This window comes from Moschus berezovskii, chromosome 18, assembly GCF_049115385.1.
Source record: "Moschus berezovskii isolate FMDL1 chromosome 18, NW_MosBer_1.0, whole genome shotgun sequence".
Lineage (NCBI taxonomy): Eukaryota > Metazoa > Chordata > Mammalia > Artiodactyla > Moschidae > Moschus > Moschus berezovskii.
The window spans coordinates 43,512,895-43,657,073 of NC_142477.1; the positions used below are offsets into that span (position 1 = coordinate 43,512,895).

General features: G+C 40.7%; 1 protein-coding gene across 2 annotated transcripts; it reads right to left on the bottom strand.

The window, feature by feature from the left end:
* Positions 1–18,698: 18,698 nt before the first annotated feature.
* Positions 18,699–105,486, bottom strand: MROH2B (maestro heat like repeat family member 2B). 2 transcript variants are annotated; one of them, XM_088827565.1, is made up of 43 exons: positions 105,459–105,486; positions 104,235–104,296; positions 94,522–94,632; positions 93,095–93,254; positions 91,906–92,004; positions 88,879–89,033; positions 85,203–85,343; positions 84,744–84,836; positions 84,583–84,652; positions 82,790–82,903; positions 81,543–81,616; positions 78,169–78,291; positions 77,340–77,453; positions 75,429–75,585; positions 75,242–75,282; positions 74,227–74,368; positions 73,634–73,677; positions 69,477–69,584; positions 66,115–66,231; positions 62,009–62,116; positions 61,308–61,460; positions 57,636–57,662; positions 56,023–56,142; positions 55,718–55,797; positions 49,190–49,325; positions 48,991–49,086; positions 43,278–43,367; positions 42,773–42,893; positions 37,395–37,492; positions 34,639–34,791; positions 32,350–32,507; positions 31,661–31,787; positions 30,647–30,834; positions 28,665–28,805; positions 28,032–28,146; positions 27,036–27,182; positions 26,343–26,525; positions 22,689–22,794; positions 22,408–22,502; positions 21,956–22,090; positions 21,204–21,306; positions 19,243–19,308; positions 18,699–18,805 (listed from the first exon to the last, which is right to left on the bottom strand). In XM_088827565.1, exons 1-43 carry the CDS (start codon positions 105,484–105,486, stop codon positions 18,699–18,701), a joined length of 4,806 nt encoding a protein of 1,601 aa, XP_088683691.1. The 2 variants fall into 2 exon arrangements, with proteins under 2 accessions (XP_088683691.1, XP_055277702.2); XM_055421727.2 differs by lacking the exon at positions 22,689–22,794 and having other exon boundaries at positions 22,408–22,563.
* Between the last annotated feature and the right edge of the window lie 38,693 nt (positions 105,487–144,179).

Consider the following 144,179-nt stretch of genomic DNA (forward strand, 5'->3'; position numbering starts at 1 on the left):
CTAATAAACCACCACCAACTGGAAGAGTTTGGGAAAGGTCAAACATGTCTGACCAACTCCCAGAATCCTTCTTGCTGGCATCCATCTTGGCTGAACCAAGCGTGCACCACCAGGAAGGACTCTGAGTCAGATGATTGGCTAAAGACAACCCAGAAACTAATCCCATCACCATAAAACCCAAGACTGTGAGCCATGTGGCAGAGTAGTTCTCCCAGGTTCCCTTACCCTACTGCTCTCTGCCTGGTTACCCTTTCCCCATGAAATCTCTTGCTTTGTCAGCACATGTGTCTTCTCAGACAATTCACTTCTGAGTGTTAGACAAGAGCCCAGTTTCAGGCCCTGGAAGGGGTCTCCCTTCCTGCAACAGGATCACAAAGAATGGAACACAACCGAGTGACTGAGCACACATGCACACGTGGATATATCTACCTAGAAATATGTCTATTGTGATTTTATCTTAAGGATATGAAACTTTAATAAACATTGACTTTTTGATTAAATAACATTAATTTTCTAAATATTTTGGAGATTTCAAAATATCTTTCTGTTATTGATTTCTAGTTCAATTCCACTGTGCTTATAGAACATACTTTGAATGATTTCAGTCCTTTTTAGTTTACGGAGATTTGTCTTATGGTTCAAAATATGATCTATTTTTGTGAATGCTCCATTTGCATTTGAAAGGAAGTTGCCTTCTGTTGAGGTTCAGTTGAGTGTTCCATAATGTCAATAAGGTCAAGTTGCTACTGCTGTTCAAGTCTTCTGTATCCTTATTGATCTTCAGCCTGCTTGTTATATCAGTTCTTGAGAGTGTTGAAATCTCTAACTATTGTGTGGATTTATCTAGTTCTTCTTTCAATTTCATCAGTTGCTTCATGTATTTTGAAGTCCCATTATTAGATGCATAAACTTTCAGGATTAGTCTGCCTTCTTGATAAACTGACCCGTTCGTTGCCATCAAACATCTCCTTGCATCTTATATATTCTTTGTTTTGAAGTCTACTTTGTCTGGTATTAACATAGCTACTTCAGTTTCCCTTTGACTATTGAAGTAGTATGTATAAACACTGTACATGTAAGTAGACTTTATTTGCTAGGGTTCTCCAAATAAACAGAAGTAACATATATATATGTACATATAAAATAAGTTTTGGGTAGACGTGAGAGATGCCCGGCTCCAGCGCAACCGACCACGTGCAGAATCGTGGCTGAGAGGAGCTGCCCTGTGCCCAGGGTTAGGGTGGTGGCCAAGAGGAGCTGTACCACGTTCAGGAGGCGGTGGCTGCTTGGGCACCGGAGGGCCGAGAGGAGCTGATCCACATTCAAAGCAGGAGGGGCGGCCTTGAGGAGATACCCCTCGTCCAAGGTAAGGTACAGCGGCTGAACCTTGCTGGAGCAGCTGGGAAGAGATACTCCACGACCAAGTGGAATATAAGAATCCAGTGTTCTGGGGAGGAAGGAACAAGATGGCGGAGGGATAAGATGGCGAGACCACTCTCTCCCCCACAAATTCATCAAAAGAACATTTGAACGCGGAGTAAAGTCCACAAAACAACTTCTGAATACTGGCAGAGGACATCAGGCTCCCAGAAAAGCAGCCCATTGTCTTCTAAAGGAGAGAGAAGAAATCCAGCTCCACCCACCAGAACACCGACACATGCTTCCCTAAACAGGGAACCTGGACAAGTCACCCGTCCAACCCCACACACAGCGAAGAAACTGCATAGTAAAGAGAACTCCACAAACTGCAAGAAGAGGGAAAGGCCACCCCAAGCAAAGCAATATAAGCAAGATGAAGAGGCAGAGAAATACCCAGCAAGTAAAGGAACAAGATAATTGCCCACCAACACAAACAAAAGAAGACGATATAGGGAATTTACCTGATAAAGAATTTCAAATTTTGATGGTGAAAATGATTCAAAATCTTGAAAGCAAAATGGAGTTACAGATAAATAACCTGGAGAAAAGGATTGAGAATATGGAAGAAAGTTTTAATAAGGACTTAGAAGAAATAAAAAAGAGTCAATATACAATGAATAATGCAATAGATGAGATCAGAAACACTCTGGAGGGAACAAATAGTAGAATAACAGAGGCAGAAGACAGGATAAGCGAACTAGAAGACAGACTTGTAGAAATAAATGAAACAGAGAGGAAAAAAGAAAAACGAATTAAAAGAAATGAGGACAATATTAGAGACCTCTGGGACAATGTTAAACGCTCCAACATTCGAATCATAGGAGTCCCAGAAGAAGAAGACAAAAAGAAAGACCATGAGAGAATACTTGAGGAGATAATAGTTGAAAACTTCCCTAAAATAGGGAAAGAAATAATCACCCAAGTCCAAGAAACCCAGAGAGTCCCCAACAGGATAAACCCAAGGCGAAATACTCCAAGACACATATTAATCAAATTAACAAAGATCAAACACAAAGAACAAATATTAAAAGCAGCAAGGGAAAAGCAGCAAATAACACATAAGGGGATTCCCATAAGGATAACAGCTGATCTTTCAACAGAAACTCTTCAGGCCAGAAGGGAGTGGCAAGACATACTTAACGTGATGAAAGAAAATACCCTACAGCCCAGATTACTATACCCAGCAAGGATCTCATTCAAATATGAAGGAGAAATCAAAAGCTTTACAGACAAGCAAAAGCTGAGGGAATTCAGCATCACCAAACCAGCTCTCCAACAAATGCTAAAGGATCTTCTATAGACAGGAAACACAGAAAGAGTGTATAAACTTGAACCCAAAGCAATAAAGAAAATGGCTACGGGATCGTACTTATCAATAATTACCTTAAACGTAAATGGGTTGAAATTTTCAAAAAGGCTAGGAAACAATTCTCATAGCCATCAATAGTTCAGTGTTGAGTTCATGAATAGTTTTTAAAGTTTGGGACAAACTGTAGTATTTGCTATTTGAAGTACTATTTGTAATTGGCATATTACGATGTAACATTGGTCTTCATTTCCAACTTAAAACGCCTAAAAATGCCTAACAGGTTTTTAGATTTGTGAATTTTAGTTGAAATGTATTTTACGATGTTACTGAACCTGCAGAAATATTGAAATATTTCAGAGAACTTATTCACTGTACATTTAATTTATTTTATTTGTAAAAGCTATGAACCGTAAAAAAAAAAAAAAAAAAAAAAAAAACCCATGACGCACCGGGCTTTCTCCCAAGGCCCAGAGTGACTCGGTTTCAGGTGTCAAATGTATTTTCCAATGCTGCCTATTAATTTTAATAAGTTAGACAAATGATGATGGACAGAGGAGTAATTTTCTAATCTATGAATTTGATTACCAGTGTAATAATCTAGACTATAATGTAGGTGTTTATCAAAAAGCTGCTGAAGTGAGCTGGGGTCACCGATGGTGTCCGATACAATGCTGGAGCAGACACATCTGGATTTGATACTTTATAGGCAGGCCTCATACCTATGTACACACCTGAGCAATTTTCTGAACCTCGATGTCTTTACCTATAAAATGGAAATAATATTACCTTCCTTTTAAGTGTGCTATAGAGATTAAATAAAGTTGACTGAGCAACTAAAAAAATAAAAATAAAAATAAAAATAAGTTTTGTTATTAGGTATTGGCTCATGTGATTATGAAAGCTAAGAAGTCCAATGATCTACCATTGCATGCTATAGACCCCAAAGCCCCTGGCGTAAATTTCAGTTTGACTCTGAAGACCTGAGACCCAGAAGTGCCAATGGTGTAATTCTCATTCCAATGCCAGGAGGAGCCCAATGTCTCAGCTCAATCATTCAAGTAAAGAGAGAAAGTTCAACATTTCTCTGCTTTTTGGGGTTCTATTTGGGCCCTCAATGGGTTGGGTGATCCTCATATACATTGAGGAGGCCAATCTGCTTCATTCTATCCACTTTCAAATAGTAATCTCTTCTGGAGATGCCCTCACAGACACTCCCAGAAAAAAATGTTTAACTAGATATTTTGCATTTTGTGGCCCAGTCAAGTTGACACAGAAAATTAACCATCACAAGTCCATCCCTTATTAACTTGGCACCCATGCACATCTCTAAACTATACTTAATCTCCAAATTAAGATAGTAATAAGGTCATAATTCCACCTAACTGTCTTACATACAACTGAAAACATACTCATCCTTTCCCCAGAAGAGGAGGTAGAGAACTTGAGCGATGTTTACTTTTCTCCTCAATATCCTGTAACATAAATACTATGATGTAAAGTGAACAATACTTACATACATGATGTAAAGTATGTGGCATAATAGGGAAATAAGGGATAAAAGAAAAAAAATTATATTTGCTTAATATACATGCAGACATTCATGACAAAGCAAAGAGAAAATATTCATGACAATTATAGCTCTCGTCTCTACTATACAACTGGTCATGTGGTTGTAGCTGGTATTTTTAGTTCTCTTCTTCAACTACCAAAACTGTATTCCCTTTGCCTTGAGCAAGCACCTCAGCTAGTTGTGGTTCTTAACCTAATGGAGTGACCCAAACCTTTGTTCCTAAATTGTCTGGGCCGTTAGTAGCCCTGCCTGGATTAGGTTGTTGACCTTTATCACAGGGCATGGTAGCACCAAGAGAATCCCTAAAGGATCTCCTGTATTCCAGACATGCTCTTCTTTCCTTCCATTGTGGAGTAGTAGTCCAGTTTCTCCTTGGTAAACAGGATCAATCACACCAGTCAATTACTTCCTTCCTTGTCTGTTGATTCAGCGGCATGAAGAGCCCAAAGTGGCCAGGTATTAGTCTTAACTTCCTGTTCAATGGAATCATTGTTATGTTTCCTGGTGGAAACATTTACCCTCCGGAACAAAGACTTCTAGGCCTGCAGGTCATAAGATCATGGGAGCAGAAAACAGAATTTACGAATGGATTACTTAAATAATAGTGAGTGACGCCAGTGAGTGAGTGATGCCACACCCATTTCCATCTCTTGGTTCTTGGATCTCTGAATAGCGGATGGGAGAAATAGAACCATATCCTGGATGTGGATTCAGAGCATGTACAACCTTCTGCAGATTTTTGACTAGGAGTATGTGCCTGTTGCAACACTTCTTTTGCTGTGAAGGGAGTTCCTAGATCAGAAGCAATCCTGTGTGGAATACCATGACTGTGGATAAGACATTCTGTAAGTCAACAGATGTTAGTTTTACTAGAAGTATTGGATGCAGAAAAGGCAAATCCATATCCATACTAGTGTCAATTTCAGTAAGAACGAAGCACTGCCTCTTCTGTAATGGAAACAGTTCAGTGTATTAATGCTCCATCAGGCCGACCACCCTGGGAAATGGCGCTATACTGAGGATTCAGTGTCAGTCTCTTCTGCTGGCAGATGGGTCACTCAGTGGTGGCTGTGGCCGGGTCAGCCGTGTTGCTGAGTCTATGCATGACCTTATCCTTGTCACCACGGCCACCCACTGAGTGATGATGGGACTGACTGGGGAAAGAGGCTGATTGGTACTGTGTGTGCATGCTAAGTCACTTCAGTTATGTCCAATTCTTTGTGACCCCAGGGACTGTAGCCCCTCCAGATTCCTCTGTCCATGGGATTCTCCAGGCAAGAATACTGGAGTGGATACATGCCCTCCTCCAGGGGATCTTCTCAACTCAGGGATCGAACTCTTATATCTCCGTCATTGGCAGGCAGATTCTTTACCACTGTGCCACCCGGGAAGCTCAACTTGTACCATAGAACAAGTCATTCTCTCTGCTTGATCATTAAAGACAGAAATATAGATTAATGGAACAAAATAGAGAGCCCAGAGATAAATCCACGCCCCTATGGACACCTTATCTTTGACAAAGGAGGCAAAAATATAAAATGGAGAAAAGACAGTCTCTTTAACAAGTGGTGCTGGGAAAACTGGTCAGCCACTTGTAAAAGAATGACACTAGAACACTTCCTAACACCATACGCAAAAATAAACTCAAAATGGATTAAAGATCTAAATGTAAGACCAGAAACTATAAAACTCCTAGAGGAGAATGTAGGCAAAACACTCTCTGACATAAATCACAGCAGAGTCCTCCATGACCCACCTCCCAGAATATTGAAAATAAAAGCGAAAATAAACAAATGGGACCTAATTAAAGTCAAAAGCTTCTGCACAGCAAAGGAAACTATAAGCAAGGTGAAAAGACAGCCTTCAGAATGGGAGAAAATAATAGCAAAGGAAGCAACTGATAAAGGATTAGTCTCCAAAATATACAAGTGGCTCCTGCAGCTCAATTCCAGAAAAATAAATGACCCAATCAAAAAATGGGCCTAAGAACTAAATAGACATTTCTCCAAAGAAGACATAAAGATGGCTAACAAACACATGAAAAAATGCTCAACATCCCTCATAATCAGAGAAATGCAAATCAAAACCACAATGAGATACCATTTCACACCAGTCAGAATGGCTGCTATCCAAAAGTCTACATGCAATAAATGCTGGAGAGGGTGTGGAGAGAAGGGAACCCTCTTACACTGTTGGTGGAAATGAAAAATAGTACAGCCACTATGGAGAACAGTGTGGAAATTCCTCAAAAAACTGGAAATAGAACTGCCATATGATCCAGCAATCGCACTCCTGGGCATACACACTGAGGAAACCAGAATTGAAAGAGACACATGTACTCCAATGTTCATCGCAGCACTGTTTATAGTAGCCAGGACATGGAAGCAACCTAGATGTCCATCTGCAGACGAATGGATAAGAAAGCTGTGGCACATATACACAATGGAGTATTCAGTTCAGTTCAGTTCAGTTCAGTCGCTCAGTCGTGTCCGACTCTCCGCGACCCCATGAATCACAGCACGCCAGGCCTCCCTGTCCATCACCAACCCCCGGAGTACACTCAAACTCATGTCCACAGAGTCGGTGATGCCATCCAGCCATCTCATTCTCTGTCGTCCCCTTCTCCTCCCGCCCCCAACCTCAGCCATTAAAAAGAATGCATTTGAATTGGTTCTAATGAGGTGGATGAAACTGGAGCCTATTATACAGAGTGAAGTAAGCCAGAAAGAAAAACACCAATACAGTATACTAACGCATATATATGGAATTTAGAAAGATGCAAATGATAACCCTGTATTCCGTTCCGTTCAGTCGCTCAGTCGTGTCCGACTCTGCGACCCCATGGACTGTAGCCTACCAGGCTTCTCCGTCCATGGGATTCTCCAGGCAAGAATACTGGAGTGGGTTACCATTTCTTTCTCCAGGGGATCTTCCCAACCCAGGGATTAAACCCGGGTCTCCCACATTGGAGGCAGACGCTTTAACCTCTGAGCCACCAGGGAAGCCCCTGATAACCCTGTATACGAGACAGCAAAAGAGACACAGATGTATAGAACAGTCTTTGGGACTCTGTGGGAGAGGGTGAGGGTGGGATGATTTGCGAGAATGGCATTGAAACATGTATATTATCATATGTGAAATGAATCGCCAGTGCAGGGTCGATGCATGTTACAGGATGCTCAGGGCTGGTGTGCGGGGATGACCCAGAGGGAGGATAAAGGGAGGAGGGAGGTGGGAGGGGGTTCAGGAAGGGGAACTCATGTACACCCGGGGCGGATTCATGTCAATGTATGGCAAAACCAACCAATATAATATTGTTAAATAATCACCCTCCAATAAAAAAAATAAACTAATAATAATTTTAAAAAAAGCCCTCAACTATTGAGATATACATTTTGGTGAGCATTTACATGGGACACAAACTTCTTCATATTTTTTTGAAAACTCAGAGAGGTTTATCCATGTTCCTCTTCCCCAAATTTCCTTGGCACCAATTTTCCCGTCATGTCTTTCCAAGTTCCTGACCATCTAGAAAATCATGGAACACAGCTTAAGAATCTGAGAATAATGCACACCTGACCATTGCTCCTTCCCAGCAAAGTGAAAAACCAGGTGACTTGCTCAAAGTTCTGTCCACCAGGAGGGTTTCCCCTCCTGCTGCTTTCAGAGGAAGGGCTGTGGTGTTGCAGCCATCTGCTCCTGAGTGGTGACGGCACACTGTGCAGACCCATCTGTAGACCAGGTCTGAGTAGTCCCTTCCTCTGTCAGCTGATCACGGTGCTCATCGTGCACCACGGGGTCATAGGTTCACACAGGAGAAAGAGGACAGGATAGCGGGAGGAGGGATTATGGGCATGTGGGTCACATCGTCACATGACTTACTTATGTTCTTCAGCCTGCTCAGGCCCAATCACACATACATCACTGCTATTTGATGATGGGGTGCTGCCATCTCATCAACTTTCTGGCTTGGTGGTCAGATAACACCTAGTTCAGAGTGTGCAGCTCAGTTCACATAGTAACTTGGTGACCCACAATTAAGTGTTCAAACTCTATTAAGGCCTGCTGCTGCTGCTGCTGCTAAGTCGTTTCAGTTGTGTCCAACTCTGTGCGACCCCATAGACGGCAGCCCACCAAGGTCCCTGTCCCTGGGATTCTCCAGGCAAGAACACTGGAGTGGGTTGCCATTTCCTTCTCCAAAGCATGAAAGTGAAAAGTGAAAGTGAAGTTGCTCAGTCGTGTCCGACTCTTAGAGACCCCATGGACTGCAGCCTACCAGGCTCCTCCGTCCATGGAATTTTCCAGGCAAGGGTACTGGAGTGGGGTGCCATTGCCTAGTAACAGGCAAAGGAGAGTAATTTGTTTCTTAAAAGAAGAGGAATTTGCAGAGGATGGCAGGGCTTTGCTCCAAAACACAAAAGCCTGTTGTAGCACTTCTTCTGCTGTGAAGTGAGAGGCACACTAGGCGCTGTGCCTTTCTTGGTTGTTGGAGCAGCAGGATGCAATAATTTACCCTTCACCATAGAGAGGATATCTCCACATGGTCCCTTACCACTGGACCCCTAGATGTGTCACTGAGGGAGATGCTCTCAGTTTAGGTAGATTTATTTCCCAACCTTGAACATGTTAAGGTCTTACCAATAAATCTAGAGTAGTTGCTATTTCTTGTTCACTAGATCCAATCAGCAATACGACTGCGTGATGTGATACTTTGTAAAAGAGAAAGGTGATCTATATTCCTATGAATTGTTATGCCATAAATCCCACTTGAGCATATTGTGTTGTATGATCCTTTAACTACCCTGTTGAACTTGACCTGCTAACATTTTACTGAGGACTTTTGCATCTATATTAATCAGGGATATTGGTCTGTAATTTTCTTGTCTTGTGGCATCCTTGTCTGGTTTTGGTATTGGGGTAATGCAGGCCTTGTAAAATGAGTTTGGAAGTGTTCCTTCCTCTTCTATTTTATGGATAAAATTTTTTTTTTTTTAGAACTATTGGTATTGATTCTCCTTTAAATGTTTGGTAGCATTCACTGGTAAAGCTGTCTAGTCCTAGACTTTTGTCTGTTGGAAGAATTTTGATTATTGATTTAATCTCTTTACTAGTAATTGACCCTATCATTTCTTTCTTCTTTATTTTTTAAAGTTTTTTTTTTTTTTTAATGTGGACCATTTTTAAAGTCTTTATTGGGTTTGTTACAATATTCTTTTGGTCTTTTGGCTGCAAGGCATATGGGATCCTAGCTTCCTGAGTAGGGATTGAACTTGCATCCCCTGCATTGGAAGGTGAAGTCTTAATCATTGGATGGCCAGGGAAGTCCCTGTCTTTTTTTTTAAATAATAGTCCTTAGTCCAAAAGGCTGTCACCTATGTCTAACTCGCCAGCTTATCCACTCTGTTAATAGTATGCTAAAATACTAGTTTTTTATTTCATTACCTTGATCAAGAACTTCTTTTGATAACCTGGTTTCTTCCAAATACATTGTAACTCAATTTGTCCTCCAACATTTGGCCCTTTGCTATTTAGCTGTCTTTATCTCTTAGCGACACCTTTTTGATACAGTTATGGGGCTCCATTCCACACTCTATCAAATATTACAGATTGCAAAATGGCTCCATAGACCTGTCTACCCTCATCCACAGGCCTGGCACATTCTTACCATCTCAACTCTAAGCAGAGCCATTGAGGGTTGGATGTGAGATAATTATAATTCCACTGGAATGAAAGTAAAGATAAATTTCAACTCCCCCATCTTTCTCAGAAAAATTTAAAAAGTCCTGGTGAATCTGTCCTGCAGACTAATAAGCAATTCTTCACGTTTCCCATTTTTAAGATAGAGTTTCTTTTTGACTGCTGTGCAATTGAGGTGTTAGGGCATTGGTCAATTTAATCCTCAAGAGCTACTTCAGAATATTAGGAGGAAGTGGTAAGTAAGGTAGAGGGAAGGATTTCTTATCTTGTGTTTTTCGGTGGCTCTCAAATTGAAAAAGAAACTATGAGTCATATATATTTAGAAAATTGTGTTCTCCAAATTTATCTTGCTTTCAGGATAAGCACCTAATTCTATAAATAAAATCCAGGACAGTGTGTCCAGAAGGAATACAAACAAGGAATATTGTTTTGTTGGATAAATAAAGTTTGGTAAAGCAGAGGGAAGAAGCAAATGCCATTTCTCAGGTCATGTTTCAGTGGTTTCTGTATGTGTACAAACACACTTATTTTTATGGTGAGCCCCACTGTCCTTCCCTCACGTTGCTCCTGACTTGTCCCATGTTTTATACTGTCCTGGTTTTAGGAATACTTAAAGTAAATTAAAAAGAAAGAGAAATTCTGAGGAATGATAATTCTCAGACTGTAGCTGTAGAAAATTTCTTGCCAGAGAGTTTCTGTCAGGACGTAGATCAAACATTCTGATTAGCTTACAGGTTGCTACCATGTCTGACTGACACGTGTTTTCTAGTTTTATACATAGATAATCTGAAGGATAATTATGGGGTTGGGGACTAAGTCAACTGAGAATATAATGCTGTTAGAAGATGTTTGCTATAACCTTGTTGGAGTCTCTTGAGGACTCCAGAGTAAGTGCTTGGTCTTGGATTTCATGTTTTAAAACTGTGGTGGTATGGGGAAAATCTCATTTAAGCAATCCCCCTGGCTTCTTTCTCTGGAAGCATGTCTCCTTCTTCCCATTTGCGGCTTTTTGTTTTCCTCTTTTCTGGTAAAACTGCCTTCTTAGCAAAGTCAGCCAAGCTAAACGTCTCTGATTTACCAGCAGAACACTGACTTTCACTGTTGGGTTAAAGGGCAGAGTGCTGAATTGCAAAATAATGTCATTCAGAGGGCTTCAAAGTAGTGCTGGCCCATTAAGCAGTCTGTGAACATCACCGAATCTCTATCCTAAAGTAAACACAAGTTGAAAAATGATTACATGTGCAAATAATAGTGAGGCAAGCAGCAGGAGTAAGACTGGAAAACAAATCTGTAATTTCTTCAAGAGCACTTGAATATATGTTTTCTCTATAACTCTATTTCCCTGAGATCTTCAAGAAGTCTCTCCCCGCTGAGTAACACGCCTGTGTCTGAACCATAGAGGTGAACCATGGAGGCCAGCGGAGGAGGATTAACCCAAAGAGAGGCATCAAGGGGTGTGGTGGTGGGCAACTCTGAGTGGATGGTAGTGTTTGGGAGGGGTTAATGGAAATAATTTCTGAGGTGAGCAAATAGATCTAAATTTCTCCTGTCACACAACCTGACTGTGACGTATGCTGTACGTTATGAGAGCAAGCAAGAAGGCTTCAGGGGGAAATTACATTCTGTAAGAGGCCACGAGAGCAGCTGAGCTGGGGTCCTCTGACTAGAGGGGCCACACTGTCTCCATCCTCCCAAGAAGAGCAGCAACATCCACTGAGCTAGGAATGTGCCACATGGGGTGGGATAATCAGCTGGCTTTATATTGTCAATCATGGAATTTATGTTAAGATTTGTGATTCTAATAATAAATTTGTTATTCATTAATATTTATATTGTATAGTTGACATTTAGTTAACAATGATTCTATGCCAGATTTCTACATTCTTTCAGTTCAGTTCAGTTCAGTCGCTCAGTCGTGTCCGACTCTCCGCGACCCTATGAATCACAGCATGCCAGGCCTCCCTGTCCATCACCAACTCCCCGAGTTCACTCAAACTCATGTCCACAGAGTCGGTGATGCCATCCAGCCATCTCATTCTCCGTCGTCCCCTTCTCCTCCCGCCCCCAACCTTTCCCAGCATCAGAGTCTTTTCCAGTGAGTCAACTCGCCGCATGAGGTGGCCAAAGTATTGCAGCTTCAGCTTTAGCATCAGTCCCTCCAATGAACATCCAGGATTGATCTCCTCTAGAATGGACTGGTTGGATCTCCTTGCAGTATAAGGGACTCTCAAGAGTCTTCTCCAACACCACAGTTCAAAAGCATCGATTCTTCGGCGATCAGCTGTCTTCACAGTCCAACTCTCACATCCATACATGACCACGGGAAAAACCATTGCCTTGACTAGACGGACCTTTGTTGTTTACATGTACACTAATATGTCTAATCTTCACAATAGCACCTTGAAGTAGATAAGTATGATCCCAGTTTCAGTTCAGTTCAGTCGCTCAGTCATGTCCAATTTTTGTGACTCCATGGACTGCAGCACGCCAGGCCTCCCTGTCCATCACCAGCTCCTGGAGTTTACTTTAACTCATGTCCATTGAGTCAGTGATACCATGCAACTGTCTCATCCTCTGTCGTCCCCTTCTCCTCTCGCCTTCGATCTTTCCCAGCATCAGGGTCCTTTCAAAGGAGTCAGTTCTTCGCATCAGGTGGCCAAAGTATTGGAGTTTCAGCTTCAACATCAGTCCTTCCAATGAATATTCAGGACTGATTTCCTTTAGGATGGACTGGTTGGATTTCCTTACAGTCCAAGGGACTCTCAAGCGTCTTCTCCAACACCACAGTTCAAAAGCATCAGTTCTTTGATGCTCAGCTTTCTTTATAGTCCAGCTCTCACTTATATACATGACTACCGGAAAAACCATACCTTGGGCTAGACGGACCTTTGTTGGCAAAGTAATGTCTCTGCTTTTTAATATGCTGTCTAGGTTGGTCATAACTTTTCTTCCAAGGAGCAAGAGTCTTTTAATTTCATGGCTGCAGTCACCATCTGCAGTCATTTTGGAGCCCCCCAAAATAAAGTCTGTCACTGTTTCTATTATTGCCCCATCTATTTGCCATGAAGTGATGGGACTAGATGCCATGATGTTAGTTTTCTGAACTTTGAATTTTAAGTTAACTTTTCCACTCTCCTCTTTCACTTTCATTAAGAGGCTCTTTAGTTCTTCTTTGTTTTCTGCCATAAGGGTGATGTCATCTGCATATCTGAGGTTATTGATATTTCCCGGCAATCTTGGTTCCAGCTTGTGCTTCTTCCAGCCCAGCGTTTCTCATGGTGTACTCTGCATATAAGTTAAATAAGCAGGGTGACAATATACAGCCTTGACGTACTCCTTTCCCTATTTGGAACCTGTCTGTTGTTCGATGTCCAGTTCTAACTGTTGCTTCCTGACCCGCATACAGATTTCTCAAAAGGCAGGTCAGGTGGTCTGGTATTCCTATCTCTTTAAGAATTTTCTACAGTTTGTCGTGATCCACACAGTCAAAAGCTTTGGCATAGTCAGTAAAACAGAAATAGATGCTTTTCTGGAACTCTCTTGCTTTTTCTATGATTCAACAGATGTTGGCAATTTGATCTCTGGTTCCTCTGCCTTTTCTAAATCCAGCTTGGATTTAGAAAATTCAACAGTATGTGAAGTTCACGGTTCATGTACTGTGGAAAAATGACCTGGAGTTTTGAGCATTACTTTGCCAGTGTGTGAGATAATCATGCAGTAGTTCAAGCATTCTTTGGCATTGCCTTTCTTTGGGATTGGAATGAAGACTGACCTTTTCCAGTCCTGTGGCCACTGCTGAGTTTTCCAAATTTGCTGACATATTGAGTGTACTTTCACAGCATCATCTTTTAGGATTTGAAATAGCTCAACTGGAATTCCGTCACCTCCACTAGCTTTGCTCATAGTAATGCCTCTTAAGGTCCACTTGACTTCCCATTCCAGGATGTCTGGCTCTAAGTGAGTGATCACACCATCATGATCATCTGGGTCATGAAGACTTTTTTGTACAGTTCTTCTGTGCATTCTTGCCACCTCTTCTTAATATCTTCTGCTTCTGTTAGGGCCCTACCGTCTCTGTCCTTTATCAAACCCATCTTTGTATGAAATGTTCCCTTGGTATCTCTAATTTTCTTCAAGAGATCTCTAGTCTTTCCCATTCTATTGTTTTACTCTATTTCTTTGCATCGATCGCTGAGGAAGCCTTTCTTATTTCTCCTTGCTATTCTTTGGATCTCTGCATTCAAATGGGTTTATCTTTCCTTTTCTCCTTTGTCTTTTGCTTCTCTTATATTCACAGCTATTTGTAAGGCCTCCCCAGACAGCCATTTTGCCTTTTTGCATTTCTTTTCCTTGGGGATGGTCTTGATCCCTGCTTCCTGTACAATGTCACAAACCTCTGTCCATAGTTTTTCAGCCACTCTGTCCATCAGATCTAATCCCTTGAATCTGTTTGTCACTTCCACTGTATAATCATAAGGAATGTGATTTAGGTCATACCTGAATGGTCTACTGGTTTCCCCTACTTTTTTCAATTTAAGTCTGAATTTGGCAATAAAGTGTTTATGATTTGAGCCACAGTCAGCTCCCGGTCTTGTTTTTGCTGACTGTATAGAGCTACTCCATCTTTGGCTGCAACAAATATAAGCAATCTGATTTCAGTATTGACCATCTGGTGATGTCCATGTGTAGAATCTTCTCTCGTGTTGTTGGAAGAGGGTGTTTGTTATGACCAGTGCGTTCTCTTGACAAAACTTTGTTAGCCTTTGCCCTGCTTTGTGTTATATTCCAAGGCCAAATTTGCCTGTTACTCCAGGTGTTTCTTGACTTCCTACTTTTGCATTCCAGTCCCCTGTCATGAAAAGGACATCCTTTTTGGGTGTTAGTTCTAATGGGTCTTCTAGGTCTTCATAGAACCGTTCAACTTCAGCTTCTTCAGCATCACTGGTTGGGGCATAGGCTTAGGTTACTGTGATATTGAATGGTTTGCCTTGGAAACAGAGATCATCCTGTCATTTTTGAGACTGCATCCAAGTACTGCATTTTGGACTCTTTTGTTGACTATAATGGCTACTCCATTTCTTCTAAGGGATTCTTTTGCCCACAGTAGTAGATATAATGGTCATCTGAGTTAAATTCACCCATTCTTATCCATTTTTCACTGATTCCTCTTGCCATCTCCTGTTTGACCACTTCCAATTTACCTTGATTCATGGACCTAACATTCCAGGTTCCTATGCAATATTGTTCTTTGCAGCATCAGACTTTACTTCCATCACCAGTCACATCCACAACTGGGTATTAGTTTTGCTTTGGCTCTATCTATTCACTCTTTCTGGAGTTATTTCTCCACTGGTCTCCAGTAACATATTGGGAACCTACTGACCGGGGGAGTTCATCTTTCAGATTCCTATCTCTTTGCCTTTTCATACTGTTCATGGGGTTCTCAAGGCAAGAATACTGAAGGGTCGTGCCTTTCCCTTCTCCAGTGGCCCATATTTTGTCAGAACTCTCCACCATGACCTGTCTGTCTTGGGTGGCCCTACACCACACGGCTCATAGTTTCATTGAGTTAGACAAGGCTGTGTTCCTTGTTCCCAGTTTACAAGGTCCATGATCCCAGTTTACAGATGTGGATATTGAAGTACAGGTAGGTAAAAAGATTTTTTCCAAGTCACACAGCCTGTAAAGGGTGAAGCTGGAATGTGATAAAAAGGGTCTTGGAAATTCATGTCAGGATGAATCCCTATAAGATTAGGGTTTAGATAAAAGTTCAGTTGTGGTATGTGTTTCATATGGCCATTCTACCTAATTTCCACCAATCAATGAATGATAAGGGAGGCTCTTTGCTGGTTGCCAGGATGGGTGAAGAGTAATAGTGGAGATGGATATGTGAAGAAGTATCAGATGAGATCTTGTGTGAGTGAATTTATACTTGTTGAGAATGTCCTATAGTTCTGAGTGGCTCAGCCCAAATTCTGTTACAACTCTTTGCCCCATATTCTGAAATTGTCTTGTGGGATACTGTAGCTATTAGGTACATACGGCTACTTAAAATTAAAAACTTAATTTCTCTGATTAGCTATATTTTAAGGCTAGTGGCTACCATATTGGCCAGTGCAGATATAGAGCATTTCCATCATTGCAGAAAGTTCTATTGGAAATGTCATTTGACTTAAAATAACCTGCCAAAGAGGTCAACGAAGACGTATTTCTTGCCTTCTTGTTTTGTTTCATGTGTGTTAATGCTTTGGAATAGCTCCTGATTCCATTAAGAATTTAATCAAAGCCATTATCCCAAAATACACCTACATAATTATACACAGAAACTTGCATACAACTTCAGGTGGGATCACAGACTCTCTGTGTAACAGCTACCCATCAGTGCATAGCAAACTGCCTTAAAGCTTAGTGGCTTAACAACACGGATTTATTATCTCATGCAGTTTTGTGGTTCAGGAATCCGGGAGTGGTTTAGCTTAGTGATTCTGACCCAGGACTCTGGTTAGATTGTACTGGAGTGACCAGATTTAGCAAATAAAAATACAAAATGTTCAGTTAATTTGGGATTTTAGAAAAACAATAAATAATTCTTTAGTAGAAGTGTGTCCCATGCAATAATCAGGACACACTTTTACTGAAACAAGTACTCATTGCTTGCCAGAAATTCAAATTTCATTGGGCATTCTGTATTTTATCTCATAATCCAGTCAATGTGTCAACTGAGGCTTCAATCATCTGAAGGCTTTGCCCAGGGCTCATGGATTCATTTCCAAGATGTTTCCTTAACGAACCTAGCAAGTTAGCTCTGGTTGTTTGTAGAAGGAATCAGTTCTTGGCCACATGGATCTCTTTATGGGCTGCTTGAGCATCCCTATGTTGGCAGCTGGCTTCCTCCACAATGGGTGATTCAAGAGAGGGCAGTACCATTTATGATCTTGCCTTGAAAGTCACACACTGTCATTTCTGAACTTTTGTATTGATTGCACAGGGCATTTCTATTCACTGTGGGAAAAGGGTTACAGGAACACCAAGAGGCAAGAATCATTTGGAGCCATCCTGGAGGCTGGCTCCATCCTCTGGAAATTATATACAGAAATCATAGAGTATAAGTTTCATGAGGGTAGAATTTTTCTACTTTTTTTCCTCATCGTCGTAGCCCCAGTGGCTGTAACAGTGCCTTATGCATTTATAGGCACTCAATAAATATTTGTTCAATGGATGAATAAGTGAGACTCTGGTCTAAAATCTCTGACCTAAGAGACTCCTCTGGTTCCTAAAATGTTTGGTGGAAATGAAAGATATTTTCTCAAGAACTTGAGGATGAAGGGATTAGAATATAGATTAGAGGAATTTATAAGGAGACATGTCAATTTAGTAAGTGTTGCAGTTGTTTGCAAAAATAATCCTAGAATTTACTGGAAAACTGGGGAGTTTTGAAGAAGGCACTAACATTCTGTTTCTAGACTGCTGTGCTAATCTATAGATTCTAGACTTGAACTGCAACACTTCCAGTCTCCAGCCAACCCTGCTTACTTCAGACTGGGCCCCACAATCCGAATTGGCAAGAGCCAGTTCCTTAATATCCTGTAACTGTTTGTCCTGAGTTCAGTGGTTTTTGTATACTGACAGACTCCTAGTTTTTCTCAAGTCTGGAGTCAAGAGGAGATTCTGCCAGCAACCAAGGACCTCTCTGTCAGTCCCGAACAGGTTTTTCCTCCAATTGCATGGCTTGTCCCTATACTTGTGCTACTAAATATAAAAGGTATATAGTTATGATAACCCCTAGATTTTCTCTAATTGTTTAATGCACAGTGTTAAATACATTGCACCCTTAAAGCTGTCTATCAGTATATCTTTATTTCAGAAATCTGAACAAAGGGCCAGATCATAATTGAGCTCAGTGTTTGAAATTTAAATATCCACAAGACAAAAATAATAGCAAAAAATAAGGCTGCTAATGAATGACTGTGATAGTGGTGGTGTTAAATGAGTCCTGGACTCTGTGTTAGAAGTTTCTTTGTCTAAACGTGACTTCCTGTACATAGCTTTTCAGGTGTGCATTGTGAAAAAGAGTGAAGAGTTATGATTCAGATGCCATGAAGCAGGTTAACACATATGCACTTGCACACACACAATTCAAAGGGAGGAATGCTCTAGGATAAAAATGGAAAGGAGACAGTGAGATTTAACACAATGTCAAGAAGGATCTTTTGTAGAAAAGTCCCTGGGGCACAATCTTGACATGTAAATTACAAAGTAAGAACAGACAGGTTAAAGTTTGTCATAAGAGTGTTTTTTAGAGAGAAACGAGCATGAGTAGCAAGTCAAAACTGGCAAAGATATGAAAAGGGGCTATGTGCGGAAAGTAGCAGCAGTTCCCTTCTCAGTGGCAGCAGAATTGCTTGACGTTCTGTCATTTTTTTGGTATCTGCTGGGATGTAAGCTTCCATAGAAGGCTGTCTTGTGCAAAGGCCATGTGGCTGTCACCACTCACATCACAGGTTATTCCTCATGCTAACTGGTGTGTGTGGTTTTTGCTAACAGAAACCACCAGGGAGTCTGGAGGGTAAGGGATATACCACTACCTCAAGATCCCCACCCTGGGTGCCACCTCTTTCTTCAAGATACTACAAGTTTGTGAGTTGTGAGGATGAAGACAGGAGTCAGTTATAGAAAAAGCCTAGCAGTTTATTTCCTGATGGTTTACAGATGGACACTTATCTCTTTACACCTTCTCAGGAGGGTCTGCATGGCAGCTTCGGCTGCTCTCTGGACACTGATACAGGGATCCTGTCGAAGTGCTTGGAGCCCTGAAATGGGAAGAATAGCAACGTCCACTGGGGGAAGAAAGCCAAGGTCCAAGCTTTGCAGTGCAGGGAAGCCTCCACTAAGGATCAGAGCTACGTGGGGCTCAGGTCCCTGGGCTCACATTTCACCCTAAGGGGTAGGATTTGGATCCACAAAATTAGAAACACTGAAATACGGGAAGGGAAGATGCTGACCTTGGGACCAGTAGGTTTATAAACACTCGAAAAATTGAAGTCTGTTGGGAATGGTGCCTGCAATGGGATGGAGCTGGGGGTCACCTTACACTCTGGAGAAAGTTCAGTATCTGGGGAGCATCAGGGACCACTGATGATGGGCTATACTGTGATTTTACAGCTGATGTGGAACTTGGAGTGGTGTTAGTTTCTCTTTCTGTAAGAATATAACAGGGCCCTGGACAGAAACTAGGGTTGATACTCACGTGTGGTCAGTTGTTCTCTGTCTACTAGCTCCACATATTGGAAGGTCAAATTGAGAACAATGGCATCTAAAATCAACAGGAAGAAAAGTTACTGATTTTGCTATAGAGGAATTGGCCACAAAAAGTCAGGGCAGAGTCTGCACCTGGTCAGAAGTTAAGTGGTCTGAATAGTGAATGAACAAGCTAGGCTTCCCTTGCACCTCCAGGATGATGTGAGGGTGACGTGTGTGGAGTCTTGAGTGCCGTGACGAAGCGGTTGCTCGTCTACCATGTTACTGGGAAAACTCACACTATGTCCTCCGGGGGGCGGGCAGTGTGAGTTGTCAGGGTTTTGAACATGTATGGCCCCTGTCTTCCAAAAGTTTACAACATAGTTAGGGGGCTATGGCTTTTCCAGTAGTCATGTACGAATGTGAGAGTTGGACCATAAAGAAGGCTGATCACCGAAGAATTGATGCTATTGAAATGTGGAGCTGGAGAAGACTCTTGAGAGTCTTTTGGATGGCAAGGAAATCAAACCAGTCAATCCTAAAGGAAAACAGCCCTGAATATTCATTGGAAGGACTGATGCTGAAGCTGAAACTCCAATACTTTGGCCACCTGATGCGAAGAGCTTACTCATTGGAAAAGACCCTGATGCTGGGAAAGACTGAGGGCAGGAGGAGAAGGGGACGACAGAGGATGAGATAGTTGGACGGCATCACCAACTCAAGGCACATGAGTTTGAGCAAACTCCAGGAGATAGTGAAGGACAGCGAAGCCTGGCATGCTGCAGTTCATGGGCTCACAAAGAGTTGGACATATTTTAGTGACTGAACAACAACAAAAAGGGTGTCCTCTATAGGATCCAATAAGGGATCCTTAGGATCCTGGCTTCCCTGGTGGCTCAGACAGTAAAGAGTCTGCCTGCAGTGTGGGAGATGCAGGTTCGATCCCTGGGTCGGTAATATCCCCTGGAGAAGGAAATGGCAACCCACCCTAGTATTCTTGCCTGGAAAATCCCATGGATGGAGTCCAGCAGGCTACTGTCCATGGAGTCGCAAAGAGTCAGACATGACTGAGTGACTTCACTTTCTTTCTTTCTTTCTTAAAGGTGGCCAACCCAGTGGGCCTATTCATTGTGGGCCTGATTAGATGGAATGGGTTTCATGATAAGACTTAATCCTCAGCAATTCACTTACTTTCCTCTTTTATTTTATAGATCAAACAAAGAGGCAACACAGTGAAATTAAGTGAATTGTCCAGAATCACCTAGCAGAGCCAAGGTCCGCTGGCCCCCATGCACCCATACACTTTTCACTAGTTATCACATTGCTGCTAAAGCTCTCAGCTTGAACTGAGTTTAGAAGGTTGACTATGGTTTATGTTAACAGGTGATACAAAGGAAAACAATTTGGCAGGGGCTACAGGCTTGGATCAAAGACCTGGGGAAACGAGGGAGCAGTGACTTGCAACCAGAAGAAGCAGGAAGGATCCAAATAGGGAGAATGGTCTGATGAAAAGAGAATGATTGTTGGGAATTCAGAAGCTGCTACTGTAAGTTTGCAAAGAGAACAGGTTCTTTTGAGGGAAGATGTTGTAATACATAAAATGAATTTTCTGGCTTATTATTATTATTATTTTTTTTTTGGTCATACCAATCATAGTGGTCTTCCCAGGTGGCACTTGTGGTAAAGAACCCACATGCCAATGCAGGAGACATAAGAGACAAGAGTTTGATCCCTGGGTTGGGAAGATCCCTTGGAGGAAGGTGTGGCAACCCACTCCAGTATTCTTGCCTGGAGAAGCCTATGGACAGAGGAGCCTGGCAGGCTACAGACCACAGGGTTGGAAAGAGTCAGATATGACTGAAGCAACAGCACACAGTCATACCAGCATTCATGCTGGGGTAGCTTCCAGGCAAAGCAGAACAGGGTGGCAAGGAGCAGACCTGTGAGTGGAGAGACTGGACATGGCCTCACCTGTGAGTTTGATGGCTGCACTCCTGATGGTCTCCCAGCTGCTGCTGAAGAACGTGAATGAGTGTGTGTGGAGGATCCATAGGATTTCTTGGTTTCTCTTCGACTGGAAGAGATGGGTGTTTCAAAGAGGGCAACTGAAAGTGGGAGGGGCGGGTGGGCAAGGGAAGGACTGGGAGTTAGGGATGAGCAGATGCAAATTAGTGTATACAGAATGGATAAACAAGGTCCTGCTGAATAGCACAGGGAACTATAGTCAATATCCTGTGATAAACCAGAATGAAAAGGAACACGAAAAAGAATATATAACTGAGTTATTTGGCTGTTGAGTGGAAATTAACACAACCCTGTAAATCAACTATACTTCAATAAATTAAAAAAAAAAAAAGAAGGCAACTGAAAAGTGACCCTTTAAGAAATTCAGCATCCTATAGGCCCCAAGAACAGACATCAAAAGACCAGTGAGCATGCATACAGCCGTTAACTATTCTATTGGAAAGTGTCTTATAGCTATTTCATTCTAAATTTAATCAGGGTGGTGCTGGACTAATCAAAAGATGTTTCAGCAATCAAGGGCAGATTCAAGCTGGAACTTGGGGACAGAGTAGAGGGTGATGTGGCAGGATATCCAGTATCACTGTTCTTCCCAGATGGTTCTGGCTCTAGCTGGGACTCTTTGCTATGTGCTTTGCCTTCTGGGATTTGCCTGGACTCTTGGCCTGAATTTTTGGAAGCAGCACCTATCGCACACTCACCAGCTTCATGCAGAACTGCCTGTAGAAATCCCTGGCTCTTGGTAGATCCTGACCATCCAGGAGATGGTCTAATACCCCATAGAGTTCCTGGAGGCCCAGAAAAGGGATGCAGATGATCAGGACATCACGGCAAGCCTGGAAAACAGAGTTTTCTGTGTCACAGCACATAATGCTAGTTCGCCTCCCAGAAGGAAAGGCAGGCTTATTGGTGTGTTGGGAAAAGAGCAGTAAAGAGTGATGCGAGGGCTACCACCTTCCCAGTTTCAAAGATGGAAGTGCAAACTCAGGAAGTGATGGCCAAAAAAGAACCCAGGATGGGATAACTGGTTTTCAGGTTCATTTGAGACTGGTGTCTTCAGATACGGCTTCTGGTCCAGCCAGACCAGGCTTCCTGGCACCTCTCGGCCACGGGCAGAGGAGGAGGTGCAGCTGTCTGTGCAAGGGCCACTTACAGTTCCAATCTTGGGATTGGGGTCCCAGAGGTGGAGAAGGAATGAAATCATGCTCTTTTTTATTTCTTCAGCAAAAAAAATCTTCCACCTTCTTCCTGTTAGGGATGCCAGATTCTCAAATAAGAGGATGGCAGTCAGCCTCACATCATCCTGCTCCTGTGGTGACAGATGCATGTTGTGGGTGAGTCCCCCACACGGCCATCCCCAGCTGGAAACCCCCCAGCCCACTCTACCCCTTCCCATTCAGTAAAGGAAGCTGCAGCCCAGGCACTAGAGCTCGCTTGTCACAGCCTTTGTGTCTTCCAAGAACGCCCTTCCTTTCCCAGTATCTTTCCACCCACATGACACGAGTTTAGAGCTGGAGACTTGGTTTTTGACTTTGAGGAACTAATGAGGAAATGTGACCACAGGAATAATAAACAGGGAATGCTGGCAGCAGAAGGCCAGGGAGGGTTCTTGTTTATTCTTATTTTATACATATTAATCTGATTGCATCATTAGCCTGGAGTTTTGGGGCCTCTGATCTAAACTGCTCAAGGTCTAGGATGCTTCTCCAAGATCCCATACACTTTCCAAAGGGATTATAGGAAGCTCAGAAATTTGGGCTTTGGGTCTCAGAGAGAGAGAGAGAGAGGATAAACAAAAAAGTGCTTAGCCCCACTCTTGTATATATGAAGTTATGGAGCACACTTGCCTACTGTCCAGGAGGGTTGGCAATGCTTTTTAAAAGGCAAAAGGTTTATGCGACCTCAAAAGGTGGTGGAGAAAGATGGCCTTCTATTATCTCAGACACTTTGTTGATATGGTTTAGAGTTCTAACAAACTCTGATGAATTTTCTGGAGGTTTTCTTTTTTCTTTATTTTTCTTGAGGGAGTTGGGTATCTAGAAAACTAGTCTAAAATACCTATAGGAAGGCAGAAGGATGAGGGGAAAGGTCATTCCAGGTAACAGAATATTATTTAGATTAGCAACAAACAAGGACCAATAAAAAAGCATTCCCATGGACACGATGGGGAGAAGATTTTGCTTTGAGAGCAAAATAAAATGTGTGTGAGAAGTGGGCATATAAACAAAAGTGTTATGAAAAAGGATGCTAATAAAGATCCACCATAAAAAAATAAAGATGGCTTGTTGGGAAAAGGCTAGAAAAGTTAAATGCATGAGATGTGACCTTGTAGAATGGAAATGGAAGTGGACATGTTCTTTAAACGTTCTAGAAGTAAGGTCAAGGTGTATTTTTAAAAGATCTCCTTTTAGAAAGAGAAGCAACCCAATGACAAAGTATCCAAAAGCTAGAGAGTTATTTACTTAAAAAAAAGAAGAAACCATTTGAATTTTCTAAAATCAAAGACCTAAGGAGATCCAACCAGTCCGTTCTAAAGGAGATCGATCCTGGGTGTTCACTGGAAGGACTGATGCTAAAGCTGAAGCTCCAATACTTTGGCCACCTCATGCGACGAGTTGACTAACTGGAAAAGACTCTAATTCTGGGAGGGATTGGGGGCGGGAGGAGAAGGGGACGACAGAGAATGAGATGGCTGGATGGCATCACCGACTCGATGGACATGAGTTTGAGTGAACTCCGGGAGTTGGTGATGGACAAGGAGGCCTGGCGTGCTGTGATTCATGGGGTTGCAAAGAGTCGGTCACGACTGAGCAACTGAAATGAACTGAACTGAACTGAAAGATAAGTCAAGGAGGAATTAACCAATTGGGACAATGAGAAAGCAGAAAAGAGAAGGGCAGACGTGTTTTGGGTGCTGGGAGAAGTATTAAAGTTTAATGTCCTGGTTATAGAGAGTGACGTGAGTGCTTGGGTGCTGGCGTGGGAAGTAGCAGTGAGAGGGTCCCGCAGCATGGGACAGCAGCTGTATTTTCTGTTCTACCATTTTTTCAAAGTGTTACCATATTTTTTGGATTTTCAAGAAAGTACTTGAATAGTGAAGAAAAGAAAGAGAGCATTTGGAGATTACAGAATTGTATGTTTTATCTATAGAAAAATATAGGGTCAAAGTATCATAATTTATTTGGAGAAACAGAGCATTGCATGCATGCAGTTGCTTTAGTTGTGTCCAACTCTTTACAGCTTATGGACAGTAGCCCACCAGGCTTTTCTGTATATGGGATTCTCCAGTCAACAATACTGGGGTGGGTTGCCATGCCCTCCTCTAGGGGATTTTCCCAGCCCAGGGATCCAACCTGCATCTCTTAAATCTACCACATTGGCAGGCAGATTCTTTACCACTAGCACCACCTGGAAAGCCCTAAAAAGAGCATTACAGGACTGTAAAGAACATGTCATTATTAAGACTCAATTTTTGTCATATTTTGTGCAAATTTGATGAGGTTGATACCTACTAGAAATGAAAAAGTTCTAACCTAACAACCAGAAAGACTTTAGATTTTTTTTCTTTTGCAGTAAGGGTGAGAAACATTCTTTTGACTATAAAACTTGTAGATAGACTTGTGAATATTGAAGGCTGAAATCCAAGAGTGTTACTATCATTGAATCAACAACAGTCCAGGAAACCTAATGGGTGGGGGGCTCTCTGGGGCTAGCTTCAGCCCTTTGTTGTTAAAAATTGTTTCAGTTATCTGTGTAGTGAAGAAAACAACATCTTTGTTATTTCACAGAAGATATTGGATTGAGTGAAAGCCCACAAAATATTTTTGAGTACAAAATGAGAACTAATACATTGGAGAAAGTAGTTGGAAACCAGCAGAAAGCTGCTTTCAAAGGTCAGGTTTAGATTCACACAAGAGAAACTAAAACACACAAAACTGGTGGACTATGGACTGAGGGCATGTATTACAAACTGAAATCTGGAGGTCAGGGTGGTTAATAAATTGCTAAAGAGTCAGGAAGAAAGGGTAAGATTAAAAAAAAAAAACACTGGAGTGAATAAATAGGAAAAAATTGGACTTGAGAGGTGATTTTTCTTCAGATTCTATTCAATACTTCTCAGGCCTCATTTAGAGATACAACACAGTCACTGGCTTGTAAAATATTAAGGAGCTGAAAAATTAGGTTTATGGTGAATAATGAAGGAAATAAAGACTCTTCATTCTGGAGACTATCAGGTGAACAGGTAATTTAATAAAGCCTTAATGTTTAAGAAGAATGCACTAGAGGAGACAGCCAAGAGTTTCCATCTCCTCCAATCATGCAACAGCAGCAGACAGGTTTAGATGATTAAAAAATAGGTTTATGTTAGATGTGAAATAGATTTCTATATTAATGACAGCGAATAAACCAAGAAGAAATAATAAAATCTAGTTTCCCAGGAGGTATAAAGAAAAATGACCTTCCTTTGCCTAGGATCATTGACTGATCTTTTCTGAAATGAGGGCTGTAAACTACATCAGGGGTTGACAAAATTTTTCCATAAAAGACCAAATGCTGAATAATTTAGACTTCGCGGGCCACATGGTTTCTGTAACAACTAATCAGTTCTACAGATGAAGTGTGAAGGCTGCCATAGATAATATATAAACAATGAGCATGGCTGTGTTCCAATAACACTACACTTGCAAAAAGATGTTCTGGGTCGAATTTGGCCCATGAGCCATGGGGCAGTTTAATGACTCCTGGATGAAATGAACTACACAAGAATTTTAAGTCTTTGAAATCCTGCACGTGAAAAAGATAGTGTTGGAGGCATCAACGTCTAGCCCTGTAATGAGTACTGTCATCATCTGTGTTCCCCCAACGGCAAACATTGAGGTAAGGATTTAAGTGTAAGGGATTTATGTGGGAGGTGAACCCACGTACATGCCTAGGAAGCAAGATGGACAAGAGAGGAAGGCTATGAAAAGGAATATAAGTGGGTATGGCAGATGGACACCAAACTGGTCTGCTGCAAGCACTGCCTGAACCTCTTTCTGTTCACTCACTTCTTCTGGGGAGGGAAGATTCCTGAACAGGTTCACTTACATCTTCAAAGAAGGTTCTTGTTTGCAGCACTATTTCTTTGAAGTAGAAGCTCACGTCTCTGTCTGTGAGCAGATCCAGGATCTTTTTTAGAGCCTTCAAGCTTTCACAGACGACCTCAGTGCGGGCCAGGTGATAGAGGCCTCTGATGACAGATTCTAACATTATCTGCTTGTGCTTCTTCACCTGTTTTGAAATAAGGTCTCTTAACCTCGAAAACTGTTCTATGTGTATCTGGAATAGGGTAGGAGACCCCAGAGAAGGGGACTGACATTCTGTTAGGGTCATGGATCCTTCAACACAAGAGCCATTACTTCAGCAACTTATTTGGATTTTCACTTAATTTCTGAAATTAACACACATGGTTACCCCATGTGTAACCATGGGGTGTGGGTTACTAAATAATTATTTAAAAACTCTGCTTGTGTCCATGCATGCTCAGTTGGGTCCAATTTCTTGCAACCCCATGGACTGTAGCCCACCAGGCTCCTCTCCATGGGATTTTCCAGGCAAGAATAATGGGGTGGGTTGCCATTTCCTTCTCCAGAGGATCTTCCCAACCCAGGGATGGAAACTGTCTCCTGTGTCTCTTGCATTGGCAGATGGATTCCTTTTTTTTTAACCACTGAGCCACTTGGGAAGCCCCTAACTCTACTTATATGAACAACTTTTTGTCCCTCCCTCAACCCCTTTTACCTTGTGAGGGGCTCCAGAAGCTGTGTTACCAAGACCCCGGATGGCCATTTGCCTCAGGATGGGGTTGGAGTCCCAAGCACTCTGATCCATCAGGACAAGCACATCCCGTAGATTCCCGTGCTTCCAAAGGATTGGCTCCTTCATGAGCTGAAAATGACACACTTCTCCCCTTTAGTTGAGGGAAGGGCCTCCCTTCAGGAGAGTTCTGAAGGCATCCCAGCTATGATGAAAGGGTAGGGCCCCAGCTGCTTGTGGAGCAGAGGAAGAAGCCTTGGGTGAATACTCAAATCTGGCAGGAACTGAGCTCCAGTGGTAAGCAACCCACAGGTCAAGGTTATGAGCTGATGAGAACCAAAACACCTAGTTAAGAATATTTGTGCAGTTGCTTAGTTGCTCAGTTGTGTCTGACTCTTTGCGACCTCATGGAATAAAACCCGCCAGGCTCCTCTGTCCATGGAGATTCTCTGGGCAAGAATACTAGAGTGGGTTGCCATGCCCTCCTCAAGGGGATCTTCCTAATCCACGAATCAAACTGGGGTCTCCTGCATTGCAGGCAGATTCTTTACCAGCTGAGCTACCAGGGAAGCCCAGTTAAGAAGATAATTCTCATCTAAATGGGAAAATGGACCATGGCAAACAGAAGTAACTGATGGTGGTATTTCTCTGGATTGGCTGGGCCAGCCTTTATCTCAGGGTGTGGAGGGACTGTAGTATTGATATATTTGTTGGTTATATTTTGTTTTGTCTTTTGCAGGTTAATTCTCTATCCTTCTCGGCTTTGGAAATGGATGTCTACAGACCAGAGGGCAGGAAGAGGACGAGGCTGGGTTCTTTTTCCACTCTCTCTCTCTGCTCAGGTACTGTATCTCTGGCAGTCGTTGGGCCTCTCCACTCCCAAAACTCCCAGTGAAGGTCCCTCTTCCGTGGCTCTGGTTCTCATTGAACTCCTGAGAGAGATACCCCATGGGACCCAACGAGCCTGCTGGGATGGCTTGCCTCAGAGAAGAAAGCTGTGCCCGTTATCCGGTAGTTCTCTGAGGAGGAGGTCAGGGAGGGGAGGAGTTGTTCTGTGATGTCCAGTATGATTCCATGTTGCCACACGGCCATGCTCCTAGAAAACCAAGGCTCCCATTGTAGCGGAGACTTTTTTCTTTCTAAACAATGGAAGACACTTTAGTCTATTTCTCTACCAGGAAAATCAATTATTTTTAAAAGGGATGTTAACAAGGAAAGAGCACCAAGCCTTAAACTTTATAGCACCCTATCTAACTGCCGGACTAAAGTGTTCAGTTCAGTTCAGTTGCTCAGTCATGTCTGACTCTTTGCGACCCCATGGACTGCAGCACGCCAGGCCTCCCTCTCCATCACCAACTCCTGGAGTTTACTCAAACTCTAAAGTATAGTTTGCCTAAAACTGTTCATTTGTATCGCTATTTTTTGAGGAATTGCTGAGTTTGGAGCTGATCCTACCATGTCTTCCCAACCCTCTTTGCTCTTTCCTCTTTTTTTTCCTCCTTGACTCTAAGTCCTTGGTGACTCAATGGTTTTCAGTGAAGTTGCCTGCACTGCATTTTCACTTTGTTTTCAGTTTTTTCTTTGGTATCTAGTTTTGGAGTATCTCAACATTACCTGGCCAGTGCACAGACTCCTATGTGGTGGGTATTGGGGCTGCTGAGGAGGGTCCACACATTGTCTCCCTCGTCAGATTCTTTGGTCAGCCCTTCTCTCATGGCCTGGGCCTGCACACACTTCAGAGTTGTAGTCGAGAGCCTGAAAGAGACAGTTGGCATCACAAAAGCAAGTCAACACCATGCAGGGAATTGTGAATCCCCTAAGTCCATAATCCATAATAAATAACATCAAGCTGTCTGTATTCTGTATTTTCACATATTATATCTTGGGGCTCTATATTGACATGTATGAATCTGGTTACTTATAACCACTCTATTCTACAGAATAAATATAGCACATTTTGTTTGTTAAAAAAATGTTCCCCACAATGCTCCCTTACTCCTGGATGAATGGAGGCTGTACAAGGAAAACACAGGCAGCCTTGATCTCACACTTTGGTGTGAAGTTTGTCCTGATTATTGTCCTGGAATCAGTCAATAATCCCACAGAATCTTAACCTCTCCTGAGAAAATCAAGCCCTGAGGATTGAAAGTGTGAAATACTGTACTTTAGTGGTTCAAACACAGCACCTTGGAAACCAGGTTGCATCTCTCAATGGATAGTGCATTGCAATTGTTGGCCAAACAGTAGTTTTGATGCAGTCTCTATTGATTGTGTATACAATTCGTGTACACAAACAGATTTAGGTACGGCTCTTCGAGCTGTCCCTGGAGGAGGACCTGGCCACCCACTCCAATATCCTTGCCTGGAGGATCGCATGGACAGAGGAACCTGGCAGGCTATAGTCCATAGGGTTGCAAAGAGAGGGACACGACTGATGTGACTTAGCATGCACACATGCATGCTTGGAGCTGTAGGTATTTTAGTAAAGTTACATGTATGTATGTACATGTGCTGAGCCTAACTGCTTCCCTGGTGGCTCAGATGGTAAAGAATCTGCCTACAGTGCAGGAGACCCACGTTCAGTCCCTGAGTCGTGAAGATCTCCTGGAGAAAGGAATGGCAAACTACTGTAGTATTCTTGCCTGGAGAATTCCATGGACAGAGGAAACTGGTGGGCTACACAGTCCATGGGGTCACAAAGAGTCAGATGGGACTGTGTGACTGAGTGCATGGACCTGCACGGGCAAGCAAGTGGACCCAACCCCCTGCCCCCCTACCCGCCATGCACGCTCACTAAGTCTAACTGCTCTTTAAAATGCCTTTTAATAGGTTGATTTGACTTTGGAATAAAAAGTTAGGCAAGAGAACAGGGAAGCAGAGCAAAGCGTTACAGGATAAAAATCTATACTTAATAATCCTCAAAGAGCTCTATAGAGCAATAAAAAATATGAATTTAATAGTTTAAGAAAGCACTAATTTATGACTTAATTGGGATTTTTTTCCCCCTTTTTCAATGGTTCATGAGATAATATGACTTCTTTCAATTGGTGAAGTCTTAGATTTGAGGAAATATGATATTTATTTTTATTTTTCTTCTTTCCTTGTATGGTGTGTATGTGTATACTCAGTCGTGTTGGACTCTTTGTGATTCCATGGACTAGGGTCCCCCAGGACCCTCAGTCCATAGAATTTTCCAAGCAAGAATACTGGAGCGGGTACCATTTCCTTCTCCAGGGGATCTTCACGACCTAGGGATTGAACCTGCATCTCTTGCATTGGTAGTCTCCTTGGATGGGAGACAGATTCTCTATCACTAGTGCCACCTGCCTTGAATATTACAGAATTCCAACTTTCCTTGAAAGGTTTCAAGGAAAGAAGACAAAGGAAGTGGTTGGGGCACTCTAGAGAAGAGGATGTTGTTGCTTATAAGACTATTCTGGACAACAGCACCTGGGTACCAGTTCCAGGAAGAAAGGCTATGAGGCTCAGGGATGGAGGGACCTTGTTTCTTCATGGGTAGTTGAGGCCATGTCAGGCCCTTTTCTGGAGTCTTGGGTCAGGATGTCTCCAGAAGGCCCACATGCCTGGACGTTTACCTGCAGGGGTCAGCTATCTGTTGCCGCTCCCCCTGTGGCATCACCCGCCGGCGGCGGCTGAGGGCGGAGGTGGGCATCTTCTGACCGAGTGTGCAGCTGACCAGTTTTAGGAGAAGCGCGAACAGCTCTGGGTACAGGTTCGCGACAGGGGTGCCCGTCGACACCACTTCATACATGGCACAGGCCACCTGCAGGGAGGAAGAGTCTCTTGTCAGGTGGGGCTGACCTTCCAGGCTGTTTTCCCTCCATAGGATTGCTTCCCAGATGGACCACACTCGTGGTAAAAGCACACAGAAAAAGGAGAAAATGGAGGGTTTATTTTTCTGGAAACTTCTCAACTCAGACTGTGTTTTTCTCTCAGGGCTCCCATGTGGGGTGACTCCAAAGTCTAGTTGGCACCATCAGGTTAGGCTTAGGGTCTTTTGACAACAATTAGATGTCTTGAAGGATAATTTGGAAACACAGAGACACAGATTTTCCTTGGGCTAGTGAGAAATTGGCTTATAAACATGATCAGCCACAGGCAAAGTCATTGCCATAACGCTGCCATGATTGTCCAGTATAAACTGGAGTCGATTTAAAACCAGAGTAGTATAAGAGGGGAAGAAGTGTGATTAATGATGCACTACCCAGTGCAAGGAGATACAACCAATCCATTCTAAAGGAGATCAATCCTGGGTGTTCACTGGAAGGACTGATGCTAAAGCTGAAACTGCAATACTTTGGCCACCTCATGTGACGAGTTGACCCACTGGAAAAGACTCTGATGCTGGGAAAGGTTGGGGGTGGGAGGAGAAGGGGACGACAGAGAATGAGATGGCTGGATGGCATCACCGACTCTGTGGACATGAGTTTGAGTGAACTCCGGGAGTTGGTGATGGGCAGGGAGGCCTGGTGTGCTGCGATTCATGGGGTTGCAAAGAGGTGGACACGACTGAGCGACTGAACTGAACTGAACTGAACCCAGTGCCAGGTGGGAACAAGCTCAGATGTGTGACGGGTTGTCCAACTCACAGATATTGCCTCTCTCCTGGCTAGGTCATCTTCTAACTCGTTATCCAGTTTGTCGACTAAGGCTCGCAAGAGTTTGCCACTGGAGGCTGGGTTCTCAGCCAGAGATTTCCACAGTGTCTTTGTGTCCCTAGGGAAGGAAGGCAGGAAGCTGATGAGGCTCAACTCCTTGGGAGATGCGCTTTTCCGTTGGATCCACTCTAAAACCACATTATGACTAATCACAATTGCAGGGATGAGCGGACATAACAACATGCCTGGGGATAATAAGGATGCTTTATTTAACAATCTAGGATTTGGGCCTTGGGTTGCTGAGGTTTGCTAACATCCATCAAGATAGAAACCTCTCATATAGATGCATTCTCAGCAACCAGAAAGGGGGGGAAATAATCACTTTCTAAAACTCACTTACTATTTTAAATGTATATATATATATATATATATACACATACACACAAACACACACATATATACATATATACATACCTAAAATTCTCATCATCCAATGAAGACATATATTTGAAAAATACTTGGAAAACCATTACCTGTGATTCAAGCACTGTTTCTGAAATTAATCAGGTGAGATGTTTTCAACTTTTGTTTGCTATCTTTCTCTCAAACCAGAGATTCTTCCCCAGTGTCTTACAGAGGGGTCTTCCCTGGGAAAAGGGACCACCTGAGTTTGAATCTACCTGTCAAAGGGCAGAGGCTTCTGTAAAAGGTTGGCAACAACTGCATCCATGTGAAAGCTGGCTATCTGAGAGATGGCTTCTAGAATAAACTGAAAACTTTCCTCCTTTTGTCTGAGGACCGGCATGTGATGGTAAATTATGCCCAAGATCTCCAACAGCTAAAAAGAAAAAGCCAATTCAATCACTGAGTCACCATTTTTCCTTGACATGGCTGGCTTAGGTCATGTACAGTCAGCAAGTTGTGGGTGGTGATTGATGAAATAGAAATAATGTTACGGAAGTGATTGATTCTACAAATGGCCTATTGCTTGCTCAGGACAATTATTGATAAATTAGGCATTTATTCTTAAATCAGTTTAGCAAACATTTAGTAAAAGGCAGCATTATGCCAGGTGCTGAGTTAGGCATTGTGGGGAATTTACCAGGGTTGCATAAGATGTAGCCTTTTCTCAAAAGGAATGAGTCATCTCATAAAGGACTTCAACTGTACACCCAAAGGCTTGTGCACAAAACTGTGTACGACAAATGGTGTACAAGAGATTCACGGGACTGATGGGGAATCCAGAAGTAACTGAGGTGGAGGGACATCTGGTCTGGGTCTCAAAGGATATATACCAATTCCAAAAGGCAAGGTGGAGATGGTGAGGAAAGGAATCCTTGTCAGAAGGAACAAGACAGGTAAAAATGCAAATAGAACACAGAGGGTTCAGAGAGCAGTGAAACTAATCAATCCTCCACTATTGGATACATGTCATTATACATCTGTCAACACCAAAACTAAAAGCTCTAATGGTGGACTTTGGGTAATTATATGATGGGTCAATGTAGGTTCATCAGTTGTAGCAAACGAAACCGGAGGTGTGGGATGTTGGAAGTGTGGAGATAGGAGGTGTACTGAAACTCTGTAACTTCTGCTCAGTTTTGCTGTGAACCCAATGACTTTAAAAAGTAAAATCTACATAAAAACTACAGGAAAGGCTGGTAGAAGCAGATGTGGAAAAGCTTTATGGAATAGGAGAATGGTTCAGTTTGGAGCACAGAAAGAATGAAGGTGAGAAAAAAGAGGAGGATAACTTGATAGAAAAGACAAAGCCGAATCTGAAAGGGCATTGAGGGCCACCTTTCTGAGTTTGGGTGTTAGTCTGTGAGCAGTAGGGAATGATATCATGCATTTGGATTTTTGACATGGATTAGGACATGACTCTATGCTAAAGCAACTTGGCGTCCAATAGATATTTCTCTTGCTTACTTTGGATAGACATTTTTAGGTGAAATATAACATTTTTCATGGAATTGTAATTCCTTAATCATAAATATCCTGCAAGCCTGATTATCACACAGTTCCATACTAGTGATTCTTGGAAAACATTTAGGTCCCTAGCCTTTACCTAGCGTGTGAACAACTTCCCTTTTTATGTTTAACACACAAACACATGGATATTCTAAATTTATTAACCTTTCATTCTCCCATGACTGGCCTAGGGCCTGCCACAGAGTATATACTCAATAAATGTTTCTGAAAACAAACGATTGAACAGTAATTAGAACAGAGGTCATTTGTAAAAGTCATGCTTTGGAGAATTCTTTAATTTAGGATGATTAACCCTGGGCTCTGGGGACTATGACCTCTTCCTCCTGTTACCCTTGGGAAGGAAGCCTTTCTGAGTTAAAAATTCTTTTCCTCATCATTGATCTCTGAATTGCTAATATTTTGATTCTGACTTTAGGAGAGAGAGAAGACAGCATATCCATTTGGAGCTCTGAACCAGACTTCCTGAATTTAAATCCAATTCTCTCTGCTTAGTTCTCTAGTTGGGAGGGAGGATTGGGACTTTTCTTTCAGTCAATTTCTCAAGGATAGCCTTCTTTATCAGAAAATACCTGAAGGGTGTTAAAGAGCGGCTCACAGGGTGGCAGTGGAGTTAGAAAACGCGCCTGGCCCTCAGTGGCCATCTCAAAGGTTCACGAGATCACTCTTATGCTTGCAGATCTTACAACCCAGTTTTCCACACCCCACATGCTTCTGGTTCAGATATTCTTCCTCTGGCCAGAGAGTGGCAGCTTGGAAAGTGCTCATCAGCACAGACTAGAGAGGCAATTGAGTCGGGCTGAAACGGGCCCTCTGCCTGAGCCTGGTTGCTCATACACAACTTGGGTCTCTGTTGAGGACTCCTGAGGCTGTGTCTGCTCTTGCCTGTGACTCATCAGAGGACCAACTGAGGAGTGATGACCTGCTTCTGGTACTGGCATTGCAGAAGTACTCAGTCGTCAGACTGGCTGTCAGTTCACCTGGTCTTCCAGAGTAGCTCCCTGCTCCTTTAGGGCGGCGATCATCCAGACACCACAGGCCTTTGTACATGGGGGGTTGAGGCTCTCCAAACCATCCAGGGTTTCCTCCAGGAACATGAGCATTTCTTCACTGGGGATGAGCTTACTGACAATCTGAGAACGGACCCAGAAAGACTCATGTCACCAACCCCTCACTTCGTATCTGGACCCAGAAAGACTCATGTCACCAACCCCTCACTTCGTATCTGGACCCAGAAAGACTCATGTCACCAACCCCTCACTTCGTATCTGGACCCAGAAAGACTCATGTCACCAACCCCTCACTTCATATCTGGACCCAGAAAGACTCACGTAACCAAGCCCCTCACTTCCTATCTGGACACCCAAAACATGCTGTCCTTTGTTTTAGGACATTAGAAACCACTGGGCTTTCCAAAGAGTTAGCGTATGATTGAGGCCATAGAAACTAGAGAAAATATTAAAACAGTACATAGACATGGCCTTTCAGTCTAAGGAAAATTTTCCTTGAAGTTGCTTTCTAAAAATCATTTCATATTTATTGAATTATAGGTCTGCCAAGGCAATTTCCTCTCCAAACCTTAATTTACAATATGCCCCATAAAGGAAAAGTAATGCATGAATGGCAGTTTAAATGTTGTCAAGTACTTTCATATACATTTCATCTATCATAGAAATGTCTTGTGTCTGCCAAAGAGTAGCTAGTAGCTAGGCTTGAGGATTCAGGAGTGCCTGGCTAGGTAGCCTGTGCCTCACAGTACCCAAACGGAGGGTGAATTAAGATGAACCCCGTCTTTTGCTTTTGTGTGTTTCAATATTGAGTAGTCAATAAAAGGTCAAGAAAATAAGGCTTTGTAATTTTGGTCTCTAGACAATAATTATATTGAATGTTTGATTGTATATATCTCTGTGTATGTGCGAATGAAAAGGCAGGCAGGGGAGGTGAAAAGTTAGTTCAGTTCAGTTCAGTTCAGTCGCTCAGTCGTGTCCGACTCTCCGCGACCCCATGAATCACAGCACGCCAGGCCTCCCTGTCCATCACCAACTCCCGGAGTACACTCAAACTCAAAAAGTTAGTAGTCTGAATAAATTCCAGAAGCATTATCTGGGGCTTTAACCAAACCAGAAGGTCATGGTTATGAGTTTGTGGGTATGAAAACATTCCTATTCACAACTGAATTCCCTCTGTATTAAATGGCCCAGTGACATGCGGTAGAACAGTCTTTGAGAGGACATGAATTCCTTTTCATGAGTAGCTGCCTGTCCTAGCTGGATTCTGAGTTACCATGACTCCAAGAGCAAGGCCTAGACTCATGTGTCTGTTCTTTGCAGCACCAAATGTCTGCCTGGGTCCAAGCTCAACAGTTATGTGTTTTTTTTCTTTCTAATATTGGGGTGATATTGGCTTAAGAATAAAGGAAGGAAGGGAACTCATGTTTCTGACACTTACTGTGCATCAGACACTGTTTCCCCTCCCTGTGCCCCTATGAGTTCCTCTCCTGCATACTCATCACTTTCTTGTCACTGCTGCTGCCTCCTTAGTCCAAGCCACCTGAGCTCGTACGTGGATTCTTACAGGTTCTTCCAAACTGACCTCACTAGTGAAACTTGCCAGCCTATAGTCTAGTTTCAAAATGGCAGCCAGGTGACCCTTCAGAAATAAAGTTGTATCACATTCTTCCTCACAGAACCACCACTAGACCATGAGGAGATTTTGCAAGTTAGGAAAAATTCTTTGCTCTCAAGAAATTTCCCTTCTCTCTGTTATTGTCATAATGACCAATTTTGTTGTTTACTGCCCTCAGTGGGTAATTACCATAGTACACATATAAACCCATAATGTCTGCATTAGGAATAATGCTGTCTCACACAAGTTGTTCATGTCACACCTGCCACATTGTATGTAGTGGTTTTGACTCTTCTGTTCAAATCCCTCTGCTGGTTTTTTATTTTTATTAGAGTGAAACCAAGGTTCTTAATAAGACCTGGAAGTCACTTCAATCAGCTCTGGGCTGTCTCTTGGATCTCATGACCACTTCTTTCTCCACCTCAGGGCCTTTGCACATACTGTTCCCCCCTTTGCCTGGAATGTTCTTTCCAGATATCCTTGTGGTTCTCTCTTTCAGAGTTGTGATCCCTAGGGAATCTGCCCCCACCTTACTCTTTATTCCCTTCCTTGACTTTGTGTTTCTCACTTGTCACTACCTGACATCATCTCTATTTGGCTGCTCCATCCACTAGGACATAAACTCAATGAGGGCAGGCATTTCTATCCTAAGATCCTGGAAAATAGTCTGGCACATGGTAGAGGCACAGGGCACATGAGGTGACTGAATAAGTGACTGAATTGATTGACCAATTCTCATAGCAGCTCTGAGAGGGAGGTTATGCATTTTTTTAAGATTAGGAAATGGATCACATAGTGCACGCACTTCAAGGGGTACACACAGAATACATCTGACTGACTCCAACGCCCTGTTTCTCTCATTTTACCCTACTGCCTCCTTCACCTGGAGAGGACTGCATGGTTCCCTAGGTTTCCCAGAGTTTGAAATGAGATTAGCAGGGGTTGCCTGTATACATGGACCCAGATTTAATGAATGGACTAAAGTCTTTTATTTCACTAGAATGGTTAGACTGTTTGCTCTCCTTGGTAGAGGAGCATACACAGCTGCCTCCTTTGAAAATCAACCCAGAATCATCCTTATGTCCCTTGATCAGGCCTCCATATCTATTACCTTTGCTATTTTGGAGGAAATCTTGATCTGGACCTCCACATCATCGCATTGCAGCCCTTCCTGCAAATCCTGTAGTCTTTCCACTTCCAGGTGAACACCTACAATCCACAAAGGGTGACATGGGAGTTCAAAGAGCTGATAGGGGTTGAAGAAGCTGTCTATATTTTGACGTGACACTAATTCAACTGCTGGATGCCTTTCACAAACACACAAAAGCCTCTCTGATGCACATAAGAGCAAACACTGGTTGAATTTCTGCATGCTGAAAGCATGCTAAATACTCTGATCTCATTTATTACTCCTAGAGGTCATCTGAGGTTATTTGCAGTTGAGATAACTGACACAGAGAGATGTAAAGTCATTTGACCAGGTCATGCAGGGAGTGAAAATAGAGGGTTGGAACTTGAACCCTGGTCTGACACCACTGCCCAGGCTCTTATACTCTGCTCTAGTGCTGACTCTGTTGGAGTTCTAATCTGCAGTGAGCTTCTGTTGAAGGGAACTGTAAGGTAACCATTGTAATCATTGCAATTGTGTGACTGTTGATATTGACTTGTAAATGCAGACCTCAATGGTAATGATTTTCTGTTTGTCATTTGGAATAATTGGTGGAAACTCACACCTGAATCACTCTCTGGGAGGTAGCTTAGCCTCCTGGGCAGAGAACCTGGGATCAAAGTCCAGCTTCACTGCTTTCAATTGTCCAAGCAACTGGTAAATTTCTCAACCTCTGATCTATTATCTGCATTAACAAAGGACTGAACAACATCCACAAATATTAAATGGGCATTTAATTCAGTAAAATACTGGTTACTTGTATCCAGTACATATTTAATGATCATATTCTTTCTCTCTCTCTCTCTACCCTGTTTATTTGATCAACCAGGAAAAAGAGTTAAATGATAATGAAGTATGGGATTTCCTGCTAACAAAGAATATTTAAGGACTGGAATTTTGCATGTTTCAGGAAAATAAAGGAACCTAAAGGGAGAAATCAATGGCACCCCATTCCAGTACTCTTGCCTGGAAAATCCTGTGGACGGAGGAGCTTGGTAGGCTGCAGTCCATGTGGTTGCTAGGAGTCGGACATGACTGAGCGACTTCACTTTCACTTTTCCTTTCATGCATTGGAGAAGGAAATGGCAACCCACTCCAGTGTTCTTGCCTGGAGAATCCCAGGGACGGGGGAGCCTGGTTGGCTGCTGTCTATGGGGTCGCACAGAGTCGGACACGACTGAAGCGATTCAGCAGCAGCAGCAGCAGCAAAGGGAGAAATATAGATCTGATAGAGTGCCTGAAGAACTATGGACATCCTAACATTGTATGGGAGACATTGATCAAAACCACCTCCAAGAAAAAGAAATGCAAAAATCTAAATGGTTGTCTGGGAAGCCTTAAAATAGTTAAGAAGAGAAGCAAAAGGCAAAGGAGAAAAGGAAAGATATAACTATCTGAATTCAGAGTTCCAAAGAATAGCAAGGAAAGATAAGAAAGTCTTCCTAAGTGAACAATGCAGAGAAACAGAGGAAAACAATATAATGGGAAAGACTAGAGATCTCTTCAAGAAAATTAGAGCTACCAAGGGAACATTTCATGCAAAGATGGGCTCAATAAAGGACAGAAATGGCGCCTAATAGAAGCAGAAGATATTAAGAAGAGGTGGCAAGAATACACAGAAGAACTGTACAAAAAAGATCTTCATGACCCAGATAACCACGATGGTGTGATCACTCACCTAGAACCAGACATCTTGGAGTGTGAAGTCAAGTGGACCTTAGGAAGCAATCACTATGAACAAAGCTAGTAGAGATGATGGAATCCCAGTTGAGCTATTTCAAATTCCAAAAGATGATGCTGTGAAAGTGCTGCACTCAATATGCCAGCAAATTTGGAAAACTCAGCAGTGGCCACAGGACTGGAAAAGGTCAGTTTTCATTCCAATCTCAAAGAAAAGCAATGCCAAAGAATGTTCAAACTACCACACAATTGCACTCATCTCACAATCTTGCAAAGTAATGCTCAAAATTCTCCAAGCTAGGCTTCAACAGTACATGAATCGAGAAATTCCAGATAGTCAAGCTGAATTTAGAAAAAACAGAGGAATCAAAGACAAATTGCCAACATCTTTTGGATCATAGAAAAAGCAAGAGAGTTCCAGAAAAACATCTAGTGCTTCATTGACTATGCCAAAGCCTTTGACTGTGTGAATCACCACAAACTGTAGAAAATTCTTAAAGAGATGGGAATACCAGACCACCCAATCTGTCTCCTGAGAAACCTGTATGCAGGTCAAGAAGCAACAGTCAGAACTGGACATGGAACAACAGACTGGTTCAAAATTGGGAAAGCAATACATCAAGGCTGTATATTGTCACCCTGCTTATTTAACTTATATGCAGAGTACATCATGGGAAATCCTGGGCTGGATGAAGCACAAGCTGGAATCAAGATTGCTGGGAGAAATATCAATAACATCAGATATGCAGATGGCATTATCTTTATGGCAGAAAGCAAAGAGGAACTAAAGAGCCTCTTGATGAAAGTGAAAGAGGACAGTGAAAAGCTGGCTTAAAACTCAACATTCAAAAAAAGAAGATCATGGCATCTGGTCCCCTTACTTCACGGCAAATAGATGGGGAAACAATAGAAACAGTGAGAGACTTTATATTCTTTGGCTCCAAAATCACTGCAGATGATGACTGCACCCATGGTATTAAAGGGAACTTGCTCCTTGGAAGAAAAGCTGTGACAAATCTAGACAGTATACTAAAAAATAGGCATTACTTTGCCAACAATGGTCCATATAGTGAAAACTGTGGTTTTTCCAGTAGTCATGTATGGATATGAGAGTTGGACCATAAAGAAGACTGATTGTCAAAGGATTGATGCTTTTGAACTATGGTGTTGGAGAAGACTCTTGAGAATCTCTTGGACTGCAAAGAGATCAAGCCAGTCAATCCTAAAGGAAATCAGTCCTGAATATTCACTGGAAGAACTGAGGCTGAAGCAGAAGCTCCAACAACTTGGCCACCTGATGCAAAGAACTGACTCAATGGAAAAGACCCTGATGCTGGGAAATATTGAAGGCAGGAGGAGAAGAGGATGATAGAGGATGAGATGGTTGGATGATATCACCAACTCAATAGAGTTTGAGCAAACTCCAGGAGATGATGAATGAAAGGGAAGCCTGGCATGCTGAAGGCCCTGGGGTCTCAAAGAGTTGGACATGAACAACAACATCAAAGGAAGACCAGGCAGAACAATAATAGAATTCCTTTCTTCCTATGAGATCCTTTTATGGTACATTTCTTATCTTATTAGAATGGCCCTTTAATTCTCACCCCTTTAATTAATTTTTTTGTTCTGGCTTTGATTAAATCATACACCCTTCATGAATAATCTTCCCAAATCCCAAGGGACTGTCAGATCTATTCAGGTTCTGCTGAATAGTTTTTCCCTATTGACTGACTCTATCATCTGCCCTCAACCAAATCCCACCTTCTGTCTTTCACACACTTTTAGCATGCAAATTTAGAATTGTTATATCTCTGTGTCCCAGCATCAAAACAGTGCCTGACACACAAAAAAGCACTCAAATATTTCCCTAGGGGCTTCTTTTGTAGCTCATTGGTGAAGAATCTGCCTGCAATGCAGGACACCCGGCTTCGATTCCTGGGTTGGGAAGATCCCCTGGAGAAGGGATAGGCTACCCGCTCCAGTATTCTTGCCTGGAGACTTCCTTGGACAGAGGAGCCTAGCAGGCTACAGTCCATGGGGTCGAAAGAGTCAGACACGACTTAGTGGCTAAACCACCTCTTTCACTTTCATCAAGAGGCTTAGTTCCTCTTCACTCTCTGCTATAAGGGTAGTGTCATCTGCATATCTGAGGTTATTAATATTTCTCCTGGCAATCTAGACTCTTAGTTCTACATCTAAAAGAATGAAGAGTCTAGTGTAGGCATGAGTGGCAGTCAAGCTGGCTGAAGGATCCTGGCTGCACATGGTCTGGAGGGAACTGTATACAAGGCAGGTCCCACCTCGGCAAAACACTTGCTGATTTAACTTGGATTTAATCAGGAAGCCCTGAGTGTTGGTTTCAGCCGGATACAGAGGTTTTAAAATTCCTTCTATTTCCTGACATTGATAGTCATTTACACATCCCGGCAGGGGGGGCAGAGGTCCTGCTATGCAAGCTACAAAAACTTCCACAGTTATATCTCTTAGAGAACTCTGAAATTCACTTAGTACCAGGATAATGGTATGATTTCCTCTGAAAGAAAACTGTGTGGTAGAAAAAGCTTTGCTAATATGCCCAATTCTTCACAGTCCAACACTTGCATCCATACATGACCACTGGAAAAACCATAGCCTTGACTAGACGGACCTGTGTTGGCAAAGTAATGTCTCGACTTTTTAATATACTATCTAGGTTGGTCATAACTTTCCTTCCAAGGAGTAAGCATCTTTTAATTTCATGGTCACAATCAGCATCCGCAGTGATTTTGGAACCCCAAAAAATAAAGTCTGACACTGTTTCCACTGTTTCCCCATCTATTTCCCATGAAGTGATGGGACCAGATGCCATGATCTTTGTTTTCTGAATGTTGAGCTTCAAGCCAACCTTTTCACTCTCCTCTTTTTTTCCAGTGGTCATGTATGGATGTGAGAGTTGGACTGTGAAGAAAGCTGAGCGCCAAAGAATTGATGCTTTTGAACTGTGGTGTTGGAGAAGACTCTTGAGAGTCCCTTGTACTGCAAAGAGATCCAACCAGTCCATTCTAAAGGAGATCAATCCTGGTGTTCATTGGAAGGACTGATGCTAAAGCTGAAACTCCAATACTTTGGCCACCTCATGCGACGAGTTGACTCACTGGAAAAGACTCTGATGCTGGGAAAGATTGGGGGCGGAGGAGAAGGGGACGACAGACAGTGAGATGGCTGGATGGCATCACCGGCTCGATGGACATGAGTTTGAGTGAACTCCGGGAGCTGGTGATGGACAAGGAGGCCTGGGGTGCTGTGATTCATGGGGTCGCGGAGAATCAGACACGACTGAGCGACTGAACTGAACTGAAGTGAATATGCCCAATTGGTGTGTGATTTAAATCAGACACTCTCGAAACATTTTACCTACTTTAATGGATCTTCATGATGCTTTGGTGTTATTATCTTTATATTAAGAAAACCAAAAAGCAGAGCCCCTGAGGAAAAAGGATCTAAGAGAGAGAGAGAAATTGTGTGACGTGACTCAGAAATGCCTGAAGTAGGGGAGGAGAAAGAGAGAGGAAGGAGAGAGACAGAGATACACAAAGAGAAAAGCTGCAAAGATGGAAACAGGTGTCTTCTCTGCATCTGTGGGTTACTCGTCCTTCCCTCACCTTTTATACAGAATAGACCAATAGCTGAACTAGCAGCCGCCTGGCGGATGGCGGGCAGGGTGTCACAGGAGTGAGGAGCCAGGAGGCCGAGGAGTGAGCCGATCTTAAAATTCTCTGGTGCCTGCAGGATAAAGAAGGGTCCCGAGGTGATGGGGTGGCTAGATGATCCAGGATAGTCCCAACACTGGATATTAAGTCTGTTTCCTCCACGCAGGGCCTCAGAATAAAATGGAATCTCGGACTTTCCAAGCGGACAGGCAAGCAAAGACAACTGAATCGATTCATCCCCTCCTCCCAATCCGCCCCCCTCCGCCCCCCGCAACCCCTCAGCCGCCACATGCTTGTACTCACAGTACTGTGGGTTAGGGCGGACCTCATGGTGGTTTTCTGGAAAAACTCTGCCTGGACCGGAGATCCATCACACAGGAATTTTGGATTCCAGCAGCCACCGAGGTCCTTGCTGTTAGCAAGCAATGATATCCACCCATTCCAGGGGCTTACTCACCTCAACATCATTTGTCAGCACTTTGGCAGTGATCTGGAAGGCTCTCTCTCTTTCCCAGTCTTTTTGTGAGACAAGCCACATTCGGAGAAGCTGTTGGTCAAAGAGTAAAAGTTCTTTCCTTCAGTTCAGTTCAGTTCAGTTCAGTGACTCAGTCATATCCGACACTTTGCGACCCCATGAACTGCAGCATGCCAGGCCTCCCTATCACCAACTCCTGAAGCCTACCCAAACTCATGTCCAATGAGTCGGTGATACCATCCAACCATCTCATCCTCTGTCGTTTTCTTTTCCTCCTGCTCTCAATCTTTCCTAGCGTCAGGGTCTTTTCAAATGAGTCAGCTCTTCGCATCACGTGGCCAAAGTATTGGAGTTTCAGCTTCAACATCAGTCCTTCCAATGAACACCCAGGACTGATCCCCTTTATTTATTTATTTTTGTTTTTTTTTTAATTGGAGGCTAATTATTTTACAATATTATATTGGTTGGTTTTGCCATACATTGACATGAATCTGCCCTGGGTGTACATGAGTTCCCCTTCCTGAACCCCCTTCCCACCTCCCTCTTCCCCTTATCTTCCCTCTGGGTCATCCCTGCACACCAGCCCCGAGCATCCTATAACATGCATCGACCCTGAACTGGTGATTCGTTTCACATGTGATAACATACATGTTTCAATGCCATTCTCCCAAATCATCCCACCCTCACCCTCTCCCACAGAGTCCCAAAGACTGTTCTATACATCTGTGTCTCTTTTGCTGTCTCGTATACAGGGTTATCATTTCCATCTTTCTAAATCCCATATATATGCGTTAGTATACTGTATTGGTGTTTTTCTTTCTGGCTTACTTCACTCTGTATAATAGGCTCTAGTTTCATCCACCTCATTAGAACCGATTCAAATGCATTCTTTTTAATGGCTGAGTAATACTCCATTGTGTATATGTACCAAAGCTTTCTTATCCATTCGTCTGCAGATGGACATCTAGGTTGCTTCCATGTCGTGTCTACTATAAACAGTGCTGCAATGAACATTGGAGCACATGTGTCTCTTTCAATTCTGGTTTCCTCGGTGTGTATGCCCAGGAATGTGATTGCTGGATCATATGGCAGCTCTATTTCCGGTTTTTTGAGGAATCTCCATACTGTTCTCCATAGTGGCTGTACTAGTTTGCATTCCCACCAACAGTGTAAGAGGGTTCCCTTCTCTCCACACCCTCCCCAGCATTTATTGCATGTAGACTTTTGGATAGCAGACATTCTGACTGGTGTGAAATGGTATCTCATTGTGGTTTTGATTTGCATTTCTCTGATTATGAGGGATGTTGAGCATTTTTTCATGTGTTTGTTAACCATCTGTATGTTTTCTTTGGAGAAATGTCTGTTTAGTTCTTTGGCCCATTTTTTGATTGGGTCATTTATTTTTCTGGAATTGAGTTGCAGGAGTTGCTTGTATATTTTTGAGATTAATCCTTTATCAGTTGCTTCCTTTGCTATTATTTTCTCCCATTCTGAAGGCTGTCTTTTCACCTTGCTTATGGTTTCCTTTGCTGAGCAGAAGCTTTTAATTTTAATTAGGTCCCATTTGTGTATTTTTGCTTTTATTTCCAATATTCTGGGAGTTGGGTCATGGAGGATCCTGCTGTGATTTATGTTGGAGAGTGTTTTGCCTATGTTCTCCTCTAGGAGTTTTATAGTTTCTGGTCTTACATTTAGATCTTTAATCCATTTTGAGTTTATTTTTGTGTATGGTGTTAGGAAGTGTTCTAGTTTCATTCTTTTACAAGTGGCTGACCAGTTTTCCCAGCACCACTTATTAAAGAGGCTGTCTTTCCCCCATTTTATATTTTTGCCTCCTTTGTCAAAGATAAGGTGTCCATAAGTGCGTGGATTTATCTCTGGGTTTTCTATTTTGTTCCATTGATCTATATTTCTGTCTTGATGCCAGTATCATACTGTCTTGATGACTATGGCTTTGTAATAGAGCCTGAAGTCCGGCAGGGTGATTCTCCAGCAACACAGGAAAATAGCCCTGAGCTTCAATATACAGGCTGCCCAAAGTCACTCCAAACCCACTGACATCTCATAACTCATTACTGGACACTTCATTACACTCCAGAGAGAAGAAATCCAGCTCCACCCACCGGAACACCGACACAAGCTTCCCTAACCAGGGAACCTTGACAAGTCACACGTCCAATCCCACACATAGCGAGGAAACTACATAATAAAGAGAACTCCACAAACTGCCAGAAGACGGAAAGGCCACCCCAAGCAAAACAATATAAGCAAGATGAAAAGGCAGAGAAATACCTAGCAAGTAAAGGAACAAGATAAATGCCCACCAACACAAACAAAAGAGGAAGATATAGGGAATCTACCTGATAAAGAATTTCGAATTTTGATGGTGAAAATGATTCAAAATCTTGAAAGCAAAATGGAGTTACAGATAAATAACCTGGAGAAAAGGATTGAGAAAATGCAAGAAAGGTTTAAAAAGGATTTAGAGGAAATAAAAAAGAGTCAATATATAATGATCTCCTTTAGAATGGAATGGTTGGATCTCCTTGCAGTCCAAGGGACTCTCAAGAGTCTTCTCCAATACCACAGTTCAAAAGCATTGATTCTTCAGTGCTCAGCTTTCTTTATAGTCCAACTTTCACATCCATACATGACTGCTGGAAAAACCATAGCCTTGACAAGATGGACCTTTGTTGGCAAAGTAATGTCTCTGCTTTTTAATATGCTGTCTAGGTTGGTCATAACTTTCCTTCCAAGGAGTAAGCATCTTTTAATTTCATGGCTGCAATCACCATCTGCAGTGATTTTGGAGCCCCCCAAAATAAAGTCAGCCACTGTTTCCACTGTTTCCCCATCTATTTGCCATGAAGTGATGGGACCAGATGCCATGATCTTATTTTTCTGAATGTTGGGCTTTAAGCCAACTTTTTCACTCTCTTCTTTCACTTTCATCAAGAGGCTTTTTAGTTCCTCTTCACTTTCTGCCATAAGGGTGGTGTCATCTGCATATCTGAGTTTATTGATATTTCTCCGGGTAATCTTGATTCCAGTTTGTGCTTCATCCAGCCCAGCATTTCTCATGATGTACTCTGCATATAAGTTAAATAAGCAGGGTGACAATATACAGCCTTGATGTACTCTTTTTCCTATTTGGAACCAACCTCATTCCATGTCCAGTTCTAACTGTTGCTTCCTGACCTGCATACAGGTTTCTCAAGAGGCAGGACAGGTGGACTGGTATTCCAATCTCTTTCAAAATGTTCCACAGTTTATTGTGATCCACACAGTCAAAGGCTTTGGCATAGTCAATAAAGCAGAAATAGAGGTTTTTTTTGGAACTCTCTTGCTTTTTTGATGATCCAGCAGATGTTGGCAATTTGATCTCTGGTTACTCTGCCTCTTCTAAAACCAGCTTGAACATTTGGAAGTTCATGGTTCACGTATTGCTGAAGCCTGGCTTGGAGAATTTTGAGAATTACTTTATTAGCATGTGAGTGCAATTGTGTGGTAGTTTCACCATTCTTTGGCATTGCCTTTCTTTGGGATTGGAATGAAGACTGACCTTTTCCAGTCCTGTGGCCACTGCTGAGTTTTCCAAATTTGCTGACATACTGAGTGCAGGACTTTCAAAGCATCATCTTTTAGGATTTCAAATAGCTCAACTGGAATTCCATCACCTCCACTAGTTTTGTTCATAGTAATGCTTCCTAAGGCCCATTTGACTTCCCATTCCAGGATGTCTGGATCTAGGTGAGTGATCACACCATCGTGATTATCTGGGTCATGAACATTTTTTTTTGTACAGTTCTTCTGTATATTCTTGCCACCTCTTCTTAATATCTTCTGCTTCTGTTAGGTTCATACCATTTCTGTCATTTATTGTGCCCATCTTTGCATGAAATGTTCCTTTGGTATCTCTAATTTTCTTGAAGAGATCTCTGCTGCTGCTAAGTCACTTCAGTCGTGTCCGACTCTGTGCGACCCCATAGACAGCAGCCGACCAGGCTCCGCCGTCCCTGGGATTCTCCAGGCAAGAACACTGGAGTGGGTTGCCATTTCCTTCTCCAATGTGTGAAAGTGAAAAGAGAAACTGAAGTCGCTCAGTCGTGTCCGACCCTGAGCGACCCCACAGACTGCAGCCTACCAGGCTCCTCCGTCCATGGGATTTTCTAGGCAAGAGTACTGGAGTGACTTGCCATTGCCTTCTCCGGAAGAGATCTCTAGTCTTTCCCATTCTATTGTTTTCCTCTGTTTCTTTGCATTGATCGCTGAGAAGGCTTTCTTATCTCTCTTTGCTATTCTTTGGAACTCTGCATTCAGATGCTTATATCTTTCCTCTTCTCCTTTGCTTTTCACTTCTTTTCACAGCTATTTGTAAGGCCTCCTCAGACAGCCATTTTGCTTTTTTGCATTTCTTTTTCTTGGGGGTGGTCTTATTCCTTATCTTTATACAATGTCACAAACTTCGGTCCACAGTTCACCAGGCACTTGTATATTAGATCTAGTCCCTTAAATCTATTTCTCACTTCCATTGTACAGTCATAAGGGATTTGATTTAGGTCATACCTGAATGGTCTAGTGGTTTTCCCCACTTTTTTCAATTTAAGTCTGAATTTGGCAATAAGGAGTTCATGATCTGAGCCACAGTCAGCTCCTGGTCTTGTTTTTGCTGACTGTATAGAGCTTCTCCATCTTTGGCTGTAAAGAATATAACCAATCTGATTTCAGTGTTAGCCATCTGGTGATGTCCATGTGTAGAGTCTTCTCTTGTGCTGTTGAAAGAAGGTGTTTGCTATGACCGATGCATTCTCTTGGCAGAACTCTGTTAGTCTTTGCCCTGCTTCATTCTGTACTCCAAGACCAAATATGCCTGTTACTCCAGGTGTTTCTTGATTTCCTACTTTTGCATTCCAGTCCGCTGTAATGAAAATGACATCTTTTTTGGGTGTTAGTTCTAAAAGGTCTTGTACGTCTTCATAGAACTGTTCAACATCAGCTTCTCCAGCATTACTGGTTGGGGCATAGATTTGGATTAGCATGATATTGAATGGTTTGCCTTGGAAACGAACAGAGGTCATTCTGTTATTTTTGAGATTGCAGCCAAGTACTGCATTTTGTACTGTTTTGTTGACTATGATGGCTACTCCGTTTCTTCTAAGGGATTCCTGCCCACAGTAGTAGATATAATGGTCATCTGAGTTAAATTCACCCATTCCAGTCCATTTCAGTTCGCTGATTCCTAGAATGTCAACGTTCACTCTTGCCATCTCTTCTTTGACCACTTCCAGTTTGCCTTGATTTTGGATCTAACATTCCAGGTTCCTATGCAATATTGCTCTTAACAGCATCGGATCTTGCTTCTATCATCAGTCACATCCACAACTGGGTTTTGCTTTTGCTTTGGCTCCACCCCTTCATTCTTTCTGGAGTTTTCCGTCCACTGATCTCCAGTAGCATATTGGAAATATTGATCTCCTTTCCTTAGTGTGTTTCATATTCATCCCCTCTCATTCTCTCACTCTCGCTCTGCCTCTTCTGGAATAGGGTGCTGGCCTTCCCACAAAGACTGTGTAGGTGGGCTGGCTCTGTGGTGTTGGTGGGGGGCTACGTGGGTCAGGCTGGACAAGTCCCCTGAATGAGGCTGAGTTTGGCGGGTGCCCTGGAGCACAGGTTAGGGTCCATGGGACCTACTCACACTGAACATTTCTTGGCAGTCCTCTGCTTTCGTGTTATCCCACATCATGGTCCTCAGCAGCTTTCCGAGAGCATCAATGGATCGTTCGTAGAGAAACTGAAATCAAAATGAGTGCGAGTGAGGCCAAGGGCAGTGCGTTCATTCAAGTTCATTCATTCTACCCGGCTCTTCACCCTCCTCCGGCCTCGCCCCTACATACTTGGATGTGCTCCTTGTCTTTGTCCGTCTCCCCCTCATTTCTGAGTTTTTCCAGGGGTGGAAGGGGCAGCAGCCTCCGAATATTCTCCTCAAGAATATTAAGGTGGTCATTCAGTGAGAGTTGAGGTTTCAATTTACTGAAACAAGACCATGTGGAGGAGTGGATATTATATCACCAAACAACACATATCTCAGTCGAGTTCCCAAGAACTGAAGATCTGAAGGGGCTTGAAGGGGTCAGATGCATTTCTGATGGGAATGCAGTGTTGAAGGAGATGGTAACAGGAGTAGAGAGAGATTGGGAACATAAAACCGGACTGTAGGTCTAATTTATTACAGTGATGAACAAACCATCACTTGCTTGGCATTACTTAATCCTTTATTATATGATCTAACATTTATCTATTTGTTTTCCTCAGCACTCAGGTTATGTGTGTATGTGTATGTGTGTGTGTATGTGATTGGGAGTGAGAAGAGAGATTCTAAGTTTGGAGCAGTGAGTTTTGTCAATTTCATATGTCAATTTCATGTCATATGTAGTCCCTGATGGCTCAGTTTGGAAAGAATCCACCTGCAATGCCGGAGACACAGGTTTGATCCCTGGGTGGGGAAGATCTGGAGAAGGAAAGAGCAACCCACTCCACTAATCTTGCCTGGGAAACCCCATGGACAGAGGAGTCTGGTGGGCTACTCCCCATGTAGTTGCAAGAATGGAACACAACTTAGTGACTAAACCACCACCTATAAACGCATGAGTAAATGACATTGGAAACTTCCTTTTCCTTTCTCACTATCTGACATATAGTATAGACATCATGAGGATATAAAGAAACCTGGATATAACTTAGGAAAATGTAAGCATTCAATAAATATGAAAAACTCCATTTGTTATTAAATAAATATAAGTTAAGACAATACAACACTGCTTGTCCGCAACAAAAGTGGCAAATAAAAAATGATGACACTGTCAGAGAAGGGTGAAATTGGTTCTCTTACAGGGCTTCCCTTGTGGCTCAGCTGGTAAAGAATCTGCTTGCAATGTGGGAGACCTGGGTTTGATCCCTGGTTTGGGAAGATCCCCTGGAGAAGGGAAAGGCTACCCACTCCAGTATTCCGGCCTGGAGAAGTCCATGGACTACAGTCCATGGGGTTGCAAAGAGTCTGGCATGACTGATAGATTCTCACTTTCACTTTCACAGAGGAGTAAAAGTTAGTAAAGCTGTGACAGCTTTCAGTTCAGTTCAGTTGCTCAGTCGTGTCCGACTCTTCGCTACCCCATGAATCATGACAGCTTTATTGAGTGTTAAATGTGTTGATATATAGTGTGCAATCTTCTCATCCTTATTGTCTGGCTGGCTATTTAAAAATATCAACTTACTGAGGCATAATTTATGCACAAAAAGCTGCATCCATTTAAAGTGTGCAATCAAATAAATTTCACACTCATGAAACTACCACTATAATCAATATAGAACATTGCTATCAGCCCCCAATTTTTCCTGATGCATCTTTGCAATTCATCTGTTCCTCCACCTTGGCCCAAGGTAGCCACTGATTTGCTTTCTGTCATTAGTCTTCAAGTTCTACAGGTGTCCTGTCCATATGAGGGAAGCTGTTAGCTACATGTGGCTATTGAACTCTTGAGTTGTTGCTGGTTTGATTTAAAATACACTGTAATTGTAAAACACACCAGATTTTGAGGATATAGTATGAAAATCATGTAAATCATCTTATTAATTCTTTATTTTAAATACATGTTGAAGTAATATACTGAATATATTAGATTAAAATAATTATTAAAATTAATTTAATGTTTCTTTTTTTGCATTTTAATAGTGGCTACTACAAAATTTTAAACAATAAATGTGACCTGTATTATACTTATTTCTACTCGACAATGGTGTTCTCATTTCAGTTCAGTTCAGTTCAGTCGCTCAGTCGTGTCCGACTCTTTTCAAGATTTCTTTGCACTTTCTTGAAACCTCCCTTATCTTTATAAATATGGGAACTTGTGCCTTTCCCTTATTTTGCTTCTTACTGAATTTTAGAAAAATTATGTGGATGTGTTTTGAACTCATTTCCCTTTGTTGGCTAAAACTCCTTCAGAGAAAGGTCATATTTTGTTCAACATTGTCCTTTTAGAACCTAGTTCAATGTCTGATACATGGATGCAACTCAATAATATTTATCGAACCAAATTGTCAGCTTTTATAATTAGATGTTCAAAGAACATTTTTTTTTTTTTGCATGAGGATGTTCATCAAAGTATTACTTACAGGTTTTAAAAACAAGAAATAGTTAAATGTAGCAATAGGAGGTTGATTAATAATTGAAGGTAACAATATGAGGCATATCTATGCATCAGGATATCAGGCAGTGATTAAAATATTTGTTACCTCAACATAGTAAAGGCCATATATGAAAACAATATAAGCTAACATCATGCTCAAAGGTGAAAGACTGAAAACTTACCCCCTAAGATCAGGAACAAGACAAAGATGCTACTTCTATTTAACATAATACTACAAGTCCCAGCCAGAGAAATAGATAAGAAAAATAAATAAAAGCCATCCAGATTGGAAAGGTAAAGTAAAATTATCTCTGTTTGTGGACGACATGATCTTATATATAGAGAATCCTAAAACATCTACAAAAATATTATAGCTAATAAACATATTCTTCAGTTTCAGAATACAAAATCAGCACACAAAGATCACTTCCACTTTCATACACTTAAAACAATGAACCATCAAAAAAGAAGTTAGCAATTCCATTTACAATAGCATCAAAAGGATAAAATACTTAGAAATAAACTTAACCAAGAAAGTGAAAGGCTTGTACACCAAAAACACCACAAAATGATGGTGAAGGAAGTTAAGAAGACACAACTGAAGGGAAAGGTGTTTCATATTTAGATTGCAATACTTATTATTGTTAAGATGTCCCTCTAAAGCAGTCTGCAGATTTAATGCAATCCCTATCAGAATCCCAATGATACTTTTTGCAGAAATAGAAAAATCCATCCTAAAATTCACATGGAAACTCAAGGGACCTCAAATACCCAAAACTATTTTGAAAAAGAATAAAGTTTGGGATCTCACATTTTTTGGTTTCAAAACTTATTACAAAACCACTGTAATCAAAACAGTATAGTACTGGCATAAACAAACAGACACACAAACCAGAGGAATACAACAGAGAGCCCAATAAACTCTAGTACATGTGGTGAGATGATTTTCAACAAGTTCCAAGACCATTCAGAGGGGAATAATATTGGATTTGGCAATGATTACTTGGATATGACACTAAGAGTACAAACAATGAAAGTACAAATAGACAAATGGGCCTCAGTTCAGTTCAGTTCAGTTCAGTCGCTCAGTCATGACCGACTCTTTGGGACCCCATGAATCACAGCACGCCAGGCCTCCCTGTCCATCACCAACTCCTGGAGTTCACTCAAACCCACCTCCATCGAGTTGGTGATGCCATCCAGCCATCTCATTCTCTGTCGTCCCCTTCTCCTCCCGTCCCCAATCCTTCCTAGCATCAGAGTCTTTCCAGTGAGTCAGCTCTTTGCATGAGGTGGCCAAAGTATTGGAGTTTCAGCTTTAGCATCAGTCCTTCCAATGAACACCCAGGATCGATCTCCTTTAGAATGGACTGGTTGGATCTCCTTGCAGTCCAAGGGACTCTCAAGAGTCTTCTCCAGCACCACAGTTCAAAAGCATCAATTCTTCGGCGCTCAACTTTCTTCACAGTCCAACTCTCACATCCATACATGACCACTGGAAAAACCATAGCCTTGAGTAGACGGATCTTTGTTGGCAAAGTAATGTCTCTGCTTTTTAATATACTATCTGCTGCTGCTGCTGCTAAGTCACTTCAGTCGTGTCCGACTCTGTGTAACCCCATAGACGGAAGCCCACCAGGCTCCCCCGTCCCTGGGATTCTCCAGGCAAGAATACTGGAGTGGGTTGCCATTTCCTTATCCAATGTGTGAAAGTGAAAAGTGAAAGTGAAGTCGCTCAGTCGTGTCCGACCCTTAGCGACCCCACGGACTGCAGCCTACCAGGCTCCTCCATCCATGGGATTTTCCAGGCAAGAGTACTGGAGTGGCTTGCCATTGCCTTCTCTGAATATACTATCTAGGTTGGTCAAAACTTTCCTTCCAAGGAGTAAGCGTCTTTTAATTTCATGGCTGCAATTAGCATCTGCAGTGATTTTGGAGCCCGAAAAATTAAAGTCTGACACTATTTCCACTGTTTCCCCATCTATTTCCCACGAAGTGATGGGACCAGATGCCATGATCTTTGTTTTCTGAATGGGCCTACATCAAAATTAAAAATTTCTGTTCACGAAGGACACAAATGATAGAGTAAAAAGACAACCTATGGAATGAGAGAAAATATTTGCAAATCATATATGTGATTAGGGGTTAATAACCTTATCTAGAATAGAAAGAATATGAAAAGTATAAAAATCTAAAGAACTGCAACTCAACAAAAATAAAGAGAAAGAACTGAGAAAAATGGACAAAGGATTGAATATTTTTCCCAAGAAGATATGTAAACAGGCAATAAGCCTATAAAAAGATGCTCAAAGTCGTTAATCATTAGGGAAAGGCAACTCAGTGCTACAGTGAGAAGCCATCTTACACCCATTAGGATGGCTACTATAAAAACAAACAAACAAAAATCAGAAAGTGACAGCAAGGATATGGAAAACTTAGGACACTTGTGTACTGTTGGTGAATATAAAGTAGTGCCCTGCTATGAAAAACAGTATGGTGGTTCCTCAAAAGATTAAAAACAAGCTTGCCATCTGATCCAACAGGCTGACTCATGAGTATATGCCCAAAATAAATAAAAGCAGGGTCCGGAAAATATATCTATGTACCTTTGTTCATAGCAGCATTATTTACAGTAGCCAAAATGTGAAAATCCCCCACAGATGAATGTCCAATAGATGAATGGATTAACCAAGTATAGTATACACATCAAACAGAATTTTGTTCTGCCTTCAAAAGGAATGAAATTCTGATATACCCTACAACATGAATGGACCTTGAGGACATTATTCTAAGGAAAATAAGTCAGGCATCAAAAGACAAATACTATATGATGCTAGTGACATGAGTTACCTAAAGTATAAAATTCAGAGAGACAGAATATAGAGTGATAGTTGCCAGGGCCGATGGAAGGAGGAAATGAAGAGTTGATTAATGGGTACAGAGCTTCCATTTTGAAAGATGAAGAGACTTCTGGAGATTGGTTACACAATCATGTAAAAGTACTTAACACCACTGAACTGTACACTTAAAAATGGCTAAGATGATAAACATATATATTTAACCACAATCAAAAATTTCATGAAAAATGAATGATGTTTGTGAAGAATTGGTAATAACTTGGGAATATGTAAGGTGAAAAAAGACAGGATAAAAACTATATGCAGAGCAGAATCTCAGCTCTGTAATCAACATGGACAATTAGGAATAAAGAATTGAAGAAAATATATCAAAATTTTGATAATAGGTGTGACTTTACTACTTTTAAAGACTTTCTGCAGTTTCCAAGTTTTAGCAGTGAACTTCTATTTCTTTTACTGCAGGGGAAAATATTATTTTTAAAATGTGCTTAAAATTATCATTTTCTTCAGGCATAGTGCTGCTAACCAAACCTGGGTGTGATTAAGGCTTTCATAAGTTTTCAATGGGAAGATTAAAATTTGCCTATAGGCCAAGAGAAATTATTTTTGCACAGAAATTTCAGTCCTCATATATCATTAAATCTGACTTTTATAAGCAGCTTGCTAGTCCCTGTCAGTCATCAAATGATCAGGCTTTCAGTCAATTCTGTCACTTTGGAAAAAGAAAAAGCTCCCATTTGAAATAACCTATTGATGAATTTGGAGAAGGCAATGGCAAGCCACTCCAGTACTATTGCCTAGAAAATTCCATGGATGGAGGAGCCTGGTAGGCTGTAGTCCATGGGGTCGCTAAGGGTCGGACACGACTGAGCGACTTCACTTTCACTTTTTACTTTCACACATTGGAGAAGGAAATGGCAACCCACTCCAGTGTTGTTGCCTGGAGAATCCCAGGGACGGGGGATCCTGGTGGGCTTCCGTCTATGGGGTCACAAAGAGTCGGACACGACTGAAGTGACTTAGCAGCAGCAGCAGCATTGATGAATTGGGCTTCCCAGGTGGCACTAGTGGTAAAAGAATCCACCTGCTAATGCAGGAGACGTAAGAGACATGGGTTTGATCCCTGGGTTGGGAAGATACCTTGAAGGAGGGCATGGCAACCCACTCCCTCCATGGACAGAGGAACTTGGGGGCCTATAGTCCATAGGGTCACACAGTCAGATATGACTGAAGCAACTTAGGTAACCTGCATGCATTGATGAACTGTGTACTTTTTGTGATGGCGCACTAAAGTCTGCATTGATCAATGTCAGGTGATCAGAATGTGTATATGGGGGAGGAAATTTTTTTTTTCAATGAGAAGAAACAAAAAATTCTCTACCTGAGGTATCTGATGGTGATTAAGGCTTTCCACCGAATAGGGCTGGCCAAGGAATCCAGAGGCTCATCCCTGATGAAGTCCTGCAACACAGACAAGGCAGTGAACCATCTTGGGGAGGACTAGGGGGGTTTCTAGATGCCTTGAGATGGAAGCCTCATTGGACTGTTGGGGGCCCTCAGGCAGAACCATGGCAAAGTTCTGCTCCTAGGGACTGGCAAGTTTTACCCACTTAAGAAAAAAAGACAACTTGCTCTCTTGGTAATGAAGTTATCAGGATCTTGCCCATGTCCTTCCTGCACACTCACCAGCATGTAACCCAGCAGCACCTCCTTGTAGGAGAACTTGAACTTCTCATCCTCAGCATCCTGGACAGCAATAGCAATCTCTGTGATACTCCTGGTAAAACTCATCTGCAGATCCATGTCCTAAAGGAAAATGACTCACAATGCAAGCCAGGGTCTTAGGCACCGCACCTGGTTGTACAAATGTTTGGCTTACAGTTGAAATATGTGCCCAGGCAGCAGTTACACTGTGCTTCTTTTGCCATTTTCACCTTTGTCTCAGATCCAAGTGCGGGGAAGTTGAGAAACTATGGTTTCTCAACCTCTGCCTCTACCATGGACTGAGGATTCTCTAGAACAGTGGTTTTCAAACATTTCTAATCAGAATCAAAATAGGAAACAGTTTACAAATCTACCCGGTACTGTGGCTCAGATGGTAAAGCGTCTGTCTGTAATGTGGGAGACCTGGGTTTGATCCTTGGGTCAGGAAGATTCCCTGGAGAAGGAAATGGCAACCCACTCCAGTACCCTTGCCTAGAAAATCCCATGGACAGAGAAGCCTGGTGCAGGCTACTGTCCATGGGGTCGCAAAGAGTCGGACACAACAGAGCGACTTCACTCACTTCACTTATATATAAAATGCACGTATAATGTGGTGTTGGAGAAGATTCTTGAGAGTCCCTTGGACTGCAAGGAGATCCAACCAGTCAATCTTAAAGGAAATCAGTCCTGAATATTCATTGGAAGGACTGATGTGGAAGCTGAAGCTCCAATACTTTGGCACTTGATGCGAAAAACTGACTCAATGGAAAAGACCCTGGTGCTGGGAAGGATTGAAGGTGGGAGGAGAAGGGGACGACAGAGGATGAGATGGTTGGATGGCATCACTGATGAGATGGACATGAGTTTGCATAAGCTCTGGGAGTTGGTGATAGACAGGGAAGCCTGGCATGCTGCAGTCCATGGGGTCACAAAGAGTTGGACATGACTGAGTGGCTGAACTGAACTGAATGAATGTATATAATACATGATGTGTGTGTATGTATGTATATATATATATGATACATAAATAAAAGTTTTGTGATACTTATTGCTATATATAATCATTTTCCTTTCTTTTTATTTTTTAAATTATGAAAGTATGATAACACATTTACAGGAGACTTGGAAAATAGAGAACAAAGTTACATACAGTTTCACCATATATTACAATTAATTTTTAAGTAGAAAAATTAAGATTTTTAGTTGGAGTTTCAATATCAAACTCTCAAAAAATATCTTCTATTCCTCTTTTACTTTATTACAAAAAATTGCTGCTGGTTGTGATCTATTAGATATATTAAATTGATTTCTTGATCTACTGGTGGGTCACAACCCACAGTTCAAAGAACACTGTTCTGGTTTACAGTCAACTTCCAAACCACCTAGAACCAAATACAGTTCCTTGTTCTGTCTTAAATTAGGCTTGGGAATCTTGACTTCAGAATTGGATTAATTAGTTAAATTTTGGACTTCTTTCCTGTGGAATCAAATCAAGAGAACATTTATGCTTACTGTACTTTCAGGGAGCATAATTTGTATTCAAATATATTTATACTCAAACACAAGTATTCAGATATATCAAATATATCACCTACCTTGTTCACCATAGACATGCCCAGAACCTGAAAAAATCAAAAGGAAAGGCAGATACTAGAGCAGCAGTTAGAGTTCCCTCACCCTAACCAAAGAACCACGCATCAACCTGAAGGACAACAGTGAGGCAGGATGTTCAGCCTTTCCAAGTGGTGGGGGCTGTGACCTCCCCTCCCTCAGTTTCAAAGGGACACTTGTGTATTGGTGGATTCTTTGCCCTGGATGAATCATGACTAAGCTACAAAAGGCAGCACAAAGATCTCAAGCCTTTGGATTTCAGGCTTCTCATTTTAAAAAGACTCTATCAGACCTTGGTAAGAAAAAGGGCACAAAAGCTCTTGGAAGAAAGAGCAATGAAAACTTATAAAATGAAAGTTAATGGAGCAGCTGATTTTGGAACTGAGATATAGTCAGTTTTCTGACAATGCCTGTGTTGAAAATGCAAATTTGTTACAGTAAAATTGATGTACGAGGGAATACTTTCAGTGTATTCTGAATTTTGAGTTTGCTTATGTGCAGTTTTGTCTGTGAGGGCAAAAAGGTGAACCAGATGAACTGAGCCTGAGGAAGACTTGCACAAACACCACAAACATCATCAGCTGCCTCTGTTTACTGTGTGTGATGAGCTGCTCTCACCCAAATCTGGCATTACAGCTGTCTGTCGGATTTCAGATAGCCCTCCTTCCCACCACCATTTCGTAATAGCTCATAAATTGCGCAGTTGACTTCAGGGTTTTTTTTTTTAAAGAAAATTTCCATCATTTTTTAGTAGTATTTTTCTACTTCCTGCTTTTAAAATTACTTTTGAAAATTAAATTCCTGTTTTTTTAAAACTGTATCATTGATGGGGTTGTTGAATATCGTACCACTCATCCCATTTCCCCCATAATCCCTGTGGTTTTTCCTGTACTCTCTTGTGCAAAAGTTGCATTTTAGCAGAGTTGACTTACCTTAAAGTGCATTGATCCTTATCTAAAACATCTTTATCTCCTTTCTATTTTATTTTTACCCCATAGCTTTCCTCAGTGTTGGACTTAATAGTAATATAATATAAAATACCTTCTTAAACTATGTTTTTCAGTTCTCATCATTATTTATCAAATTTTGGGTATGTAGCATCAGAATCACATTTAGAATCTATTTAAAATGACAGATTCAGTGATCCATCCCTGAAGACTGATTCATTGTTGTTGATCAGTCACTAAGTCGTGTCCAACTCTTTGTGACCCCATGGACTATAGCACACCAGGCTTCCTGTCCTACACCATCTCCTGGAGTTTCCTCAAATTCTTGTCCATTGAGTCCATGATGCTATCTAACCATCTCATCCTCTGCTGCCTCCTCCTTTTGCCTTCACTCTTTCCCAACAACAGGGTCCTGGCCAGTGAGTTGGCTCTTCGCATCAGGTGACCAAAATATTGGAGCTTTAGTTTCAGCATCAGTCCTTCCAATGAACATTCAGGACTGATTTCCTTTATGATGGACTGGTTTGATATACTGTAGTCCAAGGGGCTCTCAAGAGTCTTCTCCAACACCATAGTTCAAAAGCATCAATTCTTTGGTGCTCAGCTTTCTTTATAGTCCAACTCTCACATCCATATATGACTACTGGAAAAACCATAACTTTGACTATTCGTACCTTTGTTGGCAAAGTAATGTCTCTGCTTTTTAATATGCTGTCTAGGTTGGTCATAGCTTTTCTTCCAAGGAGAAAATGTCTTTTAATTTCATAGCTGCAGTCACCATCTGCAGTGATTTTGGAGCCCAAGAAAATAAAGTCTCTCACTGTTTCCATTGTTTTCCCATCTATTTGCCATGAAGTGATGGGACCAGATGCTATGATCTTGAATGTTGAGTTTTAAGCTAGCTTTTTCATTGTCCTCTTTCACTTTCGTCAAGAGGCTCTTTAGTTCTTCTCCACTTTCTGCCATAAGGGTGATGTCATCTGCGTATCTGAGGTTATTGATATTTTCCTGGGAATCTTGATTCCAGCTTTTGCTTCATCCAGCCCAGCATTTCATGTGATGTACTCTGCATATAAGTTAAATAAGCAGGGTGACAATATACAGCCTTGATGTACTCCTGTATGAATTTGCAACCAGTATGTTGTTCCATGTCCAGTTCTAATGGTTGCTTCTTGACCTGCAAACAGATTTCTCAGGAGGCAGGTCAGGTGGTCTGGTATTCCCATGTCTTGAAGAACTTTCCACAATTTGTTGTAATCCACACAGACAAAGGCTTTGGCATAGTCAATAAAGCAGAAGTAGATGTTTTACTGGAATTCTCTTGCTTTCTCTAGATCCAACAGATGTTGGCAATTTGATCTCTGGTTCCTCTGCTTTTTTTGAATCCAGCTTGAACATCTGGAAGTTCTTGGTTCATATACTGTTGAAGTCTGGCTTGGAGAATTTTGAGCATTACTTTGCTAGTATGTGAGATGAGTGCAATTGTGCGGTAGTTTGAACATTCTTTGGCATTGCCTCTCTTTGGGATTGGAATGAAAACTGACCTTTTCCAGTCCTGTGGCCACTGCTGAGTTTTCTAAATTTGCTGGCATATTGAGTGCAGCACTTTCACAGCATCATCTTTCAGGATTTGAAATAGCTCAACTGGAATTCCATCACCTCCACTAGCTTTGTTCGTAGTAATGCTTCCTAAGGCCCACTTGACTTTGCATTCCAGGATGTCTGGCTTTAAGTGAATGATCACACCATCCTGGTTATCTGGGTCAGGAAGATCTTTTTTGTATAGTTCTTCTGTTGTATTCTTGCCACCTCTTCTTAATATCTTCTGCTTCTGTTAGGTTCATACCATTTCTGTTCTTTATTGAGCCCATCTTTGCATGAAATGTTCCCTTGGTATTTATTTCTAATTTTCTTGAAGACATCTCTAGTCTTTTCCTTTCTACTGTTTTACTCTATTTCTTTGAGTTGATCATTTAGGAAGGCTTTCTTATCTTTCCTTGCTATTCTTTGGAATGCTGCCCAAGATCTAACAAAAGAAACAAATCACCCAATTCCATTTTATAATAAAATTTTCTCTTCCCATATATTCTCACTTTGCAGACAAAGGTCCGTATATTCAAAGCTATGGTTTTTCCAAAAGTCATGTACAGATGGGAGAGTTGAACCATAAAGAAAGCTGAGAGCTGAAGAATTGCTGCTTTCTAACTGTGGTGCTCGAGAAGACTCTTGAGAGTCCCTTGGACTGTAGGATATTCAACCAGTCCATCCTAAAGGAAATCAGTCCTGAATGTTCATTGGAAGGACTGGTGCTGAAGCTGAAGCTCCAATACTTTGGTCACCTGCTGCGAAGAGCCAACTCATTGGAAAAGACCCTGATGCTCGGAAAGACTGAGGGCAAGAGGAGAAGGGGACAACAGAGGATGAGATAGTTAGATGACATCATTGACTCAGTGGACATGAGTTTGAGCAAACTCTGGGAGATGGTGAAGGACAGGGAAGACTTGCCTGCTGCAATTCATGGGGTAGCAAAGTGTGGGACATGACTAAGTGACTGAGCAACAACAATATGTTCTAATCTTCCAAATGTACCAGATCCTATCTTCCCTTTGATTTGTGTCCTTTGAGGATGAAGATTTCCAAGAGCTGCACTCCTCTAATGTTTGGGAACCCCATTCTTGGAAATTGAAGTAGCCCTGTGTTGGCTATTACCCGAGAGCACTGGCCGTAGAGATACAGGACTTGGGATACAATGTCCTGATCAAGCCTGGTTAGGAGTTCACTCTTGGGTGCATGGAGGGCCACAGCTCCATAGATTACCATGATGTCAGTTTTGCTCAGGCTCTTTTTCCCAGAGAAAATACCCTGAAGAGAAGAAAAGAGAGACATGAAAAATATAGCTGAAGGAGTTTCTTTTCCTCTCATGATTTTTCCTAATCCTATGGGCCACTATGGGAGTTAAGAAATGGGACTGGGATTATTAAAATGAGTGTGAAGCTGATGTGCTTGCTGATATAAATTTAAACACCCAGAATGGTGTGGTGGATCTACTAGGCTTTAATAGAAGTACTTGAGAGAGGGCTTGCATTTATTTTTACTCCTTTATTCCTCTTCTTTAGGGGAAGCAGAGTGCATGCAATGGAAACTGTCCATGAGGTCTGAGTAGCCAGAAGAGGGATAAAACTAGACACACACAGAGCTCCTCAGGTCCTCCCAGGTCAGCATGAGTGACAGGAAGTGGAGGAGAATTGTTACCTAGCTGATCATTCTACAGGACTTTGGCTCAGATGGTTCCAACCTGGAATAAAGACCTGAGGATGGGAGCAAGTATGATATGATGTACACTAATAGAGTCAGTGTCACTCCCCTTTGCAATGGCCAAGGGCTTTGGAGGAGAAGGGTATTCTTTTTACCTTACATCGATTCATGAAAAACTTTTCTCGATCTTGGAATGTTTTAAGAACTTTTAAGACAACTTCAAAGTGTTTCTCAGCACAGTATCCTAAGATAGATGTTATTCCCTAAAATCAGAAAAGACAGGGCATTTTGATGCATCAGGAACTCCAGGTGCTGGAGATATAGGAGTCAACAGAACACACCAAACTACTCATCCTCTTGAGTGTAAAACCAGGGGCAGTCACAAGGAAGTGACATAAAGTGAATACATAAATCCAGTAAGCATATAAATATATAGTATGTCAAATGGTGATAAGTGCTGTAAGAAAAGAAGAGAAAAGGGTAGCTTCTGTAAGTTCGGGGAGTTGGCAATACAAAGAGAGTAGCCAGAGAAGTTGTCAATAAAAGGGTGACATGGAGAAGAGCCCCCAAATAAGCAAGAGAGTGAGCCAATGGACTTCCTGGAAATGAGAGTTTCAAACAGAGAGAGTATGTGCAAAGGTCCTGAGGTTTCCACCAAGGAGGGCAGATGGAACAAAGAAGTGCAAGATGAAGTCAGAGAGAAAGTGGGGTTTGGTCTGAGTAAGGTCTTTTAGGCCACACTCAATACTTTGGATTTTTAGACCAGTGGGAAGCAAGTGGAGGTTTTCTTGAGCTGGAATTGACTATCATTTCTACAGGATCACTCTCCTGCTGAAACTCTACCGTGAAAAGTGAAAGTGTTAGTTGCTTAGTCCTGTCTAACTCTTTGTGACCCCAAGGACTATAGCCCTCCAGGTTCCTCTGTCCATGTGATTTCCCAGGCAAGAATACTGGAGTTGGTTTCCATTCCCTTCTCCAGGGGATCTTCCTGACACAGGGATCGAACCCAGCCCTCCTGCCTTGCAGGAGGATGTTTTACTGTCTGAGCCACCAGGGAAGCCCAAGGTTAACTTCACCTTTAGGTGGTTAAAATGTTGAGAGCTCCGGTTTCACACTCTGTGTTCACATTTCCCCCTTGCCCACATTCTTTCCACCTCTCTTGCTTTGGGCTCACTTCACCACTGTACCTTCATGCCAGTTTGCTCATGAGCTGATTTGTTTCATTTGGTTGCATAACCCTGCTAGAGCCAGCATGAGAATCCAGGGACTAGACTTCTGTCATCAGGCTCTCAACCAGCACTGTTCTCAGATATCAGGTCTTACACCCTCTACTACCAGGAGATGCTTGGAAGAAATCTTTAAAGGCTGGTGGCCTGGTGTCTCTGCGTCCCTTGGTCATGGTTCCCTGGTTCCTTAGGTTCCAGTACATCCTAAGATGTAAACCTCTGTGTTTTTCCATCTCTGGGTCCTCTCACCCCACAGTGCTCTGTGTTTCTCCTCTCCCGACCCATCTTCCTAACTTCTTAACTCCCTCCCCAACTTTCCAACTCTGACCTATGTCCCACTGTCTTTCTATCCTGTGAGTCTGGCAAACCCTAGGCCCTGTATAAATCTGACTCTCATACTTGTCTATCACCTATCTGTATACCTCATTTGCTGGATGCTACTGGGAAAAAAAATGACACCACTGAAAAAATTGCTGGAGTAGAAGATGATTTCAACTCCCCAAGGGGCCCTCAAAGCTGCACACATATCCTATCTGTTTTCTTTAATCTATTTTCTCTCTCCAGTTTCTCACAGTTGTAATTTCAGATCTTCTCTCCTGAAACTCCTTACTAAGCATTTTCTATGAAAAAGAACTTTGAGGAGTCTATTTTCCTTTATCTTATTTGGAGGAACTTGAGGGATGCAGGCAATGTGTTGTGGAGGCAGGATTTGAATCCAGCTGGTCTGACACCAGAATCAGAGCCTAGGTGTCACCTGAGTGAGAGAGGCACTCTTAGGAGAAGGAAAGCCAGCTGATCAGGGAGACTTAGAGAGTTATGTGTTAACTCCTCACCAACCCAGAGGCCATTTGCTAAGTCACTTGAGTGTGCAGGAGACACTCATGAACATGAAGCAAAGTTAAGTGAAAGCGGAATTTGAGAAGCTTAAGTGTATGTCACAAAGTTCATCTTCTAAGGCTTGTGAATCCCTCAGACTTTGAATGATGGCCATATGGTATGCTTGGATCTAAAATAAACTTAGTTGTTTCCTATCCGAGAGCAGAACTAAAAGGGCAACTAGGTTGGAAATAATGGTGCTAGGAATAATGTCAATGAGAAATAATTTAAGGCTGAATATCTCAGATGGAAAAAAGAACTAATAACAATATAAAGTCAGTTTTAAAAGTTCAGTAAGTATAGTGTTTTCTAGCTATTTACAATGGGGAAAGGACCCTAAACACCTGAGAATTTCTGAGACAGGTATATAAAATGACAGGCTACGATAATTTATTTTTTTCTAGCTGGGTGATTTCTTTTCTTAAATAGACATTGTCTTTTTCTTCCACATTCACATATGCTCTCCATTTTAGGCTAGGGTAGGAAATAGGCAAAAGCTCTTTGCAAAAGCTCTCCAGGTTATATTTTCTCTAGGAGGAAAACCAATGATACATACCCTTCCTTTCAGCTTACACGTTTAATGATTTTGATACTTACAATCATACCCTTATGTTACAAAGCCAAGGTCAAAATATTTTAAAAATACTCTTGTTGAGTAAGAATGACTGAGATTCACTTTTCACTATTTTCACAAATCTGACTAGATAAAGAAGCACTGATTTTTAAATAGAGAAGCCTCAACCTAAATGTCCATCAACAGATGAATGGATAAAGAAGATGTAGTACATATATATGATGGGATATTACTCAGCCATAAAAAGCAATGAAACTGGGTCATCTGTAGTGACATGGATGGACCTAGAGTCTGTCTACGAAGTAAAGTAAGTCAGAAGGAGAAAAACAAATATTGCATATATTTGGAATCTAGAAAAATGGTACAGAGGAACTCATTTGAAGAACAGGAATAGAAAATGCAGATGTAAAGAACAGACATGTGGACCCTGGGGGATATGGGGTGGGATGAATTGGGAGAGCAGCATTGACATACATATATATACACACTACCATGTGCAAAATGCATAGTTAACAGGAAGCTCCTGTAAAACAAACACGGGGAGCTCAGCCTGGGAAGAATTGTGGGTGAGAGGGAGGCTCAAGAGGGAGGGTATATATGTATACATATAGTTGATTTATGCTGTTGTACAGCAGAAAATAACACATCGTAAAGCAATTCAGTTCAGTTCAGTTCAGTCGCTCAGTCGTGTCTGACTCTTTGCGACCCCATGAATCACAGCACGCCAGGCCTCCCTGTCCATCACCAACTCCCGGAGTTCACTCAAACTCATGTCCATAGAGTCGGTGATGCCATCCAGCCATCTCATTCTCTGTCGTCCCCGTCTCCTCCTACCCCCAATTCTTCCTAGCATCAGACTCTTTTCCAGTGAGTCAACTCTTCGCATGAGGTGGCCAAAGTTTTGGAGTTTCAACTTTAGCATCAGTCCTTCCAATGAACACCCAGGATTGATCTGTTTTAGAATGGACTGGTTGGATCTCCTTGCAGTACAAGGGACTCTCAAGAGTCTTCTCTAGCACCACAGTTCAAAAGCATCAATTCTTCAGCGATCAGCTTTCTTCACAGTCCAACTCTCACATCCATACATGACCACGGGAAAAACCATAGCCTTGACTAGACGGACCTTGGTTGGCAAAGTAATGTCTCTGCTTTTTAATATGCTATCTAGGTTGGTCATAACTTTCCTTCCAAGGAGTAAGCGTCTTTTAATTTCCTGGCTGCAATCAGCATCCGCAGTGATTTTGGAGCCCCCAAAAATAAAGTCTGACACTGTTTCCACTGTTTTTCCATCTATTTCCCATGAAGTGATGGGACCAGATGCCATGATCTTAGTTTTCTGAATGTTGAGCTTCAAGCCAAACTTTTCACTCTCCTCTTTCACTTTCATCAAGAGGCCTTTGATACTCTTATAACAATAATAAATAGGAGAGCTTCATTTTTCTGAAAAAATTTTGTTAGACTATTTTGAATGTATGCATGGATAATTCTGGATAAGTAAGATATGAATGTAAGAACTGCTAGAGGTTTTCCAGAGGGAATTCATTATTCATTGTCATGAGAGAAAATTGAGAGAAAGTGGTCTTACCTGTCGTTGGTCCCCCAGATGGTGGGGAGCAGCCAGAAATTCCTTAATCTGTGAGCTTACAAAGTCCACATCTTGGCAGGATGCTAAGGTAGTTCCCAAGGCTTTCCAAAGAAATTTCTGGAAAACAAAGGACAAGCAACAGAATGCCAAAAGTTGAAAAGCAAGACTGATAAAAAGTAGAAAGAGTAAAAATAGTCGTTAAAAAAAAAGACATTGAGTTGACTTAGGACTGCTTACTTATCAAGCACTTTCATGTATTGTCTCTTCTTCAAAGTGTTCCCTCCCTACAGGTTCTGTCCTCTGCCTGTGTTCTCCTGACTTCCTCTATGCTGTGTGCCCTGCCATCATGATAATATCTTTTATTTTCTACTGCGATTTTTAATTTTCTTATTGTCTCTATGCTCAGAATTTCAGTTCTTGGTAGCAGAGGTTCTTACTGATTATCTGCTATGTACAAATAAGTGCTAATAAGTTCTTATTGAATAAACATGCTCAGTGTAAATTGGGTTATTTTGAAGACAATGTCATCTGATATTTTCAAACTTCACAGTATATTGACTTGGTTTATAGTTTAACAGATTTAACGGTAGTTTTGAAAGTAATACCTTGGCTTCTCTACCATTATCTCTCTCCAGAAGTGCTGTCAGACTGGTGTTGGGAATGAAGCAGAAAAGTCACATCAGAACTTTCATATACACATTGTGTGTTCAGTAATGAACACTGAGTAAACTGGGGAAGGAAAGCACCCAGTGGAGGAACACTGGTGATAGAGCATGTCAGGAATCATTCTGTGGCTTCCACCCCCTCTAGAAGTGGTGAGCATGTTGGATTCATTATGCCAGCCCTACGCTGGGCACTTCTGTAGTGTCAGGATGGAGAAAAGGCAAGTAGGACAGACATTGCTTCCTGTTATCTTTCATTGGAGGCCATGTAGAGTTATCGACTAGGGGCAAGGGACAACCTTGCAGTAGCTTGTGTTTGAAAATCACAGCACATGTCTGGCTGTAAATAGGTGTATGAACATGCAAGTATATAAAGCAATTTAATACCAGATTGACATCTTTTAATTTAGAATGTCCATCTTGTTACAGAAAGGAGAGAAAAGTGACCAGTTGGAAATCCACTCCAAAAACTCTGCAGAGCTCAAAGGATTGTAGCTCTTGAGTGGTCATTAGTGATCAGAAAGGATCTATGGCACAGGAGGAATGAGAAATCTAGGCATAACAGATAAAGTCAAATTAGTACATTAAGGAGAAATTGTCCAGATTAATCTGATTTGGGATGAGACGGGGCCATAAGGCTACAAAACAGGTGGAACAGAGTAAGAGTAGACTTGATCAGAGTAAGAATCTGATGAGGGAGCATACACTCCATGCTCAGTTGTTTAGGCAAAAATCCCCTAAGTAGGGCCAAAGCTGCTAGAGTCTATTTAGCTTCATCTTGGGAGAAGGGCAGGAAAGAGTTGGGAAAATCTTGTGCTGCAGGAATATTGAGGAAGGAGGGAATATATTATATTGTAATATAGCTTCAGTGCCTTCCAGTACTGCTGAGCTTTTGCCTATCTGCTGAATTTTGTCAGATTCAATGAATAGTGCATTCACACCTGGGGACTTGGTTAGGAATCCCAGAAATCAGAAAGCCCGAATTGGGGAGAAATTGTGGTTGATCGTAAAATAGCCATAATCTTTCTATCTCACTTCTATCCATGCTTCCCTGCTATGGAAGTTTGAAATTCCTATCAAGACAAGTCTATTTCTCCATTCTTTGTGTCTGGGCTTGCCTTTCAATTTGGTTTTGTCACTGGAATGTGGTAGAAGTGATAGTATGCCCCCTTTGAGCTTAGACCTCAAGGATCTTGCAGACATCATTGCCACCACCATGAGAGCAAGCCTCCTATAGCCTGCTGCAGGATGAGGGACTGCACGTAGCAGAAACAAACTGTCCTAGATAAGATCATCCCAGACCAGCCAATCCCCAGTACACCTCAGTGAAGCTAGTTGAGATCAGAAGACTTCCCAATTGAGTCCAACCCAAATTGTCAATCTGCAAAATCCAAAGCTTTTTAGGTGCCCATTATTTTAAGCCACTAAGGATCGCTTGTCATGCTTTTAAAGCTACTTGGTACACTCCTAGTTTTTTGGTGTTAGGTGTAACAGTTGAGAGCCATTGAGGCAGCTTGTAGCTTGAATTGTTTTGTCTACTCACACCACCATTATCTTGGACTAATCTTGTGGGTTTGGGAGCCATTGGATGAATGCTATTACATAAGATGCAGAAGACTGGTTTGTGTATAAGAAGATGAGGCATTGCTCACTAGATCATCCTGATGGGTGTCTCTGCAGGCTGGGTAGGCCAATTTGGAGAATTAGTACTCTATACCAAATTAGAGAGTCAATCAAAGAGGGGGATTTTGAAAATTACACAGAAGAGTTGCAGGTTGCTAATAATTTGTGGAAAGAGACACTTAATCCTGGGAACACAATGATTTAGGAAATGTTTTTTTCCAAGAAAAAATTTAGGATTTGAAAATGATGTAGGAGAGTTGTAGGTTGAAAATAAAGGATTTGTGGGAAGAAACACTCAATACTGGGAACACTTAATGACTGAGGAAATGCTTTTCCAGGGGAAAAATAATTTCAGAATGATATAACCACAGTGATAACCACAATCTACTTTTTACTGAACACATGCCATGTGCTAGACACTTCACTAGGGTCTTTATCTCATTGAACCCTTATAACAATACAATCCTCAGAGAGAGATAAAAATTTCCATTTTATTGGTGAGTATACTGAGGCTCCAAAAAGGTTAAAAATTTTACCAAAGGCTGCATTAGTAGTTAAGTAGTGGAAGCTGGATTCAAACTCCATTTGGAATGAACGGTTACAGTGTGGAGGGTTTGGTAGAGGTCATGTGTAGAGAGAGGAATGAAAATTTGTAAATTTGTAAAAATGTAAATTTGAGTGCTCTTTTTTTTTTTCAATTAAAAAAAGATTATTTCCCTCAGCCAGCCTCACAAAAGTGGCCCAGTGGAATGGAAACCAAGACATAAACTGGCATTAAACCAGTGCTATGGTTAAGAGGCTGCTCTTTGCTCTCCAGTAATTTTTTTTTTTTTCTTTCTCTAGAACAGAACCTCCAAATTTTGGTCAGGCATGTATTTATCTTAAAGGCACTATACTCAGCAGTTTTCCTTGCAGATAGGCTGTGGCCCTGTAACTTTGGGTAAATAAAGGCAAACAGAAGGGAGCATTTTTCTAACCACTTCTCCCTCCTTTGTGTTGCAGTGCAGACAAGCAGGAACTTGCACCACAATTTTTGGTCATAAACTAGAAGGTAGGTATCTGAGCTGAAAAACCAACCTTCTCAACAGAGGTGTTGCTGTAACTGTCCATTTGCTGGTTGAAATCCCGACTCAGTTGAATGGTCCAGGCCACATCACTGATCTTCCACAACGATTCTTTGAGCAACTGTTGTAGGAGGTGAAAATCAGATATGAATGTGACTGTTCAGTGTGTTCTCTTGCTACTTTTCTGTTACAATATATTCTACAAGTATAAAATGTATATTATATGGGATTATTCCTTTTCCCATAAATACTTGATTACTTTTAAACTTTTCCTCTTATTTTAGAAGATATAACTCTGTTTTGTTCCAAATTTCCAGTAAGAATCAGATCCACAGGAAGTGGAAGTGAACTCCATGTAAGTGCCTTCTGTTTTCCTTTGAAATAAAAATTGCCAAAAGACTTACAATAGAAACTCATCCAATCTGAAACTTAAATTGAAGTTAACATTTTTTAAGGTTTCAGTCGATTTGGAAAAACTCCATTTGTCAAAGTCAGTTTGTTTTATTATATACTAAGAAAAAGGGACATTTTTGGAATAGTGAATTAAAGGACTTGAAGAACCAATTAGATGTACAAGCACAAGTTGCCAGCTTCAGCTGGAGTAATGAAATATTCCTCATTTCACCATTTATTTTGAGCCAGGGCCACAATCAGTCATCTGAACCCATGTCTTTCTTCATTGAACCATACATGAAGAGGTGTTTTTGTCTTTTTGGAGGACAAAATCCATTGCAATTTCTAAAATCTATGATTTCTCCTGTGTTTTCTCTGTCTTAAGCTTAGAAAGAACACAGTGTCAAAACCATTGAAAAAGTTTGTAACGTGTTTTCTTAATAAGAATTCATTCAGTGGATCTTTAGAAAAGTAAAAATTGTACAACCTTGGCATTATAAGGGAAGAAAGCAAATGTAGACAGTTTTGGAAAAAGAAGCCGAGAAGTATACTCCAGATTGGAGGAAGGGAAAGTAATGTTCTCAAGGCTTCAAGAACTTTCTTTCCTAGTAAGAACAGTTATTTTAAAATGGTAAGTGGGGAAACAAGGTAGAAGTTTTGATAGAGGGAGGGAGAGATAAAAGAAGCATGAATATAGGAGGAAAATAGATTCTAGACTTAAGGAACAGGAAGAATAGAGATGTTGTTTTCAAACCTCATATTGGATAATACTCATTTGTGGGTGTCATCAAGACCTGTAAGCTGTCAGGTACCCTCTCTTGGAGATTCTGATTCTAGAAGGGGGGTGTTGGGGTAGAGGTGCTGTGGAGAGGTCACTGAAATATGACATTTTATAGAAATTATAGCTCACATGAAAAGATGCTCAGCATTGCTGATTATTAGAGGAACACAAATCAACTCTAAATGTCCATCAACAGAGAAATGGATAAAAAAGATATGGTACATATATACTGTGGAATATTACCCAGCCATAAAAAGGAATGAAATAATGCCATTTGTTGCAACTTGATGGATCTAGAGATTATCACACTAAGTAAGTCAGAGAAAGATAAATATCATATGATATCACTCTTATGTAAGATATCATTTTTTAAAAAGATACAAATGAATTTATTTATAAGACAGAAGTAAACATAGATATCAAAAACAAATTTATGGTTACCAAAGGGAAAACATGGGAAGGGGAGGGATAAATCAGGAGCTTGGGATGAACACAAGCATATCTACTATATAAGATAGATAGCCAACATGGGGGGCTTCCTAGTGGTGCTAATGGTAAAGGACCCGCTCACCAATGCAGGAGATGTAAGATATGTGGGTTTGACTCCTGGGCTGGGAAGATCCCCTGGAGGAGGGCACGGCAATCCACTCCAGTATTCTTGCCTAGAAAATCCCATGGACAGAAGAGCCTGGCAGGCTATAGTCCATAGGGTCACAAAGAGTTGGACACTACTGAAGTGACTTAGCACAACCAACAAGGACCTACAGTATAGCACAGGGAAATCTTCGCAATATTCTGTGATAACTTATCACAGAATATTTCTAGAATATTATTTTAGAAAATAATCTAAAAATGAATGAATATATGTATATGTATAAGTGAGTCATTTTGCTGTATGCCTGAAACTAATACAATATTGTTAATCAGCTATACTCCAATAAAGCTAAAATACTAAAAAATCTAGCAAATTTTATAATCAAAATCCCAAAAAGTTATTTGACAGGTACTTTTTAAAATATAAATTTAAAAATCATTAAAAATACCCTTGCTGCTACTGCTGCTAAGTCACTTCAGTCGTGTCCAACTCTGTATGACCCCATAGACAGACGCCCACCAGGCTCCTCCATCCCTGGGATTCTCCAGGCACGAACACTGGAGTGGGTTGCCATTTCCTTCTCCAATGTGTGAAAGTGAAAAGTGAAAGTGAAGTCGCTCAGTCGTGTCCGACCCTTAGCGACCCCACGGACTGCAGCCTACCAGCCTCCTCCATCCATGGGATTTTCTAGGCAAGAGTACTGGAGTGGCTTGCCATTGCCTTCTCTGAAAGATACCCTTAGCTTACTTTTTAAAATACACCTATTCTATAATAAATAGAATTTGCCCCTCAAAATTGCCCCCAAATGAAAACAAACTACAATGAAGTACTACCTCACACTGATTAGAATGGTCATCTTTAAAAAGTCTACAAATAACAAATGCTAGGGAGGGTGTGGAGAAAAGGGAACCTTCTTACATTCTTGGTGAGAATGTAAGTTGGTATAGGCCCTGTGGAAAACAGTATGGAGGGGCCTCAGAAAATAAAAAATAGAATTGCTATATGATATAGCAAGCCTACTCCTGAACAAAACTATAATGCCAAAAGATACATGCAGCTCTATGTTCATAACAGCACTATTCACAATAGCCAAGACACAGAAGCAATCTAAGTGTCCATAAATACATGAATGGATAAAGAAGATGTGGTACATATATACAATGAAATACTGCTGCTGCTGCTAAGTCACTTCAGTCGTGTCCAACTCTGTGCGACCCCATAGACGGCAGCCCAGCAGGCTCCCCTGTCCCTGGGATTCTCCAGGCAAGAACACTGGAGTGGGTTGCCATTACTACTCAGCCATAAAAAAGAACAAAATAATGCCATTTACTCATACTAAGTGAAGTAAATCAGAAAAAGACAAATATCACATGGTATCATTTATATGTGAAATCTAAACTATGACACAAGCGAACCTATTTATGAAACAGAAACAGACTCTTGGACATGGAGACCAGACTGGTGGTTGCCAAGAGAAACAGGGAGAAGGAAAGGATGGAGTTGGAGGTTGGGATTAGCAAATGTAAGCTTTTATATATAGAATGGATAAACAACAAGGTCCTACTGTACAGCACAGAGAACTATATTCAATATCCTATGATTAACCATAATGGAAAAGAATATTAATAAAGAATGTATATGTATATATATAGGTATGTATAACAGAATCACTTTGCTGTATAGCAGTAAATCAATAAATTCAATTAAAAAATAAGGAAGCCATAGTTAATTTCTACATGGGTGGTTTATGAACTGAAACTCTGTTGGATTAAAAGCTTCCTGGCTGTAGGCTCCTTGATCTCCTGTGGACTCCTAAAACCAATGTGCTGTTTGTAATGCTAATGTCCAAGTCCTATCTTACAGTTTTGGGGATTTGACATTATGGCACTGTTGGATGTCAAAGTTCAAAAAGTTATGGATGAGAGTAACACTCTTTTCGGGAGAAGGGGTGCAGTGTGGCCTTTTGGTGTTTAGACATCAGGAAAAAGATAATGAGAAGCAGATACAGGAGGAAATGGAGTTGTATTTAGGAGCAAAGAAGTGAAAATTATGTTAATTTCTGTTTTTCTATATGAATGGTGAAAGAATGTAATTGCAAGGAGAGGAGAAAACTTGAAAATTAGAGAAGATTTAAGAAAGAGGGAGAAAAAATATTAGTAAGTGAAATCTTCAAAACTGTCCTAATTCTGAACCAAATTGAAGACTAAAGATTGTTGTTCAAATTATGGTAATTTAAAAGGCACAATATTGACATGATCACATCTAATAGTTTAACAATTTTCTCAAGAAAAGGAAATGCTGTTTCCTGCCCTTGGGAATCTAATTCTTTCTGGTCAAGGTGAGTAATTTTAGGTGGTTTCATCACCCCATCATCAACGGTTGGTCTGGGAGCCATCTTTACCTGAAGCAGCATGGTCTCCCACAGCACGATACTAGTGTTCTTTCCTAGAAACAGAAATTGATGCAATAAGGGCAAAAAAAAAAAAAAAAAAAAATTCAAGATGTATTTCTCCCTTGCCAGGTTCCCACTGGAGGCTAGTGTTCCATTTTCAGTTTTCTCCCTAATGGGATGGTTATTTCAGATTAAAATTACTATGTTAGCAATCTTAATTTGCTAGTTCATGATAAAAATTCAGGCTTTTTGCCAATTTCAACAGTATTTACTGAATGATAGTATTTTAATATTCTAGCATAGATGAATAATAACATTTTAGAATAATGCCAAAAGAAAACTTCTCTAAATACGAAAAAGACCAGATCACAAGTAAAAGTTCTTGCTAAGTATGTAACCCACCTGGCCTTCTTACAGTATAAGTATTTGGTAGAGAAATAGAACCTGAGGAGTCTAGGACAAAACAGAGCTGTCCACCTTGCATATCAAGTTCACTGTTTTTGTTGTCTAAGATGAACACTCAAGGCTTAAGACACAGAAGGGGTGCCTTGTTCTTCGTGCTCTTGCTTCCTTGAATAAGACCTGATCCCATGCTCTTGTACCTTCCAAAGGCTGTAGGAGTTCAGGTATGCGTGTTTTCCACAGCTCTGCTAAATTTGGGTGAATTATCTCAGGCAATATCTTCAAAAGTCCTATTGCACCAGCCCCACGCAATTTCCCTACACTAGCGAGCATAGAGATTACCTGGAGGATGGAAGAAAAATTACTGATCAACTCAGGGGTATTTAAAAGGCTCACCAACCTTTTCATTTTAATCATTGTTCCGGATTCCCTAGAATCCTTCATTAGATAATCTTTTAACAGATCATCACAGACTAGTCTTATTTATTCTAGAGCAAAGCAAATACTTAGACATTGATCTGTCCAATTTTTTTCTCCAGATATATGGAAGGCTGCTGCTGCTAAGTCACTTCAGTCGTGTCCGACTCTGTGCGACCCCATACTCTTGCCTAGAAAATCGCATGGACAGAGGAGCCTGGTGGGCTGCAGTCCATGGGGTCGCTACTAGTCGGACATGACTGAGCAACTTCACTTTCACTTTTCACTTTCACACATTGGAGAAGGAAATGGCAACCCACTCCAGTGTTCTTGCCTGGAGAATCCCAGGGATGGCAGAGCCTGGTGGGCTGCCGTCTATGGGGTCGCATCAACTGAAAATAAATGAAATGTACTAACAGATATATCTGTGATTTAAATAAGGGCATGTGGAGATACAACTGAAGTAAATGACACATATGTGGCCAAACGGAGAGAGGGAGAGAGAAATCTAAACAACAGATATGAAATTTGCTTGAATCGTTCTTACGGATCAGATTCAGTTTATGCTTATTTAAAAATCATAAATGAAGTTTTCACAAACATTTCAGAGTTAGGAGATAATCTTGCCAGGAATAAATTTTCATGAGTGTCATTAATATAGCAGAACATTTATTATGCCGTTTTAGTGTTTCTTTTGGTTTGGAGTATCTTTGTTGCTTTTACTATCATTTATTTGGAACTGGAAATATCTGCATTGGTTTAAGTTGATCCTGCCTTGGTTTTTCATAACTCACTCACCAGAAGTCTGGCCAGTAGCTGTTGTGGTGAAGGAAGTTTCACTAGAAAGAGAAAGCAATTTTCGTTACTGTTATGGGGGCTAGAAAAATTCAGATTGGGGTTGGGTGTACGAGTGAAGCCCTGGAGCCCTTCAGGAAACGAGTCTCTCATAAGAGAAACGTTTTGCTTTGTGTTTGAATGTACAAACCAGCTCCTGTAGAGATGACAAGTGCTGTTGACTCCTTGGCATTATTCTTCTTTCTTTCCTCTGCCATAAACAGAATCCTGATGATATTAAACAGGTATTCTAGCGTTCCCGTATATTCCGCAGGTACCACGAAAGTCAGGATTCTGGGCCACAGCACCTGTGGAAAACAAAGGCAAGATGCAAGTGCTGCTTGTTCTTTTCCATTATTCCTCCCTGGTCCTCACTGTGTGTTTCCCTCTAGTTTAGAAAACTTCCTCTCACTTATTATTTTGCTCTTCAGGCCAAATCAAAATGAAATCATGAAATCCAGTCTCTGCTGAGCATATTCATTTTCAGGTGCTACTTGCCATGAGTGTTTGTCTGTGTTTCTCCATGGGGTGGCTGCTGGAATCTGGGACAGGACAACTCTTCACTGTGGGTCACTGCAGGAAGCGCCAGGCTCCACTCACCAAGTGCCATTAAGCCCCTTGTCAATATGACAACCAAAAGTGCCCGATATATTTCTCCAAACTCCAAGACTGGAGTGGAACTCTCCAAAGTAAGAATGACTGGGGATGGATAGCGAATGGACTGTTGTGGCTGTCTGCGCTTCAGGTGCTAACTTCTGTAGTCTGTGTGTTTTATATCCCTCAGAAAACTTGAATATGGTTCGTGTCCTAATGGAAACCTAGTTATCAACCTGGACTCTGCATTTTGTCTTGCCATCTGTATTTAATCACCAACATGCTGAGTTACTTCTGTCATGTCTGACTGTTTTTGACCCCATGGACTCTAGTCTGCCAGGCTCCTCTGTCCATGGGATTCTTCTGGCAAGAATATTGGAGTGGGTTGCTATGTCTTCCTCCAAGGGATCTTCCTGACCCGGGGATCGAATTCAAGTCTCTTACATCTCTTGCATTGGCAGGTGGGTTCTTTACCACTAGTGCCACCTGGGAAACCCCACTGAATCACCAAGCCTAGATCTTATTTTCATTATAAGATTTCTCATGCCCTTCCATATTTCCCTTCCTACTTTTATGACCCATATCCAGTCCCTATGAATCTCATCTCATCTTATATATAATCTCTGTGTTTAGACTACTCATGTCAATTCACCGACTTCCTATAGATATCAAATGTTTAACCCTTGCTTAAAATTTCCAGTGACTCATCAAGGACAATGTAGGGATTTAGCATTTCAGACTCTTTATGATTCTGGCTTTAGACTACTTTTTCATCGTTTACTACTAGATCAGAAATTCCCCAAACTTTATTATGCATCAGAAATGTTGGAACTTATTTGCATGCTGATTTATGGGCCCCATGCCCAGATATGCTGACTCATTTAGGTCTGGCATGTGACCTGGAAATCTGCATTTTAAATAAATATTGCAAGTAATCTACAATCACACCTTAAAATACCATCCTAGATAAAGCCTCTGATTCACTTAAATTGGTCTGTAGATTGTCTTCTGGCTGTGCCATATATTTATGGCCATTAAATCCTTTCCCAGGTTGTTTTTCTTAAGCAAACGCAGATCCCAAAGTTATGAGGTTCAGGTTATTTTAGACCTCAAGTGAGGTCTGAGAATGTGTGCTTTTAACACCTTCCCAGGTAAATGGGGTAAGTTTGGCATTCACTGCATTACTATTTGACAATATGTCTAAATACATTGGGGGAAGAAGAGAAATAATATATTAAGATGCTTATAAACTGCCATTTGCCTCCAGATATAAAAGAGTATGTAGCTAATTTAACACCTGTTTTTGAGAAACCATTATGTGCTCGCCTTGAATATTCTCACATAATTTCTCTGGCCAGAGCGTCAAAAAGCTGATGACAGATGGACTACCAACTTCTTTACTCCTAAATGGACAGAGCTTTAGAAAGGTGATCAAAGGAACTATGAGTGGTGACAGAAGACTCCTTACCTGAGGCATTCCAATGACTAGTGGGTCCAGGGTTTTTAAGACCTCCAGGCTTATTTCTCGGATAGATATCTCTCCCTTTTCAGTCTCCTGGGAGTTAGGTTTTATTGGTTTCTCCTTTAAGAAAGATGAAGCAGGTAACTTGTTAATAATCCCTGTTGTTGGTCTCCTCTGACCTTGGGTGTGTTCTTAGTCTCTGGGGTGGAGGATAAAGTCACTCAGCTTAAAGGGCTTGAGGAACCCAGTGACCTTAGTCTCCAGTATCTAATCCCTGCTTTTAAGTGCTCTTTGGAGGAATGGGGAGACAAAAATGCCTCTGGCTTTTTTCATAGTAAAACAAACATTGTGAACTTCAATTACCCTCTTTCTCACTCAGGCCTTCCCCATTTTTCTCTGGGACAAAAATTTCCACTACTTCCTATGGAGTGGACTGCAATTTCACTTGCAGTGAGGTTGTAAGATCACTGAGATCTTACACATGTGTTTTTCAGGTTCTTCATCCAAAGGAACCAGTGTAACAAGTATAGATGTTTCCTGTTTTCTACAAACAATTCACATTCTCTGCCTCTCTCTAAACCAGCCCCCAGCCTTGGAGGCCAGGTTGCCTCCTCTTTAGAGAAAACTGTGATTTAACCTACCTTGCCTTTATGATAAGTTAGAAATGGTATCAGTGGAAGGGAACTGAGAACATGAGATGCTGAAAAATTAATAAAAGTGATAAAGCTTAAATATGACTTTATCTACTAAACTGAACTGCAGGGATTTTTAAAAATCCAGTTGAGTCAACTGCACTTGTTGCAGAGCAGCACTCAAGGTGGCACCCTCTTCGTACCAGATTCTTGTTGGACATTGAAAACTGGGTGAAGATGTAGTCAATCAGTGGCCAGCCTTCCCGGGCTTCAATGTAGCATTTTTCACACATGGTTTGGATGAGGAGAAGGGTGGAGTTCCTCACCTAGAGTAGGGAAAATGCATTCACAATATTTAACTTCTTTGGGCAGAATGGAAATTTAGATACTCCTATTCTGTAACCTTTATGGATCGTTCAGCGGGAATCTTTCAAAAAAAAAAAACACATATAAATTGAATGATATTACTGTAATAGATGGAGCTTCCCAGGTGGCTCAATGGTAAAGAATCTGCTTGGCAACCAGCAGACCCCAGGTTTTATCCTTGGGTCAGGAAGATCCCCGGGAGAAGGAAATGGCAACCCATTCCAGTATTCTTGCTTGGGAAATCCCATGGATGAAGGAACCTGGTGGGCTACAGTTCCTGGGGTTGCAAAAGAATCGGACATGACTGACCCACTAAACAACAACAACAATTACCCCCTGTTGGAGCAGGGAGTAATCTATAAGGTTATGATTTAAGTGTCACTAGCAAAGCTCTCTTTAACCAAACTCTTTCTTTCTAGTTCCCACGACATATCCTGGCTAAAACACAGTTCAGTTCAGTTCAATTCATTTAAGTCAGTCAGTTGTGTCTGAGTGTCTTTGCAACTCCATGGACTGCAGCATGCCAGGCTTCCCTGTCCATCACCCAGAGCTTATCCAAACTCATGTCCATTGAGTCGGGGAGGTCATCCAACCATCTCATTCTCTGTCATCCCCTTCTCCTCCTGCCTTCAATCTTTCCCAGCATCAGGATCTTTTCCAAGGAGTCAGTTCCTCGCATAAAGTGGCCAAAGTATTGAAGTTTCAGCTTCAACATCAGTTCTTGCAATGAATATTCAGGACTGATTTCCTCTAGGATTGATGGGTTTGATCTTGCAGTCCAAGGCACTCTCAGGAATCTTCTCCAACACCACAGTTGAAAAGCATCAGTTCTTTGACACTCAGCCTTCTTTATAGTCCAACTTTCACATCCATACATGACTGCTGGAAAAACCATAGCTTTGACTAGATGGATCTTTGTCAGCAAAGTAATGTCTCTTCTTTTTAATACGCTTTCTAGTTTGGTCATAACTCTTCTTCCAAGGAGCAAGCATCTTTTAATTTCATGGCTGCAATCACAATCTGCAGTGATTTTAGAGCTCCCCCAAAACAAAGCCTTTTCCTTTTCTGTTTTAGCTTATGAAAAGGCTAAAACACTGCCTCACTTAAAAAATCCTCAGTGAAAGATGGCACGTTGAAATAAAGTCCCACAATTCCTTATCCACAAACTCAAACTCTAAATGACACTGAAAGCTGGAATTTTGTTTCTTAAATTTGGTTCCAACTTGGTGGAGAAACTCAAACTGAACTGTTTTAAAGCTAGTTGTTGTTATTCAGTTGCTAGGTTGCGTCCGTCTTTGCCAGCCTATGGACTTCAGCATGCCAGGCTTCCCTGTCCTTCACCATCTCCTGGAGCTTGCTCAAACTCGTGTCCATTGAGTCGGTGATGTCATCCAACATCTTTACCCATTCTATGTAGTGTGAATATGCATACATTTTCTTGAAGAAATCTTAATAGGTTTGATTGTGAGCTACTATCACAGTAATGCTTTTTTCAAATCTGAAAAACTGTGAATTCTGAAATATGTCTTGCTCTATGGGTTTGCATAAATGGTTATGAACCTGTGTCACAAATTTTTTAATAATTTGGCTTCAATTACTTTATTGGATTCTCTCCCTGGAGGATAGAAACCTCAGATCTAATTCCTTAGTGAATGGGTCTTTTAATGGAGGGTAGGAAGAAAACAATTTTTCACAGGGAAGCAGGGTCACAAGGTTGCACACACGGACTCTGTAATCTCCCTAACTGAGGAGAAAGAGGTAAACCTTCTCTCTATATTTGCCCAAGGAGTGAGCGCTTTCCTGGAAATTTCTGTCCTCCTTTCAGTTCAGTTCAGTTCAGTCACTCAGTCATGTCGAACTCTGTGACCCCATGAATCACAGCACACCAGGCCTCCCTGTCCATCACCAGCTCCCGGAGTTCACTCAAACCCACCTCCATCGAGTCGGTGATGCCATCCAGCCATCTCATTCTCTGTCGTCCCCTTCTCCTCCTGCCCCCAATCCCTCCCAGCATCAGAGTCTTTTCCAGTGAGTCAACTCTTCGCATGAGGTGGCCAAAGTATTGCAGTTTCAGCTTTAGCATCAGTCCTTCCAATGAACACCCAGGACTTATCTCCTTTAGAATGGACTGGTTGGATCTCCTTGCAGTCCAAGGGACTCTCAAGAGTCTTCTCCAACACCACAGTTCAAAAGCATCAATTCTTCAGCGATCAGCTTTCTTCACAGTCCAACTCTCACATCCATACATGACCACTGGTAAAACCATAGCCTTGACTAGACGGACCTTGGTTGGAAAGTAAAGTCTCTGCTTTTTAATATGCTATCTAGGTTGGTCATAACTTTCCTTCCAAGGAGTAAGCGTCTTTTGATTTCCTGGCTGCAATCAGCATCCGCAGTGATTTTGGAGCCCCAGAAAATAAAGTCTGACACTGTTTCCACTGTTTCTCCATCCTCTGTCCTCTTTTCTTCTACCCTAAATTCTAGCAATGTTTCAATTGGCTTGCTCAATTACTGGGTCAGATTTTTATATATAATCACTCCATTATTATTTATTGCATAGCTTTGATTATTTTAACCATAGTTATTGGTGACCAAAGCCTCTTGGGAGAATTTTCTCCTCTTCATTGGCTTTTGCGTAGGGCTTTGATCCTAATAAATACGATTTTCATACAAACTAATACTATAATTGCTAATTTTAAAAATTTCTCCCATAAAAGTTCTATGTCTTTTCCAACATGGAATACTTTAATCAGATAATCAGGAGATATTGAGAAATCTATTGTGCATGTAAGACTTTCTTTAGATGCTCCCTGATTGGAAAATAGGATATCTCTGCTCAAAATAGGGTTCAGGGGTTATTATTTTTGGAGGAAGAAGTATCACCTTTATAATTAACGGTTAATTTTTTAAACTATTTAACTAGCATAGCAGAATCATGCTCTAGGCCAAAATCTTTTTTTTTTTTTTCTTTTCCTACTGAGAAGCCCTTGAACTGAATGTGCTTCAGAACTTTACTTTGATAGAGTTTATCTTATTAGAGAAAGATGGAGTTCTTTTAAAAGTAGAATTGAAAAAAAAAAAATAAAAGTAGAATTGATCACTGAGCTCTTTATAAATCAGTCTCATAAGCACATCCTTAAAGAGTCAAAACCATTTCATTTACTCCTAAAGTTATCAATATCCAAATAAAAGTCCCCATTAATTCTCTTACTTTAATACTGAGGTCATCCATGACGACTTTGACTGCTTTTTCAATTGAAGTGATATGATCCCTCAACTTGGGCTCTGAAAGACAGAGGGAGAAATTGAGAGGCCTGCTTCAGTAGGAGTACAGTATGTTCTGGAATTGTTGAAAACTGATTAGAGTTATGGCCCATAATTGCAAAGTCTCTTGTCCTTAACATTTTATGCTATTTACTTCCCTCCTACCTTCTCCTTTTTCAACTCTTTATAGATGTTGACTGCTTTTTTGGTTCTCTGTTACACTTTGCTTAATCTTGTTTAAATTGTTAGATTCTTAAGTGCAGTCAATACATCATACCTAATGGATTAGCCTTAAATTTTGGAGACCACCTCAGGTTTCTTCTTCAGTAAATCACAGGGCAAAATGACTTAAAAAAAAAACTATTATTTTGTTGTACAAAAATGAATGATCATATTTTATTGAATATAAGTTATCAATTTTATGAGGCATTGTTAGTTTATATTTCACCAAGAGTGAAAAACTATAGTGGTTAATGATAATTAAAGATGCTATCAATTATAAGATGCATTCTGAAATTGCAAAAATAAACAGTTTTTGGAATTAATGAAATATGAAAATTAAATTCTCTTTTCTAAAAGTACAAATTTTTAGAACATTTTTCATTCTTACACCCACTCTCAGTTTATTGGGCCACTTAACCAGTACCTCTTTTCAATTCCAGATTCAATTCTCAAATATTCTCTTCCTTTACTGACTGTATCCATAAATATCATGAAAGAACAGAGGTAACTGGAAATGCCTATTTAAAAGTAGTAGATTGATTATAGTCAACCAAGAAAACCTAGCTTTACTTGAATTTGATGTTCTGTAAACTTACCAACGGAGAAGGCAATGGCAAGCCACTCCAGTACTATTGCCTAGAAAATCCCATGGATGGAGGAGCCGGGTAGGCTGTAGTCCATGGGGTCACTGGGGGTCGAACATGACTGAGCGACTTCACTTTCACTTTTCACTTTCACACATTGGAGAAGGAAATGGCAACCCACTCCAGTGTTCTTGCCTGGAGAATCCCAGGGACGGGGGAGCCTGGTGGGCTTACGTCTATGGGGTCACACAGAGTCGGACACGACTGAAGTGACTTAGCAGCAGCAGCAAACTTACCAAAGACACAGGATAGAATTAGAGACAATGCACAGGTTTCAATCTGCTTCTTAATACAAAAGAAGCAACTCTGGTGTCATCCCTATTCTTACCCTCAGCATTGATAGCCGATCTTAACAAAGTCAAGATTCCCATTCGAATGGCTTCATTATTATTTCTCATTTGTTCATCAAAAAAATCCATCAGGTCTGCAGGGCTTGAATGGGCTGTGGGTTTAAGAAATACTGGAGTCAAAAGAACTCATTTTCACCTTAGGTAAAATTCTTCTGAATGGGAAGATGATCATTCTATGAGAATTGTCAAAGTCACCCTTCGGCTGGTAATCAGATTTTATTAGGCTCATACTTCTTTAGTATACAGAATTTAACAGTTTGATCCCTAAGAGAGCTAGGCCCACTTCTGCTCATACCTGTGAATGTAACCTTATTTGGAAATTAGGTTCTTTGTAGATGAAATCAAGTTAAAACGAGGTTATATTAATTCAATATACCTGGTGTCTTTATAAGAGTTGGATAGAAGACACAGACACAGAAGGAAGCCTTGTGAACATGGAGGCAGAGATCAAAGTGATGCTTCACCAGCTGTGCAGCTGGTGGGGGTAGGGAGGAAGCAGGGAAAACTGAAGAAAGGTCTGGATAGAGTGGAGAGGTTTGGGCTGGAAATGATAAAGTGAAGTAGTTAATTAGGCTGGCACATAGAGAACTGGAATGTATAGAAACAGAGGGGCTGATTACACAGAGTCGGACACGACTGAAGTGACTTAGCAGCAGCAGCAGCAGACCATACTAGAAAGGTATGCAGTGAGGTAGTGGAGATGACATATTTTGGAGAGGGTGCAGGTGTGGCAGGTATAGGATTGTTCTTATCCCTTGCCCTGAGAAGCTACATTAGAACATAGATTTGTATCCTGACCCTGGGACATCGGTGTTTCCTCTGCAACTTGTGTCAGGTTGCAGATTCTAACATAGTGATGGGCAGGATTGAGATGTGAAAGCAAAAAGAAAAAAGAGACTGAAGGCTGGAGAAAATGATAAGGGATAAATGCCAAGAGTTGACAGGGAAGAAAAAAAGGGTGACATTAGTTTGATAGAGTTTCTAATAATCACAAATACCAAGAAAAAATGTATTTCCTAGACTTAAGGTTACCAACTCACACTGGTTTGCTTGGAAATAAACCCAAACATATATGGTCAATTAATTTTCAACAAAAGACCCGGGAATATATACAATGCAGAAAGATTAGTCTCTTCAGTGAATGGTGCTGGGAAAATTGAACAGTCGTATACAAAAGAAAGAAATCTGATTGTTACCTCAAAATTTACAAATGCACAAAAATTAAATCAACATAAATTTAAAACTTGAACATAAGACTTGAAACTGTAAAACTTCTAGAAGAAAATATAGAGACTAAGCTTCTTGACACTGGTCTTGGCAAAGATTTTTTGCATTTGACTCTAAAAACAGAGGTAACATAAGCAAAAATAAACAAGTGGGATTCCATCAATCCAAAAAGCTTCTGCTCAGAAAAGGAAACCATCAACAAAATGAAAAGGCAACCTATGGAATGGGGAAAAATATTTGCCAACCACATACCCAGTAAGGAGTTTATATCCAAAATATGTCTGGGACTTCTCTGGTTTTAAAACTGAAAGTTCTAATTTCCCGGAAATCCTTCAGTCCTGGGCAGATCAGGATAATTGGTCACCCCACCTACTGCACTCCTCAGAACAGGTAGGGTATGAAAAAACACAGAACAGTGTGAGTCAAAGGAACGTTTTGTGTGTATGTGTGAAAGTGATCAATGTGGCAGTTTGCTCACACTTCATCCTTGTCATCACCACTCTGAGACATTTTAATTAAAAGCCCACTGGATGCTGAGTCCTACCTAGAATGAGGAAACAGTTTGAAGCTTCGATTTCATTTTCTTTTTCTGGAGGCTCTGGAACTCTGCTCACCTGAATGAGAAGGAAAAAGAATTAAGGGGCTAGACATGAAACACAGAAAACTGGTGACAACGAAACAGATTTGACAGCATGGTCTTCTCACCTGGTGGAGTAAATTGATGAAGATGGACTTCCTCAAGGCCTTTGGGAGACTGACATCGTAAAGGACTGCTGCGGTCAGTATCTGTCTGAGACTCTGGAATACAAGCTCTCCAAGGTTAGCTGGAGCCTGCCTGCAGAGCAGCAGCACAGGATGTGGAAGGCAAATGATCTTGTGTTGTGAGGAGAACATACCCCTATCCTTCCAGTGGTTACCCGTTTTCTTTAGTGATTCTGTCTGCTTTACCTTGTTCAGTGCCCCAGCAGCCGGAACAGGAATTCCTTTCTGGAGTTTCTGTCATCTTAGAGGCCTACTGCTTCTCTACCTCATATTTCCTGGGAGGTATGTAAATTCAGCTGCCCCAAAACATGTCTGAGTTCCTTAACCCCTCCTGAGAATGAACATCCTTCAGGATGATCTTTGGACAACTGTGGGAATCAGTTTCTCTGATGTGGCTCTCACCTGAGTGACATGAAAGTCAATCTCTTTGTCTTTGTACTGGTTAAGGAGCCACGGGACCTGGCCCAGGGCGTATTCACAGAGGTCTTCCTGATGGAGCAGCAAGCTCACTGTGGGGCCGTGAGCCTTAATGATGGCCAAAATCTGCAGAGGCAGCAAACAGATACTTAGAACAAGTATAATACTTCACTATACTTTACATAAGTATAATATGCTTATGTATATTATAAATACATTATATTTGTATAAATACATTATATTTGTATATATTATGTATATTATACATATTATGTATAAGCATAGTATATGTAAAGTATAATATATAATTTTATATTAATAAGATATATAATAACTATTATACTTTACATAAGTATATAATAAAATATATCATTATACTTTTTGTACATTTCTCAGTATACCAGGAAAAGCTTTTGATACCTTCAAAACCTTTCCTCTCTGCTTTCAACCAAACAAGGTTTTTTCAAAAAATATTTAGGCTAAGATCACTGTATTCATTGTATGATGAAGAGTTATATTTATACTTGTATCTACATCCATATCCATATCTATGCTCATTTCAATGTTTGCCCCTTTCTTCTATTTCTTTAATCTCTTTCTAATGGCCAGTTTATTTTACTATATTAACAAATTAATTAAAAATTTTTTTCTCTTTCTTTATTTTTTAAATCACAAAAGTATGATAATAGCACAGGTACAGGAGACTTGGAAAATACAGAACAATATTCCATGTAGTTCCACTATATATTACAATTATTTTTTTAAGCAAATAAATTAAGATTTTAAATTAGAGTTTCAATATTAAACTCTAAAAAATTAATCAAATATATAGAAAAGTAGGAGGATATAGTAGATCTGAAAAGCACCACGAGTCAATCAACATAATTAAGGTTTAAATAATTTTCACACAATAGTAGGATACAAATTCTATTCAAGTTCCCACAGACTAAATTTTTTTAAATTAAATTTTTTTTTCATGAAAAATGTTTAATTTTCTTCAGTATTCCTCTGAATATTATTATTATTTTGAATAATATTATTAAACATCATGGTGCTTAAAATGTCAATAATCTAGAAAATTTACTTATAAGTTTATTTTACAACAATGTGGATTTTTTATTTTTAAATAAATTTTTATTGCGGTATAGTTGCTCTATATTGTGTTAATTTCTGCTGTACAGCAAGATGGATCAACCATATGTACATCTCCTTTCTTTTGGACTTCCTTCCCATTCATGTCACCCAGTGAATTAAGTAGAGCTCCCTGTGCTATACAACTAATGAGAATATATTAACAAATTAAAAACCTCCCTTACATTAAAAATTTTTTCATTCCATATCACTTCAACCCCACTGTTATCCTCACCCAATTCTCTTTCTCTTTTCTTGCTTGCATATCAAAGTTTATTGAAGGAGTGGTCTGCCTTTGCTATCTCCACTCCCTACCTTCCATTTATTTCTCAGTCCACAATACTCTGGCTTCCACATGACATGAAAAGTGAACCCGCACAAAATATAAATGCAATGTATATTGATAATGAAAATTTAGAAATCACAAAAATTAGGATGAAGCAGAAAACATAGTACCCACAGTACTCATGGATAGGCACTATTTGATACGTTTTCAGTAAGTTTTTTCTTTACTTGACCTTTTCGTTTCTCTCTTTCTATGTATTTTAATTTCTTAAAAACTGACATCATTCTTTAATCTATAATTCTATATTCTGCTCTCTCTACCTAATATCATATAATTTTTATCTATTAGCTAACTTTTTCTATAGAGCAAACCATCTCAAAAGTTAGTGGCAATCACAGAAAGGAATAAAATTGTGTCATTTGTAGTGATATGGATGAACCTAGGGTTTGTCATGCAGAGTTAAGTAAGTCAGAAAGAGGAAAACTCTTTGCATATTGTATATTGTGATATAGAATACAATAATACTGTATATTAACACATACTTGGAATCTAGAAAAATGGTGCCAATAGACCTACTTGCAGGACAGGAATAAAGATGCAGATGTAGAGAACAGACTTGTGGGCACAACGAGGGAAGGAGAGAATTGGATGGATTGACAGACTAGCATAAACATATAGACACAACCTTGCATAAAACAGATAGCTTTTGAGAAGCTGCTGTATAGCACAGGGAGCTCAGCTCAGTGCTCTGGGATGACCTAGAGGATGGGGTGGGAGAGAGGCTCAAGAGGGAGGGGATATATGCATACACATATCTGATTCACGTTATCATACAGCAGAAACTAACACAACATTGTAAAGCAATTATACTCCACTTAAAAAATAAATAAATTTTAAAAAGCTTAGTGACTAATAACAATAACCATTTATTTCACTTAAGACTGTATGTTAAGTCTAAGAGATGGTTCTACCACATTTCCATGCAGTGGACATGTTTCAAGATTTTCCTTATTTGAGCACCATAACAATGGTCTCTGTAGATCTGTCTTTGCTTTTTGAAAATCACTCCTTAGTTTCTAAGATCTCATTCTTCTTAAGTTCTTCCATGTTTTCTTATTTCTTAAAAAACATCCTGTGTAGAATTCAAGGCTCTTTATTCTGTTGGCCAAGATCACCATTTGGGTTTCTTTTATTTCTGCCTCTTTATATTCGCTTTCCTCACCCTACTTCCCCTCCTCCCAAGTAACTCACTCAAGTGCCGCGTTATCCCATCTCCAACCTATGCTTCAGTGAGTTTATCCCCTCTTTAGTGACTGCATCTCCCCAGCAGTAAATGACTTCATAGGCTGCAAGCTCAGTTCCGGTGTCATGGCCTTTCTAGTACTCATTGAGTGCTAAGTGTTTCTCTCCCTGTGCTCTCTTATTACTTTGGGCACCTTCTTATTACTTGCCTAACTCTTGTAGTGAGCAAATTTGAATTGCATTTTGCTTTTCAAGTGGCTTCCAGAAAAGATGTCTACAGAGTATTTTAAAAATTTCATGTTTGCTAATGATTTCACCATCCCGGCATGTTAAAAAAAAATAATAGCTCAAAATATAAAAAAGAAACTAGAGAAGTTAGCTAAATGTTAAATCTTTTATAACATAGCAATAAAGAGATTGAAATGAAATATAAATTAGCTTACTTAAAAATTATAGCAATTAAGTAAGATTAGGAGGGGATTATATATATGAATGCATTTTGTAATGTATTCTTTATAAGGCATTACACTATTGTGAAATGGTCAATCTCATTCTTCAGATGTCATTTTAATTCATTGTGATAGTCATAGACACAGCAAGTTTCTGTGGACTGGTGTTTTTTCTAATCAGTGACTCAGTCCAAATATAGGTTAGCTATAGCTAACATTCCATATATTTTGCTCATTTTAGTTATTTATTGTTCTCTCCACATATTGGCATGTCAGGTCCATGAGAGTGGGGATTTGGGTCTGTTTAATCTCTGCTGTATCTCTAGTATGTGGAATGATATCTGATATGTCATGGGGACTCAACAAATATTAGTTGAAATAAATGAGTAAATAGTGATTTGAAACAGGAAGAACAAAAGACTTAATAAACCAGATAAAATACAACCCATCACTTTTAAAAAAAACTAAGATGAATTATCATGTTAAAAAGAGGAGAGGAAATTCAATTGGGATGCGAGGAGAGCTAGCTGGAGTCATACTGAGCCCCACTCACTAGAGTGGGCGAGGTCGTGGAGGCCCACTTGTCCATGATATACCGGAACAGCATGAAGATCTTGTCAGAGAGGCGGTTGGCATCCAGTCTGGGATAGGGGAAATCTCTCCAGTGGTTGACGTACTTGTAAATGGCTCTGCTGAACTTCTCTAGGGCTGCATTTAAAAACAACCATAGACTGAGAAAAATATCAAGATGGGATGGGCCATAATATAATCTGAGAAGAGTGTACTGATGATTAACAAATGTGTATTAATTTCTATAAAATCTATGACAGTACCAAGTGAATATATAAAAAAGTGCTCCAGTCACTTTAGTGAAATATAAATTAAAACCATAATGAGATACTGCAACATACCATCCGGAATTGCTAACATTTCAGGCAGTCAGTGTCAAGTATTGACAAAACTAAGGTACAGCTGGTATTTTGACATTTTGCTAGTGAGAGTATGAACTGCTGCAAACACTTTAGAGAATGGTTTGACATTATCAACCAAAGTTGAATGTGCTTTATCTAGGACTCAGAAATTCTGCTCTGAGGTATACAGCCTTTAGATATGCATACATATAGGCACTAAAAACCTTGTACAAGAATGTTTCTATTCACTTTCTGGTAACAGTTTCAAACAAAAAATAATCCAAATTATTTGTCAACAGGTAGGATGGAAAACTGTCATATAGACATGTAACTGTAAACAGAGATGAAAATGGACTCCATGGACACAAAACAACATTCATGAATCTCCCAAATAGGCAAAGTTAACCTGTGGTGTTAGAATCCACAATTGTGGTTACTTTTGGAGAGGATGGAGAGGGTGATGATTGGGAAAAAAGATGAAGGGGGCCTCTAGGGAGTTAGTAATGTTCAAAGTTTTAACCTGAGTGGTGGTCAAATGGATGGCTGACTTTGTGACACCTCAGCACTTTGTATACTTATGGTAATTATGTTTTTCTCCATGTATGTTTTACTTTAATAAAACTTAAAAATCTTGAGCCTGCAAAATATCATATATATTTGCATCAAGTCATTAAATAATTGTTTTTTCCTTCAGCTCCTCATGCTATCCCTTGTATTAGATAGTAAAAAATTATAGTTTATTCTCTCAAGGATATGCCACACAATACTATGGAAAAGACGCCAAGTATCTTAGCTTTAAAACTGGTCATTTATTGGTTTATTCCTCCCCCTCCACAGTCTCATATAATCTCATGTTCAGTTCAGTTCAGTTCAGTAGCTCAGTCGTGTCCGACTCTCCTCGACCCCATGAATCACAGCACGCCAGGCCTCCCTGTCCATCACCAACTCCCAGAGTTCACTCAAACTCATGTCCACAGAGTCGGTGATGCCATCCAGCCATCTCATTCTCGGTCGTCCCCTTCTCCTTCCACCCCCAACCTTTCCCAGCATCAGAGTCTTTTCCAGTGAGTCAACTCGTCGCATGAGGTGGCCAGAGTATTGCAGTTTCAGCTTTAGCATCAGTCCTTACGTTTTCTCAAATCTATTTTGTGCGTGTGGTATACATACATTGTTTGTTGATGTTCTGAAACAAAAAAACACAGCATCTGTTCCTTTGCTGATTGACTGCACAGCTAGATGGATGGCTATTAAATTGTATATATTTTCTTTATAGTATAGACATGTGACCTTAACTGGCAGTCAGGCAAAGGTTGCTTTAGGACCAAAGAGCACTTAGATACCTTTATAATACACAGATAAGAATTCCCTTATTCATTGCATTGTGATTTCTGATTTTTTTTTTGTTTACCTTCTTGGTTATTAATACTGGAGGTAGAAATGCACTTAGAGGCACCAAATGTTGTTTTGCTGGAACACAATGTTAATTGTGATGGTAAGTAGGGAAAATAAAAAAAATATTGAAAACTGCTAATCTAGTATAGTAGTTTGAGTCCTTGACTTAGTCTGTCACACTTCACATCCTGTCTCTGCCAAGTATTGGCTATGTGATTGCAGGCAAGCTGTTTAAACTTTCTAAGCCTAAATTTCTCATCTGTAAAATGAACTGAAATTGTTATCCACTCAATGCAGTAACTGTGAGGGTTAGATGAAATAATAATCTAAAAGTACCCTTGGCAGGTAGATAGCAAATTCTCAATATTTATCAGGTACAAATCTTACCTTTATTGAGGACAGACAAGAAGAAACAGGCGAAATAGAACAGAGAAGACTTGGATGATAAGTAAAGAAGACATTTCTGACAGCATGGGCCTTAACATACTATAAAATAATAGTCACAGAGATGTCAGTGGTGGAAGAAATCTCAGCAGTCACTTCATTTGTTGTTTTTAGAGGTGAAGTTGAGGTTGAGAGAAGGACAGAATCACCTGATGGCTCAGAGACTGATCAGAGGAGAGAGTCCAGGTCTTCAGACTCATCCAAGAAGCCTCTTATTGTGCAGAGAATGCTTTTTCCAGGAACTGAAGGGCATGTCATTCTCTGCAGACTGTTGATTACTATAGATGTCTTTCAGTTTTGGGGTAGAAGGGACTTGTGATTGTAGTTTACCCATTTTCCTTGATTTTATGATTGCTTGTATTTCTATTAGATTGTTTACTTACCATTTTCACAATATTGCATTACAAAGAGATACCAAAATTTAGCCTATGGCTAAGAGCTAGTAAGATCTCATAATCACTAGAGAAAGTGTGATCCAGTTGAAAAAGGAGACTAGTAGAAACTGACTAGGTAGGACAGTGGAAAGAATATGGACTGGATGGTCATATAGATCTGAATGCCACCTCTCCACCACATTGACTGTCATGACTTTGAGAGAAAATCGCTTAACTCCCTTGACCCTCAGTTTCTCATCTGTAAAATGGGCTAATAGTACTTTGCAGAGTTGCAGTGAGGATTGACAGAGGTAACTCCTGGCAGAAGCCCTTCCATGTGGAAGGCCCTCAGTAAATGGTAGATACTATTACTAGAAAGGACAAGAGTGAAGGAAAAATAAGACATTTGCTCCACTTATAGTCTGGTCTTAACAAAGGGGAAACCACCAGGATACCCACCAATGCAGAAAGCTCCTTTCATCTTCTCCTCCTCGGTCAGCCTGAGCATGGTTTGCATGGTCAGCAGGGTCATCATCATGAAGGGAATACTCTGGGACACTGCAGGAAGCGCACAAGAGGAAGTTCTGTTACAGCTCCGCAAACCATCATCAGTTAACAAGCATTTCAAAGCAGATGAGGTGTGGTGGGAAGCCATTCTGTCCCATGCCCACCCCCCAATGCCAGGCTGTACAGAAAGTCTCCTACATATGAATCTTCAAGTTGCAAACTTTCAAAGATGAGAATGTGCAATTGCATGTCCAGTCTCATACGTTAGTTCATGTGTCTGGTATGCAATGTCATGTGCAAGTAGATATGATCTTTACCGTCCAGTACTGGAGACAGTACAGAAGTACAGTATTTTTATTACAAGCCCATCATGTCTGGAAGCAAGCACAAAAGCTGTGGTGATGTAGCTTGGGATTACTGTACTTTTCAAGGTACTTTACAGTAAGAGTAAAATATTTTCTTCATATTTTGTGTTCATTTTTTATGTATTATTTGTGTGAAAATTATTATAAACCTATTACAGTACAGAACTATACAGCCGACCATGCGAGGCTAACCTTGTTGGACTGAATGAACAAACTGGACTTACAAACACACTCTTGGAATGGAACTCAGTCATATCTGGGGGACTTACTGGAGTTAGAGCACCTTAAAACAAGGTGCTTTCTATCAGTTGTCTGTACCTGTTGCTTCATAGCAATTACTTACTTGGATAATTATTTCATTAATGTTCATCCCTCCCACCAGAACTTGTCTGTGTCCCCAGGGCCTAGCACAGGGGATAGGTGCTCAATAAATATCTGTTAAATAACGTAGTTTAGAAAAAAGCATCCTAGGAAACCCCTACTTCATGTTAGAGTTGAGTGGTTTGCAGAATATGGCTTGTGGAAAATGTGCTTCTGCAAACACAAAGCCAGAGGAAAGGAAAGGTGAGGGTGGGAGAAAGTCCAGCTAAATTCAGAGCAGCGTGGACCCATGACTGGCGAGCAGGCCCATCTAAGCTCACAAGCAGTAGCCCAGACGTTGCTGTCAGTATTTCTTTAGTACAGAAGGAAGTAGAAGAGACCCTCCCCCTCTGCTGTTTGCTTCCATTTAAAATGATGGTTTCCCAGGGAAAATGTGGAGGCTATTCCCTCCGTACCGTAGCTGGTTGCCAGTTGAGCCAGGGCAAGCACAACGAACTCGTTTGGTAGCTCCAGAATCCTGAAGTTACTTTGTACTTCATACATCACAGAGTTGAAGTCATGTGCAGCAAGAGACACCAGTACCTCCCCAGCTAGCATTCTGATTTCTCTGAGGATCTGAAGAAGAAAAGGAAAATAATAATAACAACCAGCAAGAATCAGCAGAGGGGAAATAGTTGACATAATATTTATAAGTCCTCTACCTTTTCAATCGAGGGAGAACAGGCTGTTTCAAACCTTGTGTGGAAGACTCTAGGGTAGATGTCAGCAGCTGGGAAGCAGAGGTAATTCAAAAGCACCTCAAAGCCAGGTTTTCATAGAATTCTTGTAAGCTCAAGGCAATGCATATTTTCTAGCTAATTAATCAGGTACCATGAACTTAAGATTTATGTTTAAGTGATGTGAATTACTGAAGGGAATGGAGAAAAAAAAAATGGGCTGGGAGTCCAGAGCTTTGAGTTTTAGTATTGTCCTGATCTAATTATCCTTAGTGTTGGAGATATTTGGAGGGGCCTTTGCTTTTAGTAATGGTGAATGAAGTCAATTTGATCCACTTTCCTGCTGAGGAAAAGAAAAAGTGCTGGGCAAGATGTTAAAAACATAGAAACATCTCATAGAAACATCAAAGATAATCACAATATAAAGTGGAATGAATTACTGAATTGAAATCTGGACAAGACTGGAAATCCAGAGATACAAACCCTGCCTTTGGGGCTTCTTTGGAGCTTTTCGGGACAATAATCAGAATTCAGGGCCAACCAATAGTGAGACCCGGGTCATCCTATGTTTTACCTTTCAGGCTTAAGACCTCAAAGGGCTGCATTGATATGGAAGGTTAAATTGGCTCTCCATGGACTATAGTCCAACCTTGAGTCACGGAAGTTGCCCAGAAAAATCCCAAGCCCTGAAATTAAATTGCTTGTGCCTTAGCAGGTAAAAAAGTAAAAAACCTTTCTGGAAGGAAATAATGTAAGACTCAAACTACTTCTACAAATAATTTTTCAGATACAATGCCTAGTATACATGGACAATTAGGTGTATGAAAAGATAGGAATTCACATGGGAACCAAGAAATTTGGGTTCTAGTTTATTCATTCTGTTGATAGATAGCTGTGTTACTTTGCAAACAATCTCTCTAAGCGCCAACTTCCTCATCTAAAAGTGAATGGGATATTACTTCTAAAACTTTTCGAAGTTGTACCTCGGTTTCCTCATTTGTGATGGGGTAAATAATATCCAAGTTACCATGAAAAGCAAATAGAAGTGATCTATGATCCTTGCAGTGATGTAAAAAAGTTTACAGATGTCTACATGAGTGCAGTTGCATCACATAAAGACCTGTTACTGGCCCTGACACTGATGCATCATTAAGGATCAAACTTACATTGTCATCTCTCATGTCCTTAGAAGCATAATAAATCAACCTTTGGACAATTGCATCATCCAAGATGTCGGTATTCTGAATAATGGAAGTGAGATGACCATAAATGTCTTCCTGTGAACATACAAAGTTACACACAGAAATTTGAGTTGCAAAACTAAGAGTCAGATAATGTCCAGATGAATAACGCCATTAAACTAAGCAATGTATCCCTATGAGATTTTATATATCTTAATTGAGGCTTCCTTAACATAATATGGGCTTCCCAGATGGCACAGTGGCAAAGAATCTGCCTGCCAATGCAGGAGACCCAAGAGATGTGGGTTCGGTACCTGGGTCTGGAAAATTCACTGAAGTAGGAAATGGCAACCCATTCCAGTATTCTTGCTTGGGAAATTCCAAGGAGAGGAGCCTGGCGGGCTACAGTCCAAGGTGTAGCAAAGAAGTGAACGTGACTGAGCACACATGCACTTATCATAATATGCATCTTTAGGAATCAAAGGCTTATGGGTAAAGCAAAGTTCATTCTAAAACCTGTTTTTTTTTTTCAATTTTGGTTAGTATTGATTAAAATATATTCACATCAAAGTAAGGAAGAAATAACTGTTAGAGTCCTCATTCCAGGGCTGGCCACAAGGCCACCTGCTAGTATTTACAGCTACTATCAACTACTGTTCATTCCGTATTTCTTTTGCCCTCAGCAAGCACCTCAGTTGTTAGAGTCCTGCCTGGTGGGATGACTCCAGCCTTTGGTGAAGTCTGGGACATTAGCTGTCTAAACTGGGTTATTGTTGTTTTCCATCTATCTTTTAGTTTTTAAATTGATGTACAGCTGACTTACAATGTTGTATTAATTTCTGCTGCACAGAAAAGTGATTCAGTTATATATATATATATCCATTTATATATATATATATTTAAATTTTTAATTTATTTATTTTTTATTGGAGGCAAATTATTTTACAATATTATAGTGGTTGGTTTTGCCATACGTTGACATGAATTTGCCCTGGGTGTACATGAATTCGCCCCGGGTGTACATGAATTCCCCCTCCCAAAACCCCCTCCCACCTCCCTCCTCCCCTTATCCTCCCTCTGGGTCATCCCCGCACACCAGCCCCGAGCATCCTGTAACATGCATCGATCCTGAACTGGTGATTCGTTTCACATATAACAACATACATGTTTCAATGCCATTCTCCCAAATCATCCCACCCTCACCCTCTCCCACAGAGTCCCAAAGACTGTGCTATACATCTGTGTCTCTTTTGCTGTCTCGTATACAGGGTTATCATTTCCATCTCAATGGCAAGCCACTCCAGTACTATTGCCTAGAAAATCCCATAGATGGAGGGGCCTGGTAGGCTGCAGTCCGTGGGGTCACTAAGGGTTGGACACGACTGAGCGACTTCACTTTCACACATTGGAGAAGGAAATGGCAACCCACTCCAGTGTTCTTGCCTGGAGAATCCCAGGGATGGGGGAGCCTGGTGGGCTTCCGTCTATGGGGTCACACAGAGTCGGACACGACTGAAGTGACGCAGAAGCAGCAGCAGCAGCAAAGTCCATATATATGCGTTAGTATACTGTATTGCTGTTTTTCTTTCTGGCTTACTTCACTCTGTATAATAGGCTCCAGTTTCATCCACCTCATTAGAACTGATTCAAATGTATTCTTTTTAATGGCTGAATAATACTCCATTGTGTATATGTACCAAAGCTTTCTTATCCATTCGTCTGCAGATGGACATCTAGGTTGCTTCCATGTCCTGGCTATTATAAACAGTGCTGGGATGAACATTGGAGCATATGTGTCTCTTTCAATTCTGGTTTCCTCGGTGTGTATGCCCAGGAGTGCGATTGCTGGATCATATGGCAGTTCTATTTCCAATTTTTTGAGGAATCTCCATACTGTTCTCCATAGTGGCTGTACTAGTTTGCATTCCCACCAACAGTGTAAGAGGGTTCCTTTCTCTCCACATCCTCTCCAGCATTTATTGCATGTAGACTTTTGGATAGCAGCCATTCTGACTGGTGTGAAATGGTATCTCATTGTGGTTTTGATTTGCATCTCTCTGATTATGAGGGATGTTGAGCATTTTTTCATGTGTTTGTTAGCCATCTGTATGTCTTCTTTGGAGAAATGTCTGTTTAGTTCTTTGGCCCATTTTTTGATTGGGTCATTTATTTTTCTGGAATGGAGCTGCAGGGGCTTCTTGTATATTTTGGAGATTAATGCTTTATCCGTTGCTTCATTTGCTATTATTTTCTCCCATTCTGAAGGCTGTCTTTTCACCTTACTTATAGTTTCCTTTGCTGTGCAGAAGCTTTTGATTTTAATTAGGTCACATTTGTTTATTTTTGCTTTTATTTCCAATATTCTGGGAGGTGGGTCTTGGAGGATCCTGCCGTGATTTATGTCGGAGAGTGTTTTGCCTACGTTCTCCTCTAGGAGTTTTATAGTTTCTGGTCTTACATTTAGCTCTCTAATCCATTTTGAGTTTATTTTGGTGTATGGTGTTAGGAAGTGTTCTAGTTTCATTCTTTTACAAGTGGCTGACCAGTTTTACCAGCACCACTTGTTAAAGAAACTGTCTTTTCTCCATTTTATATTCTTGCCTCCTTTGTCAAAGACAAGGTGTCCATAGGTGCGTGGATTTATCTCTGGGCTTTCTATTTTGTTCCATTGATCTATATTTCTGTTTTTATGCCAGTACCATACTGTCTTGATGACTGTGGCTTTGTAGTAGAGCCTGAAGTCCGGCAGGTTAATTCCCCCAGTTCCACTCTTCTTCCTCAAGATTGCTTTGGCTATTTGAGGTTTTTTGTATTTCCATACAAATTGTGAGATTATTTGTTCTAGTTCTGTGAAAAATATCGTTGGTAGCTTGATAGGGATTGCATTGAATGTATAAATTACTTTGGGTAGTATAAACTCATTTTTACAATATTTATTCTTCCAATCCATGAGCATGGTATATTTCTCCATCTATTAGTGTCCTCTTTGATTGCTTTCAGTAGTGTTTTATAGTTTTCTATGTACAAGTCTTTTGTTTCCTTAGGTAGATATATTCCTAAGTATTTAATTCTTTTCGTTGCAACAGTGAATGGAATAGTTTCCTTAATTTCTCTTTCTATTTTCTCATTATTAGTGTATAGGAATGCAAGGGATTTCTGTGTGTTGATTTTATATCCTGCAACTTTACTGTAATCATTGATTAGCTCTAGTAGTTTTCTGGTAGAGTCTCTAGGGTTTTCTGTGTAGAGGATCATGTCATCAGCGAACAGGGAAAGTTTTACTTCTTCTTTTCCAATTTGTATTCCTTTTATGTCTTTTTCTGCCCTGATTGCTGTGGCCAAAACTTCCAGAACTATGTTGAATAGTAGTGGTGAGAGTGGGCACCCTTGTCTTGTTCCTGACTTTAGGGGAAATGCTTTCAGTTTTTCACCATTGAGGATAATGTTTGCTGTGGGTTTGTCATATATAGCTTTTATTATGTTGAGATATGTCCCTTCTATTCCCACTTTCTGGAGGGTTTTTATCATAAATGGATGTTGAATTTTGTCGAAGGCTTTCTCTGCATCTATTGAGATAATCATATGATTTTTATTTTTCAGTTTGTTAATGCGGTGTATTACGTTGATTGATTTGCGGATATTGAAGAATCCTTGCATTCCTGGGATAAAGCCCACTTGGTCATGGTGTATGATCTTCTTAATATGTTGTTGGATTCTGATTGCTAGAATTTTGTTAAGGATTTTTGCATCTATGTTCATCAGTGATATTGGGCTGTAGTTTTCTTTTTTTGTGGGGTCTTTACCAGGTTTTGGGATTAGGGTGATGGTGGCCTCATAGAATAAGTTTGGAAGTTTCCCTTCCTCAGCAATTTTCTGGAAGAGTTTGAGTAGAATAGGTGTTAGCTCTTCTCTAAATTTTTGGTAGAATTCAGCTGTGAAGCTGTCTGGACCTGGGCTTTTGTTTGCTGGAAGATTTCTGATTACAGTCTCTGGTTCCATGCTTGTGATGGGACTGTTCAGATTTTCTATTTCTTCCTGGTTCAGTTTTGGAAAGTTGTCCTTTTCTAGGAATTTGTCCATTTCTTCCAGGTTATTCATTTTATTGCCATATAATTGCTGATAGTATTCTCTAATAATCCTTTGTATTTCTGTGTTGTCGGTTGTGATCTCTCCATTTTCATTTCTAGTTTTATTGATTTGGTTCTTCTCCCTTTGTTTCTTGATGAGTCTGGCTAGTGGTTTGTCAGTTTTATTTACCTTCTCAAAGAACCAGCTTTTGGCTTTGTTGATTTTTGCTATGGTCTCTTTTGTTTCTTTTGCATTTATCTCTGCCCTAATTTTTACAATTTCTTTCCTTCTAGTGACCCTGGGGTTCTTCATTTCTTCCTTTTCTAGTTGCTTTAGATGTAGAGTTAGGTTATTTAGTTGACTTTTCTCTTGTTTCTTGATGTGTGCCTGTATTGCTATGAACTTCCCCCTTAGCACTGCTTTTACAGTGTCCCAAAGGTTTTGGGTTGTTGTGTTTTCATTTTCATTCATTTCTATGCATATTTTGATGTCTCTTTTGATTTCCTCTATGATTTGTTCATTATTCAGCAGCGTGTTGTTCAGTCTCCATATGTTGGCATTTTCAATAGTTTTTCTCCTGTAATTGAGATCTAATCTTACTGCATTGTGGTCAGAAAAGATGCTAGGAATGATTTCAAATTTACCAAGGCTAGTTTTATGGCCCAGGATGTGATCTATCCTGGAAAAGGTTCGGTGTGCACTTGAGAAAAAGGTGAAATTCATTGTTTTGGGGTGAAATGTCCTATAGATATCTATTAGGTCTAACTGGTCTATTGTATCATTTAAAGTTTGTGTTTCCTTGTTAATTTTCTGTTTAGTTGATCTATCCATAGATGTAAGTGGGATATTAAAATCTCCCACTATTATTGCATTGTTGTTAATTTTCCCTTTCATACATATAGTTTTAATATGACTATATTTCTAAGGCAATATCTAACTGAAGGCAGGGATGGGCTACTTTGACATACTAAAGTCTCTTCAAATTCTCTGTTGTAGGGCCCTGAGGGCAATGGAAATGCCCATCACCCTAATTGTTGCTTTTACTACCAAAGAGCACCGAAGCATTAAGGAATATGATGTGATTCCCAAGAGGCTGCAAAGTTATGCAACTTGTTCCTAAAGGGGATTTGTAAGCCCTTGCTTCTTCTATGCCTTTGTGGAGGAGAAGCTGTGAACTCCCTTCCACAGAGCTCCAGCCTCTGGAAACTACATGCCTTGAGCAGATGTGTGTGTGAGGGTTCTTCTCAATCTCTTCAGTTCAGTTCAGTTCAGTTCAGTCGCTCAGTCGTGTCCGACTCTCCGCGACCCCATGAATCACAGCATGCCAGGCCTCCCTGTCCATCACCAACTCCCGGAGTACACTCAAACTCATGTCCATCGAGTCGGTGATGCCATCCAGCCATCTCATTCTCTGTCGTCCCCTTCTCCTCCCGCCCCCAACCTTTCCCAGCATCAGAGTCTTTTCCAGTGAGTCAACTCGTCGCATGAGGTGGCCAAAGTATTGCAGTTTCAGCTTTAGCATCAGTCCCTCCAATGAACATCCAGGATTGATCTCCTTTAGAATGGACTGGTTGGATCTCCTTGCAGTATAAGGGACTCTCAAGAGTCTTCTCCAACACCACAGTTCAAAAGCACCGATTCTTCGGCGATCAGCTTTCTTCACAGTCCAACTCTCACATCCATACATGACCACGGGAAAAACCATTGCCTTGACTAGACGGACCTTTGTTGGCAAAGTAATGTCTCTGCTTTTTAATATACTATCAAGGTTGGTCATAACTTTCCTTCCAAGGAGCAAGCGTCTTTTAATTTCATGGCTGCAATCAGCATCTGCAGTGATTTTGGAGCCCAAAAAAACAAAGTCTGACACTGTTTCCACTGTTTTTCCATCTATTTCCCATGAAGTGATGGGACCAGATGCCATGATCTTTGTTTTCTGAATGTTGAGCTTCAAGCCAACCTTTTCACTCTCCTCTTTCACTTTCATCAAGAGGCTTTTGAGTTCCTCTTCACTTTCTGCCATAAGGGTGGTGTCATCTGCATATCTGAGGTTATTGATATTTCTCCCAGCAATCTTGATTCCAGCTTGTGCTTCTTCCTGCCCAGCGTTCCTCATGATGTACTCTGCATATAAGTTAAATAAGCAAGGTGACAATATACAACCTTGACGTACACCTTTTCCTATTTGGAACCAGTCTGTTGTTCCATGTCCAGTTCTAACTGTTGCTTCCTGACCTGCATACAGGTTTCTCAAGAGGCAGGTCAGGTGGTCTGGGATTCCCATCTCTTTCAGAATGTTCCACAGTTTATTGTGATCGACACAGTCAAAGGCTTTGGCATAGTCAATGAAGCAGAAATAGATGTTTTTCTGAAACTCTCTTGCTTTCTCCATGATCCAGCGGATGTTGGCAATTTGATCTCTGGTTCCTCTGCCTTTTCTAAAACCTGCTTGAACATCTGGGAGTTCACGGTTTACATACTGCTGAAGCCTGGCTTGGAGAATTTTGAGCATGACTTTACTAGCGTGTGAGATGAGTGCAATTGTGCGGTAGTTTGAGCATTCTTTGGCATTGCCTTTCTTTGGGATTGGAATGAAGACTGACCTCTTCCAGTCCTGTGGCCACTGCTGAGTTTTCCAAATCTGCTGGCATATTGAGTGCAGCACTTTCACAGCATCATCTTTCAAGACTTGAAATAGCTCAACTGGAATTCCATCACCTCCACTAGCTTTGTTAGTAGTGATGCTTTCTAAGGCCCACTTGACTTCACATTCCAAGATGTCTGGCTCTAGGTCAGTGATCACATTATCGTGACTATCTTGGTCGTGAAGATCTTTTTTGTACAGTTCTTCTGTGTATTCCTGCCACCTCTTCTTAATATCTTCTGCTTCCCAAATAAGACGGTAGGTATTGCTAGGGGGCACCAGAGGGCAGAAAAACTGAAATCATAATCACAAAAAACTAGCAGATCTGATCACATGGACCACAGCCGAATGTGGTCCACTGGAGAAGGGAATGGCAAACCACTTCAGTATACTTGCCTTGAGAACCCCATGAACAGTAACAAAGGGCAAAATGATAGGATACTGAATGAGGAATTCCCCAGGTCTGTAGGTGCCCAGTATGCTACTGGAGCTCAGTGGAGAAATAACTATAGAAGGAATAAAGGGTTGGAGCAAAAGCGAAACCAATACCCAGTTGTGGATGTGACCAGTGATAGAAGCAAGGTCCAGTGCTGTAAAGAGCAATATTGCATAGGAACCTGGAATGTTAGGTCCATGAATCAAGGCAAATTGGAAGTGGTCAAACAGGAGATGGCAAGAGTGAACGTCGACATTCTAGGAATCAGTGAATTAAAATGGACTGGAATGGGTGAATTTAACTCAGATGACCATTATATCTACTACTGTGGGCAGGAATCCCTTAGAAGAAATGGAGTAGCCATCATGGTCAACAAAAGAGTCCGAAATGCAGTACTTGGATGCAATCTTAAAAATGACAGGATGATTTCTGTTCGTTTCCAAGGCAAACCATTCAATATTACAGTAATCCAGGCCTATGCCCCAACCAGTAATGCTGAAGAAGCCGAAGTTAATCGGTTCTATGAAGACCTACAAGACCTTTTAGAACTAACACCCAAAAAAGATGTCCTTTTCATTATAGGGGACTGGAATGCAAAAGTAGGAAGTCAAGAAACACCTGGAGTAACAGGCAAATTTGGCCTTGGAGCATGGAATGAAGCAGGGCAAAGGCTAATAGAGTTTTGTCAAGAGAATGCACTGGTCATAGCAAACACCCTCTTCCAACAACACAAGAGAAGACTCTACACATGGACATCACCAGATGGTCAACACCGAAATCAGATTGATTATATTCTTTGCAACCAAAGATGGAGAAGCTGTATACAGTTAGCAAAAACAAGACCAGGAGCTGACTGTGGCTCAGATCATGAACTCCTTATTGCGAAGTTCAGACTTAAATTGAAGAAAGTAGGGAAAACCACTAGACCATTCAGATATGACCTCAATCAAATCCCTTATGATTATACAGTGGAAGTGAGAAATAGTTTTAAGGGACTAGATCTGATTGATAGAGTGCCTGATGAACTCTGGACGGAGGTTCGTGACATTGTACAGGAGACAGGGACCAAGACCATCCCCATGGAAAAGAAATGCAAAAGAGCGAAATGGCTGTCTGAGGAGGCCTTACAAATAGCTGTGAAAAGAAGAGAGGTGAAAAGCAAAGGAGAAAAGGAAAGATATAAGCATCTGAATGCAGAGTTCCAAAGAATAGCAAGGAGAGATAAGAAAGACTTCCTCAGTGATCAATGCAAAGAAATAGAGGAAAACAACAGAATAGGAAAAACAAGAGACCTCAATCTCTTAGGTGGCCACAAAGCCTTTGGAAGATGAGAGACTGGTCTTCTGAAATCTCCAAGAGCCTCAGGCATGTTACCTTGAGGTACTATGCCTGTGTTTAAGGTATGAGATAACTCACTTTGCGTACAGGATTCTAATATGGAGTCAGGGTTGAGAACCACTGGATTAAGAGATAAAGGTATAGGCACTGCCCTTCACAGGGAGATTACATTGAATAATGATTAGGAGCATTATTTTGGAGTCAAATGGTCTTGTATACTGTTCTCAGGCATGTGACTTCTCTGGGCCTCACTTTTCTTAGCTGTTAAATGGAAATAACAATACCTATATCACAAAGTTGTGAGGAGTGAGCATAATACAATGCATTATTGTTTGGAAAGAATCAAGTGCCCTAGATAAGTGTTCTATGAAGGATAGCTTTGTTATTTTATGAAAGGTTATTGAAGCCAGAAAAACCTTCCAATCTCAGAGAAATACATCTCTATTTGTGAAATAGCACTACAGATGAGTCATTGCTGTTGTTCGTTGTTCTGTCACTAAGTGGTGTCCTATTCTCCGTGATCCCATGGACTGCAGCACACCTGTCCTTCACTGTCTCCCAGAGTTTGCTCAAACTCATGTCTATTGAGTCCATGATGGACACACCATGTCGTTCTCTGTTGCCCCCTTCTCCTGCCTTCAATCTTTCCCAACATCAGGATCTTTTCCAGTGAGTCAGTTCTTCCCAGCAGGTGGCCAAAGTGTTAGAGCCTCAGCTTCAGCCTCATTCCTTCCAGTGAATACTCAGGGTTGATTTCCTTTAGGATTGACTGGTTTGATCTTTGGGAATTTTCTCATAGGAGCCCTGAAATTCCTTGCAGGTTATTTGGTTGTGTCCAAAACATTCATAAAACATTTGGTCCGCACCAAAAAAATGTCTGCTAACCCTCAGAGTACACAGGAGTAGGCTCTAACTCATGTGTCTGTGACTCTGACATCCCCCTCTTTCCACATCTATCTGCATAAGGTTGTGGAAGGGGACATTCTTCTGCTAGTTTCTACAGCTGGATACTCTGAATCCTCAAATGACACGTGTCATGGTGGAAACATGAAAATGACTTCCATGAAAAGTGCATTTTCTGAAAAACTGAATACCACTTAAGAAGCCAGAAAGAAAAGAGGAAGTTGAAGCAAAGAAGGATGCAAGTGAAATGTTGCAATAACTGGACTAGAAAAAGTGAATGGGGAAGAGATTTTTCTCTGTTTTCCTTACCTTGCTAATATTATCTTCCTTGTTCAGCATGCCAAGAGTGAGGTTAATATCTCCCAGAATCTCTAAAATGGATGGGAAAAGAATTAAATATGGCAGAAACCAATACAACATTGTAAATATTAAAGAAAACAAGCACATGCTGAAATGCCCTCCTGTTAATTCCTTTGCAGTGTTCACTTCTCTCTCCTTCTCTTTCTCTCCTCTCTCTTCTTCTTTCCTTCTCTCTCCCTCTCTTTTCTCTCTCCCTTTCTCCCTTCCTCCTACTTTTCTCCTCTTCCCTCTTGACTGCCAGCTCTTTGATGGAAGGAACAGTGTCATTTATATTTCATATGCTTGACAATAGAAGATGCTTAGTATTTTTTCTTCAAAACCTAAATTAAACATGGAGGGGAAGACACAAGATGCTATGTCCCAGTTAATCCCTCCAGTCATGTAGGTATCACTCTATATCCTCTTCAGCAAGGCTCAGCTCTCACATTTCACGATTTGAGCCCCTTATGCCTGACTTGAGTAGGGGAAGGCAGGAGTGCAATAGAACTGGTTATTTTCTACCTCCTTCCTCCATGCTCCCCTCCATCTTATGTATTCACATCCTCTTTTCCTCTGACTTCCCTTTTGGGCCTGCCAGCTCTTCTGGTACCACGCTCATGCAACCTTGTTCTTTTCTGAAAATGATCCAAATATTTTTGACTTGCATATTCCAGGAATTATTTGACTAAAGCACGTTGGAAAACTGAAAAGACATATTTGAGTCAAGGGAACTGAGAAATTTCACACCACACGGCAAGTTGGTAGGAGGGATATTTTTGGATGTGATGATTTTCCACAAGCCTCCAAATCAAACAACATAACCCTTTCATATAGTCGTTTTTGGCAAAGCAGAATATTTCCAAAGGACTCTGCCAGCATTGAAGATTAAACAAGAAACTGCCTTTGTGTTGTAGCCACTTTCTCTTCAAATAGACTATACATTTTTTAAAGAGGTAAGACCCAATCATCTCTTAGTCCATCACTGGTCCTTTATAATTATAATTTACAATCTGATGAGTTGTATTATTTTGGAATAAAGGGAGCGTAGAGAGAAACAATCTTACTTTAATATAATTTTTCATAAAACCTTTCAGGTGTGTAGATCTCCCTCAGTCATGCTCACTATTCCCCACCATATGTGTATGGTCACACAGACACAAAATATCTAACTCCTCAGGGTCCAGTGATGCTCACCTGCAGATTCCTCCATGTCCTCAGCCATGTCTTCGCTGTTTCAGGCTCTCTAAGAGACAGCACCTAAGTATCAGAAACAGTAAGGCTAACAAATCCAAGAAACAGGTTTGTAATTTTCTCACGTAAGGCTCACATAGGTTCTCTAAATGAAAGTCCCTCCACCACTCGATTGGCACAATGCTCTGGAAACTTCCAGCAATGGGCTGCTGCTGAGGAAGATGATGCTGTATTCTACCACTGGGACATTTTCTTGCTTCTGAGCGCCTACTGACCAACAAAATGGCTTCATCCCACCAAATAGTGTCCTTTTGGTGGAGACCAGAGTATCTGAGAAGGAAGAAATTAGAGACTGAAACTCAAACCATTTTGGTAGACCAAAGGAGTTCCCTTCTCCTTAAACGTGGGTCCATTGATCACAAATTTGGAAATCGTTTTCAGTGGTCACTTTACTGGCCTGGTGTTGGTCAAAATTTTATGGTGACTTTGTTGATTGTTCTACCTGGTGAAAGTCAGTCACACAAACTAGGCATGGTCAGTGGGCTGGAATGCCCACCACAGGCAGTTGAATGGAATGTCCAACTGACAGCAGGAAAGCCAGACCTTCTCAGCCTCCCTCCACACTCCCTCCATCACTGACTTGATCTGGATACTGCCCTCACCCCAGGCTCAGGCTTTTTTCTCTGACTTCATTCTCTCTTCTTATTTTCAGTCATTCTTTATCAGATCTCTTGGCTGTAATAATTTCAACTTTACTAGTACTTCAGCCTGTTCTCCCCACACTGGCAAACTTGAATCTATTCACAAGTTTCAGTGTATGTCCAGATTGTATGTTAAGGTGGTAGATGTCAGAGGAAGTGGGAGCGGGGTACCAGCAGTCTGTGGGTCTGGGGGCTGAGGTGAGCGGCCCAGGACAAGTCTTAGCTGCTGCTGCTGCTTCTCCAGCTCTCTTCCCTTCATTAAGGATATTTCAGATTCCAAGGCTGAATGCTTTTGCCTAAACCTTTGGATTCATTGTCCTTCTTATAGGTCTTTTCACTCTGGATCTATTACAGAGGTCTTCAGTAGGCTGGTGATTAGAAGCATTTTCAGCTTCCCAAGTTAGCATCACTGTTTCTCAAAGTGTGGTCCACAAGTGTGTTATATCAGGAATCACCTGTTGTCCTAATTTAAAAATGTTCATCCCCAGGGACACCTCATGCCTGGTAAATTACAAAGGGGCTTGGAATTTGTAATTTTAATGAGTACCCTGACTGATTCTTAGGTCCGCTAAAGTCTGAGAAGCACTTGCCAAGATCTTGTGCAATCACCCATTAGTGGATAACTGAAAATTTAGCACTTACTTGGAGGGTCTTCATTGTGTTTTGGTGAGAATAGCAGCTGCTCATCTTCAGAACAATGACTCACTCACCCATTGGATGATAGGCTAAGAATTAGTGGGTCGGAGAGGTGATGAGGTGATGAGAGGAAACCCTAATCTCTTAATGTCTTATGGCGAAATAAAAATGTTAGAAATGATGTGCTTTTAGAATCTTAAAGAACACTGTGAAATAGAATCAATACTAAGGAAGACAGTGATTCAGGTGATTGTTACAATCAATTTCTTATTCTTTTCATGAATGGTGGCAAATGATTTTTTTGAGTGTCTGTACATAAAGATTTTCTTGATTTCACAGAGATTAGGGAAGTTAGGAGATGATTGATTTATACTGATTTTGTAATTTATTCATCAGGGCAATCAAAACAACTTTTTGTTAAATGTTCTTTCAGATAAAGCAATTTACCCATCGATCTCTTTTCATAAAGTAGCGTTGCAGATATATAAAAAAAAGTCATTTTCCCATTATTTCCTACTTTTTGTGCTAGGCTTGCACAATATGTGGAGAAGGCCATGGCAACCCACTCTAGTACTCTTGCCTGGAAAATCCCATGGGTGGAGGAGCCTGGTAGGCTGTAGCCCACGGGGTCACGAAGAGTCAGACACGACTGAGCGACTTCACTTTTACTTTTCACTTTCATGCATTGGAGAAGGAAATGGCAACCCACTCCAGTGTTCTTGCCTGGAGATTCCCAGGGATGGGGGAGCCTGGTGGGCTGCTGTCTTTGGGGTCGCACAGATTCGGACACGACTGAAGCGACTTAGCAGCAGCAGCGCAATATGGGTTTGATTTCTCTGAAGCCCTAGAAGCATGCTAAACCCTAATTCTCAAAGCTAATAGGATGGCATGTGCTAACTAATGATGTATTGTTTCTAGATGTTTGATTGCAGGGGAGTTGATGTTCAGCTTGCTAAAGAACTAGGGTGTCTCTTTGGGTACAGTGTAACCACCCCCTTTCAGTGTGACTTGTCAAATGATACCACTCAACCCTACGAGTACTATGGGAGCACTATGTTCCCAAATGCAGTGTTACTGGACAAGGATATTAATAAGGCAGTAAAGGAAAACTATAAAGCTTTGTGAGATTAGATATGTGAAAATAATATAAAAATATTATAGAAATTAAAATTTTATGAAAATCAAATTTAAAATTTTTGTGGTTTTAATGGTTTCATTATAGAGTACAATTCCCTAAACCTTAACACAAATCCTTTTGTTCTTTAAATGAAATATTGAATCTTACAAAAGATCTCAAAAATGAAATTTAGGCTCTGAGTTTTTGTTAGTTTCATGATGTAAGCCTAATCCCTTGTACTCTAGTACCCAGAAGGGCAAGAAATATGAGTTGGTAATTTCACAGACAGATTAAATATGCCTCTGTTGTAAGCAATTACCCATTTCCCTCTTTTCATTTTCCCTTCCTTCTTTCCTTCCCTCTCCCGCTTTCTCCTCTCCCTCTTGCCCTCTTTTTGCTCCTTTCCTCCTCTCTGGTCTGTCTTCTATCTCTTGTTTCTCCTCCTCTTTCTTTGCTTTTTCTTCTTGTAGTAAGCAATAACAACTAAACAATGATGTCCAGTACAGTTCACTGTGGTTCAATTCAACACACATTTACTGTCTACTTGTTGGGCAAGAAGCTCCGTGATGGAGATGCTTGAACGTATCATGATGAGAGGCTATGTTGTAACCTCAAGGAACTTGCAATCAGAGGGGCGAAGCCACCCCATTGACACAACTGACTGGCAAATGATCCAGTGTAGTGATAGTTACACTAAAGGCATAAACAACGAGCCCAAATGGGTTGTGAACTCTGTCCACAGAGCACCGGGGTAGTGCTTGAGGTAGTCTGTATGACAGTGGAGATGAGTCCTCTGAATAACATACAGAAAAACACACTTCCTCTTTTTTCTAAGTAGAAGCCCACAGACCTTCTAATTAATCTATTTTGTCATCAACATGAATAGTAAACGTAAGTAATAGCATTTCTTGATTTTTTATTTATTTAATAAGATTTAGACTGCTACTCTTTTCAATGCAAAGTATTCAGCCATGATACTACAATAAAATATATATTCAAAATTCTTTCTTCAGAGCAGAATTCACATAGGAAACGAAAGTGAAATGAAGAAATAGTATGAGACTTGGAGTTTAGGAACCTGGATATGTCTAAATCTTGCTACAAATTAGTTGTTTTTCTCAGGGAAAAATCAATCTCTCTGGACTAAATTTGAGTTTTTTAGTAGCAAAGATGAAAGGATCTGGTTAGTTAACCTGAAAATCATTCCCTGCAGAAGCAACTTGGTTTTCACTTTCTCAATGATACCAAAACCATGCAGTGTTGCTTTGCATTTCCAAACCCTAAATGTATAAGAGGATGACAGAGGATGAGATGGTTGGATGGCATCACCGACTCAATGGACATGAGTTTGAGCAAGCTCCAGGAGATGGTGAAGGACAGGGGAGCCTGGCGTGCTGCAGTCCATGGGGTCACAAAAAGTTGGACATGACTGAGTGACTGAACAACAAATGTATAAATGAACTATTTAGACTGCCCTTTTGTGGACAGGGAGTTTCTCACCCTCTCCCCCATGTAAACCCAGCACGGAGCCTTCCTTCTTCCTTGCCCTGATGGCAGCAGTGATGTTGGGCAGTGGTTCCCAACCTTTTTGGCACCAGAGACTGATTTCTTGAAAGACAATTTTTTCCACGGACTGGGTCAGGGGGATGCTTTCACGATGATTCAAACACATTACATTTATTGTGCACTTTATTTCTATTATTATTGTATCACCTCCACCTCAGATCGTTAGGCATTAGATCCCAGAGGCTGGGGACCACTGATGCAGAGAGAGGAAGTCAGAGGAGCATCTAGGGATTGAATACAAGGCCACAATCGCTATGGACAGCTAGGGAAGGCACATGAACATGTATTCACAAATGACTGAGCTTTAATTAGTGATTCTTGATTAATAACCCTCAGGAGACATTAGTTATGAATTGCTAATGTTAAACACGTATAAACAGCAGTTTCTCTTCTGTATGTTATTAAGCATGCAGCATTTAAAAACTGAGACTATGGTTTTAAAGTTATCTCTCAGAAATTCAGAAGAAGCTTAAGAGTTTAGTCTTGACAAGGGTACTTGTTGATGGATTTATAAAATGGCTTCACTCTCAAGTGACAGGTGATTTAAACTCCTGCGGATGAGTAAGTAATTTTTTAGCAAATTCTTTCCCCTTGGGCTTCCCTGGTGGCTCAGTTGGTAAAGAATTGGCCTGCAATGTGGGAGGCCTGGGTTTGAGCCCTGGGTTGGGAAGATCCCCTGGAGAAGGGAAAGGCTACCCACTCCAGTATTCTGGCCTGGGAGAATTCAATGGACTGTATAGTCCATGGGGTTGCAAAGAGTCAGACATGACAGAGAAAATTTCACTTTCTCATAGTAGGCATTTCTATTACAGTTTTGTTACTAAGAGATGTCAGGAGAAGATGTCAGGAGAAGTCTGTTTGTGTAATTTGGAGTAGTGAGAGACATGAGAGGAGCCCTTTGTACCTCTAAGCACCCTGCCTCTCTTGTGGCTTGACATCATAAGAGTTTGCTTTCTGCTTTCTGGAGCCCGTTTGCCCTTAAGAGATTTTAGAAGGACTAAGTTTTAACTGTCAGTGACTTCTTGGACCCTCTGGTTGCATTTTTCTGCTGTTTTGTTGTCTGTTTATTCTCTAAGTGGTGTACAACCCCATGGACTGCAGCACACGAGGGTCCTCGGTCCCCCACTGTCTCTGACTTTACTCAGATTCATGTCCATTGAATTAGTGATGCTACCTAACCACCTCATCCTTGGCTGTCCCCTTCTCCTTTTGCCTTCAATCTTTCCCAGCATTGGGGTCTTTTCTAATGAGTTGGCTCTTCGTGTCAGGTGGCCAAAGTATTGGAGCTTCAGCCTCAGTCTCAGACCTTCCAGTGAATATTCAGGGTTGATTATTTTTAGGATTGACGAATTTGATCTCTTTGCAGTCCAAGGGACTCTCAAGAGTCTTCTGCAGGTTGCATTAGTGAGAAATACAACATTATTGGAGAAGGAAATGGCAACCCACTCCAGTATTCTTGCCTGGAGAATCCCAGGGACAGAAGAGCCTGCCTGGTGGGCTGCCATCTGTGGGGTCACACAGAGTAAGACACGACTGAAATGACTTAGCAGCAGCAGCAACGCATATATGTGCAATTTATAAAGACAGTAATGACGATCCTACATGCAGGGCAGCAAAGGAGACTCGGATGTAAAGAACAGACTTGTGGTCTCAGTGGGAGAATGCGATGATGGGATGATTTGAGAGAATAGCATTGAAACATGTACATTACCATATGCAGAATAGATGACCAGTGCCAGTTCAATGAATGGAGGGCAACCCACACCTGTGCTCTGGGACAACCCAGAGGGATTAGGGTGGGGAGGGAGGTGGGGGGGGTTCAGGATGAGGGGGACACATGTGTACCTGTGGCCAATTCATGTTGATGTATGGCAAAAACCATCATAATATAATAAAGTAATTATCCTTCAGTTAAAATAAATAAATTAATTAAATAAACCTCTTAGGGGGAAAAATGTGGATATCTTCATTTTAGAAACTTCTGTAATTCTACAGATGTTCAATGAATTTTGTAAAAACAACAATAAATAAAACTATTCAAAACATTCAAATAATAAAATTTCTGGTTACAGAATAGGGATTTTTGCCAGAAAGAAGGCAGATCACAAGACTCTATTCTAGACCCAGGATTTAGAAACAAAACATAACTTTCATGGCTGGTCCTTGTACTAATGTGCGTCAGTCTTCTGCTTCCATAGGGCACAGAGATGAACACACACATTCAAGAAGAGGAACCTGGAGCTCATGACAGCATTTTGTGCTGGCTAAAGTAGAAAATAGACATATTCATTAATAAATAATAGAGATGTTTAGCAATAAACTTACTTGATCTACCCAAGGCTCACTTACATCTTCTATAAAATGGTTAGGTGAGAAGATTAAATTTTCTTTAAGTTATTGTTGTTATTTTGTGTTGTTCTGGTTCTTGTCAAATTTGTAATGTAACCAAAGAACAGACTAGTCAGACCACATCAATCCAGCAGCATTATGCTTATTGAGGTTTTAAGAGTATGGTTTCTGATTTCAAAAAAACACATGCTTTTACAGGACATTTTATGAAACAATCATACTCATGAATGTAATCCTTACCCAACTGTAGTTACTTCTTAAGCATCTCTCATTTATATTATGTTTTGTTAAATGATATTCCTTAAATCCTCATTGCTTCCTGATGGTATATTAATTCTATAAAAGCAAATATATAGATCACTTTCCTTGATGCTTACATCCTAAAGAATGCGATTTCTGTTTCTCTTTATTGATTATGGGTATTTCTCTTATTGGTCATATTTTCCTGCTTATTTGAATTTTTTTTCCCATTAGATGGCAGACATTATTAATTTTTTCTTGTTGGGTACTGAATGTTTTTGAGCTTTGTTCTGTGACACAGTCAAGTCACCTGGAAACATTTTGATCCTTTTCAAGCTTTCTTTTAAGTTTTATAAGGTGTGGAGACCAGGCAACCTTAATAAAGATCTAATTTGGTCTCACTATTGAAGTGATGCCTACTGAGTCCTATCTGGGTCCCATGAGTTATGAAGTTTTCCACTTTGGCTGGATTCTTTTCAACAGTTCAACCCATCTATAACACTACCTACTCAAAGATAGTGTCAGATTCCATAGGCAAAGGGCTTAGTCCCAAGACTTCTATATGCCGGTCACCAGCCCAGGTTTCCACCCATGCTGACCCACTCCAGGTGGTGGTAATGGTAAAGAATCTGCCTATCAATGCAGGAGACACGGGTTTGATCCCTGGGTCAGGAAGAACCTTTGGAGGAGGAAATGGCAACCCACTCTAGTATTCTTGCCTGGAAAATTCCATGGACAGAGGAGCCTGGCTGGTTACAGTCCATGAGGTCACAAAGTGTTAGACACGACTGAGAGTGCACACTCTGACCCACCAGCTACAGATTGGAGGTTCTCCTGAACCCTTCCTCAGGTTCCACTGATTTACTACAGTGGCCCACAGAGCTCAGTGAAATGTTTTACTTACTGGCTCACCAATTTATTATAAAAAGTTACAACTCAGGAACAGCCAGATGGAAGAGGTGCATTGGAAGAGGTATGGGGGAAGTGCACAGAACTTCTGCCATAATCTTCCAGTGTCCACCAAACCAGAAACTCTCTGAACCTTCTCTTGGGTTATTATGGAGGCTTCATTGTTGCATGGGCTTAATTGAGTAAGTTGTTGACCAATGGTGACTGAATTCCATCTCCAACTCCTCTCCCTTCTGCAGAGGTCATGGATTGAAAGTTTCAATCCTTTTGCTGCTGCTGCTGCTAAGTCACTTCAGTCGTGTCCGACTCTGTGCGACCCCATAGATGGCAGCTAGCCAGGCTCCGCCGTCCCTGGGATCCTCCAGGCAAGAACACTGGAGTGGGTTGCCATTTCCTTTTCCAATGTGTGAAAGTGAAAAGTGAAAGTGAAGTCGCTCAGTCGTGTCCGACTAGTAGCGACCCCATGGACTGCAGCCCACCAGGCTCCTCTGTCCATGCGATTTTCTAGGCAAGAGTACTGGAGTGGCTTGCCATTGCCTTCTCCGTTCAATCCTTTTAAGTTGGCTTTATTGGCAACTTGCCCCATCCTTTGATGCTTTCCGAAAGCCACCTCACTGACATAACAAAAACTTCTTTATTACTCTCAGTACTTAGGAAATTCCAAAGGTTTTAGAGGCCATGAGCCAGAAAAATGGCTAGAAACCAAATATATATATGATAAATATGTTTTCTTCATCTAAATGACAAAAAATATATTTTTTAATACATAAACAATATTGCTTATGGTTTTAAGGGCAACATGAAGCAAAATATACTACTGTCCACTGTTACTTAACAACATGTGGGCTATGACAAAATAATTCTTTTCCCAATTTACAAAACACTGGTGTAGCTGGAAAAAAAAAAACAAACAATATTAAGGAAAAGAAGAGAAAATAATCTTAAAAACAGTAACACAGTACAGTTAAAGCTATAAATATTTGCTTTACAAAAATATAGAACATAAGAAGGAATACTTCTAAAAGCATGTATGTGTGTGTCTATATGTTTGTGTTTGTATATGTATGTATATACCTTATTTGCATTAAAAATCGGCAAAGTATCTCATTCATAAATTATAGTATTCAGACAGATTTGTAGTTCTGAAGTTGGCACTTAAATATTTCCCTTGCTTGTCAAGAAGTGTCACTTTTAAAATTTATTAAATGAATACCATATGCACGTCTAAATTTAGACAGTTTTTATTTAAGTGACTGAACTAGAAATCCTCAGAAGGGCCATTTTGCCTCAATTTGTGCTGACTGCTCTGCTGTTAGATATAGCTTTCTCCATTGCAGGATGATCATCAGGTTTCTTTGAGTATTTTCTAGTGCCTGGGAATAACTCTCCTTCCTTTGGTATATGGTAGAGTAGCAAGTATTTATGAGAGGGCTTTAAAATTGGAGAGGATGTTAGATGGCCATTCAGCCTCACATATGTCTGACTGCAGAGCTCCTTCCCTTCTCTGTTCCTAGCAGGTGGCATCTTGACCTCTGCTGGAAACCTTCCAGGGACAGAGATTTTACTGCTTCCACACAGCTAGATTACATTGCCTTGACACAACTTAAAGTTATTGGAAAGCCCAGTTGATGAGTTTCTTTGGTTTTGAAAGCTTATGTTTGTTTCAGATCTGTCTTTTGCAGTAGGAAAATTCTGTTCTCACTTCCATATGATAGCACTTCAAATATTTGGAAAGGTTTCCAGAATCTTGCTATCCCTTGCAGGTTTCCAGTTTTCCAGGAAAACGTCTTTAAATGATCTCTTCACTAGTTCTCCCTACTCCCCACCCCCGATACCATGGTTTCCATGTCTCTTACCATCTTTCTCATTTCCTTCTGATTGCTTTCTAGTGTTTAAAAGCCCCTCTTCATTGTTTATAATGGATCACAATATTTCATTCAGATGCAGACATTGAACTTCTCTTACTTCAGTGTTTTTTTGCTTTGGTTTGTTGGTAGTTGTTGGGCTTCTATGCTGTGATTAACTCATAGAACTTTTCCACTTGAACTGCCAGCATACTAGATCTTCCCAACTTATATTTAAACAAAGGAGTTTTAAAAGCTTATCACCCAATGTATTACTTTTCTAAATATAGTTTTATTTATTTTGATTTATCATAAAATTAACTTTGATCATTTTGTCTCCTAATGAAATATACCTCCTAGTTTTTAGAAAATTTTAAAATTAAATATATCTACCTTAAGTGAGGGCAGGGAAATTTACTTGCTTATTCATTTATCTGTTTCTAGTTCCTATAATAGTGCTAGGAAAGTTCTCAGAAAATATTTGTTGAATGGATACATTAAAAATAAACATTTCAAAAATATTTTAGAGCCTATAAATTGGATGATCTTACCCATAGGAATAATTAGAAGCTGACAACACTGACCAGCCAGTAGGGAGAGAATATTAAGGCACCAGAGACATGTTTATTGAGATGAAGGATAAATATTCTTAGAGAAGTAAGAAAATATGCTTACATTTATTTGGGAAGATGAACAGACTTATGGATCCTGGGATTTCAGGTGGCAGACAAATAGAAAATAAATCATAGCTACAGATGACATGAGAGAGATCCTTGGTAGCAGATAGGAGAAGTGAGTTTGTGAGGGCCAAGGACTGTCCTAGGGAGGAGTGCAGTAGGAACCTGGAGGCCTCCACAACCCCAACCCGATAGGCAAAATGAAGCTACTAGAGGAACAAAGCAGAACAACAACTAATGGAAAACACTTAGGATCACATAGGTTTGGCTTCTTGGGGAAGAAAGAGGGACTAGCACTGAAATTTGAGGACTTCTACCCAGGTGCCCAAGATTTACTCCTAGTTCTTGAGATTTGGGTATAACTGGCTTTAAAGAAGACCTTGGGAGATAGGAGAGTCAGTGTTGTGGACTGATTATTTGTGGTCCTTCAAAATTCATGTGTTGAAGATGGACCTAGAGATTATCATAGTAAGTGAAGTAAGTCAGAGAAAGACAAATACCATACGATATCACTTATATGTGGAATCTAAAACATGACACAAATGAACTAATTTATGAAACAAACAGACTCACAGAGAACAGACTTGTGGTTGCCAAGGGAAAGGAGGATGGATTGGGAGTTTGGGATTAAGATGCAAACTATTAACTATTTATTAACTATAAATAGGATGGATAAACAAAGAATCTTACTATATAGCACAAAGAACTGTATTCAATATTCTGTTATGAACCGTAATGGAAAAGAATATGAAAAAGAATATATATATATGTGTGTGTATATATATATATGAATCAATTTGGCTGTATAGTAGAAATTAGCACAACATTGTAAATCAACTATACTTTAATAAAATAAATTTAAAAATTTGCATATTGAAATTATAACCCTCAGTGTGATAATATTAAGTAGTGGAGCCTCTGGAAGGTAATTATGTCATAAAGGAGGAGCCCTCATGAATGGCATTAGTGCCCTAATAAAAGAAACCCCAAGAGAGTTCCCTAGCCCTCTTTCTGCCATGTGAGGTCATAATAAGAAGCTGGTGTATATCCTGCTGTGAAGATTGGCTTGGGAAAGGGGACGGGTTCTGGGCTGCCTAAAGGGAGAATTTGGAGAGTCACTTTCTAGAAATGGGGCAGATGGAATGAGGAAAATCTAGCAGGAATTGAAATTTGAGGTTGGAGATTATTCTGGATATATTGACAACGATGAACCAGCTATTTGAGGATTTGTGCTCAATAATTCCTCAAATTTTTCTTCCTGTATGTCTCCATTGTAGAGTTCTCTCTTGACTATATGGTTGTGAGAATTTTTGCTAATTGTCCAACTGAAATAAAACTATGCTCTTTTAGGCACTCATAGTGTTTTTGCTACTGTTTTATAGAGACTGTACATTTATTTATGACTTTCCGTATCTATCAAAGTGACTCTCTCTGAGCCTAGTTCTCATTTCACTTTTTCTTTTCCCCTTTATGCCCATTCTTCCTTCTGCACCCTTAAACATAAAAACATCAAAACATCGTACAAGAAAGTTGTTGAGCACATACTAGATTCTAAACATGATGTCTTGGTGCATTTGATTATTTTAATATCTAATCTTCCAACAAAAGTACAAGGTATTGCTATTCTTATTCCACAAATGAGGAAACCAAAGTTGACAGAGGTTGTAATGAAAGGGACTTTGAAAGAAAGATAATTAATTTTTAAAGTCAAATCTTGTCCTTCTGATCTAGAATTGAGTCAAGTGGTTAAGTAGAGGAAGTTTCTCTATAGTACTTGGCTTCACACGTCCCTTTTGGGACCGACTCTAATGTCTATCCTCCTTGTGTCTTACTCAAGCACATAAGTAGTTCAAACCTGAATTCAGCCCAAATTTACTCAAGTTGTATCCCATTTTCTAAGATATTTCATCCACATAGCAAGATCAGAATGAAATAATTTGATAAACTCCTTTCTGCATCTGTTCTCCAGTTTCAACTGTCATCAGTACTGGATACATCTGGGTAGTTTTAGGGGATTTCTGGAGACCCCTGAAAATGGTAACTGTTTGAATTTCAGGTATCATTATAAATTGGATTATTCTGAGATTTGAAGGAGTGAAGTCATGAACACGGCACGATTTTAATTGTCTTTAAAACATCCCACACCCAGTATGTTCAGGGAATACCTTGATTCTCATGCCTTTGGCTTATATAGTGTATGTTGTCATCTTTAAAATGCTTTCACATACTTCATCTCATTGAAACTCCACAGGGTAAAGAAGGACAGCTACTTTAAATCATATTTTACTGTTGAGAATACCAAGGCTTCCACTGACATGGCAACTTGTTCACATCTTCTGACTTCAAGAAAAATTCTTTCCTAATTTCTTTTTCTTTAATTGAAGTATAATTGCTTTACAACATTGTGTTAGTTGCTACTGTACAAGGAAGTGAATCAGCTATGTGTGTTTGTATATCCCCTCCCTCTTGGACTTCCCTCCCATGCCCCCCACCATCTCACCATTCTAGGTCATCACAGAGCACCCAGCTGAATTCCCTGTGCAATAGAGCAGCTGCACACTAGCTATCTATTTTGCACAGGGTGGTGTATACACGTCAAGCCTAATCCTTCAATTCATCCCACTCTCCCCTTTCCCCTCTGTGTCTACCTGTCCACTCTCTACATCTGCACTTCTATTCCTGCCTTGCAAACAGGTTCTGTACTAAAGCCAGCAGGTGCTCAGTGTGAGCTGGAAAGTCAACTTTCTGGGTGTTTAAAATTTTGTTATTTTGCTGAACACTGAGGAGTAGAACAGGATGAGGGCACTTCTAGGGGCTTACAAGCAGAGTTGAGAGTAGAGTGAATGTCCTCCTGGGAGCCTCTGGTGTCATGGAGGAGGCAGCAGCGTAGAAAAAAGGGCAACTAGCCAAGGAGGCAGGGGACTGAATGGGATTTTGTAGGAACAATAGTCATTAGATATAAATAATAAAATAGGACACAAACATGTGCAGGATGGAAACCCTAAAAGTAGAAACCACAGTTCTATAAAATATCTTGGATAATGTATAATCCAGAAATGCTACTTTATTTTGGATCTGATGCTCCTGACAGGAAAAACCTACTCCTTTTAATTTACACCCAGCATCTTGGCACGGCAATGGTAATTTCCCAGCATCCTCCTCAATTTCTGCTGAATGCTGACTGGTGGGATGCTCTTAATGAGGTCTATTATCATTTTGGCAGCTCAACAACATTTTCATGAGAGAAGCAGAGAATATGGCTTGGGACAAACATATCTCAAAGCTGTTTCCTATTATAGATACCGACTGCTCAGTTTTCTTCATATAAAACTAGACTGGAGTAAAAATTAATTGCTCTATCAGTAGAGCATGCGTAAAAGGTATAACTGCGGTGCCAAGAAGCTAATATACTACATTTCTGGGTGGCATATTCTTCACAAATCCCTTAGATTCTCCCTCAAAATAAGAGATAAACAAGGAAAACTAGCTTTGGTGTTTGAGAGTTAAGAAGAAGATTTTTGTGTTCTTTTAGACCTTATCTTCCATACAATGTCACAAACCTCTGGCCATAGTTTTTCAGGTACTCTGTCTATCAGATCTAATCCCTTAAATCTATTTGTCACTTCCACTATATAGTCGTAAGGGATTTGATTTAGATTGTACCTGAATGGTGTAATGGTTTTCCCTACTTCAATTTAAGTCAGAATTTTGCAATAAGGAATTCATGATCTGAGCCACAGTCAGCTCCTGGTCTTGTTTTTGCTAACTGTATAGAGCTTCTCCATCTTTGGCTGCAAAGAATATAATCAATCTTGTTTCGGTGTTGACCATCTGGTGATGTCCATGTGTAGAGTCTTCTCTTGTGTTGGAAGAGGGTGTTTGCTATGACCAGTGCGTTCTCTTGGCAAAACTCTGTTAGCCTTTGTCCTGCTTCATTCCGTGCTCCAAGGCCAAATTTGCCTGTTACTTTAGGCATCTCTTGACTTCCTGCTTTTGCATTCCAGTCCCCTATAATGAAAAGGACATCTTTTTTGGGTCTTAGTTCTAGAAGGTCTTATCCATTCAACTTCAGCTTCTTCAGCATTACTGGTCAGGTCATAGACTTGGATTACCGTGATATTCAATGGTTTGCCTTGGAAAGAAACAGAGATCATTCTGTCATTTATGAGACTGCATCCAAGTACTGCATTTCAGAGTCTTTTGTTGACTTTGATGGCTGCTTCATTTCTTCTAAGGGATTCTTCAGTTCAGTCGCTCAGTCACATCCGACTCTTTGCGACCCCATGAATCACAGCACGCCAGGCCTCCCTGTCCATCACCAACTCCCGGAGTTCACTCAAACTCACCTCCATCGAGTCGGTGATGCCATCCAGCCATCTCATTCTCTGTCGTCCCTGTCTCCTCCCGCCCCCAATCACTCCCAGCATCAGAGTCTTTTCCAGTGAGTCAACTCGTCACGTGAGGTGGCCAAAGTATTGGAGTTTCAGCTTTAGCATCAGTACTTCCTATGAACACCCAGGATTGATCTCCTTTAGAATGGACTGGTTGGATCTCCTTGCAGTACAAGGGACTCTCAAGAGTCTTCTCCAGCACCACAGTTCAAAAGCATCAATTCTTCAGCGATCAGCTTTCTTCACAGTCCAACTCTCACATCCATCCATGACCACTGGAAAAACCATAGCCTTGACTAGGAGGACCTTTGTTGGCAAAGTAATGTCTCTGCTTTTTAATATGCTATCTAGGTTGGTCATAACTTTCCTTCCAAGGAGTAAGCGTCTTTTGATTTCCTGGCTGCAGTCAGCATCCGCAGTGATTTTGGAGCCCCAAAAAATAAAGTCTGACACTGTTTCCACTGTTTCTCCATCTATTTCCCATGAAGTGATGGGACCAAATGCCATGATCTTTGTTTTCTGAATGTTGAGCTTCAAGCCAACTTTTTCACTCTCCTCTTTCACTTTCATCAAGAGGCTTTTGGGTTCCTCTTCACTTTCTGCCATAAGGGTGGTGTCATCTGCATATCTGAGGTTATTGATATTTCTCCCAGCAATCTTGATTCCAGCTTGTGCTTCTTCCAGCCCAGCGTTCCTCATGATGTACTCTGCATATAAGTTAAATAAGCAGGGTGACAATATACAACCTTGACATACTTCTTTTCCTATTTGTAACCAGTCTGTTGTTCTATGTCCAGTTCTAACTGTTGCTTCCTGACCTGCATACAGGTTTCTCAAGAGGCAGGTCAGGTGGTCTGGTATTCCCATCTCTTTCAGAATTTTCCACAGTTTATTGTGATCCACACCGTCAAAGGCTTTGGCATAGTCAATGAAGCAGAAATAGATGTTTTTCTGGAACTCTCTTGCTTCCTCCATGATCCAGCAGATGTTGGCAATTTGATCTCTGGTGCCTCTGCCTTTTTAAAAACCGGCTTGTACATCTGGAAGTTCACGGTTCACATATTGCTGAAGCCTGGCTTGGAGAATTTTAAACGTGACTTTACTAGCGTGTGAGATGAGTGCAATTGTGCGGTAGTTTGAGCATTCTTTGGCATTGGAATGAAGACTGACCTTTTCCAGTCCTGTGGCCACTGCTGAGTTTTCCAAATTTGCTGGCATATTGAGTGCAGCACTTTCACAGCATCATCTTTCAGGATTTGAAATAGCTCAACTGGAATTCCATCACCTCCACTAGCTTTGTTCATAGTGATGCTTTCTAAGGCCCACTTGACTTCACATTCCAAGATGTCTGGCTCCAGGTGAGTGATCATGCCTTTGTGATTATCTTGGTCATGAAGATCTTTTTTGTACAGTTCTTCTGTGTATTCTTGCCACCTCTTCTTAATATCTTCTGCTTCTGTTAGGTCCATACCATTTCTGTCCTTTATCAAGCCCATCTTTGCATGAAATGTTCCCTTGGTATCTCTAATTTTCTTGAAGAGATCTCTTGTTTTTCCTTTCTGTTGTTTTCCTCTATTTCTTTGCATTGATCGCTGAGGAAGGCTTTCTTATCTCTCTTTGCTATTCTTTGGAACTCTGCATTCAGATGCTTGTATCTTTCCTTTTCTCCTTTGCTTTTCGCTTCTCTTCTTTTCACAGCTATTTGTAAGGCCTCCTCAGACAGCCAGTTTGCTTTTGCATTTCTTTTCCATGGGGATGGTCTTGGTCCCTGTCTCCTGTACAATGTCACGAACCTCCGTCCGGAGTTCATCAGGCACTCTCTCAGATCTTGTCCCTTAAATCTCTTTCTCACTTCCACTGTATAATGATAAATGATTTTATTTAGGTCACATCTGAATTATCTGGTGATTTTCCCTACTTTCTTCAATTTAAGTCTGAATTTGGCAATAAGGAGTTCATGGTCTGAGCCACAGTCAGCTCCTGGTCTTGTGTTTGCTAACTGTATAGAGCTTCTCCATCTTTTCCTGCAAAGAATATAATCAGTCTGATTTCGGTGTTGACCATCTGGTTATGTCCATTTGTAGAGTCTTTCTTGTGTTGTTGGAAGAGGGTGTTTGCTATGACCAGTGCGTTTTCCTGGCAAAACTCTATTAGCCTTTGCCCTGCTTCATTCCGTGCTCCAAGGCCAAATTTGCCTGTTACTCCAGGTGTTTCTTGACTTCCTACTTTTGCATTCCAGTCCCCTATAATGAAAAGGACATCTTTTTTGGGTGTTAGTTCTAAAAGGTCTTGTAGGTCTTCATAGAACCATTCAACTTTGGCTTCTTTAGTGTTACTGGTGGGGTATAGGCTTGGTTTACTGTAGTATTGAGTGGTTTGCCTTGGAAACGAACAGAAATCATTTTGTCGTTTTTAAGATTGCATCCAAGTACTGCATTTCGAACTCTTTTGTTGACCCTGAAGCCTAAGGGATTCTTAGTAGATATAATAGCCATCTGAGTTAAATTCACCCTTTCCAGTCCATTTTAGTTCACTGATTCCTAGAATGTTCACTCTTGTCATCTCCTGTTTGACCAGTTCCAATTTGCCTTGATTCATGGACCTAAGATTCCAGGTTCCTATGCAATATTGTTCTTTACAGCATCGGACTTTACCTCTATCACCTGTCACATCCACAGCTGGATGTTGTTTTTGCTTTGGCTCCATCTCTTCACTTTCTGGAGTTTATTTCTCCACTCTTCTCCAGTAGCATATTTGGCACCTACTGGGGTTCACCTTCAGTGTCCTATCTTTCTGCCTTTTCATGCTGTTCATGGGGTTCTCAAGGGAAGAATACTGAAGTCGCATGCCATTCCCTTCTCCAGCGGACCACGTTTAATCAGAACTCTCCACCATGACCGGTCTGTCTTGGATGGCCCTACATGGCATGGCTCATAATTTCATTGAGTTAGACAAGGCTGTGGTCCATGTGAAAGTTTGATTAGCTTTTTGTGATGGTGGTTTTCATTCTCTCTGTCCTCTGACGGATGAGGATAAGAAGTTTATGGAAGCTTCCTGATGGGAGAAACTGACTGAAGGGGAAACGGGGTCTTTTTCTGATGGGCAGGGCCAGGCTCAGTAAATCTTTACTCCAATTTTCTATTGATGGGAGGGGCTGTGTTCCCGCCCTGTTGTTTGACCTGAGGCCAAACTACGGTGGAGATAATGAAGATAAAGGTGACTTCCTTCCAAAGGTCCCGTGCACACAGTGCTGCACACAGTACCCCCGACCCTGCAGCACCACTGCCGACCCACGCTTCTGCCAGAGACTCCTGGACACTCATGAGCAAGTCTGGGTCAGTCTCTTGTGGGGTCACTGCTCCTTTCTCCCGGGTCCTGGTACACACAAGATTTTGTTTGTGCCTTCTAACATCACTGCCTCCTGTACAATGCCCTTCTAGCCAAAGCTTTGGTTCTATCGGGAATCATGTATGGAAGTGAGTTTGTCTATGAGGAAACCAGTGCTGAAGAATTAATGCTTTTGAACTGTGGTGTTGGGAAAGACTCTTGAGAGTCCCGTGGACTGAAAGGAGATCCAAAGAGTCAATCCTAAAGGAAATCAGTCCTAAATGTTCATTGGAAGAACTGCTGCTGAAGTTGAAACTGCAATACTTTGGCCACTTGATGTGAAGAACTGACTCCTTGGAACAGACCCTGATGCTGGGAAAGATTGAAGGCAGGAGGAGAAGGAGATGACAGAGGATGAGATGGTTGGATGCTATCACAGACTCGATGGACATGAGTTTGAGTAAACTCCGGGAGTTGGTGATGGACAGGGAAGCCTGGCATGCTGCAGTCCATTGGGTCACAAAGAGTCAGACACGACTAAGTGACTGAACTGAACTGAGACCTTATCTTCATATTCCCTTTGCCTACACACTGCCCTGAGCTTTGTATCAACTTTAATTGCACTTACATCCATTTGTCATCATATTTCTTTTCTTTCTTTAGAATTGTTTTATTTTCAATTAATTTTTATATCCCCTCCCTTTTGGACTTCCTTCCCATTCAGGTCACCACAGTGCATTAAGTTGGGTTCCCTATGCTATACAGTTAATTTATACATGGCATCAATAGTATATATGCGGCAATCCCAGTCTCCCAATGTCATCATACTTGTGTGATTATGTGATTTATGTCTGTCTCATCTCCATGAAGACAAGGATCATGTGTGCTTTGGGATCCATTTGTATCCTCTGTGCTGAGCAAAGTATCTTGCCATGGTTGTCCTTCAGCAAGTGTTGTTGCTGTTCAGTTGCTGAGTCATGTCCAACTTTTTGTGACCCCATGGACTACAGCACACCAGGCTCTCTGTCCTCCACTGTCTCCTGGAGTTTGCTCAAATTCATGTCCATTGAGTCAGTGATGCTGTCTAACCATGTCATCCTCTACCTCCCCCTTCTCCTTTTATCTTCAGTCTTTCCCAGCATCAGTGTCTTTTCCAATGAGTCAGCTCTTTGCATCAGGTGGCTAAAGTATTTGAGCTTCAGCTTCAGCATCAGTCCTTCCAATGAATATTCAGGGTTGATTTCCTTTAGGCAATTCTAAAGGGAAAAGGACTGATTTGATCTCCTTGCCGTCCAAGGGACTCTCAAGAGTCTTTTCCAACACCACATTTCAAAAGCATCAGTTCTTCAGAACTCAGCCTTCTTTATGGTCCAACTCACATCTGTACATGACGACTGGAAAACCATAGCTTCGATTATATGGACCTTTCTCAGCAAAATGATATCTCTGCTTTTTAGTATGTTGTCTAGTTTTGTCATAGCTTTCCTTCTGAGGAGCAAGCCTCTTTTAATTTCATGACTGCAGTAAACTTCTGCAGTGATTTTGGAGCTCAAGAAGAGAAAACCTGTCACTTTCCACTTTTCCCCCTTCCATTTGCCATGGAGTGATGGGATCAGATGCCATGATTTGTTTTTTCAATGTTGAGTTTCAAGCCAGCTTTTTCACTCTCCTCTTTCACCCTCATCAAGAGGCTCTTTAGTTTAGTTTCTGCCACTCTAATGGCAGAAAGTGAAGAGGAACCCTTCAATAAATAGCCACTTAATGAATAAATACAGCTCATCTGCCCACATATAATTAGTGAAACTCACCCACTCTCATTTCATAATGAAGTTTACAAATAGCAGTCCTGTGGTAAACAAGCAAAAGACTAGATTAAATCCTCTGGCCATTTCAGGCAGCCTAAAATTATGGTCTTGCTTTAAATTTATTTCTTTAAATAACTGTCTTCAATGTTTACTCATGAAAGTAAGAGGGAAAAGCAGTCTTTGTTAAAGAAGTTAGATTGCTTGTTGTTAAAGAGACAGATTTACTTATAAATTCACACACTGACCAGAGCAGAATCAATGTTTAAAAACTTGTCAAACTCAGCCTGGTGCTCTGAGATGACCTAGAGGGGTGGGGTGGGGGTGGGGGTGTGGAAGGGAAGTTCAAGAGGGAGGGAAGATATGTGTACTTATGGCTGATCCATTTTGTTGCAGAGAAGAAACCAACACAACTTTGTAAGGCAATTATCTTCCAGTTAAAAACAAAACAAACATCGAAATGTGGGCAGGGCTCATCTGGACAAATCTGGCCTGTGGTGGGTGGGTTGGATGCACAGGCAGTGGGACTGTGATTTTCTCGCACCTGGTATCTGCCCCATCATGAGTGAGGCTGGTCTAGAGATAAGTGCAGGCTTCCTGGAGGGAGGGGCTGGTGCCTGCCCACTGGCAGATGGAATTGGGTGGTGAGCATCTAGTGGGCACACCATGGTTAGAGGTGTGTCTAGAAGCAGCTGTGGGCTCAGGAAGTCTGCAAGCAGTTTCTCTGGCATTGCGTAGGGACACAGACAACACAACCAATAAGTTGCTTGGACTGAGATGTCCTAGCATTGGCCCTCCCGGCTGTTAGGTGGGGCCAGGTCTTGTCACTAATGACCTGGACAGAGGTTCACATGATGGCTTCCTGGCATGCTAGTGTCTCCCAAATACATCTGCCACCAGTGTCTATGTCCCCAGGGAGAGCTGCAGCTGCCCACCACCCCCCTACCTCTCCAGGGACTCTCCAGACTAGCAAGAATGACTGCCCATGTTCCTATCAAGTTGCTGCTTTCACCCTGCGTCCCAGAACCTGTGAGATTTTGTGTGCACCCTGTAAGAGTGAAACCTTTATTTCCCTCAGCCCTCTAAGACACCTGAAATTAAGCCCCACTGGCCTTCAAAGCCAAATGCTCTGAGGGTGCCTCCTCCTGATACCAGACCCCCAGGCTGGGGATCTGGATGTGGGGCTCAGACCTCTCCCTCTTGTGGGAGGTCCTCTGCAGTATCGTTATTCTTCAGTTTGTGGGTCTCCCACCTGGGGGTGCAGGGACTTAATTATATTGTGAGTCCACCCCTCCAACCTGTCTTGCTGTGGTTTCTTCTTTATGTCTTTAGTTGTAGAGCTTTTCTGGCAGGTTCTGGTCTCTTATTTTAATAGATGGTTATTCTGCAGATTGCTGTGATTTTGGAGTGCTCATTGAGGAGGTGAGCTCAGGTTCTTTCTATTCCCCATCTGGGCCAATTGCCCAAAAGAGGTAAATCAGTGCTGGGAGGGGTGTTTTCAAACTTCCCTCCACAGGTGCTATTTTAGTAGGGTTTATGTGTGGAATGGTGCATGGAAACATGTTTGTTTATTCTGGTGATGACTCATCATCCTTTAGAGATCGACCTCTCCATAATCTGACTTGACAAGAAGTTTCTAATTTTTAAAAGTAGAGAGTTAACTTAAAGTGGGAGATTAATATTAAATAAAAACCTTTTTTTTTTTACTCTATATGAACAATATTAGGTTTGCTGTGATGGAGAAGAAGGAGTTAAAATGGAAATACACTCACTATAAATGCCCTTCAAAAAACTGCCAGTAATTAAGGTTGAAACCTGTGGGCCTGTGAGCCAAACTTAGCTACCAGATTCTTTTGTGCTTTTTTTTTAAAATTATGGCCAAAAGTTTTAGTCCTATTTCAGGTACAATAATGTTGGGTGAAATAATAACCCGGAAATGTCAGGGCATACAACAACAAACATCCATATCCATCACTCCTGAGTCCACAGGTCGGCTGGGGTGGTTCTGCCTTAGACTGCAGGTGAGGGATCTCTTCCAGTTTAGGATCAGCGGCTACAGTGGCACTGAGTTTACAGCTCTGGTTAGACGTGGAGTATGAGGATCACTCATTGGAGCAAGTCACATGGCCAAGCCCTTCCTCAGAGGGGCCAGGAATTTCACACACTTCAAGGCAGTGGGTGTGTAATTCATTCAACAAGGAAATCTCTATCACAGCAACATTTAAAATGAGGGACTTGCACATGAAATTGGACAATCTTACATAAAAATCTGTATTCTCAAATCTTAAAGATTAGTAGATTTGTCACATCTGAGCCTATATTTTTTTATTGGCAAAAATGTGGTGGACCTGAGTAGAGCTTTTTCCCTTCAGAAAAGATGTGCTCTTTCAGTTAGCCAGGAACTCCACCACCCACGATTGCCATTCATCAGTCCGCTTTACTCATCCTTACCCTTCTGGTGTTTGGAGGCAATTCAAATGATTGCCCGTCGTACTGCAGATGGGGCAAAATGCCCAAAAAATGCCTCAAAATCCAACCGGAAAGTATCATAAAACTACTTTAAAATAAATAGCCAGGGGAGAACTCTGGGACAGAGACATTTTTGGCTGATAGCACGTCATTAGGCTAGAAAGAGAGAACAGTCTATGGAACTCTTTATTAAAGAGCAAAAATTAGATCAGAGTCCCAAAGCATGGGCAAATTTCACTATATAACAAAGAAGTCTTGTTCTAATAAGTGGTCTGCAGACACTATCAGTTCAGTTCAGTTCAATTCAGTCGCTCAGTTGTGTCCGACTCTCTGCAACCCCAAGAATCACAGCATGCCAGGCCTCCCTGTCCATCACCAACTCCCGGAGTTCACTCAAACTCATGTCCATTGAGTTGGTGATGCCATCCAGCCATCTCATTCTCTGTCGTCCCCTTCTCCTCCCACCCCCAATCCCTCCCAGCATCAGAGTCTTTTCCAGTGAATCAACTCGTCGCATGAGGTGGCCAAAGTATTGCAGTTTCAGCTTCAGCATCAGTCCCTCCAGTGAACATCTAGGATTGATCTCCTTTAGAATGGACTGGTTGGATCTCCTTGCAGTCCAAGGGACTCTCAAGAGTCTTCTCCAACACCACAGTTCAAAAGCATCAATTCTTTGGCGATCAGCTTTCTTCACAGTCCAACTCTCACATCCATACATGACCACTGGTAAAACCATAGCCTTGACTAGACGGACCTTTGTTGGCAAAGTAATGGCTCTGCTTTTTAATATGCTATCTTGGTTGGTCATAACTTTCCTTCCAAGGAGTAAGCATCTTTTAATTTCATGGCTACAATCAGCATCCACAGTGATTTTGGAGCCTCAAAAAATAAAGTCTGACACTGTTTCCACTGTTTTTCCATCTATTTCCCATGAAGTGATGGGACCAGATGCCATGATCTTAGTTTTCTGAATGTTGAGCTTCAAGTCAACCTTTTCACTCTCCTCTTTCACTTTCATCAAGAGGCTTTTGAGTTCCTCTTCACTTTCTGCCATAAGGGTGGTGTCATCTGCATATCTGAGGTTATTGATATTTCTCCCAGCAATCTTGATTCCAGCTTGTGCTTCTTCCAGCCCAGCGTTCCTCATGATGTACTCTGCATATAAGTTAAATAAGCAAGGTGACAATATACAGCCTTGACGCACTCCTTTTCCTATTTGGAACCAGTCTGTTGTTCCATGTACAGTTCTGACTGTTGCTGACCTGCATCCAGGTTTCTCAAGAGGCAGGTCAGGTGGTCTGGGATTCCCATCTCTTGCAGAATGTTCCACAGTTTATTGTGATCCACACAGTCAAAGGCTTTGGCATAGTCAATGAAGCAGAAATAGATGTTTTTCTGGAACTCTCTTGCTTTTTCCATGATTCAGCGGATGTTGGCAATTTGATTTCTGGTGCCTCTGCCTTTTCTAAAACCTGCTTGAACATCTGGGAGTTCACGGTTCACATATAGAATGTGTGAAATAGAAGCATGCCCTGGGTGTTAGTAGAAGGGCAATACTAAGCAAAAAGCAGAGATATAACTGATCTGTTTATCTTCACATAGTTATTTTTCTCTAACATAAAGGTGAATTCAGTAAGTTCTTTGGGGCAAGAGAGACCCCATGAAACTGTAGGAATAAACAATAAAAACTAATTAACTTTCCCTATCAGTTAAAGTGTGAATTTTACAGGTTGCAATTTTTACATACTTCCTGCTTTCAGAGTCATAGCTGGCTGATGTCTCTTAGAGACATGTCTTTTCCCCCTGGAATGTTGATTACATTCTGGGAAGTCAAAAGCTGCTGATCTTGAGCCTAATTGTTTCATAGTTGCTTAACTGTGTAGTGTGGCTAGCATTTTAATATTTAAAGAACACTTAGGGAACATTTCTAGGATTAACTGTTTGACTGAAAGGTTTTCCTTCACTGTGCATACAAGCAATATTCAATCTTTTGTAGGTTTTACAACCTGCAGGATTAAAAAGAAAAATACAACACAATTTGTGTGTCATGTGGGGACAGGGTTTAGGGGGTAGATTACTCAGTTATTGCCACAGAACTGCTGTGTAACAAATCACCCCAAAATTCAATGCATTAAAGCAATAGAATTTACTTTTACAGGTCTGTAGACTGGCTGTGGATGGTTGAGTTAGGCAGGGGTGTGACTGGATGGTTCTGCTGATCTTGGGTACATTCACTCATGTGTCTGCAGTTTGCTGGGTTCAGATGGTCCAGGCTGGGTGTATGTGGTTCATGTTTTCCTCATCCTCCCTCTGAACCAGTTTTTCTCATGGTGTTGGCAGAGGTAAAAGAGGGCAAACCCAACCATGCAAATGCTTTAAAGTGCCTGCTTGCATTATGTCTATTACTATCCCATGGAACAAAGCAAGTCACATGGCTGAGACTTGACTTGAGATATGAAGTTTACTCTCCACCTATGGCTCAGTAGGTAAAGAATCTTCCTGCAATGCATGAGACACAGACGATTCAGATTTGATCCTTGTGTTCAGGTAGGTCCCCTGGAGAAGAAAATGGCAACCCACTCCAGTATTCTTGCCTGGAGAACCCCCATAGACAGAGGAGCCTGGCGGGCTACAGTCCAAAGGGTTGCAAAGAGTCAGACATGATTGAGCAACTAAGCATGGACTCCACCTATAGTGAGTCTGTTAGTTACTCTGTCATGTCCGACTCTTTGCGACCCCATGGACTATAGCCTGCCAGATTCCTCTGTCTGTGTGATTTCCCAGACAAGAATACTGGAGTGCATTTCCATGCCCTTCTCCAGGAGATATTCCTGACCCAGGGATTGAACCCAGGTTTCCTACACTGCAGGCAGATTTTTTACCATTTGAGCTACCAGGCCCTGTAAAGTTACCTGGCAGGGACCTCCCTGATGGTCCAGTGGTAAAACATAAATCTGCCTGCCAATTCAGGGGATGAGGGTTAGATCCCTGGTCCGGGAATATTCCATGTGCAATGGAACAACTAAGCCATGCACTATCATTTCTGAAGCTTGTGTGCCTAGAGCCTGTGCTCCACAATAAGAGAAGCGACTGCAATGAGAAGCCCATGCACCTCAGCTAGAGAGGAGCCCCTGCTGGCCGCAACTAGAGAGAGCCCAGGCAAAGCCATGAAGACCCAGAGCAGACAAAAATAAATAAATAAATGCTATATGCAGGAAACAGTAAAAAGCTGAGAGCCACATGGAAAGGCTGGCTGTACAGAAAGTGGTGAAAATTTGGGAGCATTAAGGCAGACTGCCACTATGAGCTAGACCACACTCTCATTCAACAGGTGCGTTATAGTACCGAAAGCTGGAGAAAGCAATGCTTTTGGAATTTAAACAGATTTGGATTCCCATCTTGGCTCTGCTCTTTATTTGCTCAGTTTTGTTAACTCTAAAATGGAGCTGCTAACAATACTTATTTGTTATAGTGCAGAAAGTGCTTGGGACCTGGTAAGCACTTATAAGTGCTAGTCCCTCCCTCTTCAAACATGCTTTCTTTCAAATATCTCTTCATCTTGCTTTATGGAGATTTATTTTTTAAGACTCATAATCTCTATCTTTAATGAAACCCTCACCTGATATTCTTCGGTAGTATGAATCAATTACCTAGACGGATGCTTTTAATCCTGTAAGAGGGATACCAATGAACATATTCCACCATCATCATATCTCCCCAGGAATAATTCCTTTGATTATTTTTCAAAGCATGCTCATTGAAACTCTCCTGGCAAGAACATTCTTTTGTCAGAACATAAGTCTAAACTGGGCTTAAGAAAGATTTGTGATTTCTAATGAAAGCCATATAACTCTAAAAATAAACATGAATTACAGACACACCACAGCATTCTCTGAGCCTGCGGCAGATTGGAGTTTAAAATAACACAGAGATTTTGCATGCTGGGAATACATGAGGTAGTATGTTTGAAACCAAATTGACCTTACAGAACTCGATGGAAACAAATTTGTTGTCATGGCAGAATTGTCATGAGCTGTATCAAATTCCCTTCAAAGAAACAAACAAAGAAAAAATATATGTGGAAAGAAGGTTTTCAGTGCAAAGAATATTGGCATTGGCTGTGAAAGGATGCCAGTCTGTAAGGCTGAGGCAGAAAGGAAGGATGAGCCCTTGTAAAAGTTCCTCTCAAAGTAAAAAAAAAAAAAATCTCTGGGGACATATATCCTCTCCACCAGAATCATTAAATATGTTATCATATTTTCCTTTCCTGGAGCACTGCAATTTTTATTCCAGTGCTGAGTAGGAGTAATACAATCACTTTTATTATATTAGAGATGAAAATTACCCATGACATTTTGTCTAAACTCATCAGCACTTGGAACTTATTTATGCATATGGAAGAGAAACCATCTGACTTTAAGGATAGTATGGCCATTACCTGGTTAAAACCAGAAATGGTTCTTTTGTGTTTTTTTGTAATGTAAAACTTAAGCACAAGGATGAGAGTAGACCTTCAGCAACACTCATTTAAAAAGGGTTAGTACGGATCCATATATATATATATACACAGTATTATATCAAGTTGAATGCTCTGGAATAAAGAGAGTGCATATTCATTTACAAGACCTGTTTTGGTCTTAGCTATATAGATTATTATACTTCCCTGGCAGCTCAGCTGGTGTAGAATCCTCCTGCAATGCAGGAGACCCTGGTTTGATTCCTGGATCAGGAAGATTCACTGGAGAAGGGATAGACTACCCACTCCAGTATTCTTAGGTGTCCCTGGTGGCTCAGCTGGTAAAGTCTGCCTGCAATGTGGGAGACCTGGGTTCGATCCCTGGGTTGGGAAGATCCTCTGGAGAAGGGAATGGCTACCCACTCCGTATTCTGGCCTGGAGAGTTCCATGGACTGTACAGTCCATGGGGTTGCAAAGCATCGGACACGACTGAGCGACTTTCACTTTCATATAGATCATTAACTGATGGGTTTGGGACACATTACCAATGGCGATATCCGTGATAGCACTTCTACAGAATTGTTTTCAGTATCAAATAAAACAATAATAAAAAAGTTCTTTTTAAATGTTAAAGTGCTGTATTTGTGCTGCACTTATGTCATGAAAACCTTCATTAGGGAGTCTTGCATTTTCAAGAGTTTTTGTTTTTCAGATTCTTTTGTTTTACAGGTTTCTTTTCAAGTCAGTCTCATATTGTATTTAAATAGCATCACCAAGGTTAGGCAGCTTATACCAAGGGCTTCAGCAGTGTTCATTCTTGTGTGACCTAGTTGTAATCTCCTAAGATGCTCATCACAGTAATATTTACAAAATAAAATTTTATTTTGCTCCTTTTGACTTCTTTCAAATTATATTTTAAATCATAACATTTTATTTAATCATATTGTACTTATAGAATCATAATTATACTTTTAGTCATCTCTTATTACCTTGTTAGTTATATGTTTTTACTATTATTTAGTCATTATAGGTTTAGAGATTACAATCTGCATCCTTCAGTTATTAAAGTATAATATAAATTAATACATTTACCACTTTCTAGACAATGCAAGGAACTTAGAACATTTAAACCTTATTTATCCTTACTCCAATTACTTGGGCTTCCCCGTAGTTCAGCTGATCAAGAATCCATCTGCAATGCAGGAGACCCTGGTTTGATTCCTGGCTCAGGAAGATCCCCTGGAGAAGGAATATACTACCCACTCCAGTATTCTTGGGCCTCCCTGGTGGCTCAGCTGGTAAAGAATCCTCCTGCAATGTAGGAGACCTAGGTTTGACCCCTGGGTTGGGAAGATCCCCTGGAGGAGGGCATGGAAACCCACTCCAGTATTCTAGCCTGGAGAATCCCCATGGACAGAGAAGCCTGGTAGACTATAGCCCTTGGGGTCCCAAAGAGTTGGACACGACTGAGTGACTAAGCATGCACACATCACTTTCTAGACAATGCAAGGATCTTAGAACATTTAAACCTTATTTATTCTTTTCTCCAATTATGTAATGTTGTTTTAATTTATTTTTCTCTTCATTTTTGTTCAATCCTCACACATCCTGATTATGTACACTGTCTATTCACTTACCCACATATTATCCTTTTCCCCTCAATCATTTTCCTTCTGTCTAAAGAATGGCTTTTGTCATCTCTTTTGGTGTAGGTCTGCCAGTGATAAATTCTCTGTGTTTCTTAGAAAATATATTTACACCGTTTTCATTTTCAAATGGTATTTTTATTGTATATTAATAGATGTTTTCTTTCCATCCCTTTATAATTCTGTGGTCTTTGTCTTTCATTATTTCTGTTTAGAAGTAAGCTGAAAGGTTAATTTGTATTCTTTTGAAGTTTTTTTTTTTTTTATTTTATAATGACATTAAAGATTTTTGCCTGTCTTTAGCTTTCAGCAGTTTAACCATGATGAACCTACGTGTGGTCGAATGCAGCATTATTCTTAGTGTGCAGCTCTTCATAGGCTCAATCAAAAGCCTGGCGTGTTTACTAGCTCCCTTCTTTTTGTGTATCCTTGAACTCAACTGAAGTAATGTCACAGATTGCTCTATAGTTCTGCTCAATTTCTCAACCCTCAGCTGCCATTTTCAGAGTTGGCAATTATCTCAATAAAAGAGCCAGTTTCTGTGCCTCTCCCCTCTGCCTAGATCTTGCTACCACAGATCCTCATCTTCATGGTAGCTCTCTGATGCTTTCACGTAAATTTTGTTAACAAGTTATCTAGATTTCCCAGCTGTCCCCATTGCCATTGTTAGAAGCAGAACCCCTATGTGAGACACTCAGCGAAGTGCTATGGAAATGTCACTCTTAATGTAATCAAACTCATAGGTGTAGGCTTGATATGATTTGTTCTGTTGTGCACCAAGAGTTTTCTTTCTGATCATTTCTGACTTCCTTTAATTTGGGAAAATCATTAGTCTTTCATTTAAAAATCTCTGGTCTTATTGTGGAACCATGGTCAGGTATATGTTGGAGCTTCTTATCTATTTTTTCTTCTACATTTTTATTTTTGTTTATGCTCTACATTTTCTTCCAGGTAAATTCTTTTTTAATTTTAAATTTATTTATTTTTAAATTGAAGGATAATTGCTTTACAGAATTGTGTTGCTTTCTGCCAAACATCCACAAGAATCAGCCATAGGTATGCATATGTCCCCTCCTTCTTGAACCTCCCTCCTGTCTCCCTGCCCATCCCACGGCTCTAGTCTGTTACAGAGCCCCAGTTTGAGTTCCCTGAGTCATACAGCAAATTCCCATTGACTGTCTATCTTATGTATGGTAATGTAAGTTTCCATTTCAGTCTCCCCATATATTCCACCCTCTCCTTTCCCCGCCATGCCCCCACCCTGGGTCCATAAGTCTGTTCTCTATTATGTCTGTGGCTCCATTGCTGCCCTGGTTCTGGGTAAATTCTTAACCACTATCCTCCAATTTGGACTTCCCATGTGGTGAAGTGGTGAAAAATCCATCTGCCAATGCAGGAGGTGCAAGAGATATGGGTTTGATCCCTGGGTCAGGAAGATCCCTTGGAGTAGGAAATGGGAACCCACTCCAGTTTTCTTGCCTGGAAAATTCCATAGACAGAGGAGCCTGGAGGGCTGTAGTCCATGGGTTCTCAAGGGGTCAGACATGACTGAACACAAATGAATAATCCTCCAATTCACCAGTTATCTCGTCAGTTAGATCCTTATTTTGTGTTTTCCTATTACAGTGATAATATTTTTCATTTTTGTGATTTGTTTTCCTCTTGCTTTAGTTACTCTTGATTCCTATCTTCCTGGTTTTGTTTCATAATGATTGATTTTGCATCATAGAGATGAGAGCAAGATTCAGGAGAGAAAGTAGAAGCTCATAGATAAATGTTCAGCATTTGGCACCATTTGTTTTCTCTTGAGGTGTTTGCTGATTCCAAAGTTAAGAGTTTGAGAAGTTAAACATTGATTTTGTTGAATGTGAGTCAGGTAAAAATTTGCAATTTTCTCCTTTGTTTTACTCATTGATTTGTTACAGTAAATGAATCAGTCCACTTGAGAATAGTGGCAGAAGTACTCAATTCATTTTAACTGCTATTATTTTGTTGCTGACTTTATTATTAATATTATCTTCCTCATCACTCCACTCCTCTTTATGGAGATTTTAAAGTCCTTAAAAGACTGTTTTAATATATGCCATTATTTTAGAATAATTTTTTCTGGTTTTTTAGCTTAATGATTGTTTATTATTCTTAGGTGCTTTCAAAATTTTTATTTGCAAGTTTATTTTGTGTAGGCTGTGTGTATGTGTGCCCTTTTATGTGTTTTCTTTTTCCCTTGCCACATGCATAACTCTGTGTTAGTATTTTTTTTTATTGGAGGCTAATTATTTTACAATATTATATTGGTTGGTTTTGCCATACATTGACATGAATCCGCCCCAGGTGTACATGAGTTCCCCTTCCTGAACCCCCCTCCCACCTCCCTCTTCCCCTTATCTTTCCTCTGGGTCATCCCTTGGCTCTTTCCAATATGTTGGTTTCTCATTGTGGAACTAGATTTCATTTTGGTATTTTCAGTTCAGTTCAGTTCAGATGCTCAGTCGTGTCTGACTCTTTGTGACCCCATGAATCACAGCATGCTAGGCCTCCCTGTCCATGACTAACTCCTGGAGTTCACCCACACTCATGTCCATTGAGTTGGTGATGCCATCCAGCCATCTCATTCTCCGTCGTCCCCTTCTCCTCCTGCCCCCAACCTTTCCCAGCATCAGAGTCTTTTCCAGTGAGTCAACTCGTCGCATGAGGTGGCCAAAGTATTGGAGTTTCAGCTTTAGCATCAGTCCTTCCAATGAACACCCAGGATTGATCTCCTTTAGAATGGACTGGTTGGATCTCCTTGCAGTCCAAGGGACTCTCAAGAGTCTTCTCCAGCACCACAGTTCAAAAGCATCAATTCTTCGGTGATCAGCTTTCTTCACAGTTCAACTCTCACATCCATACATGACCACTGGAAAAACCATAGCCTTGACGAGATGGACCTTTGTTGGCAAAGTAAGCTATTATGCTGGGAGAATATCAAAGACACATTTGGTAAGCCAATAGGATAGCTTGACCCAAGTTTGTGGTCTCAAACGCTACTACTTTCTCCATATAGAATGGGCTTTAAAAAAAAAAAAAAGACTTTGTTCAGACAAGAAGCCCCATCTCTGAATTTATGTCACAAAACTGACCCTGGTCGTCTAAAATGTATGTGACGTTATGTCAACTTCCTTGTTGCTCAGTGGTAAAGAATTTGCCTGTCAATGCAGGAGATACGGGTTGATCTCTGGATTGCGAAGATCCCTTGGAGAAGGTAATGGCAACCCAATGCCATATTCTTGCCTGGAAAATCCCATGGACAGAGGAGCCTGGCCTGCCACAGTCCATGGGGTCACAAAAGAGTCATACGTGACTTAGCAACTAAATAAACAAACAAACAAAAACCAATGTGACATTATAGTTTCTAACGAGCTACCTAGAAATTGATGTAGATGTTTGATTTGGTATCACCCTGAAATTCAACAGGTCTAGGGTCCTAATCCAATGTACTTCTCTTTCTGGTTCATGAATATCTGGTTAATACTGCTTTAAGCACAAATACATATGTATGTTTTAAAACATATGCAGATATTTTATCATTGTTATATGTTTATATTAAAGTTGTTTATTTGATGAAAAATCTTACAATTATTTATCAAATTGACTAGAATAAAGTCAATTTGACTAGAATAAAGTATTTTTGTTATTATCAATGGCAGTAATAGAAATAATGCTAGCAATTATTGCAGTGTAGGCTCATATTAAGATTGTCATCACCTAAAAGCTTACTTTTTTAAAAATACAAACTGTTCGAAAGACAGCGTTTGATTTTCTATCTGTACAACACTACTTTTGATGTGCATTAATACATTTTTGGAAACCAATGAAGGGAAATAGCTATGTTTATATAGTTATATTAAAGTTATGTAAAATATAAACTATTTTGTTTATAGCAGAATAAATAGATCAAATAGCCCAATTTTATTAAGGAGTGGAAGGAAATAAATTAATCAAGTCACAACAGATATCTTGAGAGATCCTCTCTCCCCTAAAAGATAACATGTTATGAAAAAACAGATGCAAAATGAAATAAAAATTCTAAAATATTAACTCGATAATGACAATCCTGTGGGTCTTATGTCTTCAAGATATTTCATTGGTATTGAATTATTTTGCTTTGTGTATTATATAATGAATTGAATTTTTGTCCTTTCATTGAATACATTTTCAAAAAATAAGCATGTAAAAGACATTCAGGCATTTTGTCAAAAAACACACTACACTGATATTCTGCCAAATGTGATTCTGTATTAATGACTTTAGAACTTATAAAATTGGCAAGAAATATTTCAGCTGAATGCCTTCCCAATTGAAACATATAAAAATTAAACATTTTCTTAAAACTTTAAGAAATTTCATGAAATGGATATAAACTAGGGTTTTCTCTTTCACAATTTCCCCCCACTGCTTTCTTATTGAATTCCCATATGTTAGTTTGTCACTGGCAGCTTCTCTTTTGTAAACATGCTTTTCTCCCTCTTTCCATTTCTGTTCCTAGGTGATGAAGTTGAAGTTTCCTGGCATCATACATATCTCAAGAGAACAATAAGTGCATCAGGCAAGATAATCCAGTTAATTTATTAAAATTTTTGTTGTAAAAGATTAGAGAATTGTAATCGCTGGATCACAATACATTATTATGATTGGTTTATTCTTTTAGTTATTTGTTTATGGAATAAACTTTAGACTTCTATTTTACATATAAACATTCATGCATCTAGGAGCATGTTCCATTTCCAATAAGTGGCTAAACGAGAGAGTCCTTGAACTCTGCTCTTCTATCTTTTTGCTCATGTTCAAAAGCAAAAGTGTTTCCAAACACATTTGCATCTAATTAGAAGGAGTTGGTAAACTGCATATAAATATGTTTTAATTGGCAGGAGAGTAATTAAAATACTTTAAAAATTGTATTTGAATGGCTGTAGATGGTGTATATGCTGCAGGTTCATCAAAAGATCCCCCGCCCCATTCTCTATTAGCAAAAAGCCTGATCTTTACTCATCTTATGTCCTGCCTCTGAAAGCACTGGCATTTGTCACCCATGTTTAAAGCCTCAAAATTGATATTTGACTACCTGGAAACTGGACTTCTAAACACAAAACGTTTTTGCTCAGTCTGTGTAAAACAGACAGACATCATACTACTGAAAATAATTCCTAGAGAAAAGTCAGCTTAGTGTGGTAGAAAGTACTGGAGTAAGAATCAGGATCCTTGGATTCTAGTCCTTCTTTTGATACTGAGTTAGTAATCTTAGGAAAGCCTCCCATCTTCCCTCAGCTCCCTGACCTATTCTACTATCATTCTACCCATCTTGCTCAAGTCAGAAACCTGAGAAATCTTTACTATCTTTCTTTGACCAATTACATTCAAACCACAAGCAAGTCCTGTAGTGTCTACCTCCAAAATATATTTTGAATCTATTTCCTTCTCTTCATATCATATACAACAATTCCAGTCCAAGCTACCATCATCTTTCAGCTGGGTTAGAGTTATGGCTTCTTAGATGAGTCCCTTGATTCTTCTTTTTTAAATACAAATTATTTCACTCTCTTATTTAAAACTATAATTCAGAATAGAATTAAGACTTTCCACCATAGCCTTAAAGGGCCTGAATGAGCAGCCCCTGCTTCTATCTCAATCTTATGTTTCATTGTCTTGTACAGTCCAGCTACATTGGCCTTATTTGTCTATTTTAAAAATATTTTCTTAAATATAATAATCATATTTATTTAAGCACTCCATGTCCTAACTTCAATATCTGGCTCACATGAGAGTCTGTATTTATTGTCTATTTTTCCTCTTGGTTATTGGCTGTATAACCCTTATATGATCCTGACTAGTAATTTTTAGTTAAGTATTAGACAGTATATATATTTTAAAAAACTTAGAGTTTCCAGTTGATGTTATTACTCATCAGGAACTTCCTCTCTTTTCTTTGTTAAGGAGATAGAGGGCAGAACTGATGGCTTTAATTCACTCATTGTTGAGTTTGATTAAGATTGGATTGTGGTTTACCCACAGGTCACCCTCGTTCTTAGGACTTGGTCCTTTGGGACATTTTCAATGAGTCTTGTGGACTTGCATCTCCTTAGCAGAGAGATATGGTATGAAACTTCCACTCTGATTTTGACAGCTTTTTATTTAACAGCTTTTTTAAGCTATAAGGTTCACCCATGTTAAATGTACAATGAAATTTAGTGTATTTACGAAGTTGTGCAGCCATCACCTCAGTCTAATTTTAGGCCATTTTGAGAGGCTTGTATGGTCTTCCCAGGTGGCTCAGTGGCAAAGAATCCACCTGCCAAGACAGGAGATGCAAGTTTGATCCCTGGGTCAGGAAGATTCCCCTGGAGGAGGAAATGGCAAACCCCTCCAGTATTCTTGCCTGGAAAATCCCGTGGGAAGAGAAGCCAGGTGGGTTACAGTCCATGGGGTTGCAAAAGAGTCAGACAGCACTGAGCACACATACATGAGAGGTTTTTGACTCAGCTCTTTTGCCTGCCACCCTATGAAGTTTCAGTCAGCAGATGCCTTGAGGGAGAGACTTACTCTGTGCTGAAGCCCATATATCTCCATTTCTGTCACTTCTAGTCTACAGGACTGCCAAAAGTCCTGATGACTTGCCCTTACCTTGTCTGTGACTTTTCCAGGAGCCAGCCTAGATTTTCACCCTTTAGAAGTGCTGATGTTCCCACATAGGTACATGTGCTGTGCTAGGCTTAATCTCTTAGTTGGGTCTCACTATTTGTGACTCCACGGACTGCAGCCCACCAGGCTTCTCTGTCCATGAGGATTCTCCAGGCACGAGTATTGGAGTGGGTCGCCATGCCCTTCTCCAGGGGATCTTCCCAACCCAGGGATCGAACTCAGGTCTCCTGCATTGTAGACAGATTGTTTACCAGCTGAGCTACCAGGGAAACTCCATATAGGTACATGCTACTGCTAAGTCACTTCAGTCGTGTCCAACTCTGTGTGACCCCATAGACGGAAGCCCACCAGGCTCCCCCGTCCCTGGGATTCTCCAGGCAAGAACACTGGAGTGGATTGCCATTTCCTTCTCCAATGTGTGAAAGCGAAAAGTGAAAGTGAAGTCGCTCAGTCGTGTCCGACCCATAGCGACCCCACAGACTGCAGCCTACCAGGCTCCTCCATCCATGAGATTTTTTAGGCAAGAGTACTGGAGTGGCTTGCCATTGCCTTCTCCGATATAGGTACATGCTCCCATATAAAAAATGTTGAGAAGTTGCCAGGGTCATCTCATCACTTCCTTAAGGGTTCCTGACTCCTACTTGGTCTTTTCTTCCCAGATCTTGTGCTCCCAAGCACTAGGAGACTGCAAGAAATCTCTCTGCTTTTTTAAGACTCAGCTTAATGTTTTAGCCTCCTGTTCTGCATCTCTGGAACGTCAGTATTTTGAGAGAGAAAGTGGCCAAGTGCCTCAAACCATTTACTTCTCCATTTATCACTCCATTCTGCACAACCAAACGATCCCACTGGTTTCTCTGTGCCCCAGTATTGGCCCTCTGCCTGTCTTTGCCCCGATTCTTGGTCTCTAGTAGATGCTGAGGATCAGCATGTGTCCCCAGGGGCAGAGGCAAATCACCAGCTCACCTCTTGAAAGTTCCTTCTCTGAAATGTTATTCCCTTTAGTCCTTGTTGCTTCTATAGCCTTTTATGCCTTAATAGATACACTTCAAAAATATGTCTGGCTTTTCTTTTTGTTTTAACTACATATTGGTCTCCAACCTGCTTGAAAGAAGAAGTCAAATTAGCCTCACTTCTTGGAAAGTTCCCCGACCCTTTCTCAGCTTAGGGTCAGGCTGTTCTCCACGTCTGCTCTGCTTTCCCTCAGACTTCACATTCTGTATGGCTTCTTTCACCTCTTTGGTTCTCACTGCAGTTTGTAATACTGTAACTTACTTACTAGTAATTAATAATTTATTGTTTGTTTCTTCCATAATAATTTATGTTCCATGAGAATAAGAAGCATGCTTGTCCCTAATAATGCTTTTAGTAAACTCTCAATTGAATGAATAAATACTAAAATTAATTAGTGGATGAATAATTAAAAAAATAAGACTGGACTTAATTCTCTTAGGGAAATTATTTACTTACATGATTTTTTGTGTTGCTGGTAGATGACTTATACTTTTGTATTTCTAATCCCATTTTAATCCATTTTCTTTATTTCTCTTATGCTTTTACTTCTATTCAAGTAAGTGTATCACTTGCTGTATCAATAGCTATCTGCTATTTATTTCGAAGTTTACTAAGAAGACTTTTAGCTTAGCTCCTTTCCTCATGTATATCACTATCAATTTTAGTAGACTACTAACAAAATGTATTATATCTCTTTATACATGACACTGAAGCATATAGTAAATATTCAGTATATTATTATTGCTGTTGTTGTTACTTAAACAAGTACCCTAGGTTAAGTATACTTGAAGTGACTCCAGAGAACTGAGTCTTGCTGGTTTTCATGGGACAAGGAGCCTGTGACAGAATGCATGTAAACTTTAGTACTAATTACATTGCTTACTTTACCCTACTTTTTTTTTTGGTAGCAAGACTTTATGGATAAAGGAAGCAGTTTGTTGATTTGCATTTTGGTGCTAGCCCATTATCTTTCTGGGGACCACAACAGATAATTCACAGATAAGCATTTTGAGTAGCACCACTTGAGCCAATTTTGGTACAGGTGATCTTGGCACCAGCTTTTGAGTTGGAGGATAAATTGCCTACCCTTTGACATAGCACATTCTTCTTTCATCCCAGCCTGTCATTTTATTCTCCACCATTTTTCTCTCCTTATTTTTCCTCCAGTTCTTGCTATTTTAGAGCCATAAACATTCTAGAGGTAATAGGTAGAAATGAAATATTTCCCTTGACCACTGGGTATGGATTTTCGAGATTCCTAAGATTAAAGCTAGAGTCAGCCAGCAGGACCAGCCAAAGTGGAGGACTTGAGCACAATGCTTGAAGGAACAAACTTTCAGAAAATGCTGGCCATGTGATCTTATTGCCACATTATCTTATTGGCACAAGCCTAGGAAAGCTGTGGAAGCCTTGAAGTGGGTGTGAGAGAGTGGGTGAGGGATAGAGTTTGGATTAGCAGCAGTGTCCAAGGACTCAGAGCAGGTAGGGAGTATGATTCCTGTTATATAATAAACTGTCTGCCTCAGTCTAGATCTGAAATAGTTTTCCAGACTGGGTTTCTGATTGAGTGTGTGCTTTTATCTGTTCTGGAGATTCTAATGTAGTAACTCTGGGTGGGACTTGGGAATCAATCTTTTTAAAAAGATCTCTAAATGGTTTTGATGATTGCTAGGTTTGGGAACCACTGTTAGTAGATTTCTTATTGCTGTAACAGTGTCTCCACTTTTTGAGGGAGTTATCATTACTCTGATTCAAGACCTCACATTCTTGTAACTCAGTGGAAATTTTTAAGCTTTGCTGTGGCATTGTACCATTGTATTAGGTATGGTAACCAATCTCAAGGGAATTGCACCCCTCCCTCCATCTCTCTTTCTTCCAGAGGGCTAGTGTCCAAGCTGCTTTACTCTGCATGACCTTGCCTTCTTATCACAGTTGATTGGTCTACACATAACCATCTTACTGAAGCAAGATTAATGAGAGTCTTCCTGGGGGTTTTAACTTGAGACACAGACAGCCAAGATTTATCCACTCATTTCCTTAAAATCTGGCTGTCATGTTTTACACTATGCAATAGAGCTCATCTGTGGAGACAGAGAATAAGGCAGAATGCATAAAGAAACTTAAATATGAGACAAGAAAACAGTCCTGATTATATTCAAATGTGAGTATTTTGGAAGGTGCTAACATTTCTGGTCCCATGCAATGGGGTCAGAAACAAAGAGGACAGGATATCCTTACTATTTGCAAGAATGATATTGATCTTCTACTTTGTGAAATGATTTCTCTTTAATTAAAAAAAAAAGCTTCCAAGTTTATGGAGAACTCTGAATCTCTTATGGCTAATGATGTTTGGAAAACACCAGATGTGGTAGACATAATCATGTCTCCCCAAAGATGTCTATGTCCTGATCTCCAGAACCTGTGACTATGTGACCTTACATGCACAAAGGGACTTTGCTGATGTTATTAAATTAAGGATGATGAAAAAGAGAGATGACCCTGGACTATCTGGTTGTAATCACAAAGGTTCTGATAAGAGAAAGTGGGAAGAGAAAAGAAAGAAGGAGGAAGACATGATGACAGAAGCAGAGGTAGGAGAGATGAAATTTCTAGGTTCAAATATGGTGGAAAAGAACCATGTGCCAAGGAAAACAGACAATCTCTAGGGGCTAGAAATGACAAGGAAAGGGATTTGCTCCTAGAGTCACAAGAAAGAATCAGGACTGTGATCACTAACGTTCTGTGAGGAATGATCAGTGGCCATCAACCCTTAAGTGCAGTCAAAGAGTCCTAAATGATTCTTGTTAATAATTTAATAGAATCCAGCTTTTTTCTTGTTGTTGTTCATTTTTCTGATATGCTTTCATCCTGGTCTCAATGAATCTGACTGTTTGAGGTAATTCATAT

Coding starts and splice junctions, on each gene's coding strand:
- MROH2B (XM_088827565.1), bottom strand. CDS start 105,486: ATGGCTGAGGACATGGAGGAATCTGCAG. Junction 56,143..57,635: donor GCATGTCTATGGTGAACAAG/GTAGGTGATATA, acceptor ATTTTCCTTTAG/GACATGGATCTGCAGATGAG. Junction 34,792..37,394: donor TTTCCTCCAAAATAGCAAAG/GTAATAGATATG, acceptor GTCCGTTCTCAG/ATTGTCAGTAAGCTCATCCC.